The following is a 144179-nucleotide window of genomic DNA, read 5'->3' on the forward strand; positions in this document are numbered from 1 at the left end:
CATACAAACACACATGCTAAAACATTGATGGAAATATCTTGGGCGACGCTGTTCTATACCCATATAGCTGAGGGTATAAAAAAATAGAAATACTTTTTGCGAGTTCATAATTTTCAAAATCAACTCTTCAACTCATTCTTCGTCTTTTGGTCTGCACATTGTGCGGTTTAGCTCGAAAACTGGAAAGAACATTAAAACCTGTCGACTACCACACATTTTTACCTATTTTACACCCTCAACCTTTAAGCTAAAGGGTATATACCCTCCCTTTGATACGACCAAAAATGTGCCTCATCGAAATGGTTTTAGACCCCATGTATGTTTGGACGATTTCCGATTCAGACAATTTGGAGTCGATTTAGCCATGTCCTCTCATCAGTCTGTCTGTCCGGCTGGCTGCAGTGTACGTTAACTCTCGTAGAGATCAACTGATTTGGTTCAAAATTTGGTTCTCGTAATATCTTGGTCAAACTTAGATATGGGTCATATTGATCCACTCCTACGGATACCTCCCCCACAAAGGTTTCAAATTTTTCTGTAAAATGGGGTAAACGATAACTCTGGAAGTGAGAACCCAATTTGGTCCAAAATTTGCACTTCTTAATATTTCCTTAAATATGGATCAGCTTCGAATATGGACTATATGGGCCACACCAACGGTTACTCCACACACAAAATTTTGAAAAGCGAAGTTTAACAGCTGCTTTCGAATCGCTGTGATTCCTTTTGCAACCACTTGTATTCGCTGGCACCATTACGTTTTTTCAGGGACAAGTCCATACTTCCTGAGAAAATGGCCCTAAAGCTGTAAAAAACCCTGATGGTACCATGTGTAGTGTCCGGAGCTTACGCTCGAACGGATCAGCCGATTCAGCCCAAAATTTAGCCTTCACAATATTTTGTCCAAACTTAGTTTAAGTTCGAAGAGGGGCAATATCGTTCCACACCTTCCGCTACCTCTCACACAAAAGTTCAAAACTTTTCGCTTGAAATATGCTGCAGGAACCAACTCAAATGACACGTAAACCTTTTACTTTGAAAATCCGACTTCACCGAAACATAATAAAATTTCTTCCAAACGTACATCAAATTCCACGAAGTTCAACATTTTCGCTTAAGTGCAGTTTAAGGGCTGTTCAAGGATCGTTTGTAAATTTGTGCCCAAGTTCATGCCTCCTGATCATGATGAAATTATAAGGTGGCGTAAAAAGGCAAGCTGATTGGTTTCAATCTGTCAAATTTTTTGTTATTGTGAATAAATTGTAGAATTTGTAGAATTTTCAGCGAAAAAAGAGTTGTTGTTGTTGTTCTACTTACGTGACCTGGTTAATGGGCCTTCCTCCTGATATAATGTTCAAAGGCTCTAAAAAAGTTTGACCAAATAACATGCCTGATGGGCATTAGTCCAAACTTTGATAATATTTCTCTCTCATTTAAATAATTTTCGAATATAAATTGGACCGATATCCAATACTTCGGGTACCACCCACACAAATTTTCAAAATTTTTCGCAAATGCGCAGTTTAGGGACATGCCCAGGATAGTTTTCATTTTTTTACAACAGGTCCTCACAGTCCTCCCTGCTCATATTACTACAGTATAATTTTTATTGGCAATAAGTCCATACTGACTGAGATAATTAACCTAACTCTGTAAAAAATCCTAATGCCACCAACTATGGCTCTTAAGGAGAGTCGTACACGAAGAAAAATTTATGTTAGAAATATGTTTGGATCCAAACAAATATATGTTTGGGACCGGTTGCAAACAAATATATGTTTGGATCCAAACATAATATGTTTGGGTCCAAACAAATATATGTTTGCAACATTTTGTAACATATCTCAATTTGATATGTTTGGGTAAAACATATTTTTATGTTAGAACATTTTTTTCATGGGTGGAGAGAGGATGTTTGTCAACGAGAGTAATAACAGTGCTCTCGCGGCTGTTGAATGCTGTTTTATAAATAAGAGTTGTGTGTATTGTATAATAGAAGACGTAGAAGCGAAGAAGGGGGCTTTGGTGGCATGTATGCGTCAAACTCGTGTATTTCTTGTTTTGTTGTTAACCAAATTAGCAGGCGACGAAGAAAAGAAGAAATGATATGAATTATATTTTGTTTCTTTCTTCAGTGTTTTAGATGCCTTTGTAGAGTCAAGACGGTAAAGTGAGTGAATAAATCAGTGTTTTGTGTTTTCTTAAAGAAATTGTGCTTTTTAGTAAATTAAATGCCCAATACATTTTATAGTTGAATCGGAAAGTTGAATGGAATTATTTTATTGGACAAGGAAGAAATCGCATTTAATATTGGTAATTACATACATACTTATGTATATTTGAAATATGGTATATCCATATTTATTTATTACATTACATAATCATTTGATTCTAGATGCCGATTCCCCGCTGATGATTTCAACTATGAGGACAATTTGTTTTATTTCACAACTAAGGAGAAGCGTCCAACTACATTTCTATATATTTTTCCTTTTTAAAAGTGTGACTATTTACAAATTATTTCAATCAGTTTTTCTTTTATTAAAGTGTGTTATGCATTTCTTTGGAATTTTGTATGTACCTATGTGTTTGTTGTTCTTTTGCCTTTCAGTAAACAACCTTAACATTTGTGTGTATACTATAGAGATAGCCAGTGAGTTCTTACTGAGATCAAGTGAGCACACATTTCAAAGTGTTTTACATTGAATTTTACGCTCTCTTGCTCTCAGTAAGCGCCCACTGGTGCATGTGTTTGTTTTTTTTTGTGCCTTTTGGGTTTGTATTTTTTTGCACCCAAACATAAAATTGTTTCCACCCAAACATATCTTTGTTTGCACCCAAACATAAATATCTTTGCACCCAAACATATATATGTTTGCACCCAAACATATATTTGTTTCCACCCAAACATATATTTGTTTGCAGACCCAAACATATATTATGTTTGGGACTGTTGCAAACATATATATGTTTGCTGCAAAATATGTTTGGGACATATGTTAGAGAGGCCGATTTTTTTTTGCGTGTAGATTTAGTCGAATCTTTGCAAATTCGATTCACATCTTTCGGTACCTCTCCCACAAAAGTTCAAGCATTTAGGCTTAATAACAGATTGAGACTTGTTTGCGGATAAGTTTTAAACTTTAATTCGGATAGCTCCCATTACAACAGTATTTGTATACTAGGGTTATGACTTTTTGAAATTTTTCCTCAAAAATGATTTCCTGTAGCGGGGATGAATGAACTTTTGCCTACTAATCACTATGCTATCGTTTATTCCATTGAAATATAAAAAAAGTTCACGCACAAATCGATTTTAAAAAAATAATTTTTTGAAAAAATATATGAAATGAAAAAAAAAATTTTTTCAAAAAAATATTTTTTGTTGCACGAATGAATAAATATAAGCCTACTAATAACTATAATAACGTTTATTTCATTCAAATATTAAAAAAGTCGCGAAAAAAGTCATTTTGAAAAAATTTAAAATTTTTTGTTTTTTGTTAAAAAATGATATTTTTGAATAAAAGCGTTTACGACATTTTTACGATTCTCAGAATTGAAGAAAAATAGTGAGAAATAAATTTTATGTCATTTTAATTATCTCATGTGGCTCTAAAGTTTATTTTCAATTATATATCTGTTTTCAGTGACTTCAAAAAATTGTCCATAATTTTAATAAATTCAAATTTTAAAATCATTTTGTGCGTGAGGTTTTTTCACCGAATCACCTTATAATTAAAATTTTATGTAATCTTATGGCAAAACTCATCACGCTATGATACAGGGATATGAGGTTGTAAAAAAGTCATAACCCTATTGTATACCCTCCGCCAAAGTATGTTTTGTTTTTCCGTTTGTAACGCATTGAAATAATCATTTGTGACCATATAAAGTATATATATTCTTGATCAGCATAAAATTCTGAGTGGATATAGCCATGTCCGTCTGTCTGTCTGTTGTAGACACTCTAGCGTCTGCAATAATTGAGATAGAACGGCATATTTTTGCACCCGAGTGTCTTATTTCCATTGGTTGGACAATTTCGAAGATGGGCTGAATCGACCCACTTTTTGGTATTTTATTTTATTACTACCTGTAATTTAACATTTGGGGCTCCCAGTGGTAACAAAACATTCCACCATAAATTGTTAACATAGATCCATGTCTCAGTATAGCCCCCTATATAACGGCACCTCCCAATATTCGGTGTTTTGAGGGTTTAAGCAATATGTTTTGACCGAACTATCTGTAATTTAACATTTGAGGTTCCCAGTGGTCACGAAATATCTCCAACAAAAACATAGGTCCAAGTTTCGGTATAGCCCCCATATAACGGTGCTTCCCTATTTTCGGTACTTGGAGGGTTTTAGCAAATTTTTTTGATAGAACCACTTTTAATTTAACGTTTGAGGGTCACAGAGGTCACAAAACATCTCCACCAAAAACGTTCAACATGTTATGGTATAGCCCCCATATAACGGTAACTCCCGATTTTCGGTATTTTGACGGCTTTGGCTACACTTTTTTGATCAAACTACCTGTAATTTAACAAAAATTTTTAAAATAGGCCCATATTTCGGTGTAGACCCCATATAACGGTGCCTCCCGATTTTCGGTATTTTGCGGGTTTTAACTATATTTCTCACCGGTACAGGTACTTGTACTTTAACATTTAAGGTTCCCAAAGCTCACAAAACTACTCTACCAAAAATTGTCCATGACTCGGTATAGCCCCCATATAACAGTACCTCCCGATTATCGGTATTTTGATGATATTACCTATATGTTTGAACCGAACTACCTAGAATTTAACATTTGAGGTTCTCAGCAAAATATCTCCACCAAAAATTGTAAATATAGGTCCATGTTTCTGGAGAGCACCCATAACGGTATCATCCAATATTCGGTGTTTTGATGGTTTTAGCAAAAATTTTTGACCGAACTTCCTGTAATTTGACGTTTGAGGATCCAAGAGGTCACAAAATATTTCCACCAAAAATTGTCAACATAGGACCACGTTTTGGTATAGCCCCTATATAACGGTACCACCCGATTTTCGGTATTTGAGATTTTTAGCTACCTTTTTTCACAGAACGAGTAAAAAAGTATCAGTCGGCTTTGCCGACAGAGATATACCCTCAGCCTATCTGGACTGAAATACTTTTTCCCCAAAAAAAGTTATGTATTTAGCGGGTTTTCAAAATTTTGGGCGTATGCACCGACAAAAGTATGGATAGGATTAAAGCTCAAAAATTTGCGGGGATATCGATAAATAGGGATATTGATCACACTAGCCTACGATAAACATAATATCGCGGTAAACAGGGCCACTAGAAAAACCTTCAGTAAAAATGTCCAAAGGATCCTCGAACCACACAAAAATGTTGAACATTTGTGTGGGTGGTACCACCATGATTGGACAGATATGGCCCAAATTCGAACATAAACTAAGTTTCTACAATATTTAGGGATCCAAAGTTTGGTCCAAATCGCTTGCTACGTCTATGAGAAATCGCGCATACCATTTAGCGAACAATATAGTCCATATTCGAACCTGATCTATATCTGGCAGATATTTTAGGATTTGTTAAGTATGGATTAAATCGGTCACTCCCATCAAGAGATATCGTGCGCACAATTTTTCCGAACATTTTTGAACTTTTGTGGGGGGGGGGGTAATTGAAGGAGTTGACCGATATGGCTTATCTTCGAACTTGAACTATGTTTGCACAAAATATTACGAAGACCAAATTGTGGACAGAATCGGCAGATCCCTTAGAGAGTTATCTTGCGCTCCATGGTGTCATAGGTTTTTTTTTGTACCTTTCAGGCTATTTTCTCAGGAAGTATTGACTTGCCCCTGATGAAATTTATACCGTTATATGGGGGGCAGTGAATACAAGTTGCTACAACAAAAATCAAAACGATTCGTAAACAGGTCCTAAACTGAACTTTTCCGAAATTTTGTGTGGGAGGTACCCGAAGGAGTGGACCGATTGAGTCCATATTGGAACCTAATTTAAGTCTGGTAGAAATTTCACGAAGTGCAAAGTATGTACCAAATCGGTTACTTCCTTCAAGAGTTATCGTGCGCACAAATTTTCCGAACATTTCCGAACTTTTGTGGGGGAGGTACCGGAAGGAGTGGACCGATATAACCCATCTTCGAACTTGGACAAAATATTACGAAATCCAAATTTTGGACCAAATCGGTTGATCCGTTCGAGAGTTATCGTGCGCTCCAGCCAGCCAGACAGACGGACGGACATTGCTCAATCGACTCCAAATTGTCTGAAACACATTTCGTCCAAACATACTTGGGGTCTAAAACCATTATTTCGATGAGGCACATTTTCCCCGTATGAAAGTGTATATGGGCAAAACTGCCAATTATTTCATATTCCATTTCCAAAAAATTGATTTTTTTCTTTTCGCGCTACATCAACGATTTTTGGTACATAGGTTAAGAAAAAATTCCCCTGTACAAATCCGCTCGCTAGCAAATTTTTGGTTGTTGCGGACAAAAGTTATCGCGGTTTTAATTCTGCTTTTAAGAAAAAATTATTATAAAAATGCTAATTACATTAACGCGCGCAAATCTCACTAGAAATGTATCTCGAGGTGACTTGAGTTTTAAGAATGCATATTATTTGGTAAATGTTACTCAGTATTCGCGGAATGTATAATAAATTGATAAATTATTGAATGTAAGTCAACTTTTTTCAAAATAAAGGTCCATTTACCCGCCATAAAATTACGAAAAAATCGTATGGAAGCAAAACTTCACGGCGAATCAAATGAGACTAAAATCATACAGATTAGTATTATAGTTTCGTTGTCGCAGCCAAGAAAAAACGCATATTTTGGTTAAAAAAATAATTCTTTGTTTGAAAAAATTATTTTTCACATTCATTATGTAGTATAAAATTTTGGAAAAATGTATAGGAATACTTCCTTTATTTTGCTTAAATCTCCCATTAAAATATACGGATTTTGCTTTATAGACATTCATATAAAATATTTCCTATTGAGGAAGATAATTGGATTGCTGAGGATATATCTCAAGGCTTCTAAAATGGAAATAGAGGTCACATAACCCATTTTAATTTATATGTATTTTAAAATACGTGTAAATCGCGTAATTATCAAACTCATTTTGTCCGCATGTGATTTTCATGTACAGCAAGACCATATGTTTTAATTTGTATATATTTTTCGAAATATAATTTGGACACAAAGATGTAGCATCAGCTGCATCTTAGCATTAAAAAACCTATAAAACATAGCTAATTTGCGCAAAGTTCATACAATTTCGTTCCGCATCCGGTTTTAGTGTCACCATGAAAATCTGCATCGATATATACCTATTTCAAGGCAATCAGTCAAGAACCGTGGATGTAGCATCACACACTATTTTTGGGATAAAATGAATGTAGTTCCCTTATCAGTGAAGTTTTTAAATCTCTGTTTCCGCAAAAAGGAAGATGCTGCACTAGTTTTTTCATAGCAGTGCAAGCGGCCGACAGAATACGCGATAAAATGCGCGATATTTTCAAAAACAATATTAGGTGATTTTCCTACCTTGGAATTTCTCGTATCTCGCGTTTTAGTAGATGGATTTTAACGAGTATTGATTTATTAGATCCGCAACGTAAAAATCCAAAATTTGCAATCATGCACGAGTAAGTCGAAGGCCAATTGTACAAATTAGACCCGAAATATATGATTTTTAGAAATTTGTTCGCACAAAATTTTCGTATTTGGATGCAGATTTCTCTGAAGCTGTGTAGGCTACATTCACGACACATATATGAAACTAGCAAATGCCCGCTACTTCGTATGCGGAAAGGAAACGAAATATATATAAACAATATTTAATACGGGAATGGTGAATACTGGAGATTCTGCACACATCTGCACATCTACCATATTTTTTATTTCGAATTTCCAAAACTACGTATCATATTGCAAATTTCAGATTTGACTCCTGGTTTAACCCCTTCACTAACACAGCATTCTCTTCCAGTACGAATTTCCAAACACTAAACTTTATCTCACCCCTTCACAACAACAATCACGCACATTCACAATTCAAGGTTCTAGCTATAGCGGTTTCGCCCAGAACCCGAATAGGTCCGTTAAATTTTCGGCCACGTTTTCGTATATCCCCATATAACGGTACCTCTCGACTTAGTGTATTTTTAAAGAAGAACAAATGTATATTGTCCAATTTTCTTTAAATTTGGACCTTGAATACTCAGAGGATATAGAAGTTTAATTTAAAAAATCTCCACTTCAATCCACGTTTTTTAGAAGAGATATTTTGAAGATTTAGAGTATTTTGAAGATCTTCTGCAAATTTTCTAACCGAAATTCGGAATTTGTGGCATGAAAGGTTAGAAAACTTCTTTACAAAAAATTGTACTTAATGTGCACCGGTATGTCAACCGTATATAACGGAAAATTTTTTGAAGGGATTTCAATTTAGGATTTTTTAGTATCATCCAACACCAAATTTAGTACCTTAACTATTTAAAATGGTTTTGGTATCAACATGTTACCCAACTGTTCCTACACATAGGTAAACGTTTCAAAAATTACTTCCTTATATTCAACATATATCCTAATCCCAATTCAGTTTTCCAGTTTTACCAGTTCCTCTAAAACCCATTTGAGGACTATTTAGTAGTTTTTGTATAAACCTCCTCCTACCTCCACTCTAAACACCAATTGCTATTCTAATACCGAATTTCAAAATTCCAGTTCTACCCTTTACAAAATCACAAATTGCACAAAATTATATACCATATAGCAAATACCAAAAGGTACCAAATTTTGTACCATTTAGCACTTTTCGGACACGAAAATGTACTTTCATATCTCAGCTCTATCCATTCACCTAACCCCAATTTATAGCCAATGTAGTTCCATTTAGCACTTTTCCATAAGTATGAATTTCCAAAACTACCTCAATCCTCACTCCAACAGTAATCTGTTCACGCAAATACAGCGAATTCCGTACCAGTTAGTACTGATTCGTTCACATTAGTACCATTTTCCAAAGCTTCCTCCATATCTCAATTCTATATTCTAACAGTAATCTTAATTCCAAATTTCAGGATTCCAGCTCTTCAAATCCAAATCAGACTAAACTCACTACCATTTAGGACTTTTCGACCTTTGGTACATCTTTCTTACTCTTAATCAGTGACCCCCATTCCACATTTCAGGATTCCGGCCCCATTCGTTAACCCATATCTAAATTGTACTATATTTAGTACTATTTAGTACCTTTCGTATAAGTTTAGTTCGAATTCCAAAAACCATTCATTTTTACTCTTCAACAGTGATTCTCATTCCAAATTTCAGGATTCCAGATCTATCCGTTCACCCAAATCCAAATTGTACTAAATTTAGTATCATTTAGTACTTTTCGTGCACTTATAGCTCGAATTTCTAAAAACCTTTCTTTGTTACTCTCCATCAGTGACCCTCATTACAAATTTCAGGATTCAAGCTCAATCCATTCACCCAAATCCAAATTGTACAAAATTTAGTACCATTTAGTACTTTTCGTACCCTTATAGTTCGAGTTTACAAAAACCTTCATTGTTACTCTTCATCAGTGACACTCATTCCAAATGTCTGTATTCCAGTTCAATCCGTTCACCCAAATCAAAATTGTACTAAATTTCGTACCATTTAGTACTTTTCGTATCCTTATAGTTCGAATTTCCAAAAACCTTTCATTGTTACTCTTCATCAGTGACCCTCATTCCAAATGTTTGTATTCCCGCTCTATCCGTTCACCCAAACCCAAATTGTACTAAATTTAGTACCATTTAGTACTTTTCGTGCACTTGTAGTTCGAATTTCTAAAAACCTTTCTTTTTTACTCTCCATCAGTGACCCTCATTACAAATTTCAGGATTCCAGCTCTTTCCGTTCACCCAAATCCAAATTGTACTAAATTTAGTACCATTTAGTACTTTTACCCTTATAGTTCGAATTTACAAAAACCTTTCATTGTTACTCTTCATCGGTAACCCCCATTCCAAATGTCTGTATTCCAGCTTAATCCGTTCACCCAAATCCAAATTGTACTAAATTTAGTACCATTTAGTACTATTCGTGCACTTATAGTTCGAATTTCCAAAAAGTTTTCTTCGTTACTCTCCACAATTGACCGTAATTCCAAATTTCAGGATTCCAGTTCTATCCGTTCACCCAAATATAATTTGTACTAAATTTAGTATCATTTAGTACTTTTCGTACACATTAGTACGACTTTCCAAAAACATTTAATTACTTGGAATTTCTCGTATCTCGCGTTTTAGTAGATGGATTTTAACGAGTATTGATTTATTAGATCCGCAACGTAAAAATCCAAAATTTGCAATCATGCACGAGTAAGTCGAAGGCCAATTGTACAAATTAGACCCGAAATATATGATTTTTAGAAATTTGTTCGCACAAAATTTTCGTATTTGGATGCAGATTTCTCTGAAGCTGTGTAGGCTACATTCACGACACATATATGAAACTAGCAAATGCCCGCTACTTCGTATGCGGAAAGGAAACGAAATATATATAAACAATATTTAATACGGGAATGGTGAATACTGGAGATTCTGCACACATCTGCACATCTACCATATTTTTTATTTCGAATTTCCAAAACTACGTATCATATTGCAAATTTCAGATTTGACTCCTGGTTTAACCCCTTCACTAACACAGCATTCTCTTCCAGTACGAATTTCCAAACACTAAACTTTATCTCACCCCTTCACAACAACAATCACGCACATTCACAATTCAAGGTTCTAGCTATAGCGGTTTCGCCCAGAACCCGAATAGGTCCGTTAAATTTTCGGCCACGTTTTCGTATATCCCCATATAACGGTACCTCTCGACTTAGTGTATTTTTAAAGAAGAACAAATGTATATTGTCCAATTTTCTTTAAATTTGGACCTTGAATACTCAGAGGATATAGAAGTTTAATTTAAAAAATCTCCACTTCAATCCACGTTTTTTAGAAGAGATATTTTGAAGATTTAGAGTATTTTGAAGATCTTCTGCAAATTTTCTAACCGAAATTCGGAATTTGTGGCATGAAAGGTTAGAAAACTTCTTTACAAAAAATTGTACTTAATGTGCACCGGTATGTCAACCGTATATAACGGAAAATTTTTTGAAGGGATTTCAATTTAGGATTTTTTAGTATCATCCAACACCAAATTTAGTACCTTAACTATTTAAAATGGTTTTGGTATCAACATGTTACCCAACTGTTCCTACACATAGGTAAACGTTTCAAAAATTACTTCCTTATATTCAACATATATCCTAATCCCAATTCAGTTTTCCAGTTTTACCAGTTCCTCTAAAACCCATTTGAGGACTATTTAGTAGTTTTTGTATAAACCTCCTCCTACCTCCACTCTAAACACCAATTGCTATTCTAATACCGAATTTCAAAATTCCAGTTCTACCCTTTACAAAATCACAAATTGCACAAAATTATATACCATATAGCAAATACCAAAAGGTACCAAATTTTGTACCATTTAGCACTTTTCGGACACGAAAATGTACTTTCATATCTCAGCTCTATCCATTCACCTAACCCCAATTTATAGCCAATGTAGTTCCATTTAGCACTTTTCCATAAGTATGAATTTCCAAAACTACCTCAATCCTCACTCCAACAGTAATCTGTTCACGCAAATACAGCGAATTCCGTACCAGTTAGTACTGATTCGTTCACATTAGTACCATTTTCCAAAGCTTCCTCCATATCTCAATTCTATATTCTAACAGTAATCTTAATTCCAAATTTCAGGATTCCAGCTCTTCAAATCCAAATCAGACTAAACTCACTACCATTTAGGACTTTTCGACCTTTGGTACATCTTTCTTACTCTTAATCAGTGACCCCCATTCCACATTTCAGGATTCCGGCCCCATTCGTTAACCCATATCTAAATTGTACTATATTTAGTACTATTTAGTACCTTTCGTATAAGTTTAGTTCGAATTCCAAAAACCATTCATTTTTACTCTTCAACAGTGATTCTCATTCCAAATTTCAGGATTCCAGATCTATCCGTTCACCCAAATCCAAATTGTACTAAATTTAGTATCATTTAGTACTTTTCGTGCACTTATAGCTCGAATTTCTAAAAACCTTTCTTTGTTACTCTCCATCAGTGACCCTCATTACAAATTTCAGGATTCAAGCTCAATCCATTCACCCAAATCCAAATTGTACAAAATTTAGTACCATTTAGTACTTTTCGTACCCTTATAGTTCGAGTTTACAAAAACCTTCATTGTTACTCTTCATCAGTGACACTCATTCCAAATGTCTGTATTCCAGTTCAATCCGTTCACCCAAATCAAAATTGTACTAAATTTCGTACCATTTAGTACTTTTCGTATCCTTATAGTTCGAATTTCCAAAAACCTTTCATTGTTACTCTTCATCAGTGACCCTCATTCCAAATGTTTGTATTCCCGCTCTATCCGTTCACCCAAACCCAAATTGTACTAAATTTAGTACCATTTAGTACTTTTCGTGCACTTGTAGTTCGAATTTCTAAAAACCTTTCTTTTTTACTCTCCATCAGTGACCCTCATTACAAATTTCAGGATTCCAGCTCTTTCCGTTCACCCAAATCCAAATTGTACTAAATTTAGTACCATTTAGTACTTTTACCCTTATAGTTCGAATTTACAAAAACCTTTCATTGTTACTCTTCATCGGTAACCCCCATTCCAAATGTCTGTATTCCAGCTTAATCCGTTCACCCAAATCCAAATTGTACTAAATTTAGTACCATTTAGTACTATTCGTGCACTTATAGTTCGAATTTCCAAAAAGTTTTCTTCGTTACTCTCCACAATTGACCGTAATTCCAAATTTCAGGATTCCAGTTCTATCCGTTCACCCAAATATAATTTGTACTAAATTTAGTATCATTTAGTACTTTTCGTACACATTAGTACGACTTTCCAAAAACATTTAATTACATCAACACCACTTCCCAACCTTGATTTCCATACCAAATTCCATGATTCTAGCTATATCCGTTCAAACTATACAATTGGTACTAAATTTTGTAAATTTTAGTACTTTTCGTACACTTATAGTTCGATTTCCCATCTTTCTAGCTCTCCATCAGTTACCCTCATTCCAAATTTCAGAATTCTAGCTCTTACCGTTTGCCTAATACAATTGGTACCATATTTAGTACCTTTTAGTACTTTTCGTACACTTCTAGGTCGAATTTCCAAAAACCCAGCCTTATCTCACCCCTACACCCCAACAGCAACCTACACCCAAAATTTAAACTTTCTAGCTTCAGCGGTTTCGTCTGGGCGCTGATGAATCAGTCAGTCAATCAGTCAGTCAGGCAGTCAGTCAGTCACTCACCTCACTACTCTTTTATATATATAGATAATGACGATTTTTCACCTTACCCAAAATTGCATGAATGTTCTTAACAATTTCCAGCCAGATACTATATTTAGGTACATATCTGGAATACAGGTACTTTGATGCTTTTTACCTCACTTTCGAAGTATATCGTTTAGAATTATTAATGGATAAAAATCATCCCAGAAAAGTTTTAGAGTTAAAATCGGAATTGTATTGTGAAAAATTAGAGCTGTAAAAAATTAAAGCTGTATAGCACCATGTGTAGTGGCTGGAGCGCACGATAACTTTAGAACTGATCGGTCGATTCGCCTTCGTTATACAGAGTGTTTTTTTAAGCTAGATAGAACTTTAAATTGTAAAAAGTAACACAAAAAATTAAATTTTGATGAAACTTTTTTTTTATTTGTTTCAGTATACTCTGACAAATCATCATGAATAGACTCACGCTTGAACAACGCTACGAAATTATCCAAATTACTTTGAAAATCAGTCGTCGATTCGCGCAACTTATAGACGACTTCGTCATTTGTATGGCGTACAAAGTCGTCCATCTGAACAAGCCATTCGTCGAACTGTGGATAGATTTCGTACTACATATGCCGCATATGGAGTGAGACCAATCCACAAGAAACCCTACAGACTCCATTACATCCAGAAAAATGCACCGTATGGTGCGGTTTTCACGCTGGTGGCATCATCGGACCTTATTTCTTCAAAAATGAGGCCGGAGCTCGCTTTACGGTCAATGGAGATCGTTACCGCACCATGATCAATGATTTTTTGTTTGAAAATATGGATGACATTGATCCGGAGGAGATGTGGTTTCAACAGGATGGCGCTACGTGCCATACGGCGAACGCAACCATCGACTTATTGAAATCAAAATTTGGCGATAAGTTGATTTCGAGAAGTGGACCTGTCAATTGGCCTCCAAGGTCGTGCGATTTGACACCTCCCGATTATTTCCTGTGGGGCTACGTGAAGTCACTGGTTTATGCTGATAAACCAGCAACAATTGATGCCTTGGAGGCCAGCATTGTTCGTGTTATTCGTGACATACGGCCAGCAGTGCTCGAAAAAGTGGCCAAAAATTGGACGTCCAGAATGCACTTCGTCAAGAACAACCCATATGCCCGAAATCATTTTCAAATGTTAATGTCTCGTATTGATCTTTCGAATAAAAAAAACATTTTGATTACAATTTAATTTTTTGTGTTATTTTTTACAATTTCAAGTTCTATCGGGCTTAAAAAAAACACCCTATATTTTGGCAAGCTTAGTATAAGTTCGAAGATAAGCCATATCGATCCACTTCTTCAGGTACCTCCCTCACAAAAGTTCAAAACGTTTCACTAAAATGGCGAAGGCAGTAACCGATTTGATCGTAATATTTCTACAAGGCAAAGATCAGGTTTGAATGTGGACTATATAAGTCAACTTCTTTGGGTCCCACACAAAATTTCGGAAACGTGCAGTTTAAGAGCTGTTCTCGAATCCCTTTGATTTTATATATTTGTATTCGCTGCTCTTATTACGACGGTACACGTTTTTTTCAGGGGCAAGTCCAAACTTCTTGAGAAAATGGCCGAAGGCTCTAAAGCTGGGTTACCTCCCCCCAAATGTTAAAAAATGTGACTAAAATGATACGCGCTATATCTGTTGAACGGAGCAACCGATTTGTTCCAAACTTTGGAACTCTTAATATTTTGTCCAATTGTAGCTTATTTTGAAAAATGATCCATATCTGTCTTCGCCTTAGGGTAAGTGCAGTTTAGGATCTGTTCGAAGATCCTTTGTGGTCCTGTTTACAGCCATATTATGTTTTTAGCGGGCAAATCCATGTTTCCTGCCATAGTGGTCCAAAACATCTAAGTTATACGGTGACCAAATAAAATGACTAGCGCGATATTTATGGAAATATATAGACTATGTCGGTTCATTTCTTCAAGTACCACCTCCGCAACGCTTTTGAGCTTCAATCCAAATATACATACAAAATCTGAAAACCTCCTAAATGCATAATTTTGGGGAAAAGGACTTTGGTTGCGTAGCCGTCTTCGCTTCGATATTGTAAATGGTGAACGTTTCAATTCACTCAGGCTGAGGGCTCTGTATGATACTTTTTTACTTGTTATAGCGATATTTAAGTGAGATTGGGTTAGATTTATTGCTGAAGGTTATATATCGTATGGAGTAAGTATCATTGATCGTATTAAACGGTAAACAAACCTAGTTTTGTAACATTTTGACGATTTTTGACGATTTTTCCAAATTTTATTGACGATTTGACGATTTTTTTGACGATTTCCGATCAAAAAGTGTCGGCAACGCTGGACTACACCCAAATATGAACCGACATTTCTCAGAAGGTTGCAGGGATGGGCAGAATGTTTTTACGCATTTCGCTTCGGAAGAGATGTCCAATTAACGGAAATCAAGAGCCAAGGTCGCAATAGGTGACAACAGAAGATATACTCGACGAAATATTAAGAATTTATATTTTTTATCAAATTTGAATTTTTAATTCTTCATAACGGTACTTTGCCCATGTCCAGTTGATGTCAACTTATTGTACTAATATTTTATATTTATAGACCACCCATAAAACCTTCATCCAAAACTTTTAATATTATCAACAGAATTTTCAGAAATAATTATTTTCATATAATTATCGCTTTAGATTACCTGGGAAATATCTTTCATATTTAAAGAGCGTTAACTTCGTTATGGATTCACATATCGACAAAATTCTTTCAGATTCGTCGTGTCTGATGTGTTTACTGTAAGAAAGAAACGTAAACATACATATATAAAAGTTAACATCACATTTTTCGATTTTTGTCCACTGCGGCAACACTGTGTTACGCCCGATTGAAGAAATTTTTTTTTTCCGGACCTTATATAGGCATTTGGGTTTCCGTGGTCACAAAATATATCTATTTTAAATTGTGGACAGGAAGGAAATTTAACTAATATATGTATATTTCATTGTGGAGGGTATAAAAAGTTCGGCCCCGATGAACTTAACGCTTTTTTAATTTTTTTTTGAAAAACTACGCATACTGTGTTTCCTTCCGGTTGAGGGTACCTGCATCTCTGTCGGCAAAGACGACTAAATTAAAAATTCCCAGGTTTGAAATAAACTGTTTATTTTACCAACATCTCATCCCACCTCTAAACGCCCTCGTGGAAATGGTTGTGACCTTTAAAAATCGTTAACAATAACATTTTTCATTTTTAGAATAATTTGGCCGTGAATTTAATTGAATTTTCCACAATCAATAGCTAATCCTTGCAAGGATTAAACTAATGGATTTTACCCGCATAATTCAGGTGTTTGAATTTCAATGCCCAGGTGTTTGCAAGTGCAGGACAATGTTTCAAAATAGTCATTTTTTAATTGTGTAAAAATTGATTAGCTATGGTGGTGATGATGGTGGAGATTTTCCACCTTCCAGTTCATTACAGACAGGTGACATTTGATGGGAATAACGTGAAAAAAAAATTAACAAAACTTCGCCACAGGAGATTTTTTCCTTATTTCTTTTTTTCGTTAACTTCTTTTATTGTCAAACTGTATCAAAAATGCAAGGTGTCAAATTGCTGGGTAATTTATGATTACCTTTGAGAATGATTTAAAACAGGTAGAAAACATCGTTTTGGCCAAATGACAATGCAAAATTTTGCAGAACGAAGTGTGTGAAGATGTTTGCAGGAGATCAATGCAACGAAGAATAACAACAACATTCAATTCAAGACACCCTTACATTTACCATGCCATTCATAGATCTTAATAGAGCTTGGCAGGATTAAAGACATCATTCATTTTAGCTCTTGCCATGCACAGAGGGAGGGTAGTGGCAACAACAACAGTAAGTTATTATAAAAAAAGGAAAATCCTCAGAACCCAGTAGGTGTGACAATTCCAAATAAAAAGGACACACAATTACACAATAAGGACATTAACAAGCAGAATAATGCCTAGCCAAGCACATGCATCTGGGTGACATATATTTAACATGAATTGTCATTATGTCCTTTCTTGTTCGTGTGAGTGTGGTGAATATACTCCATTATCAAACTTATCAATGTGTATATGTGCATGCATGTATGTGTTTCACACTATGGGATATTGAAATCTTCGTTATCCCATTCCAAAAAGATATTAACCCGCATTTGTAATGCATGTGTTACAATTCGCACCATTGGAATGAACGACAATGATAATTGTGTGGAGATGCGGTGTCCAAATAGCAGCAGGGTTACCGTTTTTAGGAAATTTCGGCCAAAAAAGGACGTTTTTCCTGTTAACACTCAGATCTTGGAATAGTTTTTTTCTGGTCTGTAGGAAGCTTTGTTACAAGTATTTCCTTTAGACATTGAAGAATAATTCAAAATTGAACCAGTAATGAAAGGATCAAAATCGGTAGGGACCGACTATATGATACCCTACACCACAGTGAATATGTAAAATATATTTGTGAGCTATATACAAATCTTGACCGATTTCAATATAATTTGGGACGTTTATTTCTTGACCGAAATTAGTCACACATTCCAAATTTCATCGATATCGCACATATATACCATGTTTGGTTCAGAAAACGCGATAAATAGGGCGAAAATATATATGGGAGCTATATCCAAATCTGGACCGATTTTCACCAAAAGCAATAGCGCTTTTCCTATCTATCAACGGCCAAAAGAACCGGCAGAATTAGGTTGCTATAAGCTATTGTCGTTACATATGGTATTCGTTAGTGTTTCTATACAAGGCGGGAAGAATTTTGGAACCTTTAGATTTCGTCGCTATAAACGATATGTCGTTGTAAACATTACACTTTAAAACTAGTGCGAGGGATATATGAAAGAGTGATCCTACATATTGGGACATTTCGAGGTCTAAAGTCATAAACGTTTGCAAAGGAGGAAACTAAAGGGTATAGCCTATCTTAGAACTGCGGCTAATTTTAATATAACGTTGTCATCAGAATTACGAGGACTAGCTTTGGTGAAAATTTCATAACGATCCTCGAACAGCCCATAAATGAAAATTTTGAACTTCTATGAAGGAAATATCCAAAATAGTCCATAGTTGAAATTGATTTAATTTTGATTGGATTATTACAATGTGCAAAGGTTGTACCAATGCAAATCAAGACATTCGACAGTTGTCGTACCATTTTAGATAATCAGCATAGGATTTTTAGAACATTTAGACCATTATACCAAGGAAGCTTATTCTCCATGAAGAACCAGTACTATATCCTGTAAAACTCTAAAACGATAACTGAATATCGGCACATACAAAAATTTTAAACATTTGTCAGAAGAAGCGAAATTTTACAAAATGGAAAGTTTGAAGAGATGTCTGTCATTTTTTGAATAGTTGTAGTGCCACCATGGGGTCGTCCGTACATTGAAGACCATGAGAATTGATTATCTATATATAGAAAAGGGTTAAGATATAAAAAGACAACATCTTAAGGAGTCTTCTGTACATAGAAGGTCTTTCATACATACAGATCCCATAAAGGAATTTTCTACACATAGAAAACCTCATAAATTGATCTTCTGAACATAGAATACCTCTTACAGGGGTCTTATATACATACACGGAGGAAAAAAACGCCTCTCTAACATATGTCCCAAACATATTTTGCAATAAACATATACATATTTGTTTGCAATCAGTCCCAAACATAACATTTGCAAACAAATATGTACATATATGTTTGGGTGCAAACAAATTCAAACCCAAAGGCCACAAAGAAACGAAGACATGCACCAGTGGGCGCCTTCTGAGAGCAAGGGAGCGTAAATTTCAATGTAAAACACATTGACATGTATGCTCACTTGCTCTCGGTAAGCGCTCACTGGCTATCTCTAACATATACACACATTTATAAATAGCGGTGGTTTATTGAAAGGCATAGAAAAAAAAGCGTAAGCAGTTACATAAAAAATTCCAAAGAAATACATAACAGACTTTAATAAAATAAAAACTGAATGAAATAATTTATAAAAAGTCGCAATTTAAAGAGAAAAAATTATATAGAAACATCGTTGAATGCTTTTCTTAGTTGTGAAATAAAACACATTTTCCTCAAAGTTGAAATTATCAGCGCGAAATCGGCATCTGGAATCAAATGATTATATAATGTAATAAATACGTACATCCATATTTCAAATATACATATGTATGAATGTATATGAAAAATGTATTGATGTAATTACCAATATTAAATGCGATTTCTTTCTTGTCCAATACAATATTTCCATTCATCTTTTTGATTCAATTATAAAATGTATTGGGGATTTAATTTTTGGAAAAGATAAAACTGTGGTTTATTCACTCACTTTACCGTCTTTACTCAACGATTGTATTTAGAAGACTGAAGAAAAAAGGAACAACATAATTAATAGATTTTTTTTCTTTTCTTCTTGCTTGCTATACATGCAAGACCTCCTAAAAGGATCTTCTATACACAAAAAACCACTTAAAGGGTCGTCCTAAAGGGGTTTCTATAAGTAAAACACCTAATAAAGGGATCCTCTATACATACTCGTAGAAGACCTTCTAAAGGTATCTTCTATACATAGAAGAACTCCAAGGGTGGTGTACTATACAGCGAAGACATCCTAAAGGATTCTTTTAAAATAGAAGACCTCTTAAAGGGCTATTTTATAAATAGAAGACCTCCTGAAGCGACCTTTTATAAGATGTCCCAAAGGGGCCATCTCTAAAAAGAAGACCTCCTAAAGAGGTATTCTGTACAAACAAAAACCGCACAATAAGTAAGATGTTCTATACATAGAAGACCTCATACAGCGGTCTTCTAAACGTAGAGGACCTGTTACATAGTCTTCTATACATAGAAAACTTCCTAAAGTGGTCTTATATACATAGAAGACCCGCTAAAGCGGTCTTATATACATAGAAGACTTCCTAAAGGAGACTTTTGTACATAATATATCTCCTAAAGGGGCCTTCGGTACATAGAAAACCTCATAAGTGGACCTTCTGTACATAGCAGATCTCCTGAAGGGGTCCTCTATAAATAGAAAGCCTCATAAAGAAGTCTTCTCTACATAGAAGACCTCATAAAGGAGTCTGTCCTACATAGTAGACCTCATAAATGGATCTTATGTACATAGATGCCTCCTAACGGGGACATATATACGTAGAAGACCTCATGAAGGAGTCTTCTCTACATAGAAAGCCTTATAAATGGATCTTCTGTACTTAGAAGACCTCCTAAAACAGTCTTCTAAATAAAAACGGCCTCCTAAAGGGGTCCTCTATACATAGAAGACCTCATAAAGAAGCCTTCTCTATATAGAAGACCTCATAAATAGATCTTCTGTACTTAGAAGACCTCATAAAGCAGTAAAAAAGTGTCAGTCGGCTTTGCCGACAGATATATACCCTCAGCCAATGTGAAGTGAAACTTTCACCTACGGACAGATCGAATGTATTTAAGGTCTCTTCAGAATTTTGTGGCCCTTTTGGACATTTGAACTTGCCGACAAAAATGTGGATTTAGAATTAACTGCACTAATGTTGAACTTTTGTCGGGGAGGTACCCTTAGAGAGGACCGATGTGGGCCATTTTAGAAGTTAAACTAAATTTTGACAAAATATTAGGAGATCCAAAGTTTGGACCAAATTGTTTGCCTCATTCAGGTGATATCGTCCTAGCATTTTAGTGACATTTTTTAAAGAAGAAGTACCGGAAGTTGTGGACCGGTATTGCCCATGAAACTAATGTTGGATGTAATATGACGAAGACCAAACGTTGGACCAAATCGGTTGAACAGTTCGAGAGTTATCGTGCTCTCCGAAAGCTACATATGGTGACATAGGAATTTTTTTACACCTTTCCATCTTTGAATTTTAACTAAGTTTGGACAAAATATTACGAAAGCCAAATTTTGGACCGAATCGGCAGATCCGTTCGAGAGTTATCTTGCGCTCCAACCAATACACACGGTGTCATAGGGTTTTTTGTAACTTTCAGGCTATTTTCTCGAGAAGTATGGACTTGCCCCTAATGAAACTTACAGCGTTGTATAGAGGACAGCGAATACAACTTGCGTAAATAAAAATCAGAGCGATTCGGGACCAGGTCCTATACTGAACTTATCCGAAATTTTGTGTGGGAGGTACCCGAAGGAGTGGACCGATTGAGTCCGTATTGGAACCTCATCTAAGTTTGGTAGAAATTACAAGATGTGAAAAGTATGGACCAAATCGGTTATTCCCTACAAGAGTAATCGTGCGCACAAATTTTGCAACAATTTTTGAACATTTGTAGGGGAGGTACCTGAAGGAGTGGACCTATATGGCCCATCTTCGAACTTAAATCGAATCTGGACGATTTCGACACCCAAAATTTGATTGATCCGTTCGAGAGTTATCGTGCGCACCAGCCAGCCAGACAGACGGACAGACAGACAGACGGACGGACATTGCTAGATCTACTCAAAATTGTCTGAAACGGATATCGTACAAACATACTTGGGGTCTAAAACCATTATCACAATCACAAGTATCACTCGGCTTTGCCGACAGATATATACCCTCAGCCTATGTGAATTGAAACTTTCATCTACGGTCAAATCGAATGTATTTATAATATTTTCATTATTTTTTGGCCTTTTTTGGACCTTTGAACTTGCCGACGAAAAAATGGATTAGGATTAAAGTTCAAAAGTGTTGCAGAGGAGGTACATAAAGGAATGGACCGACATAGTCCATTATGGAAGTGGATCTTATTTTGGGAGTCATATCTTTCCATAGATATCGCACCCACTAGTAATTTCAGTGGGTCTTCGTATAACTTTTGGACCAGTATGCCAGGAAGCATGGATTGTCCACGGAAAATATAATACCGTTGTAAGCAGGACAACAACGAACAGCATCGGCATACATTTCCAAAGGTTCTTCGAACAGACCTTAAACTGCACTTAAACACAAATGTTGAACTTTTGTGGAGGAGGTACCCTAAGGTACCTCCATTTTAGAAGTTAATCTAAATTTGGACAAAATATTAGGAGATCCGAATTTTGGACCAAATTTGTTCAAGAGATATCGTACATACCATTTAAGTGAGATTTTTTTCAATATTCAGGGGTTCTATCGGAACTTGTGGACCGATATTGCCTATTTTCCAACTGAAAGTATCACAAAATATCAGGAAGGCCAAATTTTGGACTAAGTCGGTTAGTTCGAGAGTTATCGTGCTCTCCAGCCACTACATATGATGCCATAGGGTTTTTTTACAACCTTCAGGATCTTTTCTCAAGAAGTATAGACTTGCCCCTGAGAAAACTTTTACTGCCGTTATTGAGACAGCGAATGCAACTTGCTTCAACAAAAATCAAAGTGATTCGAGAGCAGGTCTTAAAGTGAATTTATCCAAAATTTTGTGTGCGAGGTACCCGAAGGGGTGGACAAATATAGTCCATATTCGAACCTGATCTATATCCGGTAGACATTTTAGGATGTGTAAAGTATGGACCAAATCGGACACTCCCATCAAGAGTTATCGTGTGCACAATTTTTCCGAACATGTTTGAACTTTTGTGGGGGAGGTACCTGAAGGAGTGGACCGATAAGGCTTATCTTCGAACTTAAACTAAGTTTGAACAAAATATTACGAAGGCCACATTTTGTACCGAAACGGCAGATCCGTTCGAGAGTTATGTTACGCTCCAACCACTACACTCGGTGTCATAGGGGTTTTTTGCAACTTTCAGGCTATTTTCTCAGGAAGTATGGACTTGCCTTTGATGAAGATTATATGGGGGCAGTGGATGCAAGTTGAAAATCAAAGCGATTCTTGAACAGGCTCTAAACTGAAGTTTACCGAAATTTGTGTGGGAAGTACCCGAAGGAGTGGACCGATTGGGTCTCGACATTGTCAGTGAACTATAAGTATTTATACCAAAATTCATCTGACAACGCCAACTCCTTTTATATTTGGCCACCGTTTATTTGAACTCGCGATATAGTGCAGCGTTTTCTTGAGGTTATGCGCCATTATCTCGGGTACTACGGACTTGCCCTCGAAAAAAATTACAATGACGTAACGGGGGCCGCTCGAACATCCTGTTACAAAAAATTTCACAACGATTTGTGAGGTGTCACTAAACTGCACTTATTTCAAATTTTGTGTGGGAGGTACCTGAAGGAGTGGCCCGATATAATCCATATTCGAACTTGATGTATGCCAAGAGGTAGTATTACCATATGCAAAGTTTGGTTTAATTCGGTTACTCACTTCGAGAGTTATCGTGCGCACAAGTTTTGAACATTTGTGGGGGAGGTACCTGAAGGAGTGGACCTATATGGCCCATCTTCGAACTTAAATCAAATCTGGACAAAATATTTCGATACCCAAATTGATTTGATCCGTTCGAGAGTTATCGTGCGCACCAGCCAGCCAGACAGACGGACAGACAGACGGACGGACATTGCTAGATCCACTCAAAATTGTCTGAAACGGATATCGTACAAACATACTTAGGGTCTAAAACCATTATTTCGATGAGGCACATTTTTGGTCGTATCAAAGTGTAAATACCCTCTTTAGCCTAAAGGCTGAGGGTATAAAAACGACCTCCTAAAGGGGTCTTGGGTACATAGAAAACCTCATAAGTGGACCTTCTGTACATAGCAGTCCTCTTGAAGGGATCCTCTATACATAGTAAACCTCATAAAGGAGCCTTATCTACACAGAAGACTTCGTAAATGAGTCTTTTTACATAGAAGAGCACATAGAAGACCTCCAAAAGACGCTTTTGTACATTGAAGACCTCATAAAGGGGTCTTCGGCACATAGAAACCCTCATAAGTGGACTTTCTGTACAGAGCAGGCTTCCTAAATGGGTCTTCTATACATAGAAGACCACATAAAGGAGTGTTCTCTACATAGAAGACTTCTTAAATGAATCTTCTGTACTTAGAAGACCTCCTAAAGCAGTCTTCTAAATAAAACAGATCTCCTAAAGGGGACTTCTGTACATAGAAAATTTTTAAAGGGGTCTTATATATACGAAAGGCCCCATAAAAGGGTCTTATATACATGGAAGACGTCCTACAGCAGTCCAATCTTCATATAAGACCTCCTAAGGACCTTCTAAAGGGTTATTTTATACATATAGGACCGTACACCTCATAAAGGAGCCTTATCTACACAGAAGACTTCGTAAATGAGTCTTTTTACATAGAAGAGGTCATAAGTGGATCTTCTGTACATAAAAGACCTCATAAATGGATCTTCCTTCTGAAGCAGTCTTCTATACAAAAAGATCTTCTAAAGGAGTCTTCTGTATACAGAAGACCCCCCAAAAAGGTTTTTGTACATAGAAGATACTTAAAGGGGTCTTATATACACAGAAGACATCCTAAAGTAGTCTTATCTACCTACATAGAAAACCTCCAAAGGGCCTTCTAAATGGGTCTTCTTTATACAGAAGAAGATGGTTCCTTATCTATAGAAAACGCATGTATTCTATAGATAAGGAACCTTCTTTCACAGATGGAAGATCTACTAAAAACCCTTCACCTACTAAAATGGGTCGCTACAGATCGGAGTTCACCTAAAGGGGTATATAAAGGGTGTTTTTTTAAGCTAGATAGAATTTTAAATTGTAAAAAGTAACACAAAAAATTAAATTTTGATTAAACTTTTTTTATTTGTTTCAGTATACTCTGACAAATCATCATGAATAGACTCACGCTTGAACAACGCTACGAAATTATCCAAATTTACTTTGAAAATCAGTCGTCGATTCGCGCAACTTATTTGTATGGCGTACATAATCGTCCATCTGAACAAGCCATTCGTCGAACTGTGGATAGATTTCGTACCACATACTCTCTGGAGGATGCAATAACAATCCACAAGAGACCCTACAGACTCCATTACATCCCGAAAAATGCACCGTATGGTGCGGTTTTCACGCTGGTGGCATCATCGGACCTTGTTTCTTCAAAAATGAGGCCGGAGCTCGCGTTACGGTCAATGGAGATCGTTACCGCACCATGATCAATGATTTTTTGTTTGAAAATATGGATGACATTGATCCGGAGGAGATGTGGTTTCAACAGGATGGCGCTACGAGCCATACGGTGAACGCAACCATCGACTTATTGAAATCAAAATTTGGCGATAAGTTGATTTCGAGAAGTGGACCTGTCAATTGGCCTCCAAGGTCGTGCGATTTGACACCTCTCGATTATTTCCTGTGGGGCTACGTGAAGTCACTGGTTTATGCTGATAAACCAGCAACAATTGATGCATTGGAGGCCAGCATTGTTCGTGTTATTCGTGACATACGGCCAGCAGTGCTCGAAAAAGTGGCCAAAAATTGGACGTCCAGAATGCACTTCGTCAAGAACTGCAGCGGTGCCCATATGCCCGAAATCATTTTCAAATGTTAATGTCACGTATTGATCTTTCGAATAAAAAAAATTTTGATTACAATTTAATTTTTTGTGTTATTTTTTACAATTTCAAGTTCTATCGGGCTTAAAAAAAACACCCTTTAGAAGACATTCTTAAGGTACTTGTAATATTCTCCCCAAAAGCCTTTTAAAGGGGTCTTCTATGGATAGAAAACCTCCTACCCTGACCATTTAATTTAGTCAGGGTAGGATTTTTTTAGAACAAAAAAGATTTTAACGCTGTAAATAGGGCCACAAGGCGTACTTTCGGTAAAAATGTCACCACGATCCTGAAACCCCTTAACCTACAAATACAAAAAAAATTGAACTTGAGGTACGTTTGGAAGTAATTTTACTTTGTGATTTTGTTCTCGTTTCCATTTTAGTTGGTTCCGGGAGGGCTTTTGGGCCATTGTCTGAAGAAATATGGAACATCATGGTTCATAAAAACATCCTGGTTAACCTGCTACAAAAATTTGACAAAGGACATGGATCGTTATATGCTACCTACTTACTTACTACCTTCAAGAGTTTTACTTTGAACATCGGATACCTTCCCAAAGAAGTATACCAATGTGGCCCCATCTTCTAACTTTATATTAGTTTGGACCAAACGGTTGATTCAAGTTAAATGTTACGAATTACAAATAGAATTATCGAATTACATTCGAAATAATTCGAATTACATCTGAAAGAGGTGTAGTAAAAATTTTATACTAATGTTTATACAACATAAAAATATCAGCGACATGGCAACCCTAGAGGATTTTCCATGACAAAGATTTTTGTGCTGTGTGTGCAGAAAAAGCAAAAGATATGTATGTATGTATGTCGTCATTGGTAGTGAGAGCTATGTGGTGTGGTTTTCTTTTGCTTGGTCCAAGACAATGACCACAAATATTGACACCATACACATTGTTGTTGTCGCCTCCTGGTTAGTGCTGTCAAACATGTGCTGCTGCCCTTTGACAGGGTAGCAGTAAGTAAGGTTATGATGTTTATGTATGTGTTTGCAAATATCCTCCCCACCAACGACATTTGGGAATTGAAATGCTGGCTGACGGCCCTTAGTTGGCAATAATAATGATGTCTACGCTGCTTCTCGTATGTGCGTCTTCTTAAACACATTTGGCTGGACAGTGATAAGATTTTCTTCGTTGGACATTTTGCTTCCCTAAGCCATTTCCCTGAATTTATGATTCCCAAGACACTTCTTGTTTTTCTTAAAGGTTTTTTATGTGATTTTTAGATTTCTTTATTTTACACTGTTTCTCGGGATTTTGTTCTCTTGTCCTTTTTGGCGAAATTGTTATGGGGGTTACTGTGTGTTTGGGTTTTTCCCTCTCGTTTATTTTGGGAATCTTTTATGGAATATGATTTCTTTATTTTTTTTGGAAAAGAAACACTGATTAGCTTGTTAAGGATATGGTGATTATTTCACAAAAACAGCAACACATAAAAATTGAACGGACACATACATTATTGTGGGTTGTAGTTGGCAGTTGTGAATTGTAGTGGGTAGAGCAAGTCTCACATGTGTGAAAAAGAAACGTCATATGTTTATTAGGGTGGTGCACCAGATTATTTAAATTGAGATTTATTTTCTACAATATAAGTTTTTAACAATATTATGTCAGGTCTTTGGATAGGGTCAGGGCCATCTCGGCCTTTCATACCTCAAACATTACATCTTTCCTACCCTTCGAATAATATTTTGTACGTACACTCGGACTTTGGGTAGCGACCCCACCTCATCGATGTTATTTGTATAGGGTTTATACATTACCTACGACTTTTTGATAATGTATATGTCTCATTCACATCGTTCAGATAAAATTTCAATATTGTACAATCCCGATTGCGATAAAAATAACTCCTTTTCCACACCCTATAATTAATATTTCAACTTTTACGACCTCCCGTGAATAAGATTTTTTATATAAGTTTAAAACATTATCCGTGCATTGTACCAGGTTTATATTTTGTATAACTCTTCTGGTTAATGTCTACACCTTACCTATAAACGTATCCACACCTTTTGGAAATGCTGTATATGTTATCCACATACATTGGATAACATTTGTACCTTATCCACACCTTTGAATAATATTAACTACTTAATTTACATTTTTTTCACAACTCTTTTTACCTCCTTCCTTCGGATAATAAATATTATTATAAATGTATCACTTTTTGTTTGAGTAAAGTTGTACTCAATCTACGTGCTCTCGGTTAATGTTTATAACTTATATTCGTTCTTATGGTAAGGTTTATTCATTATCCATGCCCTTGGATGATTATTCACGCACAGCGGATAAGGTTTATACTTTATCCACTTACAAGCTTTTTCCATATCCTTTCCATACGATTTATAGTTTATCCACATCTTTTGGTCAAAATATATCTTTATCCCCTTTAGCAGGTATAACCATAGCAACGAACGTTGGATTATGACTAACCTCATCTACGTGCTTTTCAAAAGGTTGAAAGTTTATCCATTTTAGCATTAGGTTTATACTTTACTCTCACAATTCGTACAATTTTTAATCTTACCTACATCCTTTGGATAAAGTTCGTACTTTATCCACCTTTTTATTCGACTGATGCCTTAAACGGAACCTTTACAAAAGCTTTATATATTATCCACGTCCATTGAAAAGCTTTGAATATTATTCACGTCCATTTAAAAGGTTTGAATATTATCAACGTCCATTTAAAGACTTTGAATATTATCCACGTATTTTAAAAGCTTTATTTATTATGCACGTCGTTTTAAAAGCTCTAAATATTATCCATGTCCTTTATAAAAGCGTTATATATTATCTACAAGCTTTAAAAGAGCTTCATGTATTATCCACGTCCTATATAAAAGCCATCATATATTATCCATGTTCTATATAAAAGCTTTATATATTATACACGTCCCTTATAAAAACTTCATATAGTATCCAAAAACTTTATATGTTATCGCTATAAACGCTTTATATATTATTCACGTCCTATATAAAATCGTTGTATATTATTCAAGTTTTATATAAAAGCTCTACATATTATCCAAGTGCTTTATAAAAACTTAATATATTATTTATGTCGTTATATATTATCCACTTCCCTTATAAACGCTTTATACATTATTCACGTCCTATATAGAGCTTTATATATTATCCACGTCCAATATAAAGCTTTATATATTATCAACGTCCCTTATAAAAGCTTTATACATTATCCACGTCCTATATAAATCTTTATAAATTATCCTTACTTACTTTACTTAGCTGGCCCATTACAGAACATTTGTTCTATAGGCCGAACTAAGAAGAGATCTCCATTCCTCTCTATTTGTTGCTTTGCACTCTGGAATACCGCGCCTTTTCATCTCATCATCCACTTGTTTGCGCCATCTATTCCTTGGCCTGCCAATTCTGCGTGTACCGCCATGTGGCATGTATTCATACGCTTTTTTAGCGGGTTTATCATCGCTCATTCTTATAATATGGCCTAGCCAACGCAATCGCTGCATCTCGATAAGTTTAACTATATTGATGTCGTTGTATAGCAGATACAGCTCGTGGTTCATTCGACGTCGATATTCACCGTCAACGCAGATTGGTCCGTAGATCTTTCGAAGAATTTTTCTCTCAAACACAACAAGCACTGCCATGTCTGCTTGCGCAAGTACCCAGGCGTCGGAGCCATACATCAGCACGGGTAGTATCAGTGTTTTGTAGAGCGTTATTTTTGTTTGACGAGATGTGGCTTTGTTTTTAAACTGCTTACTTAAACCAAAGTAGCATCTGTTGGCCAATACAATTCTTCTTTTTATTTCACAACTGATGTCGTTTGTTGTGTTTACGGAGGTGCCGAGGTATACGAAGTCTTTTACTACCTCAAAATTATAGGAACCAACTTCAACAGTTGGTCCGATCTCAATGGACGCATTGCGCGTCAACACCATCAACTTGGTCTTCTCACCGTTTACCGCCAGACCCACCTTAGCAGATTCTCCTTCGACCTTTATAAAGGTATCAGTTACTTCTTTTACTGATCGGCCCATGATGTCTATATCATCAGCATAAGCAAGTAACATGTGACTATTGGTGTAGATTGTGCCACTTCTTTTGACGTTTGCCTCTCGTATAACCTTTTCTAGCAGGATGTTGAAGAGGTCACACGAAAAGCTGTCTCCTTGTCTGAAACCTCTTTTGGTACCAAACTCTTCGGAGAGGTTCTTTCCTATTTTAACTGAGGACCTCGTGTCAGTTAAAGTCATTTTACAAAGCCGGATGAGCTTTGCGGGAATACCAAATTCAGACATGGCTTGGAATACCTTTGAGCGCAGCGGACTGTCGAAGGCTGCTTTATAATCGACAAAAAGGTGGTAGGTGTCGATCTGCATCTCTTGGGTCTTCTCCAGGATTTGCCGCAGGGTAAATATCTGGTCAATGGTGGACTTGCCAGGTCTAAAGCCGCATTGGTATGGTCCAATAATCTCGTTGACCATTGGCTTTAGTCGTTCGCACAATATCCCTGACACGATCTTGTAGGCAATAGGGAGTAGACTTATGCCCCTATAGTTAGAGCATACAGTCTTATCTCCCTTCTTGTGGACGGGGCATAGGATACTCAGGTTCCAATCGTCGGGTACTCGTTCTTCCTGCCAGATGGTGCTAACTAGCTGATGAATACACCTTATCAGCGTGTCGCCTCCGGTTTTGAACAGCTCGGCTGGTAAGCCATCGGCCCCTGCTGCCTTATTATTCTTCAGCCGATTTATTGCTGTCTTTACCTCATTTTAGCTGGGTGGTATACATTCAATACCATCTTCTGGGATTGGGACTGTGGTATCTTCGTCGTCTTTGCTGCTATTGGATACCAACAGATTTGAAAAATGTTCTTTCCATATCCTGAGTACACTATCTGTATCAGTTACCAAATTACCTTGCTGGTCTCTACAGGAGGATGTGCCTGTACCAAAGCCATCAGTTTGATGCTTGACTCTTTGGTAGAATTTTCGGACTTCATTCTGGCTCCTGTACATCTCGATTTTTTCACACTCCCGCTTTTCCATCTCTCTCTCTTTTTCCTGCGGAAAAGACGTTTCTCCGCTCTCCTTTTCTCCCTGTATCTCTCTCGTGCGCTACGCGTTGCTACGGATTGTAAAGTAGCCCTATATGCCGCATTTTTCTCTTCGGTGGCAGCACGACACTCCTCATCATACCATGGATTCCTTGGTGGAGGTCTCTGGTATCCAAGTATGGATTTTGCGGCTGTTTGCATGGAGTGGGCAATGCTTTGCCATTGCGCTGAAATGTTATCGGGATGAGGAGTGCTTTGATTTAGCAATTGGGCTAGTTGAGTGGAATATGCTGTGGCTATCTGTTGTGATTGCAGCTTACCGATGTCTGTTCGTACTTTGTTTGCTACGTTTAAGCGGGTGCGTACCTTTGCTGCAACAAGGTAGTGGTCCGAATCAATGTTTGCGCCTCGGAACGATGGTACATCCAACACGCTCGATGAATGTCTTCCATCTATCACAACATGATCAATTTGGTTTCTTGTTTTCTGATCTGGAGACAGCCAGGTGCCCTTATGAATATCGAGATGATTAAATCTGGTACTGCTAACTACCATGTTTTCTGCAGCTGCAAAGTCTATCAGCCTCATACCATTGTCAGATGTTTCGCTGTGGAGACTGAATTTCCCGACTGTTGGGCCAAAGATATTCGCCTTTCCAATTTTGGCATTAAAATCGCCTAGAATGATTTTAATGTCATGGGCAGGGCAACGGTCATATGTTTCTTCTAAGCGCTCGTAAAATATATCTTTGGTCTGTTCGTCCTTTTCTTCAGTGGGAGCATGAGCGCAAATAAAGCTGATGTTGAAGAATTTAGCTTTTATTCGAATTGCAGCAAGTCTTTCATTCACTGGGGTGAAGCTGGATACCAGATGTTTTAGTCTCCGACTAACTACGAATCCACAACCATACTCATGCTTTACGTCATGGCAGCTATAATACAGTGCGTCACCTTTAGGTGTTGTTGCGACGCCTTTCCCAATCCATCGTATTTCCTGTATGGCAGTAATATCGGTCTTGTACTTTTCAAGTACGTCTGCCAATGCGAAGACTGCACCTTCTCTATAAAGAGTGCGAACATTCCAGGTGCAGATTCGCAGATCATGGTCCTTCAAACGTTTGCGGGGTTCGTCCACGTCCCTTATAAAAGCTGTATAAATTATCTACGTCCTTTTAAAAGCTTTATATATTATCCACGTCCATTGCAAAGCTTTGAATATTATCCACGTCCATTTAAAAGCTTTGAATATTATCCACGTCCATTTAAAAGATTTGAATATTATCCACGTCCTTTTAAAAGCTTAGTTTATTATACACCTCGTTTTAAAAGCTTTAAATATTATCCATATCCTTTATAAAAGCGTTATATATTATCCACGAGCTTTATAAGAGCTTTATATATTATCCACGTCCTATATAAAAGCTTTATATATTATCCACGTCCCTTATAAAAGCTTTATATATTATCCAAAAACTTTATGTGTTATCCACGTCCCTTATAAACGCTTTATATATTATTATTAACCACGTCCTATATAAAAGCTATATATATTAATCACGTCCTATATAAAATCGTTGTATATTATACAAGTTTTATATAAAAGCTCTACATATTATACAAGTGTTTTATAAAAGCTTAATATGTTATATATGTCGTTATACATTATTCACTTCCCTTATAAAAGCTTTATACATTTTTCAAGTCCTATATAAAGCTTTATATTATCCACGTCCAATATAAAGCTTTATACATTATTCACTTCCCTTATAAAAGCTTTATACATTATTCACTTCCCTTATAAAAGCTTTATACATTATTCACTTCCCTGATAAAAGCTTTATACATTATTCACTTCCCTTATAAATGCTTTATACATTATTCACGTCCTATATAAAGCTTTATATTATCCACGTCCCTTATAAAGGCTTTATATATTATCCACGCCCCTTATAAAAACTTTATATATTATCCACGTCCTTTTAAAAGCTTTATCTATTATCCATGTCCTATATGCAAGCTTTATATTATCCACGTCCCTTATGAAAGTTTTATATATTATATACGTCCTATGTAAAAGGTTTATATATTATCCACGTCATATATAAAAGCTTCATATGTTATTAACGTCTTTATAAGAGCTTTATATATTATCCACGTCCTCATGAAAGCTTTATATATTATCCACGTTCTCATGAAAGTTTATATATTATCCAAAAGCTTTATATATTATCCACGTCCTAAATAAAAGCTTTTTATATTATCCACGTCATAAATAATAGCTGTTTATGTTATCCTCGTCATAAATAAAAGCATTTTATATTATCCACGTCCTAAATAAAAGCTTTATATATTATTCACGTCCTAAATAAAAGCTTTATATATTATTCACGTCATAAATATATTATCCACATTATAAATAAAAGATTTATATATTATCCCCGTCCAAAATAAAGCTTTATATATTATCCACGTCCTATCTAAACACTTTGTATATTATCCCCGTCCTTTTTAAAAGCTTTATATTATATTCACGCCCTATATAAAAGCTGTATACATATATTATCCACATTTTTTATGCATTGTTCATGTACTTTATAAATTAAAAAATCCCTTATAGAAGATTTATATATTATCCACGTCCTATATAAAAGCTTTATATATTATCCACGTCCCTTATAAAAGCTTATAAAAACTTTATATTTTATCCACGTCTCTTATATTTATCTTATATTTCCAAAAACTTTGTATATTATCCACTTGTTTTGTTTAAGACCTATAACTTATCCCCGTCACTTGGATAAGAATTCTAGTTTATGATTTACGTCTTATCGGCATCCTTATATGTTTCGTACCTTATCCGCACTCTTTGACTTTTACGCTACTATGTACTACACCGTCGTGAGGTTGTGGCTAGCAAGCGCGCATTGCACACCGAAGGTCGTGATATTCATACTCCGACAAGACAATATAACATTTTTCGATGGTAGCTAAAACCTGTCAACAGTACGATACCACGTTTCTGAATATTTCGGCTATGAAGCCCAAGTGGTGTCTTACTATGCTCAACTAACCCTTCACATTTGGCGATAAGGAGGAGATCAAATTTCATTAAGCTGAAAATAGATTCAGGCTGCACTCAATGACATTTGGATAATTCTCTGTCCCTTCGAGGAATAATTGTTTAATAGATATCGTATATACGTTAAAATCCTGTGGATAAGACCGATATCTTTTCCGCGAATTTTTGTATTAAGTTTTCACTTTAGGCAACCACATGGGTTAAGGGTCGTACATAAATCCCACCTTTTGTATAATGTGCCTTCGTTATGATAGACATTTGGATAATGTATAAATGAAACTATGGACAGTGAATACGATGTACTCTTTATCTACTACCTTTCTATAAGGTTCTTACCACAGAAGTTGTTTGTATGTGTCCAGGTCACGGTCTTAATCTGACTGAATTAAGTATAACCTAGTCATTTTAGAAAAGATACACCTTACCCACAATATTCAGTTGAGATATATAAAAAAGAGCTTTCGCGTTACACCCCATTAAATCCTCATACGTGCAATAATAAAAACTGCTCTTATATCTACACCCGCGCAGCACATCATGCACGTACAAATGCGTTTTATTAAACTCATTGAATGTCCATTCATTGAGTCCTAGATTTCCTTTTTATTACTTTCGAACAATCTTCATTTCAGAGTCTCTGGCGATACATTTGTGTGTCTTGTTTTCCTCTACACAGTCTCACCCTTAAAGTTGCCTCTGATTCGTTTCTATATTTTTACGATTGTAACACTCACTCTTAAATAAGTCATTATTTTTAAAAGGAATATCAGAAGAAGAAAATAGAAAAGAAAACTGATTGGCTGGCATTTGAAGTGGTTAGATTTTAATGTTTCTTTTGTGTTCAAGCGAAGATGTCCTCCTGACCTGTCGTCCGAAATATTCGCCTTTGTTTTTTTGTAGTTTGGTGGGAAGATGTGTGCTGTAGGTACTTAAGATTGTCTCAAGAGGATTTTTCCTCTGATATGATTTTACTTTTTTACTTTGTCGCAACTACTTGAAATCCAATAATAAGAAGAACAAAAAAACGAACAGCAGACTTGATTTGTCTAAGGAAAAATAGAGATTCGTAAATCGCTTAAAAAATGGAGGGGGAGGGGCTAAAAACTAAAGCATGGAAGGACAAATACGTGTATACATCTTTACATCAACTGTATATAGATATGAATATGGGGATATGTCGGCATTATTCATGTTCGTTTTTTAAATTGTTTAAGTGTCACTTTAAAAATCCGAATAAAATATTCCCACGGGAATATATTAGAAACATAGATTTTCCATAATTATGCGACCCCGTCATAACCAAGGGGGTGAATTTTATGTTTTATCATTTCTAGGGAAAGTTAATATTCTGTTCAGTAATCCTTCTTAGAGATTCTACATAAACCGAGGCTGCCAAATTTAACTTAAATTGGACGCCAAAATGTCTGAATCGTATCCAACGCTGGCTCAAAGACGAAGGTAGTGAAGGTCGTCCAAAAACGGCCGTTGTGCCAGAAACCATAGAAGCCGCGCGCCAACTGATAATGCAATATCGCCATGTTATATACCGTGAGATAGACGCACCTTTGGACGACATTTCTTCCACTAATAAACATTTTATATTGCATGAACACCTGGCCATAAAAACTGTTTAATCTCCATAGATCTCGCACAATTTGACAATCGCTCAAAAAATGTCGTGTCGATTGGTGCAAAAATTTTTAAAAAAAATACGATCACGGTGTGTCGAAAGACATTTATAAGATTGTCACATGTGACGAATCATGGATCTATGCGAATGAGCCCGAAACAAAACACAATTCACCGAGTGTGTATTCGAAAACGAGCCAAATCCAACGAAAGTTGTTCGTGGAAGAAGCAAATGATCGTCAGTTGTCATGTGGCCACTGTTCCGCTTGAGCAACGTGGAACGGCCAATTCTGAGTGGGACACCACAATTTGTTCGTCTGAAATCTTCGTAGAAACTCGAAAGACCAACAAGAGAAGACGAATCATTGTGCACCACGACAATGCGAGCTCTCGCAAATCGGCTTAAACCAGTGCGTTTATTAATTAATTTCTCGTTTCAGGTGAGCTTTATGATCGAAGATTTTTGCAAGTGAAAAAGGAAAACCAAAGATTCGAACCCACACAACCACCAAATTAGGTGACCTGGTTCCTCTGTTGGTTTAGACAGCTCTTCAGACATTTCGACTGTGGACTGGCTTCTCTGACAATGCTTCTCACACGTCTACTGCAGTTATTGTAGTACTGTAACTGCTTACTTACTTAGCTGGCACATTACAGAACATTTGTTCCATAGACCGAACTAAGAATATATCTCCAATTCTCTCTGCTTAGTGCTTCGCTTTCTGGAATACCGCCCCTTGCCATCTCTTCATCCACTCGTTTGCGCCATCTATTCTTTGGCCTGCCAATTCTGCGTGCACCGTCATGCTCCCGAATTTATACGCCTTTTTAACGGACATAGCCTTCTTAGGACATGGCCTAGGCAACGCAATCGTTGCATCTCGATGCGTTTATCTATACTGGTGTCGTTGTATAGCAGATACAGCTCGTGGTTCATACGTCATCGATATTCACCGTCAACGCAGATTGGCCCGTAGATCTTTCGAAGAATTTTTCTCTCAAACACGCCAAGCACTGCCTTGTCTGCTTGTGCAAGTACCCATGCTTCGGAACCATACATCAGCACGGGTAGTATCAATGTTTTGTAGAGCGTTATTTTTGTTTGACGATATGTGGCTTTGTTTTTAAACTGCTTACTTAAGCCAAAGTAGCATCTGTTGGCCAATACAATTCTTCTTTTTATTTCACAACTGATGTTATTTGTTGTTTTTACGGCGGTGCCGAGGTAGACGAAGTCTTTTACTACCTCAAAATTATAGGAACCAACTTCAGCAGTTGATCCGAGCTTTATGGACGCATTGCGCGTCGACACCATCAACTTTGTTTTCTCGCCGTTTACCGCCAGACCCACTTTAGCAGATTCTCCTTCGACATTCATAAAGGTATCAGTTACTTCTTTTACTGATCGAACCATGATGTCTATAGTAACATGTGGCTATAGGTGTAGATTGTGCCATTTCTTTTAACGTTTGCCTCTCAGATAACCTTTTCCAGCAGAATGTTGAATAAATCACACGAAAGGCTGTCTCCTTGTCTGAAACCTCTTTCGGCACAAAACTCTTCGGAGAGGTTCTTTCCTATTTTAACTGATGTTCGAGTGCAGTTAAAGGCATTTAACAAAGCCGAGTGAGTTTTGCGGGGATACCAAATTCAGACATTGCTTGGAATACCTTTGAACGTAGCGGGCTGTCGAAGGCTGCTTTATAATCGACAAAAAGGTGGTATGTGTTGATCTGCATCTCTTGGGTCTTCTCCATGATTTGCCGCAGGGTAAATATCTGGTCAATGGTGAACTTGCCAGGTCTAAAGACGCATTGGTATGGTCCAATTATTTCGTTGACCATGGGCTTTAGTCGTTTGCATAATACTCCTGACACTATCTAGTAGGCAATAGGGAGAAGACTTATGCTCCTGAAGTTGGAGCATACAATCTTATCTCCTTTCTTGTAGACGGGACACAGGATGCTCAGGTTCCAATCGTCGGGTACGCGTTCTTCCTGCCAGATGGTGCTAGCTCGGCTGGTAGGCCATCGGCTCCTGCTGCCTTATTATTCTTCAGCCGGTTTATTGCTGTCTTCACCTCATCTTGGCCGGGTGGCATACATTCAAGACCATCTTCTGGGATTGGATCTATGGTATCTTCGTCGACTTCGCTACTATTATACTTTGAATACTTTGAAAAACAGTAAAACTTTTTTCATGATAAATATTCGCATTTTAGGCGACAATTATAAATAGTAGCCTTCGGAATAAAACGTTTGAAAACTCTTAAGTGAATCTTGGCAGAAGATCGTTTGCTTTTCAAATAACAAACTTGGCATTATTTGAAAAACGATGATTAAATAAACCCGTACGGACCGCAAGTCGCGTCTCAGGGAAGATAGCATCACGGACGACATATGGAATAATTTATCATTGACAGAGGAGTATGAAGCTATGGGCACCACAGAGATTCATATCTACACCTCCAGTTATGATACTGCACCCCAATTTGTTAGAAATTATGTTGAACCAACCTGTCCCATTGGACCGGACGTCTTAGCATCGGACAAATCCGACAAACCATTGTTTCTTAGGCAAGAAGCATTGAAGGAGGAATGTGATTAATTAGAAGAATGAAACATCCGACTTAGGTGCAAACGCGAGCAAAGGTGGGCAGTCCTCAGTCGACCAATCCAAAATCGCAACCAGTGGTTATGAAAAGGATGAGGTCTTCTGGGAAAGAAGTTGACACTGTCTCACCCGGTCCATTCATCTACGTCGTATGCCTCGGTGGCGAAGAAGTTTAGTGAAAAGATCACAGAAGACCAAAATCTCTGATTCAGTGCAATTTCGCAGAAATCTTTTAAGTCTGCGACGGCGAGCAAGAATAGGGTGAAGGTCAGCTCTTCGCAGAAACCAATAGACGAACTATTTCGAAACATGTCATTGTATACCGGTTGGGGGTCATCTCAGTGACAACCTCATCTCAGAAATCAAGATTTTCTTATTCAGGCAGTTTATGACTTTGGGTTACTTTAAGAAGGTAGTAAGTAAGCTGGTGGCTGTACCTGCCGCCGAGATTCTTCAGATGATAACTTCAGTAAGAATGCGTCTTTCAAGCAGAGATTCTGCTATCATAAAAGAAGAATAATTGGTTAAAGGACTTGAAGCCAGCCCACAGGATCGGTGACTATACACATATTTCCATTGTCAAGAGGTCCTCAAGGCTCTCAGGTTATGGACCATAAACTCTAGAAGTATTATTGATTGGAGAAACGCTCTGTATGTTATAAAGTAAGTGCACCAAGAGTCGGCCCTTTAAGCATTTTCTTATTTTTAATCTTTCACCTCTCCGAGTAAAAAGGTCCAATTATATTGACTCGAAATTTTGTGTAGTTTTAGATTTACACGGTGCGCCTTAAAAAAATTTAAATGAAAGGTGCTTACACCTGGGAAGTTTTCGCGGATTCTGAAACTACAATGTTCATAGATGAGAAAAATCAAAAAAAAAAAATCGCCGGAGGGATTTTCAAATAAATCGCGGTCAAACTTCACATTTTTAGGACTTTTGACGATTTCGATTAGAAAAAATGTTGTAGCAGTGAATATTCTCTACAAGATTGACCTTAATGGTATTTTCGTAGGTTTTACCATTTTTGAGATACAGAAGTTCAAATAGAGACAATGTACTGAGTGTATCGCCTCCTTATAAAACAATGTAATGCAGGGTGCACTATAGCTAACTTTCAACGAAAACCGCTGACACCTGAGGAGTTTTTGCGGATTCTGAAATAGCAATGTTCATAGATGAGCAAAATCAAAAAACAAGAAAAAATCACTGGAGGGATTTTTAAATAAATCGCGTTCAAAGTTCACAATTTTAGGTTTATTTTAGGTTTTCTCGCTTTTGCTTGGAAGCGGCAAGTCGTATCGAAATGGGATTAAAGAAAATGTTGTAGCAGTGAATATCCTCTACAGCATTTTCTTTAGTCCGATTTCGATTGGACTTGCCGTTTCCAAGCAGAATCCTGAAAACCTAAACTAAACCTAAAAATTAGAACTTTGACCGCGATTTATTTAAAAATCCCTCCAGCGATTTAAAAAAAAGAGGAAAAATAAAAATAAATAATAATAAATAGGTTATTAAAGAGGAAAATGACATGTAAGAAAGAAGGAAGGTGGTGTTATTTGTGATGGTTAGAAAACTGTCAGGGAAGAAGTTACGTTTATGGGTTGCGCCGTCCCAGCCAATTTAAATTTTGGATGATGTTATTTACGATTGTTGGTTCAATGTTTGAGTAGAAGGTGAAGCTTGGAGGAAAGCATACTCCAGTTAAACTATGTTGCTTTCGAAGTGTCATAAAATATAAACATAAAATATGCTCGATAGTCTCCGTTACCTCCTCATCACACAGAGCCTGCAATAGTCTACGCCATCATCCTGCCATTTGGTGGTAAATGCTCGGATGTTGCAATGACCGGTCAATACCCTAATTTCTGATTTGCTCAAATTGAAGAGTGAAGTTGTTCTATTTGTTGATAGTGTCGGCCAAATGGCCCTTGACACGTTGCACCTTGATTCATTGTGCCATAAAGAAAGTTTCCACGCTCCGGATAAAGTGATATATGGGTGGTTTGATAGAATCAGTGGTTGCTAGGCATGTCGATTGCGATCCATGCCTTGCCAGTTCATCTGCCTTCTCGTTTCCCATAATTTCACAGTGTCCCGGTACCCAGCAGAGTCGGACAGCGTTTGTGAGGTTCTCCAAAGCATTTCTGCACTCAAGCACGGCCTCAGACTTAATGTTAGAGGATTTGATGACTTTAAGAGCCGGCTGACTATCAACGAATATGGGCTGAACGATAACTATCTGGCCTAACAATGAAAACGCGAATATTTACCATCAAAAACGATTTTATTGTTTTCTTAAGTAGTCTCCAGCATGATTTATAGACTTTTTCTTCCGTTCAAACCTATTGGCGAAGCACTTTTTCCACTCCGATTAGGACACCTCCAAAACATGGTTTTTGAACCCTTTTACAGTATTTTCAGGCAACAAAAATCGTTGACCACGCCTTTTTTCTTAATGTGATGGAATCAAATGAAGTCATTTGATCCCCAGTCAGGGCTGTACGACGGATGACCCCTAAATCCACGTTTTATCCGGTCAAACAGGCGCTGGTTTGAATCGATGTGTGAGAGCCCACATTGTCATGATGCGTAATGATTTGTATTCTCTTGTTCGTTTTTCGAACATCTCAGGAGACATCAAGCAAACAAATTATAGTGTACGACTCAGAATCAATCGTCATATATTCCTCAAGCCGTATAGTCGACACACGGTCAGTTTTTCTGAAGATACAGGCAACCTTTCGCTTCGAAGTGTTCCTTACACGAACAACTTTCGTCTGATTTGGCCCAAACGACCGATTCCTGCTTTTATGGTCAAATTCTTTGAACGAATTCACTGGAGCCTTTTTTGAGCTATTGTCCAATTTTTGCGGTCAGGTGTTACTGCAATAACAAATGTTAGTTGTTGGAGGGAGGATGCCTCTATCTCACGGTATTTTTTTTTTTTTTTGTGGCACAACGACCGATTTTGGTCGACCTTCACGACCTTCGTTGTTTGGCGAGTGCCGACCACGGTTGAATTCATTAAACCAGTTTTTGATAGTCCTATAGGATGGCCCTTTATCGACATAAAAAGATTTACTTTGATCGATACGCTCTTGCGGTGATTATCTACGTCAAAAGTTGTGAAAAATTCTTGGACGAAAATGTTCACAAGTAAATTCAATTTTTTTGTAAAGTGATTTTTTCAAGTCACTGTAAACAACACATAACATGGTCGTACGACAAACTGCCCTGTGTAAGTTTAGGCTAAAAGCTGTCAAAGTATATAAAAGAAAATTTCAAAAGGCGCCTGGCAATACGCCATGTGTCCTAGGTCAGGTAGTTTTCGTGCAGCCCTCGTATGACCCTGAACCCTATATCAAAAATAAGCGCTGCTAAGAATGCTATATTTTATGGTTTCAGATTTCATTTATTCAGAGACTCACAGTGAACTTTGATTTGGAACATTTGTTCTTTTTATCATATCCCCAAAAAGTGAAGGATTTTGTTAGATTTTGATCCAGTATGGAATTATGGAAAATTAATAGTACAAAATTAAAACACATAATTTCATTCTAAGATATATAAATTTGTAATCTAATTATACCCTCAGCCTTTAGGCTAAAGAGGGTATTTACACTTTGATACGGCCAAAAATGTGCCTCATCGAAATAATGGTTTTAGACCCCAAGTATGTTTGAACGATATCCGTTTCAGACAATTTTGAGTCGATCTAACAATGTCCGTCCGTCCGTCTGTCTGTCTGGCTGGCTGGTGCGCACGATAACTCTTGAACGGATCAATCGATTCGGTTCAAATGTTGGGTATCGAAATATTTTGTCCAGATTTAAGTTAGAAGATGGGCCATATCGGTCCACTCCTTCAGTACCTCCCTCACAAAAGTTCAAAAAATTTCGGAAAAATTGTCCGCACGATAACTCTTGAAGGGAGTAACCGAATTAGTCCATACTTTGCACTCTTTCACTCTTTCGGGTACCTCCCACACAAAATTTTGCTTAAGAGCAGTTTAAGGCCTGCTCTCGAATCGCTTTGATTTTTGTTGCAGCCACTTGTATTCACTACCCCCATTACGACGATATATTTTTTTCAGGAGCAAGTCCATATATCCTCAGGAATCAGCACGAAAACTGCAAACAACCCATAGTTGGAGTGCACGATAACTCTCGAACGGATCAACATATTTGGTTAACATTTTGGGTCTTTCAATATTTTGTCCAAACTTAGTTTAAATTTCGGTTTAAATATCGGTCCACTCCTTCCGGTACCTCCCCCACTAAGGTTCAAAATTTTTCGCCAAGATTGTGGGCATGATAACTCTAGGAGGGAATAGCCGAATTGAGCCAAACTTTGCTATTGGTAATATTACTTTCAGGCATAGATCGAGTTCTAATATGGACTATATCGGTCCACTCATTTGAGTACCTCCCACACAAAATTTGGAAAAAGTATAGTTTAACAACTCCTCTCTGATCTTATTAATTTGTGACGCAGCAGGTTGCACTTGCGGCCCCTGTTACGACGTTGTAATTTTTTTTCGTGGGAAAGTCCATACTTCCTGAGATAATGACCCAAAAAGGTCCAGAAAATACTACCGGCACCACCTAAACTGGCTAATGTGTAAAATAACCCTTTAAGAGAGAAATCGATTTAAACTTTGTAAATTGAAAAGTAATATTGTAATATATTTAAATTCAGAAAATTAAGTACAACATATTTATATAGTCTGTAACGAAAATATCCATAGACTAATAAAGAAAAACAACTAAGTAGGTATCAGTCAGCTATGCTGACGGAGAAATACCCTCAGCCACTGACCAAGAAAAAAACCACAAAACCAAACCAAACACAATAATTATGCCGTATATACTCGTAAAATATATTGATTTTATATCACGAGTTTGCTTTAAAATCTGAATCTTATACCAATCGAAGTATTAAATTATGTTAAAATAAGTTTGAAAGAAATTTTTGAAAAAGTTTTAGAGTTATCTTGCACAATATCCGATAGGGTTTTGAAACTTTTGGGCCATTATCTTAGGAAGTATTGACTTACTCCGGAACAAAATGTACCATTGTAAATGAGGCCGCTCCAACAATCTACTGAAAAAGAGTCAAAACGATGCGAGAGGAGCTCCTAAACTTCACTTTATCCGAATTTTGTGTGGGAGGTACCCGAAGGTGTGGACCGATGCAGTCTATATTTGAATCACATACTGGACTGGATGAAATAATACGATGTGCAAAGCCTGCATCAATCAAAAAATCCCTGCGAGGATTATCTTGCGGATTTGCCATTTTGGTTGGTGCCGTCAGGGTTTCTTGGAGCTTTTAGGCCAATATCGTAGGAATTATTGACTTACTCCGGCAAAAAATTGTACTTTACGAGCCACAAAAAAACTTACTGAAAAAAATTTCAAAACTATCCGTGAGGAGCTCTTAAACTTCACTTTATCCGAATTTTGTGTGGGAGGTACTCGAAGGAGTGGACCGATACAATCCATATTCCAACCTGATACATGACTGGATGAAATAATACGATGTGCAAAGCCTGCACCAATCAGAAATTCCCTGCGAGGATTATCTTGCGGATTTGCCATTTTCGTTAGTGCCGTCAGCGTTTCTTGGAGCTTTTAGGCCAATATCTCAGGAAGTATGGACTTCCGCAAGAAAAAAATTGTACCGTCATAAAGGGAGCCGCAAGGAAAACTTACTGAAAAAATTGCAAAACGATCCGAGAGGAGCCCTTAAACTTCACTTTATCCGAATTTTGTGGGGGAGGTACCCGAAGGAGTGGACAGATATATTTCATATTTGAACCAGATCTATATCTGGAAGGAATAATACGATGTGCAAAGTTTTGACCAAATCGATCGCTCCCTTCGAGAGTTATCGTGCAGACCATTTAACAAAAAAATTTTGAACTTTTGTGGGGGAGGTACCAGAAGGAGTGGACAGATATGGCCCATCATCGAACTTAAACTAAGTTTGGACAAAATATTACGATACCCAAAATTTGATTCGAATCGGTTGAACTGTTCGAGAGTTATCGTGCGCACAAGCCAGACAGACAGACATTTTTCGTATCAAAGTGTATATACCCTTCTAGTCTAGAGGCTGAGGGTATAAAAATATTTCCTACAGATTTGTATTAGGTCCGAATATGTACTACATCGGATCACTCCTATGGGTACACCCTACCCAAAGTTTGGAAAAAATGCACTCGTCTTGGATCATTCTGAATTTTGTTGCAACATGTAGTTTTTTGCGGCCCTTTCCATCCTGGAAAATTTTCCCAACAGCTAAAAAACCTACAGAAGTATTGTGTTAACTTTTTTTCTTCGGGTACGTTGCTGAGGGTATATCTCTGTCGGCTCAGCTGACTGATACTTTCTTACTTGTTTTCTTAGGAAAATAGTTTACCTAGATATATGGTTTATTCTGAAACTCATAGTGAAATTTTGTGTAGAATTTTTTCAAAAAAATTGGGAAATATTTTCATGTTTTTTCAGCAAAATTGATTCTGATATATTCATGATATATAATGTAAATGGACATTTCATTTCTTTGGCGACCTATAGTAATATTTGATGAAGAATATTTTTGTTTTTGACGTCATTTCTCTAACATTATGTTTTGTGGGACAATTTTGAATAAACTCAGATGAAGTCCGACGTTAACGCTAAAAGGTGTTTTTCATTTTAGAGACTCCTGACGATTAGATAAGATTTACAGATTTGGTGTATTCAGAGACCTATAGTAAAATTTGATGGCGAACAATTTTGTAGAATATTTGGATTTGATATGATCATTTTTTAAAGGAGTTTTTGAAAGATTTTCAAAAAAAGTACCAAAAAGTCCCCTTTGATGAACCGCATGGGGGTTATTGGGGGTATTCCCCACATCCTCCTCTGTAAAGTTGCCAAAGACATTATATACCTAAAATGCAAGGATTCTAAGATAACTTAACTCGAATATTTCCAAGAAACTAGAAACTGGCGGAACTTGCCCCTCTTACTTTGGTTACTTTCCGATGTAAACATTAAAAACGCCGATACACGTGTCTAATATTTTTAGCTCTACTTTCATAAACCACTCAGTTTTTCTCATCATTAAAAAATTTAATTTTGTTGCACAGTGTTATCGAAGATTTCGAATTGATCAGAGGAGTTGGAAATAAATTCTTAGATCGTTTTGCTTCAGCGACAAATGTTCTGTATCGGCTCACCTAAGTAAGTGAAGATCAATTTCTGAATGGAAATCAAATGTTCTTTCCTAATGTCTATTGACACTTTTAAACTGATTAACTACTTGCTTAGCTTTGAATTTTAGATTAGACCACCAACAATTATTGTCGGAGGAGATCATTTGTAACAGGTCTTCTGTTTCCCTCCCATCACGTTTCAAGATGAGGGAATCCAAAAAAAAATCCCACAATTTACTCGGTAATTAAATTAATTGATATCTTTGATTATTCAATTAACACATTTCAGACATCTCCCTTCCCCCCGAAAAGAATTTATAATCCACAAACGTAAAGCCATAACTTCTTACTGGGAGTCCTAAATTGTGCATGAAATACATTTCTAATTGTGTGACATGAATTTTGGACAAATAAAAACCATTTAAAATGAATTTAATTTTCCAAGCAATTGCTAGGCCACGAACGGAATGCTTCGATTAATGGTAAGCGACAGACGAACATGAATTTAATTTCAAATGGAATGGAATGTTGAAATTTAAAACGGTAGGAGGTTGTGATCCTTTGAAATGCCTCAATGACTACTTAAAAATGTTGAAAATGTCAAAAACTACAATTACAAATGGAATTAATACTCACACACAAACACAACCACACACACAAGGGCCCACAAAGAAAAGGATATGCTGCCACCACTTGTATTAAGTTATTTCCTGTGTATTAAATTTAAATTTTTATTTTGGATGAATCCTTAATGAATGCCCAACTGAGCACTGGTTGTTAATGAAACAAATCCTGTGGTACCTACCCACCCCTCTATCTCTCCCCTTGAAACACTTATCCCTGACTTGACTTGACTATGCAATGCAATGCCACTACCATGTCAAAGTCACATTGAGAGTTAGTACTGCAATCAGTCAAGTCAGTCAATCTGTCAGCCAGACGACAGACATACCAGCAGACAAGTGCTTCTGGCTGCCAGTCGGGCGGCACACTATAACGGCAGCAGAACTACTCAAGTGCACTGAAAAACAATTAAAATAATTTTAATTTAATTTCATTCTCCCTTTTCTGTTTCATCTTTGTTCCTTCCTGAATTGCTTTGGGTTCTTTTTGTAATTTCTTTTGTCCTTTGGCTCTTCAATGGAGTTTTACTACTTTTGGCGGAATATTTAAAACATAACAACAACAATAAATAGAACAAAAATGAACGAAAAAAAAACTTCTATGTATAAATGAATGGACGAGGAGTGGAATAAATGCATGGACATGAAGTGCCACTTCATTTGTTTGATTCCGAACAGTTTTAAGTGTTTTATGGCTTTTGTTTGGGTGGTTACTCACCACGGCGACTCAACCACTCACCCAGCCAGTCAGTCACTCAATCGTCGTTTTTGGAATTTTAATGGTTTCTTTTATTTTAATTTTTTTTTTCGGGCTTCAATTGGGTTTCATTATTTATCGGTTGGTGGAGTTCGTGGTATTGAAATAATTGCAGGGATATCAGAAAGAAAGAAGGAATGAAATTTCCATATACCACTCCACTCCAACAATAAAAATAATGTCATAGTAATTTTCAATTTCATTTGGTTTATGGTACGTTGATTATTACAAAGCATAGCCCTACTTCCCCCTCCAGGAATATGAATGCCGTCTAGTGTCGGGGGTGGGGAATGGTGGATTTAGATATCAATTTTGATGGCAATTAATGGAAGAGGAACACTTGAATGCCATATTTATGAATTATCGATTTCAAGTGAACATTTTCTTTAAAGTTGAATTTATGTGGTACATGTGTGTGTGTGATTCTTGTGCGCCGGATTATTTTACAAAGCGAGGGGACTTGTGGGAGTTCTTTTTCAATTCCCATAAGGGTGTTGTGGTTTTTATGGTGGCTACCAGAAAAAATATAAAACATTTAATTGTGGCATCGGCTATGTAAATCAGCCATGGAACAAAAGAGATTTTACAATAAAGGTGCGGGATGAAGACTACTAAACCCCCAAATGATCACGAGTTCCACAAACATTTTTTTGCACCAATAACGGTAAATTTGTACCTAGGTTATACATACCCGTTACTGAGAAGTTGCATTTGTCGGAAAGGTGAAAAATACAAAGCTAGTAAACGGCTGGATAACGTAGGATATGAAAGATACCAAGCAACAGCCGTGAACGGCTTTAGCATAACAAAGCCCAGGACATAAGTTGGTTCCTCCTTTATATCAAGTAGACACTGACCTCGGGTGCCACCGTGGTGCAATGGTATGCACACCCGCCTTCCCCGGTCAGTCAACATCAAAATTTTCAACGGTGTCAGAATACCCCTCAGTAATGTTGGCGACATTTCCTGAGTATTTCAGCCATGTAAAACTTCTCTACAAGTGGTGTCTTAAGACACCCCGATCGGACTCGGCGATAAACAGTAGGTCCCATATTATTGAGCTAATATGAATCGAGGTGCACTCATTGATATGAGAGAAGTCTCCTTTGTCCCGTATGGGAAGTTTGTGGAACAATTATATACACTGACCTCTCCGTGGTGTCACCTGGGAAGCTGCATTCAACACACGTTAAAGGTAGTGAACTAACATCAGAAAAGTAAAAATCGTCCGGGTTGAACTTTACCATAAAATATTCTGAACTAAAATGGCCTGCCAATTCTGCGTGCACCGCCAAGCGGTCCGTATTTATACGCCTTTTTAGCGGGTTCATCTTCACTCATTCTTATGATATGGCCTAGCCAACGCAATCGCTGCTTCTCGATACGTTTAACTATATTGATGTCGTTGTATAGCAGATACAGCTCGTGGTTCATGCGACGTCGATATTCACCGTCAACGCAGATTGGTCCGTAGATCTATCGAAGAATTTTTCTCTCAAACCAAGCTCTTCCTTATCTGCTTGCGCAAGTACCCAGGCTTCGGAGCCATACATCAGCACAGGTATTATCAGTGTTTTGTAGAGCGTTATTTTTGTTTGACGAGATGTGGCTTTGCTTTTAAACTGCTTATTTAAACCAAAGTAGCATCTGTTGGCCAATACATATTTTTTTTTTATTTCACAACTGATGTCGTTTGTTGTGTTTACGGAGGCACCGAAATAGAAGAAGTCTTTTACTACCTCAAAATTATAGGAACCAACTTCCACAGTTGGTCCGAGCTCAATGGACGTATTGCGCGTCGACACCATTAACTTTGTCTTCTCACTGTTTACCGCCAGACCCACTTTAGCATATTCTCGTTCGACCTGCATAAAGGTATCAGTTACTTCTTTTACTGATCGTCCCATGATGTCTATATCATCAGCATAAGCAAGTAACATGCGGCTATTGGTGTAGATTGTGCCACTTCTTTTGACGTTTGCCTCTCGTATAACCTTTTCCAGCAGGATGTTGAAAAGATCACACGAAAGGCTGTCTCCTTGCTTGAAACCTCCTTTGGTACAAAACTCTTCGGAGAGGTTCTTTCCTATTTTAACTGAAGATCTTGTGTCAGTTAGAGTCATTTTACAAAGCCGAATGAGCTTTGCTGGGATACCAAATTCAGACATGGCTTGGAATACCTTTGAAAGCAGCGGGCTTTCGAAGGCTGCTTTACAATCGACAAAAAGGTGGTAGGTGTCGATCTGCATCTCTTGGGTCTTCTCAAGGATTTGCCGCAGGGTAAATATCTAATCAATGGTGGACTTGCCAGGTCTAAATCCGCATTTGTATTGTCCAATTATCTCGTTGACCATAGGTTTTAGTCGTTTGCACAATATGCCTGACACGATTTTGTAGGCAATAGGGAGTAGACTTATGCCCCTATAGTTAGAGCATACAGTCTTATCATCCTTCTTGTGGGCTGGGAACAGGATACTCAGGTTCCAATCGTCGGGTACTCGTTCTTCCTGCCAGATTGTGCTAACTAGCTGATGAATACACCTTATCAACGTGTCGCCTCCGGTTTTGAACAGCTCGGCTGGTAATCCATCGGCTCCTGCTGCCTTATTATTCTTCAGGCGATTTATTGCTGTCTTTACCTCATCTTGGCTGGGCGGTATACATACAATACCATCTTCTGGGATTGGGTCTGTGGTATCTTCGTCGTCTTCGCTGCTATTGGATACCAACAGTTTTGAAAAATGGTCTTTCCATATCCTGAGCACACTATCTGTATCAGTTACCAAATTATCTTGCTGGTCTCTACAGGAGAATTTGCCTGTACCAAAGCCATCAGTTTGATGCTTGAATCTTTGGTAGAATTTTCGGACTTCATTCTGGTTCCTGTACATCTCTATTTTTCACTCTCCCGCTTTTCCATCTCTCTCTTTTTCCTGGGGATAATACGTTTCTCCTTTTCTTCCAATTTCTCTTTCGTGCGCTACGCGTTGCTACGGATTGTAAAGTAGCCCTATATGCCGCATTTTTTCTCTTCGGTAGCAGCACGACACTCTTGATCATACAATGGATTCCTTAGTGGAGGTCTCTGGTATCCAAGTATGGATTTTGCGGCTGTTTGCATGGAGTGGACAATACTTTGCCATTGCGCTGATATGTTATCGGGATGAGGAGTGCTTTGATTAAGCAATTGGGTTAGTTGAGTGGAATATGCTGTGGCTATCTGTTGTGATTGCAGCTTACCGATGTCTAACTTTCGTGATGTGTATGTTCGTACTTTGTTTGCTACGTTTAACCGGGTGCGTACCTGCTGCAACAAGGTAGTGGTTCGAGTCTACGTTTGCTCCTCGGAACGAACGCACATCCAACACGCTCGATGAATGTCTTCCATCCATCACAACGTGATCAATTTGATTTCTTGTTTTCTGATCTGGAGACAGCCAGGTGCCCTTATGGATGTCGAGATGTTAAAATTTGGTGCTGCTAACTACCATGTTTCTTGCAGCTGCAAAGTCTATCAGCCTCATACCATTGTCAGATGTTTCACTGTGGAGACTGAATTTCCCGACTGTTGGGCCAAAGATATTCTCCTTTCCAATTTTGGCATTAAAATCGCCTAGAATAATTTTAATGTCATGGGCAGGACAACGGTCATATGTTTCTTCTAAGCGCTCATAAAATATATCTTTGGTCAGCTCGTCCTTGTCTTCAGCGGGTGCTTGAGCGCAAATAAAGCTGATGTTGAAGAATTTTGCTTTTATGCGAATTGTAGCAAGTCTTTCATTCACTGGTGTGAAGCTGGAGACCAGGTGTTTTAACCTCCGACTAACTAGAAATGCGCAACCAAACTCATGTTTTATGTCATGACAGCTATAATACAGTGCGTCACCTTTAGGTGTTGTTGTGACGCCTTTCCCATTCAATAGTATTTCCTGTATGGCAGTAATGTCGGCAATGCACAGTTTACGCACCATCTCTATAAAGAGTGCGAACATTCCATGTGCAGATTCGCAGATCATGGTCCTTAAAACGTTTGCGGGGGTCGTCAACTTTAGAGGGATTTGTTTTTCTTTTCTTTTGTTTTTTCATAGTAGGCTGCTTTTTCTAGGGGAGGTTTACTAACCCTACGCCCAAACCCAAGTTTTTAACGTTCTTATGGGTGAACGCGCGGCACATTTTAGACCACTATCTTTAACGGGTGTTAAAGGCAGCTACCCCAGGTGACGCCACGGGGAGGTCAGTGTCCACTTGAGATGAAAGAGGGACCAAGATAAATCCTGGACTTTGCCACTTTAAAGCCGGCCAGGACAGTTCCTTGGTATCTTTCATCCCCTTATAAAGATCTTTTACTGACAGAAGACCTTAGAAAGGTCATCCATCTACAGAAAACCTCATAAATTTCTTCTATCTACAGAAGACCCCAAAGAGGTCTTCCATGAGAAAAGCCTTCTATCTTTAGAAGACTTTATAAGGACTTCCATGCACAGAAGGCCTTATAAAGGTATTCCTTCTACAGAACACCCCATAAAGGTCTTCTATATAGAGAAGATCTCATAAGGTTCTTCTACCTACATAATACCTCATAAAGATATTCTATCTACAGAAGACGTCATAAAGATGTTCTAAGATCTCATTAAGGTCTTTTATCAATAGGAGACCTTATAAAGGTCTATCTATCGTCGAACTTGACCTGCCTCTGGAAAAAAGACACTCGGTTCAAAAATATAGCGTTATAGCTCAATTATTGTGAACGCTAAAGTGTTTGCAACAAACAAACATGGCCATATCGACTCAGAATTTTATCCTGATCAATAAAGAATATGTGTACTTTATATTGTCGCAAATGATTATTTCAACCTGTTACAAATGGAAAACCAAACCTAATATGACCTACATACTATGGTGGAGGGTATAAGAACTTGTGTTGGACGTTAGGCTAGTAATCAACTCCTCCAAAAACATTTACGAATCTGCACCTGGAATGTTTGGACTCTTTATAGAGGAGGAGCAGTTTACGAAATGGGAAATGTATTTCAAAAATACAAGGCTGATATTACTGCCATACAGGAAATACGATAGATTGGGAAAGGCGTCACGACAATACCTAAAGGTGGCGCACTGTATTATTGCTGCCATGGCATAAAAAGCTAAATTTTTCAACATCAGTGGTACCTGTGTCCATGCCCTCGTCGAAGACAAGGACGAACAAGCCAAAGATATATTTTACGAGCGCTTAGAAGAAACATATGACCGTTGTCCTGACCATGACATTAAAATTATTCTAGGCCATTTAAGGACAAAATTGGAAAGGGAAATATCTTGGGCCCAACAGTCGCGAAGTTCAGTCTACACAGTGAAACATTTGACAATGGAATGAGGCTGAAGACATGGTCGTTAGAATTACCAGACTTAAATATCTCGACATTCATAAGAACATCTGGCTGTCATCGGACAAAAAAAAACAAGAAATCAAATTGATCACGTTTACGATTGTTTCGAGGAGCAAACATCGACTTGGATCACCACCTTTTTGCAGTAAAGTTACAGGCAAAACACGGAAATTAGACATCGGTAAGCTGCAATTACAACAGACAGCCACAGCTTATTCCACTTAACTGGTTCAATTGCTTAGGGGTAGTTTACACTATATGTAAATGTTATATGACATGAAATTTTCCATCATTATATAGTCGCTAATATGTGCAATATTGGGGATTTTCCTTACGCCATTTACTTTGTGCGTCCACACCTGCAAAATTGTAATAAAATTACGTCTCCACATTGTCTGCGTGGGTAGATATGGAATGTTTTTATTTCGTGTCATATGACATTGATAGATAGTGCAAACTACCTCTTAAAGAAAACACTCCACGTTCCGATAACGTAATAATGCAGTGGTTCTATGTTTTGCACGGTGAATGAGGAAGGCACTACGAGAATTAGCGAAGAGTGAATACATCCACTGTAAGGAAAACTCATCTGGTAGGAAAAACGAATACCCGACACTTGGAACCTGAGCATCCTCTGTCCCATCCACAAAAAAGGAGATACACCTGTGCGCTCTAACTATAAGGTAGTGTCCGAGATTTTACCCTGCGACAACTCCTGTAGACGACCCAAGGGATGCAGATCGACACTTACCATATTTTTTCGATTATAAAGCAGCCTTTGCCAGCCTCTTGCGTTCAAAGGTATTCCAAGCCATGTCTGAATTTCGTATTCTCGCAAAGCTTATTAGGCTTTGTAAAATACCATTAAATGATACATGGTTCTCAGTTAAAATAGAAAAAAACTCTAAGAAAGGTTTAGTACCAAAAGAGGTTGCAGACAAGGGGACAGCTTTTCATGTCACCTCTTCAATGTACTGCTGGAAACGATTAATCAAGATGCGAACGTCAAAAAAAATGATACAATATACAGAAGTAGCTACATGAAATGTTCTTATGACACCATGGGTCGATCAGTAAAACAAGTAGTGATACCCTTAAGAAGGTCGAAGGAGAATCTGCTAAATTGGGTCTGGCAGTAAACGGCGACAATCAAGTTCATGGCTTCAATGCGTAATGCGTCCATAGAGCTCGGAAATTCGTTCCTATAATTTTGAAGTAGTAAAAGATTCGTCTACATCGGCACCTCCATAAACACAACAAACACCTTCAGTAGTGAAATAAAAGGAAAAATAGTATTGGTCAACAGATGCTATTTTGGCGGTTTAAAAACGTGTGCTAATGTATGCTATTGCCGAAGCATGGCAATTATAGCTGTGTTTTGTGTCTTCTGTAGATACAAAAACTTTATGAAGTCTGCTGTAGATTATGAGGTCTTCAGTAGACAGAAAACCTTTATAAGATCTTCTGTCGTTTGAAGACCTTTACGAGGTCTTCTGTAGAAAGGAGACATTTATGAAATTTTCTGTAGAAAGGAGACATTTATGAAGTTCTCTGTAGACAGACGACATTTATGACATCTTCTGTATATAGAAGACCTTTATGATGTCTTCTATAGTTCGAAAGAGTGAAGACTTTTATGAGGGGTGAGATAGAATACCTTTATGAGGATTTCCGTAGATAGAAAACCATCTTCTGTAGACAGAAGACCTTTATGAGATCTTGTGCCGTTTAAAGACCTTTGTAAGATGTTCTGTCGTTTGAAGACCTTTATGAGGCCTTCTACATATAGAAGACCTATATTACGTCTTCTGTAGACAGAAGACATTTATGAGGTCCATTATGAGATCTTCTGTAGATAAAGACCTTTATGAGGTCTTCCAAGACCTCTATGATGCCTCCTATACAAAAAAGACGAATACTTTTTGAAGACTTCTGTAGATAGAAGACCTATACGAGACCTGTCTGAAGTCTTCTGTAGATAGACGAAGACACTCGTATAGAATAGAAGACCTTTATGAAATGTTCTGTACATAAAAGAACATTATGAAGTCTTCTATAGATCGAAGACCTTTTTGAAGTCTTCTGTAGATAGACGACTTTATGAGGACTTCTGCAGTCTTCATGAAGGCCTCTGTAGATAGAATACCTTTATGAGACCTGATACTCGCACAAGCGAATAAGACCGTGCTTGGTGTGTTTGAGAGAAAAATTGTTCGAAAAATTTACTGTCAAATATGCGTTGCCGGTGAATATCTATCGTCGTCGTATGAACCACAAGCTGTGTCGGCTATACCACGACCTCAGCTTAGTTAAACGTATCGTATAAGTAAGCACCGCATGGCGGTAAACGTAAAACTAGACTTCGATAAAGTCAACAAGTGGAAGACGAAATCAAAAAACACGATATTCCAATTATGGAAAAATAAAGCAACAAAAATAGAGGCATGCAAATCATTTTTTAGTTCACCCCATAGGACAAATATTCTGTAGGGGGGTCGGCTAATTATTTTTTTTTTTTTCTTTTCTATTTATACCCTCAGCATATATGCTAAAGAAGGTATATACACTACGGGCAAACTGTGCCTCATCGAAATAATGGACGAAATCCGTTTCAGAGAATGTGGAGTTGATTTAACCATGTCCGTCTATCTGTCTGGCTGACTGTAGCGCACGATAACTCTCGAACGAATTTACCGATTCGGTCCAAAATTTTCCTTTCGTAATATTTTGTCCAAACTTAGTTTAAGTTCGAAGATGGGTTATATAGGTCCATAGGTCCGTACCTCTCCCACAAAAGTTCGCAAATGTTCGGAAAATTTGTGCGCACGATAATTCTTGAAGGTAGTAACCGATTTGATGCACACATTGCCCATCGTGAAATTGCTGCCAGACATAGATGAAGTTCCAATATGGACTCAATCGGTCCACTCTTTCGGATAACTCCCCCACAAAACTTTGAAAATATTTGGAAAATTTGTGCGCACGATAACTTTTGAAGGTAGTAACCGATTTGGTGGACACATTGCATATCATGAAATTGCTGCCAGACATAAATGAGGTTCCAATGTGGACTCAATCGGTCCACTTCTTCGGGTACCTCCCGCACAAAATTTCGGAAATGTTTAGTTTAAAAACTGCTTTCGAATCGCTTTGATTTCTATTGTAACAACTTGTATTCACTGCCGCCCATACGACGGTACAAGTTTCACCAGGGGCAAGTACATACTTCCTGAGAAAATAGTCTGAAAGTTGCAAAAAAACGCTATGACACCGTGCAGGGACGTACGCAGGATTTCATTTCGGTGGGGGCCCAACTTGACCAAAAATCATGAAACTTAAAAATGCTGTGTATCGTTACGTAAAGGTACTTTAACGTTTAACGTCACGATTTTATGTGTATTCAATATTGTCACAAAGTTTGAATTGAAAATAAACCATATCAGACCACGTTCGTTATAGTCCCCATACAAAAATTTTTAACCAAACTCTCCAATGAGAATTTCAAATGCATACTGCCAAGAATACAACCACATTAGCTCTTATTTGTCATTTTTGGTTCTAAATCCCACAGCGATTTTCTATAATTCGAGGCTATTAGCATAATTTTTAAAAATATCGGCATAATATGGATTTTGGAAATCCTTTTGGTGGAAGAACTTCCATGCAAAAAGTGTGAATATGTCGAATAGATATATATAGTGTTTGGAGGATATAAACAGTTCGACTCGAACATTACGCCGTTTCTTCTTTAAAGTACATATATTACACACTAACTTCAGTGCCATTAAAAAAGTTTTGTATTATTGTAAGAAAATAATATTATTTAAGTGCATAAAAACACCAAAACTTTCCTATTTTACCAGAAGTGATAGAGTCAGTGAAAGCCAACTAAAAATTCAGAAAATTTTATTGAAAAAAGAAAAAATGCAGTAGCCTGGCGATGCAATCTACGACCCATAGACTCCGAATCCTACTCGCAGTACTGTTTGAGAGTTCGCAAAAACATGATCGAAAAATATCTCTAAAAAAAGCTCGGCAACATTTTAGCTTTAAATAGATTAAGTCGAAAAACTCCATCTGATACATCAGTGGTTTCCAACGAACAATCCACAGTGGTGGCACTTACATGGGAAGGTGTGACAAAATTACTTCTAAATGCTATATCGAATTGAAATTGTTATCAATGGATCATAGTGGCCTAAAAAAAAAACAATCTACGTAAAATATTGGGGTCCTCGGTCCAAAATTCCGCGTGGTTCCCGTGAACGAATCATCTTGAATTTAAGTATTTTACTGTTACCAAGACATTGTTCAACCAAATTTGCTGTAATCCGGTACCAGGAGTTATTATTGCATTGTAGGCATCCCCACAAAAAATTGTCAGTATTGGTCCATGATTTGGTTTACTCCCCTATGATTTTATATATCGATTTATTTGGGCAGATGTCAACCAAATATTCTAAGCGACTATGTTCTTATAATGATCTCAGACTTCAGAACACCATCTTATAAAGAAATGTCATATCGGTCCACTTTTGACCACAGCCTCCATATAGGGTTACCATCCTTTTCTTGGTACTTTATAAGATTTAACCACATATGTTTGCAGAATTACTTGTAATAATTTATTTTTGGTTCTCAATGCGGTGAAAAATCTCTCACTTTTTAGCGTGGTCCAACATTAGGGTGTCCAAAAAAATAAGTTATTTGTTAAAGTGAATACCCCCAAATCTTTTTTTCGCGAGTTTTCATTACAGCTCTAAGTTACCATGACCGCAGAAATCGCTAATAGTACAAAAAAACATTATATTGAAACCAAATTTAAGAAAGGATAATAAAATTACTTAAAAATATTCCAAAAAATATAAATTCAGCAACTAAAAAAGGGTGTTAAACTTTTGGTCATAACTGCCAAAACCGCAAATTTCCGCAAAAAGTCTATACAGTTTTGAAATCTACAGGCGCTAGGCTTCAATTTGGTACTAATGACCATTTGTGCGAATTTGTGCAAAGTAACTTAAACTTTAAGGAAATCCATACATCTATATTAAATATTTTAATTTTAACCGATATTATAACCAAAATATTTGGCAACCCTTGCAATTTAGAGGAATTTTGTTATATAAATTCGCTTAAAATTTTTTTTCTCATTTTTAAATACAATTTTTTCTCCTTAAGAACCACGAAAAATGGAAAGAATAAATTGAGTTTCGAAAAATTTGGAATGTTTTGAAGCGATTTGCATTTTTAAATTTTTAAAACGATGTCATGATTTTTTGTTTGTTTTTGTCGTTGGGCGCATCCACTGTGCAATCCCTTCTGTCGGCACAGCGGGGGCAAACTTATGAAAATTCATAAGTTTTGTACAAGAAAAAGTAACAGTCGGGTTTGCCTACAGAGATATACTCTCAGCCTGTGTTAGTTCAGATTTTATATATAGACAAATCGAATACGGGCTGCAAAGCCAAATTTTTTTCTGTAAATTGTAGATGTTTCAGAATTTCGTCTCCTTTTTTGGCCGATAATAATTTCGAAAAATTTGGGGTGTACAACTTCTGGATTGTTGGCGTTATGCTAAAAATGTGACTTCTCGAAAAACTCGAATTGGACTTTGCACAAGATTTTAGGGAAACATTTTAAAGTCTGGCTGGGGAAGTGTCCGAAGGAACTTTGAGCAAAATATTGCGAGATCCAAAATTTGGACAAAATCTATTGATCTGTTCGAAAGTTATATTGGGCTCGAGCCAGACAAAAAGACGGACGGACCAACTGGGATAAATCGACTCCAAATTGCTTGACGCGGGTTACATTTTTATCATTAGCCGAACGGCTTAGGGTACAATATCACGGTGCTCTTGAACCAACGTTAAATGAAAGGAGCTTACAACTGGGAAGATCTTGCCGGTTCTGAAACAGCAATCTTCAGAGATGGGAAAAATCCAAAAACAAAAAAACACTGTTGGGATTTTTAACTAAATCGCGATCAAAGTTCACTTTTTTAGGTTTTCGCGATTTTGCTTGGAAACCGCAAATCCTATCGAAATGGGACTAAAGAAAATTTTGTAGCTTTGAAAACTTTTTCCTAGGATTTACCATTTTTGAGATATAGAAGTTCAGGTCACATTTTTAGGTTTTTTTGAGGTTTTAACGGTTTACTCGCACAACAGTAAGTCTTTTCTAAATGGGACTACAGAAAATACTCCACAAGATTGGGACTCGTAACGTTTTCTTTGGTTGTACCATTTTTGAGATATTAAATTAATTAAATTAATTTATAAGTTGGGAAATTACAGTCATGACATTGTTTTATATAGATGCGATACAGTCTGTGAATTGTCCCAATTTGAATTTCTACATCTCAAAAATGGTAAAACCTACGAAAATATCATAAGAGAAAACAAGACTTTTCAATGCTACAAGTTTTTCTTTAGCAAAACCGTCAAAACCTAAAAAAAATATTTTTTCATCTAGGGTGTAAGTTTCTTTAATAACAGCAGATTTTATTACAATACCAAATAACCAAAGTTAGAGCATTAATTTCGTTTACGGTTGTTTTCAGCTACAAATTTGTTACTGATAAGAAAAAATTCAAATGGACATGCTATTTATAACAGATATTATAACCTTATGATGCACAACAATAAATTTTTCTCCATTATTTTCTCCCACTATTTAGCAACAAGTTAATATAAAATAGAAATACAAAATTTTCATTGAGGCAGTAAATCAATTTTCTAATTGGTTTTCGAGATATACTCCACGGAAACCCTTGATATGTCGTACATATTGTCCAATAGACACTTCATTTTATGTACTTCTAATCCGCACAATACTGAATTTGTAATCGTTTGGAATGAAATGGGTTTAATGCCTCAAGACCTTTATATTCATTACAGAATTCCAAAACACTGGCATGGCATAAAGAAGGAATTCAGTTTTACTGGACGTTTCTCTCAAAAAGGGCACTCAAACAAAACAAAAAAATAGATACTTCTGCAGACAACTTGTTGATAAAGTACATTTTCAGTACAGAACCTTCAGAACAATATCAGTTTTCTTAATTAATTAATTTGAAATTTCAAAAACAAAAATTAATTCAGGGAGTAAATCGTAATAATTTGTTAAAGTAGCTCAAAAAATTTTGTCGGACCGGGCCCCCCGTGCCCCCCCCCTGCGTACGTCCCTGACACCGTGTGTGGTGGTTGGAGTGCAAAATAACTCTCGAACGGATCTGCCGATTCGGTCCAAAATTTGGCTTTCGTAATATTTTGTCCAAACTTGGTTTAAGTTCGAAGAAAAGCCATGTGGCGCCTTTTTGTTGAAGCAATTTGAATTCGGTGCCTCATTTACGACGCTAAAAGTTTTTTCAGTGACAAGTCCATACTTCTTGAGAAAAACAGTCCGAAAGGTATAAAAACCCCCTATGGCACCATATGTAGTGGGTGGAGAGCACTATAACTCTCAAACTGGCCAACCGATTTTGTCCAAATTTTGGCCTTCGTCATATTTTGTCCAACCTTAGTTTCAGTTCGAAGGTGGGCAATACTGGTCCACAACTTCCGGTACTTCCCCCAATATTTAAAAAAATGGTATGCACGATATCCCTTGAATGGGGTAATCAATTTGGTCCAAGCTTTGGATCTCCTAATATTTTGTTCAAATTTAGTTTAACTTCTAAAATTGCCCATATCGGTCCTTTCCTTAGGAAATCTCACCCAGAAAAGTTCAACACTTGTGTCTAAATACAGTTTAGGGTCTGTACGAAGATCCTTTGGAAATATATACCGATGCTGTTCATTGTGGTCCTGTTTATAGCGATATAATGTTTTCCGTGAACATGTCCATGCTTCCTGGCATACCGGTTCAAAACTTATACGATGACCCACTGAAATGACTAGTGGGCGCGATATCTATCGAAAAGATATGACTCCCTTTCTCGGTCCATTCCTTCAAGTACCTCCTCCACATTACTTTTGAACTTCAATCCTAATCGATATTTTAGCCGACAGGTTCAATGGCCAAAATTCTAAAAATGCGCTAAATATATTCGATCTATGCTTAGATGAACGTTGCAATACACATAGGCTAGGGGTATATCTTAAAGAAAGGGAGACCTCCCTGCCTTGCAGATTAGCTTATGATGAAACTTTAGGTTTTGCGGGAGTCGCAACATTAGGGGCTTCATTCGTTTTGCCTTTTTCACAATAGTGTGTTTCTTCTTAGAGTGAGTAACTAACCCCTCTCCTAGATCTATGTCTTCCTTCCTTTGCTTACATTGATATGTTAATAAAAATGTCCTTCAATAATAAGAACATTTAAAATTCAAAGCAATTAATCGTTCATTGCTCTTCTTTCATGCATTCACCCAAATTTCTCCACAAATATTGACACTTGGATCTGTATACCATTTTAAGATGTATAAATTCAAAACTTTACCCATCCTTCCCTCACTGAGTGTGGCCCAAATCAGAGAGGGAGTGCATACAGGAGAGACAGACAGTGCGAACGTTGTGTCTTCTTTTAATTGCTTTAAAATACCCTAAAATAATACCTTTGCCAGTCAATAATCTTCAAGAATTGAATTTTGTCACGTTTTGTCAATTTGTGGAATGGCGAGGGATGAAGAGTCTGTGCAACAGCCTCGTAATTGTAATATGACCCAGCAGCATCTCGTAATCTATTGGAATTTTTGTTTTTCTCTTCTTTTCAATTTGTTGACTCAAGGCTACACGTGAATGACAGAAGAAATGGCGCCTTTTGTAATAAAACACCTATCGTTCGAAAATTACGTCGTATTTTGATTTCTATTTCTTCGGTAGAAAGTGAAATTTATTCAGTCTGCATTAAATGTTATGTGATTGTATTTTCATAGAATTTCATTTAGGAATTTTTCTCTGAGGGTTCAGAAAATGAAACCTGTATGGCTGTTCGGCAATAAATCAATAGTTATGTGCATATCAGAACTGGTGATGCATGCGGTAAAACATGGAGTTTTAGTTGTGGTGTGTTTTATGGTTTAACGAGATTAGAGCAGATTTAAAGTATTTAAATGTATTCTATAGTAAAAAGACCTGAATCAGAAAATCTTCTTAGGGTTCCCTTGTAGCGAAGATCGCTTCAGGTCTGTTATAGAAAAAATAAGTCATATATAGAAAGAATACCTTTATCAGGTCTTCCACCATTAGGTCCATGATGCCTTCCAATGATAGAAGACATGAAGTCTTCTTGAGGATAGAAGATCTCTATGGGGTCGGTTTTCTGTAGATAGAACACCCTTATGACACCTTATAAAGAGGGATTATCATTACTAGGTATTCTGTTCCTCGTAATGAACAGAAGACCTATATGAGGTTTTTCATATAACGAACATTTTGTCAGGTATTCTTCAGCTAGAAGAACTTTATGACGTTTGAAGATCTTTGTCAAGTCTTTTGCAGGTATAAGACCTTCAAGTGGTTTTTTATGGTTAGGAAACCTTTATGAAGCATTTTATAGATAGAAGACCTTTATGGGTCACCTGTAAAAAGAAGACCTTTATGAGGTCTTCTGCAGACAAAAGACCTTTATGAGGTCTTCTGTAGATAGAAGACCTTTTGAAGATAGAATAGATAGAAGATCTTTATGAGGTCTGTATGAGGTCAGTAGAACTTTATGAAGGCATCTGTAGACAGAATATCTTCATGTGGTCTGCTGTAGATAGACTCGGACCACTACCTTGTTGCAGCAAAGGTACGTACCAGATTAAACGTAGCAAACAAAGTGCGAACAGACTCAATACGGAAGTTGGACATCGGTAAGCTGCAATCAGAACCGATAGCCACAGCATATTCCACTCAACTGGCCCAACTGCTTAATCAAAGCACTCCTTGTCCCGATAACATATCAGGACAATGGTAAAACATTGCCCACTCTATGCAAACAGCCGCAAAATCAGTACTTGGATATCAGAGACCTCCACCAAGAAATCCATGGAAGGTATCGGGAGAAAAGGAGGGAGGAGAAACGTCTTTTCCGCAGGAAAAAGAGAGAGATGGAAAAGCGGGAGTGTGAACAAATCGAGATGTACAGGAGACAGAATGAAGTCCGAAAATTCTGCCAAAGAGTGAAACATCAAACTGATGGCTTTGGAACTGACACATTCTCCTGTAGAGACCAGCAAGGTAATCTGGTAACTGATACAGATAGTGTGCTAAGGATATGGACAGAGCATTTTTCCAAACTGTTTGTGTCCAATAGTAGCGAAGTCGACGAAGATACCACAGATCCAATCCCAGAAGATGCTATTGAATGTATAACACCCGGCCAAGATGAGGTAAACGACAGCAATAAACCGGCTGAAGAATAATAAGGCAGCAGGAGCTGATGGCCTACCACCCGAGCTGTTTAAAACCGGAGGCGACACGCTGATAAGGTGTATGCATCAGCTATTTAGCTCCATCTGGCAGGAAGGACGCGTACCCGATGATTGGAATCAGAGCAGCCTGTGTCCCGTCCAAAAGAAAGGAGATAAGACTTTATGCTCCAACTATAGGGGCATTAGTCTTCTCCCTATCGCCTACAAGATAGTGTCAGGGATATTGTGCGAACGATTAAACGTTAATTAAACGTTATTAAACGTTCAAAGGTATTCCAAGCCATGTCTGAATTTGGTATTCCCACAAAGCTCATTCGGCTTTGTAAAATGACTCTAACTGACACAAGATCTTCAGTTAAAATAGGAACGAACCTCACCGAAGAGTTTTGTACCAAAAGAGGTTTCAGGCAAGGAGACAGCCTTTCGTGTGATCTTTTCAACATCCTCCTAGAAAAGGTTATACGAGAGGCAAACGTCAAAAGAAGTGGAACAATCTACACCAATAGCCACATGTTTCTTGCTTATGCTGATGATATAGACATCATGGGACGATCAGTAAAAGAAGTAACCGATACCTTTATGAAGGTCGAAGGAGAATCTGCTAAGGTGGGTCTGGCGGTAAAAGACGAGAAGACCAAGTTGATAGTGTCGACACGCAATGCGTCCATTGAGATCGGACCAACTGTTGAAGTTGGTTCCTAGGTAGTAAAAGACTTGGTATACCTCTGCACAGCCGTAAACACACCAAACGACATCAGTTGTGAAATAAAAAGAAGAATTGTATTGGCTAACAGATGCTACTTTGGCTTAAGTAAGCACTTTAAAAACAAAGCAACAACTCGTCAAACAAAAATAACACTTTACAAAACATTGATACTACCCGAGCTGATGTATGGTTTCGTAGCCTGGGTACTTGCGCAAGCAGATAAGGCAGTGCTTGGCGTGTTTGAGAGAAAAATTCTTCGAAAGATCTACGGACCAATCTGCGTTGACGGTAAATAGCGACGTCGTATGAACCACGAGCTGTATCTGCTATACAACTACATCAATATACGCAGAATTTGCAGGCCAAAGAACAGATGGCACAAACAAGTGGATGAAGAGATAACAAGGCGCGGTAATCCAGAAAGCGAAGCACTAAACAGAGAGAATTGGAGATCTTTTCTTAGTTCGGTCTATGGAACAAATGTTCTGTAATGGGCCAGCTAAGTAAGTAAGTAGGTCTGCTGTAGATATAATACCTTTATCAGGTCTTCTGTATATAGAAGCAATGATGATGTCTCTTTGAGGTTTTCTGTACATAGAAAATCCTTATGAGTTTTTCTGGTGATAGGAGACCTTTATGTGGTCTTCTGTAGATAGAAGACTTAATGAGGTATTCTAGAGATAGACGATTTCTGTATGAAGTCTTCTGTATATATAATACCTTTATGAGGTCTGCTGTAGATAGAATATCTTCATGTCGATCTTTATAAAAAGAAGATTTTAAAATTTATGTAGATAGAAGACCTTAGGTATTTTGTAAATAGAGGACCTTTATGAGGACTTCTTTAAAACTTCTATATGTAGAAAGTTCACATGAATAGAAGGCCCCACTGCAAGAAGCCAGCATAAAAGTCCTCCCAAAATAAAGGGTTTTTATAGTACTTTTTGGTAGTCGTAACTACTTACAAACCCCCTACTAACCCATTATTTTAACAAGGACATGTTGCACTGAATAACTAGTTATTCTATGACCAATATAACGACTAGAATAACTAGTTATTTCATGGCCACTGGAAGTTGAAAAATAAGCTATAAGTTAAAAAATAATGTTTTCTCGTTTTAGAACAGTTGAGGTGGAATTTGTTTTCAATTTCAACACACTTCATATTTTTTATTTCGCCCTCACACGAACTACCTCTTTGTAGCCGAACGCACTGCTCACTCGGCCACGCGTACGTACATTAAGGGTTGTTTAAGCGCGTACATGTGTTTACATGTGCAACAGCACCTATTCTTTGTTTTCTTAAAAAAAAAAGTACCCGGCCGGCGCACTATAGGTAATTTGTCCAGTTTTTGAGGCAAAAGTCGATTTTGCAACTTTTAATAATAATATTTTTTTAGTTGGCATTGAAAAAGAACATGTCAAAATTTATTAATATGAATGATATTTTTCAAAATAGCATCATTATCGCAGTTTAAATTGCTGTCAAAGTGAGAATTTCGTAGAAGAACTAAAAAAATATATAGGTAAGACATATTTCAATGTATTTGAAATCGCGGAAAAATAAACCAAATTTAAATATATGTAAAAAGGAAAAGATTGGCAATTGCGAGAGGAATTTATTTTATATAATATAATATATAATATAGCTTAAACATTTTGGGTAGCGACCAAGAAACACAAAAAGTCAGAAATGAATATTTTATTTTTCTTAAACTCACTTCATATAGACTTATACTAAATTGGCCGTGTTTGGCCGTGATTTTGCCACCTAGAACACATTACTGAAAGTCTTGTGCATTGGTATTAATAATAATAATAATAATAATAATAATAATAATAATATTGTTCCACAACATCCCATACGGGACAAGGGAGACTTCTCTCATATCAATGAGTGCACCCCGATTCATATTTAGCTCAATGATATGGGACCTACTGTTTATCGCCGAGTCCGAACGGCGTGTCTTAAGACACCACTTGTGGAGAAGTTTTTCAAGGCTGAAATACTCAGAAAATGTCGCCAACATTACTGAGGGGTATTTTGCCACCGTTGAAAAATGTTTGATGTTGCTTGGTCGGGGAATCGAACCCCCGACCTTCTGCGTGCAAGGCGGGCGTGCATACCATTGCACCACGGTGGCACCCTGTGCATTGGTATTACTAGGCTTCAAAACCGATTTTGATATTTATGAGATTTTATTAGGTTGCTTCTCAATAAAAAGTCTTAAAATTGTGGAAGTTTGGTTTGAGGAAATCTTATATATATAAAAATGGTGTAAAAAATGTATAGTAATTCATAAAATGAGAACGGCTAGGCCGATTTCTGTAAAATTTTTTGTCAGTTATTCGTACTTTCGAGGAGAAGGTCTTTACGGAAGAAAATTTTGGAAAATCTCTCTGGAAAAGTCGGAAAATTGGAAAAATCGAAAATTGAGTTTTTGTATGAAATTTTATTCCTTAATAGCGAGACGAAGTTCGCCGGGTCCGCTAGTAAATAATAAATATAAAAAATATTGTTGTTTACAATTTCATTGCAAGTAAAATAAGTAATTGCGACATATTGTTCGTTATATCCGTGGTTTTCTATAAACGGTGCGGCAGTAATAAGCTTTACTTTATCTTCTCTTTTACATATTACGGTTTAAGGGAGTACTAACCTCGTCTCTATTAAAGTATATTCAAAATATATACAAAACTGTAGTAACAATTCATTGGAAAATCTACTCGCGGGGACACAATTTTTGTTACTTACTACCGTGATCGTTTTCAACAGTTTGTTGTGTATAAGAAAACTAATGAAAATGGCATTGGAAAAATAGCTTAGTTCGTTACATATATATTTGCTTATAACCGCTGTTCGTTATATCCGAATTTTTCTGTAAAAATCTTTTATCTCACTTTTACACATAAATAATTTAAAAAGTTAAAAAATCCTTTAATTCAGCTTTTATTAATTTTTGCCTCAAAGACAGTGCAAATTACCTATAGTGCGGCGTTGAGCGTTGAAGACACAACCATCGGATTTGTAGTCGGACACACAAGCTCTGTGCCACCGCACTCATTACTTAGTAATGAGTAATATAAGTAGTTATTTTTGTATGCATTACTTTGTAATGGGTTACATAATGACTAACGGATCCAAACTTTTGCTGGGAAGATCTTTATGAGGCACTCTTTAGATAGAAGCTATTTATGAGATTTTTTATATCTCCCAACATAGTATTGAGCGTACATTAAGTTTGTTTTTCCGTTTGTAACGCATCGAAGTAATAACGTGCGACACTATAAAGTATATATATATTCTTGATCAGGATTCTGTGTCCATATAGCCATGTCCGTCTGTTGTAATCACTCTAGCGTCCACAATAAGTTAGCTAGTTAGAGATATTTTTTTGCACCAGAGTGTATTCTTGCTATAGGCAGGTCAAGTTCGAAGATGGGCTAAATCGACCCACGTTTTGGTATAGCCCCCATATACCGGTACCTCCCGATTTTAACCGGACTAGCTGTAATTTGACATTTGGGGTTCCCTGTGATCAAGAAACTTCTCCACCAAAAATTGTCAACATATGTAGGTTCATGTTTTAACATAGCCCCCTCTGTGATCAAGAATCTTCTCCACCAAAAATTGTCAACGTAGGTCAATGTTTTAGTTTAGCCCCATATAACGGTACTTCCCGATTTTCGGTATTTTGAGGGGTTACAATTTTTAACAGATCTAGCTGTAATTTGACATTTGGGTTCTCTGTGGTCAAGAAACTTCTCCACCAAAATTGTCAACATAGGTCCATGTTTTGGTATAGTCCCCAAATAACGGCACCTCCCGACTTTCGGTATTTTAAGTATTTTATCTACAATTTTTAACCAAACTAGCTGTAATTTGACATTTAAGGTTCTTAGTGGTCACAGCACAACTCCACCAAAAATTGTCAACATAGGTCAATGTTTTGTTATATACCCCATATAACGGTACCTCCCGATTTTCCGTATTTTGAGGGTCTTAGCTACAATTTTTAACGGAATTAGCTGTAATTTCACATTTAGGGTTCTCTGCGGTCACGAAACCTTTCAACCAAAAATCGTAAGCATAGGTCCATGTTTTGATATAGCTAGCTGTAATTTGACATTTAAGGTTCTTAGTGGTCATTTCTCCACCAAAAAATGTCAACATAGGTCCATGTTTGATGTAGTCCTCTCCCGATTTTCGGTATGTTGAGTATTTTATCTAAAATTTTTAACAAAACTAGCTGTAATTTGACATTTAAGGTTCTTAGTGGTCGCAACACTTCTCCACCAAAAAGTATCAACATAGGTCCATATTTTGATATAGTCCCAATATAAGGGCACCTCCCGTTTTTCGGTATTTTGAGTATTTTAGATAAAATTTTTAACAAAACTACCTGTAATTTGACAGTTAAGATCCTCAGTGGTGACGAAAATTCTTCAGTAAAAGTCAACATAGGTCCATGTTTTGATATAGTCCCAATATAACGGCACCTCCCTGTTTTCAGTACTTTGAGGGTTTTAGCTAAAATTTTTAATCGAACTAGCTGTAATTTGGCATTTGGAGTTCTCTGTGGTCAAGAACCTTCTCCACCAAAAATTTTCAACATAGGCCCATATTTTGATATAGTCCTCATATAACGGCACCTCCCGTTTTTCGGTATTTTGAGGATTTTAGCTACAATTTTTAACCAAGCTAGCTGTTATTTGATATTTAGGGTTCTTTGTGGTCACAACACTTCTCCATTAAAAATTGTCAACATTGGTCCATGTTTTGGTATGGCCCCCATATAACGGTACCTCCCGATTTTCGGCATTTTGGGGACAGTTAAAGTTTTCAGTGGTGACGAAACTTCTTCAGTAAAAATCGTCAACATAGGTCCTTGTTTTGATATAGTCCCCATATAACGCCACCTCCCGATTTTGGGTATTTTGAGGGTCTTAGCTATATTGTTTGACAGAACTACCCGTAATTTGACATTTTAGGTTCCCTGCAGTTACAAAACTTTTCTACCAAAAATTTTCAAGATAGATACACACATTGATATAGCCTCCATATAACTGTACTTCCCGATTTTCGGTATTTTGAGTGTTTTAGCTACAATTTTTAATCGAATTATCAGTTATTAGAGATTTGAGTTTCTCTGCAGTCACGAAACTTTTCCACCAAAAATCGTCAGCATAGGTCCGTGTTTTGATAAAGCTTACATATAACGGTACCTCCCGATTTTCGGTATTTTGAGGGTCTTAGTTATATTCCATTTTAGTTAAGAATATTTTATGGTGGAGGGTATAAAATTTCGGCCCAGCCTTTTTGACTTGTTAATTTTTTTCTTCATTGCAGGGGCAAGCTAGACCTTCAACATTTCGTGCAGATGTTTATAATCGGCCTAGAAACTAATCTGCCAAATTTGGTTCATATCGGTTCATATATAAATATAGCTCTCATATATACGTTCGCCCGATTTCGAGTAATTGATGGACCAAACACGAAAATTCTGTCCAATTATGATGATATTTGGAATATGTAGCGGAATTCGGACTGGAAATAAGTTTGCCAAGTTATTTTGAAATCGGTTCAGATTTTGATATAGTTCCCATATATATTTTCGCCCGATTTGAGGTATTTGGTGCAACAAACACACAATTTCTATCCAATTTCGATGAAATTTGAAACGTGTGACAGGATTCGTTCTAGAAATATGTTTGCCAAATTATATTGAAATCGGTTCAGATTTGGACATAGCTCCCATATATATTTTCGCCCGACTTGAGGTATTTGGTGCAACAAACACGCAAATTCTGTCCAATTTAGATGACATTTAAAATGTGTGACGGAATTAGGTCTAGAAAAAAGTATTCCAAATTATATCGAAATCGGTTCAGATTTGGATATAGCTCCCATATATATTTTCACCCGATTTTAGGTGTTTCGTGAAGCAATCACGCTATATATGTCCAATTGGGATGAAATTTAAAGTGTCTGACGGAATTTGGTCTAGAAAACATTATTGAGACATCGTATTGAAATCGGTTCAGATTTGGATATATCGTTCATAAATTTTCTCTGTCGAAGTTAATTGTTTTCTCAATTTAGTTGGTTGATACCGAACTTGCTTGAGAACATAGTTTAAATATTTTGCTTTTGACAAATTGGCCGAAACACAGGCGGCATGAATCAAGAGCTTGGTATTGTTGCCGTGTTCATAGGAGACTTCCGAAGCAAGTTTTCTTCCTTCACTATAATCCACATTAGGGCGCCCTCTCTTCTTTGTATCATTACCTTGTTCTGGCTTAAATACTGTGTCGCTAGCTAACCATAAGCTTTCAAATTGTAATACACGATTTTTTGATCTCCAATTTTTTATCCATTTTTGGTTAAGGCGTGCACAAATGTTATAAACTTGTTTTTTAACTCCCGTCACGAAGTTGTCTTTAACACCTCGATTAAATTTCGCAGAAATCCAATCTATAACGTGTTTTGGTTTTCGCTGATTTTCAACAAACAATTAATAAAAATATCCAAATTTTTAAGTTTTACGAAATCTGGAAATTGATAATTTCTTTATCCGCAAGTATACGCAAAATTTCTTTTCAAAATCTGGTGTCGGCATTGTCACCTTTTACCAGATACATATTTTTACGAGAATACACCCCGATACCGAAAGTTCTACTCCAAAGAACACATGGACGATACCACAGACTTAATCAAAAAACATCACTTACTGACACAACAAATTATTGACCACATCTAATATTACATTTACATTTTTAATAATAATCTTAATTTACATACCATTACCCGTATTTTCCATTTTTAAAAAATATATAATATCAACAGATCAGGTTTTGGCGCCAAAATACTTAAATTGTTTAATTACGACTGAATGTCTGAAATAAACGGAATGCAAATTATGACATATTTGACAGCTTGGCATGTTGCCGGGGGCCGTTGCCAGATTGTAATTTTTTTAGTTTTGGAGGTTTCAAAGTGTTAAGAATATAATTCCGCTATAATTTGATTTCAATCACTGACTTGAAAAAATGACTTTTTGCCTCAAAAACCTGCCATTGGCCACATCGTGCATTGTCTGGTATATTTTCTTTATTATTCCACCATACAATTTCGCAGGATGGATTCAGGAATGGAAGGTTCTCTAGCCATTTGTCTGGCGGGATAATTGTGAAGACGAGATGTTTTAGCTTCGGCTAAACCCAAATCTATAGCCAAACTTTTGTCATGTTCCCTGTTTCAACGCCTTTCCTGCAGGATAATAACTTCGATCTTTCATCCAAGTAGGCGCCAACATAAATCCATAACTTTGCCATGTAAAAATTGATCGGGATAGTTCCTTGTTATCTATCACCCCCACACCTTAATTTTTTAAACAAACTTAGATTTCTTTTATTAAATTTGTAAAACAAATTTAATATCTCTAAAATCAAATAAAATATCAATCAATCCTTTGACTGATTTTCGAAATATTTTTATTGTCCCTTCTTTTTTGCCTTTCGCAATAATTTCCTACAAACAATTTATTAAATTTGCCATTGTCTCTTTTCCTTTGTTTTCGGTTTAATCCACTAAAAATGTCAACCTTTTGCGAAATGGGTCCTTGTCAATCCACTTAAATGGGGTTATAGCTGTGTTTTTGTTGTGTCATGCATGGCAAATTTCAAAGTGAATTTGATTTCGTTTCTGCTTCTTCTTCATACAACAAAAAAACATTGACACAACAACAACTATAAAAACATATAGTCGCATATTTTATTTTATTTCGTTTCACAATAAACACTCAACAGGATTACTATGGACAATTTATTTTGGGAATGTGTGGGGTTGCTGTTCGGCCTACAAGCATGGCGAGTCTCTGGGCACAGAGAGTGGGGAGTTACACCACAACCAATGTCATGAATACTAACAAAAAACATTTCAAGCTAAAACAGAAACATTACCCATCAGAATAAAAAAAGGAAATATAACTCCTGACACAGTTTTGTGTTTGTCCTTTGGTCATGTGTAGCTGCCCCTGGTGCTGCTACGCCTGCTGAATACACCTCCTGTGTGTGGATACATGATTTCTTTACGAAACCAATGAAGAAATAGACTTAGGAAACTTGAACCAAAATACAACAACAACTGAAAACAAAACAAAATCAGTGTGAAAACTTATTGTTATTATTTCACCATGGTCGAACTGTTAAAGCGGAAACAGGAAACTCCAACTCCACCATGAGGGTGGAATAACAACAATTCATGACAAGGCAATACGGGTCTTTTTGTGTTACAGCAAAGTTGGGGCTATTTTTACATTGTAAGCAGCAGCAACCCCACATTGTTCCCCTCCCCCATTCATCCCTTCCCATGGCCATCCACACATTCTAACACCCAATTCCACGAATGCCACTCAAGACAATTGAACTAAAATCATTAAATTTAATACCCAGAACAAAAGTGGGATTTATGAGGATCAAACCATGTCACAGAAATAAATCGATATTACTTCGCTTTTAGTTTCTGCCTTGCCAAAGAAAGTTTACAAAGCTCAATGATGATTTTTTGGTTATTTTTTTCTGCAAAGTCATTTTGAGAAAGTTTGTCTTTTGGGGAGAGGAGGTGGTGCTTCTTTTGGTTGTAATTAACTCACATCCAAATCCGTCAGCCATTATTAAAGCTATTGCTGCAGATTTTCTTGTCATCAGATGTTGGCCAATTTGCAATACTTGAAAACTTTGAGCAATTAACTTTAAGTTTACACAACAAGAGCGTAGGAAAAAGAAACAATTTCTCTTGTTTCTCAGATAGGTCAGCTCTGTTTTTAAGTATTTGAGTTATTGGTATCACCTAGATTGATGTTCGGTAGAGGACTACTTCGTGCTGAATCATTGGCTAAGAAGACAATCGATGTCTGGCAGTGTTGATGATCTGTAGAAGAACGAGTGTATGGTACTTCTATAGACCCTTTCTGAAAGAAAGAAGAATCATATAGACCCTTTCTGAAAGGCAGCTTCTATAGACAATTTCTGAAAAGATGCTTCTATAGACCCTATCTAAAATAATGAAGGCTTACCATTCTGAAAGGTTGCTTCTATAGACCCTATCTGAAAGGGTGCTTCTATAGACCCTATCTGAAAGGGTGCTTCTATAAACCCTATCTGAAAGGGTGCTTCTATAGACCCTATCTGAAAGAGAGAAGGCTTCTATAGACCTTTTCTGAAAGGCTGCTTCTATAGACCCTCACTGAAAGGGTGCTTCCATAGACCTTTTCTGAAAAAAGAAAGCTTCTATAGACCCTTTCTGAAAAGGTGCTCCTATAGACCCATTCTGAAAGAAAAAAGGCTTCTATAGACCCTTTCTGAAAGGGTGTTTCTATTGACCCTTTCTGAAAGAAAGAAGGCTTCTATAGACCCTTTCTAAAAGGGTGCTTCTATAGACCATTTCTGAAAGGGTGCTTCTATAGACCATGGGTGACCAAGAAGAGGACATATCAAAATGTGAATGTATTAAAACTATTGACAACTTATGACTGTGTTTTAGTGTGTTTTAATGCACGCACGCTACAAAACAAAAACAAATCAAGACATTATCTCTCTTTCGTACGCTATTTCTATGCATTCGGGTGGTATTTGTGTAAATTGCCGAAAAACTTCGGCACCGTCGTGCCAAAGAAGAACACATTGGCTATAGACCTTTTCTGAAAGAAAGAAGTCTTCTCCCTTTCTGAAAGGTGCTATAGAACCATTCTGAAAGAAACGTTGCTTCTATAGACCCTTTCTGCTTCTTCTTTTTAATATTCAACTCATAAAGCAATAACTCTTAAGAACGCTTCTTCATTTGTACTCCATCATCAGTACCTTCGTGTAAAGAAGACACCCTTACAATTAGATGGTTGCGCGTCCTTAAACCTAAATCTAGATGTTCGGGAATACTATATGTTCGTCATTTGAGTGGAGATGATTAGGAATACGTCGTTCAGCTCTTCGAGAGTTTATCGGGATGCTCGCTGTTCGACAACGCTATATTCTTACTAGAACTGCAAACTATTCTCTCTCATGCCCAACTGGTACATATCTATCTTTGGGTCGGCGATATGAAGACCCAGTGGGGAAGTTACCCAAAAAAACCTAGAGAAACAGTGACTTTAAATCTAATGGGAACACAGCGAACCGAATAGTTTGAAATACTTAGATAGGTGACCTTAACAAAACGAAAGTAGAATAGGCTTCTGAACGCCTTGGACTTTTGTGGCACTCCAACAGACGCCAACATTTGAAGTAACGTCCTTATAATTCAACGTGCGGTAACAACTATATTCAATTCCACTGTACGAGGTCCTACGATACCAGTTTAGCCTGAAACCAATGCTGCGTTTTTAGCGACTGTTAAATCAGTGTACATAAATTCCTGCTTGTCTTCTCTATTCAAAATGCCTGTTTGTTTGTTTGTTTGCTCACTGACAGGATCGAGCACAACACAGAACCAATATTGCTGCGTTCGCTTTATCCTCAAGTCGAGAACCTCACACGCGTAACCAATTCGTGTTAGCTGTTCCGTATTTAGAAAGTCAAGCACCTATTCAACTGCCCCGCCAAGCCTACTCATCTGACTCCAGTGGATCTGTGATTACATCCCATCGAAGTAGCCAACTTCCTGGAACTGGAGATAGACCCAGAGCCAGATTGAACAGGAGAACGAACATACAAACATAATAATAAAACACTGTTACAACAACAACAACTAGACTAATACCCGAACGTCTACAGCTGAACGCCGAATACTTCGTATTTCCGAGCATCTACAGCCGAACGCCGAATAACTCGTGTTCTCGAGCATCTACAGCCGAACACCGAATCCTTCGTGTCCCCGAACGGCTATACCCGAACACATCGTGCTCCCGAACACCTACAGCCGAACGTCGACTACATCGTGTTTCCGAACATTTACAGCCGAACGTCAATTACATCGTGCCCGATCATCCAGAGCCGAACACCGAAACCATCGCGTTCCTGATCATCCACAACCGAACACTGAAAACGACGTGTTCCCGAACATCTATAACCGAACACCGAATCCATCGTATCACCGATCATCTACAACCGAACATACCGTCGAAGGATCATCGGCATCCGAACTCCGAATCCATCGTGTTGCCGATCATCTACAACCGAACATCGAATACATCGTGTTCCCGATCGTCTACACATGAACGGCGAATATGTCGTGTCCCCGATCGTCCACACACGAACGTCGAATACATCGTGTTACCGATTATTTACATCCGAACAGCCAATATATTCCCGATTATCTACAAATCCCCAACCGCTTATGCTTTCCGACCCCTAGGACCAAACACAACCACCAACGAATCGTCTAGAGCAGAACTCGCCGAATCACCGCGAACTCCCCAGCCACCAAACCTCCATCCAGTCTGCCTGAAATATCTTCACACCAACGATCAATCCTAATCCATAGGCATTGAATATATTTATACCCTCAGCCTTTAGGCTAAAGAGGGTATTTACACTTTGATACGACCAAAAATGTGCCTCATCGAAATAATGGTTTTAGACCCCAAGTATGTTTGTACGATATCCGTTTCAGACAATTTTGAGTAGATCTAGCAATGTCCGTCCGTCTGTCTGTCTGTCCGTCTGTCTGTCTGTCTGTCTGGCTGGCTGGTGCGCACGATAACTCTCGAACGGATCAATCGATTCGGTTCAAATTTTGGGTATCGAAATATTTTGTCCAGATTCGATTTAAGTTCGAAGATGGGCCATATAGGTCCACTCCTTCAGGTACCTCCCCCACAAATGTTCAAAAATTGTCGCAAAACTTGTGCGCACGATAACTCTTGTAGGGAATAACCGATTTGGTCCATACTCTGCACATCGTGTAATTTCTACCAAACTTAGATGAGGTTCCAATATGGACTCAATCGGTCCACTACTTCGGGTACCTCCCACACAAAATTTCGGAAAAGTTCAGTTTAGGACCTGGTCTCGAATCGCTTTGTTTTTTGTTTACGCAAGTTGTATTCGCTGTCCTCTATACGACGCTGTAAGTTTCATTAGGGGCAAGTCCATACTTCCTGAGAAAATAGCCTGAAAGTTACAAAAAACCCTATAACACCGTGTGTAGGGGTTGGAGCGCAAGATAACTCTCGAACGGATCTGCCGATTCGGTCCAAAATTTGGCTTTCGTAATATTTTGCCCAAGCATAGTTCAAGTTCAAAGATGGATTATATCGGTCCACTCCTTCCGGTACCTCCCCTACAAAAGTTCGAAAATGTTCGGAAAATTTGTGAGTACGATAACTCTTGAAGGAAGTAACCGTTTTGTTCCATACTTTGCACATTATGAAATTTCTACCAAACTTAGATGAGGTTCCAATATGGACTCAATCGGTCCACTACTTCGAGTACCTCCCACACAAAATTTCGAAAAAGTTCAGTTTAGGACCTTCTCTCGAATCGCCATGGTTTTTGTTGTAACATCTTGTATTCACTGTCCCCTATACGAAGGTACAAGTTTCCTCAGGGGCAAGTCCATACTTCCTGAAAAAATAGCCCGAAGGGTGTAAAAACCCCCTATTGCACCCCCATTGTCTATGTCGGTCCATTCCTTTAACTATCTTTTCCGCAAAATTTTTGAACTTTAATCTTAATCAACATTTTTGTGGGTTCATACGACCAAAATTTTGAAACCCCCTAAATACATACGTTTTTTGTGAAAAAAGTGTTTCAATTTGCACAGGCTGAGGGTATTTCTCTGTCGGCAAAGCCGACTGATACTTTTTTACTTGTTTTATCGCATTTAAACACAAGTAGATTCTAAACTAGTATTTAATCAATAAAGAACCCAATTAGTCTCCTAATTTCGTAAGCTTTAATGGGTCCTTAATGAGACCCTGGACGCGACCGAACTTACCCCAGCCGACGACAAAGCCACGTTACATTTAAATATGGACAATATCGGAGTAGACCGATTCTGGTGCCTCCCACACAAAATTTCGGAAAAATGTCTTGTTCTCAAATCGTTTTAATTTTTTCAACAGATTGTTCTCGGACCCATATTACGATGGTACAAGTGCGCACGACAGCTTTCGAATCCAAACTACGTTGTTTCAAACATTATATAATTGTTCCACAAACATCCCATACGGGACAAGGGAAACTTCTCTCAAACATTGCATATCGTAATATTTATGCGAATCTTAAATAAAGTTCGAATATGAATATTATCGCGTGGACCTATACAGACGAATTTCAGATGGAATGCTGTATACCTCCAACGAATAATAAATACCACATTTCAGTCATTTCAGTGCGATATTGAGGCCAAAACCTTCAAAATACCGAATATCGGGAGGTAACGTTCTTTAGGGGCTATATAAAGGTTTGGACCTATACCGACAAATTTCAGGTGGAAATTTTCATACCCCCAACGAAGACTAAACGCCAATTTCAGCCATTTCGGGGGAAAATTGAGCCTACAATCTTCAAAATACCGAAAATTGGAGCTATACCGATAAATTTCAGGTGGAAATTTGCTTACCCCTAACGAAGACTAAATACCAATTATAAGGTATTTCGGTTTGATAATGAGGGTAAAATTCTCAAAATACCGAAAATCGGGAGGTACCGTGGCTATATGAAGGCATGGACCTATACCGACAAATTTCAGGTGAAAATTTTGTTACCCCTAACGAAGACCAAATACCAATTTTCAGACATTTCGGTGTGATAATGAGGCTAAAATCTTCAAAATACCAAAAATCGGGAGGTACCGTTCTATGGGGGCTATATAAAGACATGGACCTATACCGATAAATTTCAGGTGGAAATTTGTTTAACCCTAACGACGACTAAATACCAATTTTAAGCCATTTCGGGGGGAAATTGAGGCGACAACCTTCAAAATACCGAAAATCGGGAGTTACCGTTCTATGGGGCTGTATGAAGGGGTGGACCTATACCGACAAATTTCGGATGGAAAGTCTTTTCCCCTAACGAAGACTCAATACCAAATTTCATTCCTGTGTGATAATGAGGCCAAAACCTCAAAATACCAAAAATCGGGAGGTACCGTTCTATAGGGGCTATGTGAACGCGTGGAATTATACCAACAAATTTCAGGTGGAAAGTTTCATACCTCTGACGAAGACTAAATACCAAATTTCACCCATTTCGGGGGGAAATTGAGGCTACAACCTTCAAAATACTGAAAATCGGGAGGTACCGACATATGGGGGCTATATGAAGGAAAGGACCTATACCGACAAATTTCGGGTGGAAAAATGTTCACCCCTAATGAAGACTAAATACCAATTTTCAGCCATTTCGGTGTGAAAATGAGGATAAAATTCTGAAAATACCGAAAATACCGAAAATCGGAAGGTACCGTTCCATGGGGGCTATCTGAGGACGTGGATCTATATCGACAACTTTCAGGTGGAAAGTGTTATACCCCTAACGAAGACTAAATACCAAATTTCAGCCATTTCGGTGTGATAATGAGGGTAAAATCTTCAAAATACCGAAAATCGGGAGGTACCGTACTATGGGGGCTATATGAAGGCATGGACCTATACCGACAAATTTCAGGTGGAAATTTTTTTACCCCTAACGAAGACCAAATACCAAATTTCAGCCATTTCGGTGTGATAATGAGGGTAAAATTCTCAAAATACCTAAAATCGGGAGGTACCGTGCTATGGGGCTATGTGAAGGTATGGACCTATACCGACAAATTTCAGGTAGAAAGTTGTATACCCCTTACGAAGATTAAATACCAAATTTCAGCCATTTCGGTGTGATAATGATGCTCAAATCTTCAAATAACGAAAATCGGGAGGTACCGTTCTATGGGGGCTATATGAAGATATGGACCTGTACCGATAAATTTCAGGTGGAAATTTGTTTACACCCAAACGAAGACTAAATACCAATTTTAAGCTGAGGGCAGAATTCTCAAAATACCGAAAATCGGGAGGTACAATTCTATGGGGGCTATATGAAGATATGGACCTATACCGATAAATTTCAGGTGGAAATTTGTTTACACCCAAACGAAGACTAAATACCAATTTTAAGCCATTTCGGTGTGATAATGAGGGCAGAATTCTCAAAACACCGAAAATCGGGAGGTACCGTTCTATGGGGGCTATGTGAAAACGTGGTCCGATATAGCACAATACCAAGCATCATAGGAGTAATAGAAAATTCTATACCAAAGCTCTAACTTAAAAATTGCGAGCTGTATCTTGATTTCAAGAGACGGACGGATGGACAGAGGACATGGTTATACTTACTTAGCTGGCCCATTACAGAACAATTGTTCCATAGACCGAACTAAGGAAAGATCTCCAATTCTCTCTGTTTAGTGCTTCGCTTTCTGGAATACCACACTTTGTCATCTCTTAGTCCACTTGTTTGCGCCATCTATTCTTTGGCCTGCCACTTCTGGGTGCCATGTGGCTTGAATTTATGCGCCTTTTTAGTGGGTTCATCATCGCTCAATCTTATTATATGGCCTAGCCAACGCAATCGCTTCATCTCGATACGTTTATCTATACTGATGTCGTTGTAAAGCTGATACAGCTCGTGGTTCATGCGACGTCGATATTCACCGTCAACGCAGATTGGTCCGTAGATCTTTCGAAGAATTTTTCTCTCAAAGACGTCAAGCACTGCCTTATCTGCTTGCTCAAGTACTCAGGCTTCGGAATCATACATCAGCACGGGTAGTATCAGTGTTTTGTAAAGCGTTATTTTTGTTTGGCGAGTTGTGACTTTATTTTTAAAGTGCTTACTTAAGCCAAAGTAGCGACAACTGATATCGCTTGTTGTGTTTACGACGGTGCCGAGGTAGACGAAGTCTTTTACTAACTCAATATTATAGGAACCAACTTCAACAGTTGGTCCGATCTCAATGGACGCATTGCGCGTCGACACCATCAGCTTGGTCTTCTCACCGTTTACCGCCAGACCCACTTTAGCAGATTCTCCTTCGACCTTCATAAAGGTATCGGTTACTTCTTTTACGGATCGTTCCATGATGTCTATACCATCAGTATAAGCAAGTAACATTTGGCTATTGGTGTAGATTGTGCCACTTCTTTTGACGTTTGCCTCTCGTATAACCTTTTCCAGCAGGATGTTGAATAGATCACACGAAAGGCTGTCTCCTTGCCTGAAACCTTTTTTGGTAGAAAATTCTTCGGAGAGGTTCTTTCCTATTTTAACTGAAGATCTCGTGTCAGTTAGAGTAGTTTTTACAAAGCCGAATGAGCTTTGCGGGGATACCAAATTCAGACATGGCTTGGAATACCTGTGAACATAGCGGGCTGTCGAAGGCTGCTTTAGAATCGACAAAAATGTGGTAAGTGTCGATCTGCATCTCTTGAGTCTTCTCCAGGATTTGCCGCAGAGTAAATATCTGGTCAATGGTGGACTTGCCAGGTCTAAAGCCGCATTGGTATGGTCCAATTATTTAGTTTACCATGGGCTTTAGTCGTTCGCACAATATCCCTGACACTATCTTGTAGGCGATAGGGAGAAGACTTATGCCCCTATAGTTGGAGCATAAAGTCTTATCTGCTTTCTTATGGACGGGACACAGGATGCTCAGGTTCCAATCGTCGGGTACGCGTTCTTCCTGCCAGATGGAGCTAACTAGCTGATGCATACACCTTATCAGCGTGTCGCCTACGGTTTTAAACAGCTCTGCTGGTAGGCCATCAGCCTTATTATTCTTCAGCCGATTTATTGCTGTCAATACCTCATCTTGGCCGGGTGGTATACATTCAATACCATCTTTTGGGATTGGATCTGTGGTATCTTTATCGACTTCGCTACTATTGGATGCCAAAAGTTTGGAAAAATGCTCTTTCCATATCCTTAGCACACTATCTGTATCATTACCAGATTACCTTGCTAGTCTCTACAGGAGGATGTGCCAGTTTCAAAACCATCAGTTTGATGTTTCACTCTTTGGTAGAATTTTCGGACTTCATTCTGTCTCCTGTACATCTCGATTTGTTCACACTCCCGCTTTTCCATATCTCTCTTTTTCCTGCGGAAAAGACGTTTCTCCTATCTCCTTTTCTCCCGATACCTTTCTCTTGCGCTTCGCGTTGCTACTGATTGTAAAGTAGCCCTATATGCCGCATTTTTCTCTTCTGTAGCAGCACGACACTCCTGGTCATACCATGGATTCCTTGGTAGAGGTCTCTGGTATCCAAGTACTGATTTTGCGGCTGTTTGTATGGAGTGGGCAATGTTTTGACATTGTCCTGATATGTTATCGGGACGAGGAGTGCTTTGATTAAGCAGTTGGGCCAGTTGAGTGGAATATGCTGTGGCTATCTGTTGTGATTGCAGCTTACCGATGTCCAACTTCGGTCTGTTCGCACTTTGTTTGCTACGTTTAATCTGGTTCGTACCTTTGCTGCAACAATGTAGTGGTCTGAGTCTATGCACCTCGGAACGATCGTACATCCAACACGCTTGATGCATGTCTTCCATCTATCACAACGTGATCAATTTGATTTCTTGCTCTTTGATCTGGCGACAGCCAGGTGACCTTATGAATATCTAGATGCTTAAATCTGGTACTGCTAGGTTAGGTTAGGTTATACGACGCCCATGCTGCTGTGAGTAGCAGCCACTCCACTCGGAGATCTTGTGGTCCATTGTGATCATCCTGGGTATTGAGTAGTGCTGAAAGTTGGTATGAAGTTGATGGTTGTAGGTGAAATAAGTAGTTGCAGATCCGTGGTGGTGATTATGATTAATTCTGGTGACGGAGTGAAAAATAAGCTAAGAAGATGGAGATTAGTTTTGGATAGGAGAAAGTAGATAGAAAGTGAAGAGACAGGGGAGAAGTAGAAAAGGTAATAAGAGAATGAAGGAGAGGAAAACAGATGATATTTAGAAGGTAGATTAACTAAATAAACTTAAGTTAAGTTTGAGGCTTCTGCAGTATGTTAGCAAGGCTGTGGGGTCGGAAGAGGAGAAGTGAGACAGGGATTCCTTCATGTGAAAAAAAGACTGTGCCTTTTGACACTCAATCTGGGACACAGACAGAGAAGATGTTCTATTGTCTCCGTCTCCTCCACGTCCTCACACAGCCTACAGTAGTCACTGCTGCTGTTATCACATTTGCAAGTCATAGATCTAATGTTACAGTGACAGTATCATTACTGGTCTCCGACTGATCTGATCTCCGACTTGCACAACGAGAAAAGGGAGAACTTGCCGAGATTACCGACCAGATTGACTTTGCAATCCGACATCCAGGAGCATCTAGCCAAGCTCTTTTGGTTTTCTCAACGTAAAATCTGGTGCGCTTGTCTATGAAATGACAAAGCGGAGGTTTCACACCAACCTCCACTTGCATGTTGGTTGATTGTGACCCCCGCCTCGCCAGTTCATCCACAATCTCATTTCCCTCAACACCACAGTGACCTGGTACGCAACAAAATCTTACTGACATACCACAGGTTTTCAAGATAGCCCTACAATCTCGAACGATCCTAGGCTTTATAGTGAAAGACCTTACTGCTTTTGGCGCTGCCTGGCTGTCTACATATATAGTGACTGCCCTGTTTGCTAAGTCCGTCCTTCCCACTAGTGCCTCTAGGGTCTTCAATATTGCAAAGACCTCTGCCTGGAAAACACTACAGTTGTCATTAAGTTTAAACGAGTACCTAATGTTCAGTTCATCAGAGTACACACCAGCCCCAGTGCCATCTTCCCTCTACGACCAGTCAACGAAGATAAATAGGCTATCCGCAATTGGTCTGCACTGAACCCATTCATCCCTATCGGGTATTAGAACGTCAGGTATAGTAATGTCAAGCACTATCTGACTACTCAACCGCTGTAGATCGTTTGCATGGCCAAGCAATGAGCAACGCCACATGTCAAGTTCCCTAAGCCTCAAGGCACACCCGGAGGCCTGATACTGTACCAAAATGTCCAGAGGTTGGATATTTAAAACAGCATTCGGAGCCGCCTGGGGTGTGCTTTTAATAGCTCCAGTAATTAGAATTGACGCGGCACGTTGCACACTACATAGCTCAAAAAGGTTTGATTTATTGCTGAGTGCGTGCCACCAGACAAGACAACCATAGGTCAGGATAGGACAAACCACAGTCCTATACAGCCAGCCATGTGGTTTGAGACCCAGCTCTTACCTATGGTATTCTTGCAAGAATATAGTGCAATTAAACCTCTCTTTGTTCGCTCCTCGGTATTCCTCTTCCAACAAAGCTTGTGATCAAGGACCACGCCAAGATAGTTTGCTTCCGTGGAGAGGCTTAATTGCACACCATCTAGAGTTGGTGGAACGAAAGCAGCAATCTTTCCCTTCCTGGTGAAAAGTACCAGCTCTGTCTTCGTCGGGTTCACACCAAGTCCATTATGGTGGCCCAACGTGAGAGATTCACTAGAGCACCTTGCATAAATTCAGACAGCGTAGATAAGAATTTCCCGCTAATTAGAATGACTACGTCATCCGCATACGCAACCACCTTAGTTTTTAGCTTGTCGAACTCCGTAAGTATCCCGTTCAGCACCAGAAGCCACAGCAGGGGTGATAAAACTCCTCCCTTTGGCGTTCCTCTGGTGACCGACTTCTTTATAGAACTCTCTCCTAAGCTTGAATTAATTAGCCTACTATCAAGTATTCTATCGATCCAATTTATTAGAATTGAGGGGACACCTAGTGATTTTAGAGCAGAGTGAATTGATTCAAGTTCCACGTTATTAAACGCGCCTTCTATGTCTAAGAAAGCAGCTAAGGTGAAACTTGAATCATCCATATTCTTCTCTATACAACCCACAACCTCGTGTAGCGCAGTGTCTGTCGATTTTCCTTTTACGTAGGCATGTTGAGAGTTGCTTACAAGGTCATGATTTATATATGATCTGATTTCCAAATCTAGTAGCCTTTCTTAAGTCTTAAGAAGAAAGGAGGAAAGACTTATCGGTCTATAGTCTTTCGGCAGTGTGTGACTTGGTTTCCCAGCTTTGGGAATGTAGGTCACAGTTACCTTCTTCCATAGCGCCGGTATGTACGATAGCAGAATGTATGCCCTAAAAATCCTCCTTAGCGTTGATATCAAAACATGCGGTGCGTTTTGAAGCATCGCTGGGATGATACCGTCAGGCCCGGTAGACTTGTAGGGCTGAAAAGTGCTGATCGCCCATGAAATTCTCTGATTACTTGTTAAACCGTCAACAAGTTCACTCTTCGCTGTGGTGTGGCTTCTGCTCGCATCTCTCCTAGATTGACACGAGCTAGCATCCTTGCAGCCTGGAAAGTGTGTGCTTGCCAAAAGGATTAGAGTCTCCAGAGCTGAGTTAGTCCAGGAGCCCTCATTCCTCTTGATGCTCTCAATGGTTTTCGGGTCCTTTGAGATCACCTTGCGGAATCTTGCCGCTGCGCTAACTCCCTCTATAGTCTCACTAAAGCTTATCCAAGAGTTCCATTTGGTCTTCCTAACCTCATTCTTAGACTTATTAAAAGTATCTCTATAGATATCCCAATCAGTATCTAGTTTGGTCCTACTAGCTGGTACTGCTAACTACCATGTTTCTTGCAGCTGCAAAGTCTATCAGCTTCATACCATTGTCAGATGTTTCACTGTGGAGACTGAATTTCCCGACTGTTGGGCCAAAGATATTATCCTTTCCAATTTTGGAATTAAAATCGTGTAGTATAATTTTAATGTCATGGGCAGGGCAACGGTCATAAGTTTCTTCTAAGCGCCCGTAAAATATATCTTTGGTCTGTTCGTCCTTGTCTTCAGTGAGAGCATGAGCGCAAATAAAGCTGATGTTGAAGAATTGTTCTTTTAATCGAATTGCAGCGAGTCATTCATTCACTGGGGTGAAGCTGGAGACCAGATGTTTTAACCTCCGACCAACTACAAATACGCAACCAAACTCATGCTTTGTGTCATGACAGCTATAATACAGTCACCTTTAGGTGTTGTTGTGACGCCTTTCCCGTTCCATCGTATTTCCTGTATGGCAGTAATATCGGCCTTGTACTTTTCAAGTACATCTGCCAATGCGAAGACTGCACTTTCTCTATAAAGAGTGCGAACATTCCAGGTGCAGATTCGCTGATCATGGTCCTTGGACGTTTGCGGGGTTTATCAACTTTAGAGGGGTTTGTTTTTCTTTTCTTTCGTTTTTCATAGTACTCGTAGGCTGTTTTTTAGGGGAAGTTTACTAACCCGACGCCCAAACCCAAATTTTTTACGTTCTTTTGGGTGTTTAAGGCAGTTCCCCAGGTGACACAACGGGGAGGTCAGTGTCCACTTGAAATGAAAGAGGGACCAAGATAAATCCTGGGCTTTGCCATGGTAAAACCGGTCAGGACCGTTCCTTGGTATCTTCCATCCCCTAAGCACCCGGACATGGTTATATCGACTGTGCTGATCAAGAATATATATACTTTATAGGGTCTCCGACGAATAGTTCGATGTGTTACAAATGGAATGACAAATTTTTTTATACCCTCCATATTTTGGTGGAGGATATAAAAATAACATCCACTTCGAAAGTGGACTTTGTCGGTCCATTCTTGCAGTTACCTCTTCCGCTACACTTTTGAGCTTTAAAACAAATCCACATTTTCTGAATAGTTCATACACCCTATTTAGTTGAGTAGGTGGGCAGGACAGTAGAAAAGGTACAGGTCAGCGAGCCTGCTAGGCAGGTATTTTGCACAGTGTCATTGATCCTTGCCCTATAGGAATTCAGACGGCTGCACCATCCCGAGCGTAGTTGAACTAAAACTACTCTGGTGTGTCGTGGCAGCAGAAGATCCTCGGCTGGGGAATGTACTCCGAGGACCGCAATCACGCGATTGTTGTTGATGCATGTGTGTTAATGTTATTCAAAACTGCTTGATAGGCTTCTTGGTCTTAAGGTCTTCTCTTGTAACGTTGAAACTCTCTTTCTAGAAAATGAAAATCCTTCCTGACATGCCTGGGATGGCTCTCGTGCATGCAACGTTAGTATGCCATTGTGTTTATGTACTGGAACAATCTTTGTTCCCAGTTCCCTGGGTGGTATTCAAATAGGTTTGAATATTTTTTCATGGCGTTTCATTTATATTCACAGATCACACTGGCTCCGCATAGACCGACCTATCGCGTAATATGTGGTCAACAAGTTTTCTTTGTCTGCACCCAGAGTCTTGCCGGCTAGGGACTTGAAGATATTGTTCCTACATCCTACGACGTGAACTTGCTATCGAATATTACCCCTAGAATCTTGGGGTAGTACACGCCGTTCGGACTCGGCGATAAACAGTAGGTCTCATATCATTGAGCTAAATATGAATCGGGGTGCACTCATTGATATGAGAGAAGTCTCCCTTGTCCCGTATGGGATGTTGTGGAACAATGTTTTTTTTTTTGTTTTATCTTGGGGTAGTAAGTGGTCGGAATTCGACTACACCCAAAATACGGCCACAAAATTCTGAAAACGCCCTAAATACATAAGTTTTGGGGAAATGGAGTGTTATTAAATATTCGATCTGTCCATAGATCTCTGTTGGCAATGTGGAAAGTCCTCCATTCCATTCCAAAAAGTCCTCATGTATGACAAAACTTTTTATCTTCACACTTCCGCACTTAACTGCAAAGATGATGACATTAAAACTTTGCCACAACAACTTTGCCCACAATCCAAACCTCCGAAATTTCAAAAGGAATTGAAATATGAAAGTGAAAATGGTTAGAAAACACATATCCGGATGTGTGCCATTATGAAATTAATGAAATAGAATGGGAAAACTCTAAAACAAATCCACTTTGAGGGAAACTAAATTAAACGCACAAACACACACACGCACACACATACATGAAACGAAAACTTCATTGGCCACATCCACTCAAATAGACATAAAATTTAATCAACACTGAAATAAATCCCAATAACACTTGAGCTCATAAATATGTCAGTCAGTCTGTAAGTCAGTGTGGTGTCACTGTGTGGTGTTTGGAGGCTCATCTAAATGTTACACCCGCTCCACATAATATTAGAGATGTTACAGCAATTGTCGTTATAATACATAAGCTGGCTAGCGGGAGAAAGAGGCACATAGGCGCTTCGGTTATCGGGGTTGCTGTTGCAGAATACTCGCTCACATTTGCCACTTAATAGGGGTGCTAGTTGGCTGGTTGGCTGGCTGACTGATGAAGTGAGTTAGCTGCCCTTACCTCCTGCCTCTGTGTCTTTATTTCTCATTTCCCTGAATCCATTTGTAAAATTGAAACACCAACACTTGCCAGCCAGTCGAACATTGCGAACAGCATGAGATTTGCTTTAGGCTTATCTATCTACTTTATTGGCGTTGAAGAACCTGCAAAGAACCCCCCTCAAGCAAATAAATGAAAATCTAGCCATACAATTTAATTGGAAATTATGTCTCTATAAATGTGAAATGAATTTAAAAATTGTTGTCTCTGAAATAAAATCCAATTTTAAATTAAGTCATTTTAATTTTCCCACACGCACTTCGGTATGGGGGAGGAATGTGAGAGGGGATTAGAATGGTAGAAAATTAGGTTGATTGATCAATTAAAAGTGACATATAACTGTAGAACCGGCATTAACATGAACTTCTTAAAATAATTTCACATTTGCTGATAGGAGATGTGTGGGTGGGAAATTAATTGGAATTCTTAAGGTGTTCGACGGAATAAAATCGCATAATTAAACAATGTCAAACCTTGTACGAGTGCACCTGTAAAGTGTTAGCTGATTCCTGGTTATATACGAACTTTGTTTTTTCTTATAAAAATCATGAAAATTAGCAACACTAAAGTGGCGGATCTTGTATTCCCTCAGTTTACGGAGTAAAACAAAATTTTCTGAGCGACATTTTTGCAGAACATTACGAAGCTGAAAAACGTCATCTTGTGGTAATTTTATAGCGGTTCTTAAAATAAGGGACGAAAAGGACATTGAAGGAAGCAAGTCAGAAGGTCGAAATGCTCTACGAAAATAATCCTTATTCGATTTGACTGAAGACATGTCATCTTATAAATAAGCTAGAATAACAGTTAACAGAGATATCACCGTTATTTCAGGTGCCTTACAGGGTCTTCAGCAGATACTTCATCACGTCATAACTCCGAAGTTCGACTCACGGCGGATGTGTCCTTCGGGATTCTTAATATACACACCAAGGGCTTTCATCCCCAAAAGGAATTATCTCTGCCCCAAAATTTCGGTTCTCAGTATTATTATAGTGTTGCGGAAAAGGTACCTGAAGGAGTCATTTCTTCTGGATAGATGGCGACCTCCAGTAATTTCAGTTGGTCACCGGACTTGGTATGGACTTGCCCCAGAAAAAAAAACTTGTACCGTGTGGGAAGTTCCCGAAAGATTGCATCGATATAGTCCATATTCGAACCTGACTTATGTCTAGCAGAAATATTTCGATATGCCAAGTGTGAACCAAGTCGGTTACTGCCTTCGAGAGTCGTCGTGCCCACAATTTTAACGAATATTTTTTAACTTTTGTGGGGGAGGTACTGTAAGGTAATCATACCTAAAGTTTGGACAAAATATTGCGAAAGCCAAATTTTTGACCGAATGGGTTAATCCGTTCGAGAGTTATCGTGCGGTGTATTTTACACCCTTCGGGCCATTACCTCATGAATAGGCAGCGGAATCCTATGCAAATGCATATATGATTAGGATGGTCGTAGAGAAAATCTGATTAGACAGAAACTCGTTTTATCGCAAAATAAAACGAATTAGGCCCAGAAATGTTTGCATATTTTGCATACGGTGCATATTTTGACATATTTGCATAAACTATATGCAAAAACATATGCAAGGATTTGTGGCCAATAGCCCTCCGAAATGGCTGAAATTTGGCATTTTGTCTTCCTTGGTGGTATTCAACTTTCCACCTGAAATTTTTTGGCATAGGCCCACGTCTTCATATAGCCCCCATCGAACGGTATCTCCCGATTTTCGGTATTTTGAAGGTTGTGGCCTTAATATACCACCAAAATTATTGAAATTTGGCATTTAGTCTTCGTTGGGGGTATTGAACTTTCAATCTGAATTTTCTTGGTATAAGTCCACGTCTTCATATAGCCCCCATAGAACGATACCTCCGGATTTCTTGTATTTTGAAGGTTGTCAATATCCCTCCGAAATGACTGAAATTTGGAATTAAGTCTTCCTTGGAGGTATAAAACTTTCCACCTGAAATTTGTGGTCTCCAGGTCTCCATAGTACGGTACCTCCCGATTTCCGGTATTTTTAAGGTTGTGACCTCAATATCCCGCTGAAATTTGGTATTCCTTGGGGGTAAACAACTTTCCACCTAAAATTTGTCGATTTAGGTTCAGGCCTTCATATAGCCCCCATAGAACGATACTTCCAGATTTTTGGTATTTTGAAGGTGGAGGCTGTGCTTATACATTTCTCTATTTTATTGACTTGTCTGAAAAGAATTTTAAACAGAAAAATAGTACATACAAACATTTTTGTACCTATTATTGAAATATTTGCTGCATAATTTTGCATATGTCATATGTTTCGATTGCAATTTAATCAGAAGCCAAAAATATGCCCAGTCCCAAAATTTGACATGAATCGGACCAAATATAGGGGTGGCATAGAACTCCGCTGTCTACTCATGAAGTATGGACTTGACCCTGAAAAAACATGTACCGTCGTAATGGGGGAAGCAAATACAAGTTGGGACAAAAAATATCAAAACAATTCGCATACAGGTCTTAAACTGCACTTTTCGGAAATTTTGTGTGCGAGGTACCCGAAGGAGTGGAGTGATATAGTCCATATTGGAAAATATTACGACGTTCAAAATATGGACCAGTTCCTCCGAGAGTTATCGTACGCATACTTTTTGGTAAAATATTTGCTCATCTTCGAACTTAAACTAAGTTTGAACAAAATATTACGAGCGCCAAATTTTGAACCAAATTGGTGGATCTGTTCGAGAGTTATTGTGCGCCCCAGCTAGCCAGACAGACGAACGGACATGGCTAGGTCGACTCCAAAATGACTGAAACAAATTTCTTCTAAACATACTAGGGGTCGACGAGGTACACTTTTGGTCGTATCAAATTGCATATACCCTGGTAAGCCTAAAGGTTGAGGGTATTACAAGTAAAAAAGTATCAGTCGGCTTTGCCGACTGTGTGAATTGAAACACTTATTTTCCAAAAAACGTATGTGCAAATTATGGATTTTGACTAAAGCTCAAAAGTGGTTATTATTTTGGGAGGCATACCACTCGATAGATACAGCGCCCATCAGCCATTTCACTTGGTCACCATATAACCTTTGGACCATTATATGAGGACACATGGACTTGTCATGAAAAACATCTTATCAATGTAAAGAGGCACACTAGGAGTACATTCAGTAAAAATTTCCAAAGGATACTCGAACAGACCCTTAACTGCACTTAAACAAAACTGTTGAAGATTTATTTGGGTAGTACCCCAAGCAGTGGAATGATAGGGCCCAATTTTCAAAATAAACTAAGATTCTGCAAAATATTTCGAGTTTCCACCAAATAGGTTGCTGGGTTTATGAGATATCGAGCATACCATTTTAGGGAATATTTTCGAACCTTTGTAGGAGATGTACCGGAAGAAGTGGTCCTATAAGCCCCACCTTCGATTTTTTTTAAATATTCGAAGTAATATTGCGATATTTAAAGTAAACACGTGCAATGGTATAACTGTTTATATCAACAAAACAGATATATCATATACATAACAGATATAATATGATATAAATGTGGGAATGAGTGTAACAGTTATGATATTGTTTGGGTTGTGTATACTCACAATAACATAACTGTTAGAAACAGTTCTGTGTTGTATATGAACGAGTGAGAACTTTATTTGTTTTTTCGTTCTCAAATATCTGTTGTACAACAGATATTTTTCAAATACTACAGATACCAACAGATACTATAGGTGTAGCAGGCATGTGTGAATAAGTTCTAAGGGAAAATTCATAAAAAATTAAATTTTTAAACATTTTTATTATTTAGGGGATAAAAAATATTAAAGACATGAACTCGTACAACTGAACGCACCAATTTGAATGTTTTTCTGGTTTCAGTGAGTGGAATGTACGAGGGCTACTAGAAAAGTTTCCGACCTAATAACGAAAACGCGAATATTTATCAAAAATAGTTTTATTATATTCCAAATATTTATTGCAAATAGTTTTCAGAGAGGTGCAAAAATGACACCCAATTTTTTCGGAATTAGTTTATTTTTTGTATTTATTAATTAACTATAATTATTATTATAATTTTTTATTTATTGTATTATGGATATTTATAAAATTAGTCATATTATGTACATTAATCACAAAAACATTCGATTGTATACAAGTAAATGACTACAAATTGACTTTGGAAGTGAATGCTATAGCATTGACGTCATCCTACGTCACCATGAAAATGAATCTATAGCATTCACATCCTCGAACGAATGAATCTATAGCATTCACATCCTCCTATGGTTAGTTTAACAAATACTTACATATTATATTTATTTATTTATTATATTTATTTAAATAAATATTATATGTGCCTACAACATCCCGGAAGGGAGAAGGCATACTTCTTCCATATCAATGAATGCACAGCGATTCATATTGGCACAATAATATGGGACTTACTTTTATCGCCGAGTCCGAACGGAGTATCTTACGACACAACTTGTAAATAAGTTTTCATGGAAGGGAAAAGGAATACTTCTTCCATATCAAGTCCGAGCCCGAACGGAGTATCTTACGACAAAAATTGAAATACTCAGGCCACCACCGCCGAAAATGTTGTTGTTCTGATCGGGGATTGACCTTAAGAGAATAATACCTTCAAAACCCTTAAAATGACGCGTCACTTTGTAAGGTAGGGGTTGTTCGAAGCTGAATGTACCTACAATACATTTACCGAAGTATTATCCACCTACATACTTGGGACATTAAAGTCATTTCCACAGAAGTACAGTCATGGGGCTATATCGGTGTACAAGCAGGCTGATAAAGAATATGATCTTAAATTATTATTTCGAGGAGTTACAAACAGAATGACAAACATAATATACCCTCCATAACAAATCAAACGATTTTGTTATTCCTAATGGTTTTCATAATGCAGAATTTGTTATTGGTCCATGGAATGATTCTAAAGAAATTCGAAATTCACATTTTTGATTTGGTTTGTAGTACTCGGTCCAGTAGTACCATGTCTAACCAGATTTGTATCCTGACTTTCGGGTTAAATAAGTTATAGGTGCTTTATATGTGCATATCATTATCATTTGACTCTTAGGAACGCGATATCTTATAGAGAATTTTACGGTCGTTGTCTTTTGCTTTAGTCACTTTTTGGTAAGGCTCACAGTTTTTGAGATATATAAAAAAGCCAAAAATATGACCTATGACCATGAATAAGATTCTTCGCACGCATGGGATCAACAGAGATTTTTAGGACCTCATTTGTAATGACAAATCCTACTTTTCCACCAAAATTCAGCTCTGTGGGAATTTTTCTATTTCAATTCCTATTTTGTTTGGGCTACATACAATAAATACTTATTGTATCACACCAATATCCATTTATATCAGTTTGTACAAACCAGATATAAACAAATATGTTCCTATTTTTCTGTCTATACCAACTCATATCATACCTGTTTGAAAAAGTATCAGTATCAACTTGTAACTGAAACTACATTCTACATATCCATACTCACTCAATGTTGAAAAATGTCGGAACTGATATATTCAGTTGTATCCATGCAGGTGTTTAATTTAAAGTGTACAAAAATCGAAGTAATATTGCGATATTTAAAGTGTACAAAAATCGAAGTAATATTGCGATATTTAAAGTGTAAACCAACGCAGTATTCGCTTTGAGAGATGTCGTGCGCACCAGTCACTACACTTGCTGGGCGCAGGGGTTTTTTTTTACAGCTTTCGAGTCATTTTCTCAAGAAGTATGTACTTGCCACTCAAAACACTTGTACCATCGTAATAAGGCTTTGAGTGCAATCTGTTGCAAGAAAAATCAAAACGATTCGAGAGATGGTCCTAAACTGCACTTTTCCAAAATGTTGTGTGGGGGGTACCCGAAGTAGCTGACATATCGAGCCCTTCCCGCGAAAAAGGTGAAGGCGACAAAAAGCAAATTTTACAGGAGACGGTTTTTATTGAATAACTTTTTGATCTAACCAAAATTTTTAATTAAGTTTTGGTATTGTTCCGTTACTAAAAGCTATTTACTAAAAAATAAGTAAATTGTGGAATATCTTCAATATAACGGTAATTAGTGTCGCTTACATCTTTTTTCGCTGTCACTCAATCATACTGTTACATTAAGAAGTGGCGGTTACATTAAAAAAAATTATTTGAAACAAATCATTTTTAGAGTAACTCACATCTATAATTTAAAAACAAAGCAACTTACTTTAATAGGAAGTATTTATTTGAAAAATTATAAGATTAAAGTGTATTTCTTGTAACATAGTCGAATAACTACATGGTATGTTAATGTATAATTTTGATGCAAGCGACAATTCGCTGTCACTTAAAAATGTAAACAAAATAAAAAGGGCGCTTACATCAAAATTGTTTTTGCTCTAATTTCGTAATGGTACGTTGGCAGAGTTCTAAAAATTTTAGATAGACAGACAGACAGACGGATGGACATGGCTAAATCGACTCCAAATTGTCTGAAACATATTTCATCCAAACATACTTGGGTTCTAAACCGTTATTTTCATGAGCACATTTTTATACCCTCGTTAGCCTAAAGGCTGAAGGTATAAAAATAAGAAAAAACAACCTGAAAATTCTACCAAAGGGTGAAATATCAAACTGATGGCTTTGATACAGTCTTAATCCTCCTGTAGAAATAAACAAAGTAATCTTACTTACTTACTTAACTGGCCCATTATAGAACATTTGTTCTATAGGCCGAACTAAGAAGAGATCTCCACTCCTCTCTATTTGTTGCTTTGCACTCTGGAATACCGCGCGTTTTCATCTCATCATCCACTTCTTTGCGCCATCTATTCCTTGGCCTGCCAATTCTGCGTGCACCGCCATGTGGCATGTATTCATACGCCTTTTTAGCGGGTTCATCATCGCTCATTCTTATGATATGGCCTAGCCAACGCAATCGCTGCATCTCGATACGTTTAACTATATTGATATCGTTGTATAGCAGATACAACTCGTGGTTCATGCGACGTCGATATTCACCGTCAACGCAGATTGGTCCGTAGATCTTTCGAAGAATTTTTCTCTCAAACACACCAAGCACTGCCATGTCTCTTTGCGCAAGTACCCAGGCTTCGGAGCCATATTTCAGCACGGGTAGTGTCAGTGTTTTGTAGAGCGTTATTTTTGTTTGACGAGATGTGGATTTGTTTTTAAACTGCTTACTTAAACCAAAGTAGCATCTGTTGGCCAATACAATTCTTCTTTTTATTTCACAACTGATGTCGTTTGTTGTGTTTACGGAGGTGCCGAGGTAGACGAAGTCTTTTACTACCTCAATATTATAGGAACCAACTTCCACAGTCGGTCCGAACTCAATGGACGCATTGCGCGTCGACACCATCAACTTGGTCTTCTCACCGTTTACCGCCAGACCCACTTTAGCAGATTCTCCTTCGACCTTTATAAAGGTATCAGTTACTTCTTTTACTGATCGGCCCATGATGTCTATATCATCAGCATAAGCAAGTAACATGTGCCTATTGGTGTAGATTGTGCCACTTCTTTTGACGTTTGCCTCTCGTATAACCTTTTCTAGCAGGATGTTGAAGAGGTCACACGAAAAGCTGTCTCCTTGTCTGAAACCTCTTTTGGTACCAAACTCTTCGGAGAGGTTCTTTCCTATTTTAACTGAGGACCTCGTGTCAGTTAAAGTCATTTTACAAAGCCGGATGAGCTTTGCGGGAATACCAAATTCTGACATGGCTTGGAATACCTTTGAACGCAGCGGGCTGTCGAAGGCTGCTTTAAAATCGACAAAAAGGTGGTAGGTGTCGATCTGCATCTCTTGGGTCTTCTCCAGGATTTGCCGCAGGGTAAATATCTGGTCAATGGTGGACTTGCCAGGTCTAAAGCTACATTGGTATGGTCCAATTATCTCGTTGACCATAGGCTTTAGTCGTTCGCACAATATCCCTGACACGATCTTGTAGGCAATAGGGAGTAGAATTATGCCCCTATAGTTAAAGCATACAGTCTTATCTCCCTTCTTGTGGATGGGGCACAGGATACTCAGGTTGCAATCGTCGGGTACTCGTTCTTCCTGCCAGATGGTGCTAACTAGCTGATGAATACACCTTATCAGCGTGTCGCCTCCGGTTTTGAACAGCTCGGCTGGTAAGCCATCGGCCCCTGCTGCCTTATTATTCTTCAGCCGATTTATTGCTGTCTTTACCTCATCTTGGCTGGGCGGTATGCATTCAATACCATCTTCTGGGATTGGGACTGTGGTATCTTCGTCGTCTTCGCTGCTATTGGATACCAACAGATTTGAAAAATGTTCTTTCCATATCCTGAGTACACTATCTGTATCAGTTACCAAATTACCTTGCTGGTCTCTACAGGAGGATGTGCCTGTACCAAAGCCATCAGTTTGATGCTTGACTCTTTGGTAGAATTTTCGGACTTCATTCTGGCTCCTGTACATCTCGATTTTTTCACACTCCCGCTTTTCCATCTCTCTCTTTTTCCTGCGGAAAAGACGTTTCTCCTCTCTCCTTTTCTCCCTGTATCTCTCTCGTGCGCTACGCGTTGCTACGGATTGTAAAGTAGCCTTATATGCCGCATTTTTCTCTTCGGTGGCAGCACGACACTCCTCATCATACCATGGATTCCTTGGTGGAGGTCTCTGGTATCCAAGTATGCATTTTGCGGCTGTTTGCATGGAGTGGGCAATGCTTTGCCATTGCGCTGATATGTTATCGGGATGAGGAGTGCTTTGATTAAGCAATTGGGCTAGTTGAGTGGAATATGTTGCGGCTATCTGTTGTGATTGCAGCTTACCGATGTCTAACTTTCGTGTTGTGTCTGTTTGTACTTTGTTTGCTACGTTTAAGCGGGTGCGAACCTTTGCTGCAACAAGGTAGTGGTCCGAATCAATGTTTGCGCCTCGGAACGATCGTACATCCAACACGCTCGATGAATGTCTTCCATCTATCACAACATGATCAATTTGATTTCTTGTTTTCTGATCTGGAGACAGCCAGGTGCTCTTATGAATATCGAGATGATTAAATCTGGTACTGCTAACTACCATGTTTTTTGCAGCTGCAAAGTCTATCAGCCTCATACCATTGTCAGATGTTTCACTGTGGAGACTGAATTTCCCGACTGTTGGGCCAAAGATATTCTCCTTTCCAATTTTGGCATTAAAATCGCCTAGAATGATTTTAATGTCATGGGCAGGGCAACGGTCATATGTTTCTTCTAAGCGCTCGTAAAATATATCTTTGGTCTGTTCGTCCTTTTCTTCAGTGGGAGCATGAGCACAAATAAAGCTGATGTTGAAGAATTTAGCTTTTATTCGAATTGCAGCAAGTCTTTCATTCACTGGGGTGAAGCTGGATACCAGATGTTTTAGTCTCCGACTAACTACGAATCCGCAACCAAACTCATGCTTTACGTCATGGCAGCTATAATACAGTGCGTCACCTTTAGGTGTTGTTGTGACGCCTTTCCCAATCCATCGTATTTCCTGTATGGCAGTAATATCGGTCTTGTACTTTTCAAGTACGTCTGGCAATGCGAAGACTGCACCTTCTCTATAAAGAGTGCGAACATTCCAGGTGCAGATTCGCAGATCATGGTCCTTAAAACGTTTGCGGGGTTCATCAACTTTAGAGGGGTTTGTTTTTCTTTTCTTTCGTTTTTTTATAGTAGGCTGTTTTTTCTAGGGGAGGGTTACTAACCCGACGACCAAACCCAAGTTTTTAACGTTCTTATGGGTGAACGAAACAAAGTAATCTAGTTTCAGATAAAGATATTGTGCTCGGTAGTGGAATTCTGTAACTCATTTTTCGAGTTACCGACAAAAATCGATAAAATTAAAACCCAAAATTATGAATGAAAAGTTCAAATAAAATTTTACAACACTCTTGCTATCGGTAGAACTTTACGATTACTTCTTATTCGTCGCTAACTTACCGAAAAACATCGTTACTTACCGAAATTATAAACATTTTAATTTTACCGATTTTTGTCGGTAACTCAAAAAAATGTGTTAGAGAATCGCACCAAAGGATATGAAATAACCATTTTTCTAAACTGTTGATATCCAATACTAGGAAAGACGATGAAGATCCCACAGATCCGATCCCAGAAGATGGTATTGAGTGTATACCGCCATGCCAAGATGGGGTGAAGATGAGGCTGTTCAAAACCGGAGGCTACGCGATGACAACTTGTATACATCAGCTAGTTATTATATTGGAACCTGAGCATCAATGTTCTGTCTGAATTTGTCATTTAGGGTTCTCAGTGATCAAAAAACTTCTCCACCAAAAATGATGGTCATAGGTCTACCTACATCAGCTAGTTATTATATTGGAACCTGAGCATCAATGTTCTGTCTGAATTTGTCATTTAGGGTTCTCAGTGATCAAAAAACTTCTCCACCAAAAATGATGGTCATAGGTCTACCTTTTTGTACAGCCTCATATAACGGTGCCGCCCGATTTCAGCTATTTTGACGTTTTTAGTGTCATTTTCAGTGATCAAGAAACTTTTCCACCAGAAATTATGGGTATAAGTCCACGTTTTCTTATAGCCCCATACAGCGGTATCGCCCGATTTCAGGTATTTTGACGGTTTTAGCTACATTTTCTGGCCGAATTAGCTATAATTTGGCATTTAGGGTTTCTAGTGGTCAAGTAACTTCTCCACCTAAAATTGTGGAAGAAGTACTTTCGCAACAGAAAGAAAACTAATAATTCCATATTAGCTCAGAGTATTTCATGGTGGAGGGTATAAAAAGTTCGGCTCGAACGTTACACTTTTTTGTTAGAACATATTTTTATGGCTTTCGCTTATTTCATAATAGAAAGCTGTATGTATGGTACAATAGAAGACGTGGAAGCGATGACGGGAGGGGTGAAAAAGTTGCTTGGTGTGTATGTGATATACACCCAAACTCGTGTGTTCCGTTCTTTGTTGATGTTGTTGCGATTCATTCATCTACAAGCAGTCATTTTTTCTGTAACAGTTAACCAACGTAGCAAGCGAAGAGGGAAAGAAAAATACTTTATGATTTATTTTTGTTATTTTTGCGAGAAAGAGCGTTATTTCTTCAGTTTCCCCAAGGCAGTCATTGAGTAAAGACGGTAAAGTGAGTGAATAAATCAGTGTTTGAAGTGTTTTCATAAAGAAATTGTGCACCGTGCTTTTGAAGCAAGTTTAACTGGAAGGTGCTTACACCTGGCAAGTTTTTGCAGATTCTTGAACTACAATGTTCATAGATGAGAAAATTCAAAAAACAAAAAATCGCCGGAGCGCAAGCGAAGAGGGAAAGAAAAATACTTTATGATTTATTTTTGTTATTTTTGCGAGAAAGAGCGTTATTTCTTCAGTTTCCCCAAGGCAGTCATTGAGTAAAGACGGTAAAGTGAGTGAATAAATCAGTGTTTGAAGTGTTTTCATAAAGAAATTGTGCACCGAGCTTTTGAAGCAAGTTTAACTGGAAGGTGCTTACACCTGGCAAGTTTTTGCAGATTCTTGAACTACAATGTTCATAGATGAGAAAATTCAAAAAACAAAAAATCGCCGGAGCGCTTTTTAAATAAATCGCTATACAAGTTCCCATTTTTAGGGGTTTTTTAGGTCTTTACAATTTTGCTTGGAAACCGAAAGTCCTATCGAAATGGGACTAAAGAAAATGTTGTAGCTATGAAAATTCTCTACAAGTTTGACTTTTATGATAATTTCGTAGATTTCATCGTTATTGAGATATAGAAGTTCAAATTGGGACAGTGTATTGACTGTATCGCTACCTTATAAAACAATGTAATACATAGAGCGCCTTAACTAACTTTAAGTGAAAACCGCTTACATCTGGGAAGTTTTTGAAACAGCAATGTTTATTGGTGAGAAAATCCAAAAACAAAAAAATCGCTGGAGGAATTTTTAAATAAATCGCGGTCAAAGTTCACATTTTTAAGTTTTTTTTGTTTTCACGATTTTGCTTGGAAACCACAAGTCTTATCGAAATGGGACTGAAAAAATGTTGCAGCAGTGAAAATTCTATATAAGATTGGCTTTCCTAGGTTGTACCATTTTTAAAATATATAAGTTAAAATTGGGAATTTGTAGAAAAAATCACTGGAGGAATTTTTAAATAAATCGCGGTCAAAGTTCACATTTTTAGGTTTTTTAGGTTTTCACGATTTTGCTTGGAAACCGCAAGTCCTATCGGAATGAGACTGAGGAAATTGTTGTAGCTGTGAAAATTCTATACAAGATTTGCTTTCCTAGGTTGTACCATTTTTGAAATATATAAGTTAAAATTGGGAAATTGTAGTATTCTAGTATTTGAACTTCTATATCGCAAAAACGGCAAACCCTACGAAAATACAATGGAGGTCAATATTGTAGAGAATTTTCATAGCTACAACATTTTCTTTAGTATCATTTCGATAGGACTTGCGGTTTCCAAGCTAAATCGTAAAAACCCAAAAATGTCAACTTGAATCGCGATTAATTTAAAAAGCGCTCCGGCGATTTTTGTTTTTTTTTTTTGTTTTTTGATTTTTCTCATCTATGAACATTTTAGTTTCAGAATCCGCAAAAACTTCCCAGGTGTAAGCACCTTCCATTTAAAGTTGCTTCAAGAGCACCGTGTGTGCTTTTTAGTAAATATGTATATTTTATAATTGGAAATTTTATAATTGAATCAAAAAGGTAAATGGAAATATTTTATTAGACAAGGAAGAAATCGCATTTAATAATGGTAATAACATTAATAAATTTTTTATATACATACACGCAGACAAATTTATGTTAGAAATATGTTTGAATCCAAACAAATATATGTTTGGGACCGATTGCAAACAAATATATGTTTGCAACATTTTGTAACATATCTCAATTTGATATGTTTGGGTAAAACATATTTTTTATGTTACAACATTTTTTTCATGGGTGGAGAGAGGATGTTTGTCAACGAGAGTAATAACAGTGCTCACGCGGCTGTGGAATGCTGTTTTTTAATGAAGAGTTGTGTGTATTGTACAATAGAAGACGTAAAAGCGAAGAAGGGGGCTTTGGTGGCATGTATGAGTCAAACTCGTGTGTTTCTTGTTTTGCTGTTGTTAACCAACTTAGCAGGAGAAGAGGAAAAGAAGAAATGATATGATTTATTTTTTTTCTTCAGTGTTTTAGATGCCTTTGTAGAGTCAAGACGGTAAAGTGAGTGAATAAATCAGTGTTTTGTGTTTTCTTAAAGAAATTGTGCTTTTTAGTAAATTAAATGTCCAATACATTTTATAATTGAATCGGAAAGTTGAATGGAATTATTTTATTGGACAAGGAAGAAATCGCATTTAATATTGGTAATTACACACATACTTATGTATATTTGAAATATGGCATATTCATATTTATTTATTACATTACATAATCATTTGATTCTAGATGCCGATTACCCGCTGATGATTTCAACTATGAGGACAATTTGTTTTATTTCACAACTAAGGAGAAGCGTTCAACTAGGTTTCTATATATTTTTCCTTTTTAAAAGTGTGACTATTTACAGATTATTTCAATCAGTTTTTCTTTTATTAAAGTGTGTTATGTATTTCTTTGGAATTTTGTATGTACCTATGTGTTTGTTGTTCTTTTGCCTTTCAATAAACAACCTCAACATTTGTGTGTATACTACAGAGATAGCCAGTGAGTTCTTACTGAGAGCAAGTGAGCACACATTTCAAAGTGTTTTACATTAAATATTACGCTCCCTTGCTCTCAGTAAGCGCCCACTAGTGCATGTGTTTGTTTTTGTGCCTTTTGGGTTTGTATTTTTTTGCACCCAAACATAAAATTGTTTCCACCCAAGCATATCTTTCTTTGCACCCAAACATATATATCTTTGCACCCAAACATAAATATCTTTGCACCCAAAACATATATATGTTTGCACGCAAACATATATTTGTTTCCACCCAAACATATATTTGTTTCCACCCAAACATATATTTGTTTGCAGACCCAAACATATATTTGTTTGCAGACCCAAACATATATATGTTTGCACCCAAACATATATTTGTTTCCACCCAAACATATATTTGTTTGCAGACCCAAACATATATTACTTACTTAGCTGGCCTTTTACAGAACATTTGTTCCATAACCCGAACTAAGAAAAAATCTCCAATCCTCTCTGTTTGCTGCTGTATTTTCCCAATCTGGGATATGTAGCTTTGTGATATCTCGTTTCACTTGTTCGCTCCAACGAAGCTTTGGCCTTCCAGATCTGCGAGAACCTCCATGCGGCTCGTATTTATACGCCTTTTTAGCGGGTTCATCATCACTCATTCTTATAACATGGCCTAGCCATCGCAATCGTTGTATCTCGATTCGTTCAACTATATTGATGTCATTGTATAGTTGATACAGCTCGATGTTCATACGACGCCGATATTCGCCGTCAACACAGATTGGCCCGTAGATCTTTCGAAGAATTTTTCTCTCAAACACACAAAGCACAGCCTTATCTGCTTGAGCAAGTACCCATGCTTCGGAACCATACATTAGCACGGGTCGTATCAGTGTTTTGTACAGTGTTATTTTTGTTTGACGAGAGGTGGCTTTATTCCTAAACTGCTTACTCAGCCCAAAGTAGCATCTGTTAGCCAACACTATTCTTCTTCGTATTTCACAACTGATGTTATTTGTTGTGTTTATGGCGGTGCCGAGGTAGACGAAGTCCTTTACTACCTCAAAATTATAGGTACCAACATTCACAGATGGTGCGGTGTTTATGGACATATTACGCGTCGATACCATCAACTTGGTTTTTACGCCGTTTACTGCCAGGCCAACTTTAGCAGATTCTCTTTCGACTTTTGCAAAGGTGTCAGTTACTTCCTTTACCGATCGACCCATGATGTCAATGTCGTCGGCATAAGCCAGTAACATATGGCTGTTCGTGTATATCGTTCCATTTCTTTTGACCTTCGCGTCTCGTATGACCTTTTCCAACAGGATGTTGAATAGATCACACGACAGGCCGTCTCCTTGTCTGAAACCTCTTTTGGTAGTAAACTCTTCGGAGAGGTTCTTTCCAATTTTAACTGAGGATCTCGTCTCAGTTAATGTCATTCTACAAAGTCGAATGAGCTTTGCAGGAATACCAAAATCAGACATGGCTCGGAACACCTTTGAACGTATAGGGCTGTCGAATGCTGCTTTATAATCGAAGAAAAGATGGAAGGTGCCGATCTGCATTTCTTGGGTCTTTTCCAGGATTTCTCTCAAGGTAAATATCTGGTCAATGGTGGATTTGCCAGGTCTAAAGCCGCACTGATAGGGTCCAATAATTTCATTGACCATAGGCTTTAGTCTCTCACACAATATGCCAGATACTATCTTATATGCAATAGGGAGCAGACTTATGCCCCTATAATTGGAGCACACAGTCTTATCACCCTTCTTGTGGACTGGACATAGGATGCTCACGTTCCAATCGTCGGGTACGCGTTCTTCCTGCCAGATGGTGCTAACTAGCTGATGCATACACCTTATCAGCGTGTCGCCTCCGGTTTTGAACAGCTCGGCTGGTAGGCCATCTGCCATCTGCCATCCTGCCGCCTTATTATTCTTCAGCCGGTTTATTGCTGTCCTTACCTCATCTTGGCTGGGCGGTATACATTCAATACCATCATCTGGGATTGGATCTGTGGTATCTTCGCCGTCTTCACTGCTATCGGATACCAACAGTTTGGAAAAATGTTCTTTCCATATCCTGAGCACACTATCTGTATCAGTTACCAAATTACCTTGTTGATCTCTACAGGAGGATATTCCTGTACCAAAGCCATCAGTTTGATGCTTCACTCTTTGGTAGAATTTTCGGACTTCGTTCTGTCTCCTGTACATCTCCATTTGTTCACACTCCCTCTTTTCCTGCGGAAAAGACGTTTCTCCTCTCTCCTTTTCTCCCGATACCTCTCTCGTGCGCTACGCGTTGCTACTGATTGTAAAGTAGCCCTATATGCCGCATTTTTTTCTTCGGTAGCAGCACGGCACTCCTGGTCATACCACGGATTCTTTGGTGGAGGTCTCTGGTATCCAAGTACTGATTTTGCGGCTGTTTGCATGGAGAGGGCAATATTTTGCCATTGTGCTGATATGTTATAGGGACGAGAAGCGCTATCATTAAGCAATTGGGTCAGTTGAGTGGAATATGCTGTGGCTATCTGTTGTGTTTGCAGATTGGCGATGTCCAACTTTCGTGTTGTGTCTGTCCGTGCTTTATTTGCAACGTTTAGACGGGTACGTACCTTTGCTGCAACGAGGTAATGGTCCGAATCTATGTTTGCTCCTCGGAACGATCGTACATCCAACACGCTCGATGAATGTCTTCCATCTATCACAACGTGATCAATTTGATTTATTGTTCTTTGGTCTGGAGACAGCCAAGTGCCCTTATGAATATCGAGATGCTTAAATCTGGTACTGCTAACTACCATGTTTTTGCCGCTGCGAAGTCTATCAGCCTCATTCCATTGTCTGATGTTTCACTATGTAGACTGAATTTCCCAACTGTTTGTCCAAAGATATTCTCCTTTCCAATTTTGGCATTAAAATCGCCTAGAACAATTTTAATGTCATGGGCAGGACAACGGTCATATGTTTCTTCTAAGCTCTCGTAGAATATATCTTTGGTCTGTTCGTCCTTGTCTTCGGTTGGGGCATGAGCGCAGATAAAGCTGATGTTGAAGAATTTTGCTTTAAATCGAATTGTAGCAAGTCTTTCATTCACTGGGGAGAAGCTGGAGACCAGATGTTTTAACCTCCGACCAACTACAAAACCGCAACCAAACTCATGCTTTGTGTCATGGCAGCTATAATACAGTGCGTCACCTTTAGATGTTGTTGTGACATCTTTCCCAGTCCATCGTATTTCCTGTATGGCAGTAATATCGGCTTTGTACTTTCCAAGTACGTCTGCCAATGCGAAGACTGCACCTTCTCTATAAAGAGTGCGAAAATTCCAGGTGCAGATTCGCAGATCATGGTCCTTAAAACGTTTGCGGGGTTCGTCAACTTTCTTTTCTTTCGTTTTTTCATAGTAGGCTGTTTTTTTTTCTAGGGGAGGGTTACTAACCCGACGCCCAAACCCAAGTTTTTAACGTTCTTATGGGTGAACGCACGGCACATGTTAGCTCACTACCTTTAACGGGTGTTAAAGGCAGTTCCCCAGGTGACACCACGGGGAGGTCAGTGTCCACTTGAGATGAAAGAGGGACCAAGATAAATCCTGGGCTTTGCCATGTTAAAACCGGTCAGGACTGTTCCTTGGTATCTTCCATCCCCTACGTCACCCATATATATATATATATTACATTATATAATTATTTGATTTCCGTCGCGATTTCCCGTTGGTGATTTCAATTTTGAGGAGTATGTGTTTTATTTCACAACTACCGAGAAGCGTTCAATAATGTTTCTACATTTTATAATTAATAGTTTTTATTTATTTTTCTTTCTAAAAGTGTTACACTATTTCTTGCTGTTTGTAATTTTATATGTACCTACGCGTCTGTTGTTGCTTTTGTGTTTGGTATTTCTATGCATTTCAATAAAAGAAAAAACACCACTATTTATAAATGTATGTATGTTTTGTGTATTTTGAATTTGTATTTATATTTCAACTAAACACATATTTGTTTGCGCCCAAACATATGTTAAGTTTGGGACGGTTGCAAACATATATATGTTTGCTGAAATTTTTTTTGGGACATATTTTAGAGAGGCCTTTTTTCCTCCGTGTAGCAAAAAAGACCTTCCTTTATAGCCAATCAAAGTAAATAAGTACCCCTCTCCATCCTCGACATGTGCAAAATCACAAAAGGTGAAGAAAATCCAAATGCGTTTTATTAAAACATTTTTCATTCAATGAAAATGCTTAGAAAATATGGTAAAATTTTCCATGCATGAAGGGATGGATGACTGTCTTTGTGAGGGTATTTTGTGTTCGAAACGTATAATTATCTTTTGCAACAATACATAAACTTCATATGCAAAACGAGACACATACATATGTGTGTATGTATGTATGCACATACATACACCCTTAATGAATATCATATCTGATTGCAGTTCATTTGTGCTCTCTGTGCCTGAAATGAGTTCTTCTTCAAAAAGGCAAAAATCATTGAAGCATTAATTGAAATATTTGTACATAGAAAGTTGGCAGCTGTTTTCGAAATTACAAAGAATTCTAATATCATCGTTAATGCTTTTATATAGGAAATAAAGATACTCACATACATACATATGTATGTTCAAACATGCAATAGATATTGATAAAATATTATCTTTCATTACCATTAACATTTCAATGAACATAAAAGCCAGGATTTTAATGAAACAAACAAAAATTGCAATTCATTTGATATCCTGACAAGTATCCAGGAATTTTTATATCAAAGAAAATTGAATTATCTACGTAATGCTGTTCGTTGCATGACACACATTTTTATTTGTGTATAAATAAATATTAATTTAATAAGAAAAAATCTGGTAGTTCTGGCGGTTCTCATGTCAATATTTGTATAAACGAAATCGTTTTAAGAAAATGGACAATCATTCTCCACAATGCAATATTTGTTTGGATTTGTTGGTGTACCGAAAAAAAAACACAACAATCATCAAACATATATTCCAACAGGATATGTGTCATATGTATGTGCAATGCATTCCTCATTTCCTTTTCCGCATTTAAGTTTCCTTTCCGCTTTGCTGTGTTTTCGCATACTTTTTCTTTCCCTGTTTGTTTGGTGACCATGACCAGTGTTTGTTTGTTGTCCTTGCTTTTTTTAAGGATATCCGTCATTATTGACCGGAATTAAGATTTTCTTGTAAACATTTCTCAAACGTCCATTGGTGGAGGGTTTTTTTTTCATTGACACCAATATTTTGTCAACATTTGTGTTTTTTTTTTTTTGGAACTTTGTAATATGAGTCGAAATATGTGCGGAAGATTACTTCCATGCCTTGCCAATCAATTAAGTTAATAAATATTAAATAGTTGTGCGTCCTTTGTTGCCATCTGTGCAATTTTTATGTCTCACTCTGTGAATGTGGTCCGCTTAGGGTGACAAAAGACAAGTTCTGGTTGGGGGGTTGCAGGAATATGCATTAAATACGGAAACGGATATTTGTAATAGTTGATCATATCAATAAGTGACATTATCCAATAGCCTGTCAATGGTGATTTATAGTTTTGGAAATATACATAGTTGACAGTAACTTATTCAACTTTGATAATCCGATAACAATGTGTCGGCAAAAGTGAACTTCTGTTCTCCTCTAAAGCAAAAAATGTCATACTCCAACGTAAAGTGCTATCAGCACATTTTGTCTTCAATAAAAGTCAACCACGATTATACGTTTAGCTAAATGATAAAAGATATCATTCTTATCGCCGAGTACCATTCTTATCGCCGAGTGCTCAAAACTTGAAACACTTATGTCAAGTTTTTATATAAAAAATCGTAAAACCGAATCAATATCAGAATCAGGACCCATGGATTTTTAAGCAATTTTTTTTTTCAAGGACCCATAAGCGTGGATTTTTTAAGAATTTTGTTCAAAGAATCATATGTGTTGATTTTGTAAGATTTTTTTAAGAATTTTTGTTTTAAATACCATTAGCGTGGATTTTTTAAATTTTTTTCAAAGAGTGGATTTTAAATACTTTTTTTCAAAGTCCCATATGTGCGAATTTGTTAAGACTTGCTTTCAGGGACCCATATGTGTAGATTTTTTAAGACTTACTTTCAAGGACCCACTAGCGTCAATTTTTTAAGAATTGTGTTCAAAGACCCATATGTGTGGATTTTGTAAGTTTTTTTAGAATTTTTGTTTCAAAGATAAGCGGGGATTTTTGAATTTTTTTTAAAATATCTATAAGCGTGGATTTTTTAAAATTTTCAAAGACCCATAAGCGTGGATTTTAAATATTTTTTTCAAAGACCCATAAGCGTGGATTTTAAATATTTTTTTTTTTCAAAGACCCATAAGCGTGGATTTTAAATATTTTTTCAAAGACCCATAAGCGTGGATTTTAAATATTTTTTTTTTCAAAGACCCATAAGCGTGGATTTTAAATATTTTTTTTTTCAAAGACCCATAAGCGTGGATTTTAAATATTTTTTTTTTCAAAGACCCATATGTGTGAATTTATTAAGACATGCTTTCAAGGATTTTTTTCAAGCACCCATAAGCGTGAATTTTAAATATTTTTTTTTTCAAAGACCCATATGTGTTAATTTATTAAGACATGCTTTCAAGGATTGTTTTCAAGGACCCATAAGCGTGAATTTTTTATTTTTTTTTTTTTTTCAAAGAAAAAGTATTTATGTATGTTTTTAAAACCCACAAGCGTGGATTTTTTAAAGTATTTTGTTGTTTCAAAGACAAGCGGGGATTTTGTAAATTTTTTCAAAGACCCATAAGCGTGGATTTTAAATATTTTTTTCAAGGACCCACAAACGTGGATTTTAAATATTTTTTTTTTCAAAGACCCATATGTGCGAATTTATAAAGACATGCTTTCAAGGATTTTTTTCAAGGACCCATAAGCGTGAATTTTTTTAATTTTTTTTTTCAAAGACAAAGTATTTAAATATTTTTTAAAACCCACAAGCGTGGTTTTTTTAAAGTATATGTAAGTATATGCATAGAATAAATTTCTGAATCGATTTATGGATGTCCGTCCGTCGGAAGAACGCTATTGGTTTTGGTGAAAATCGGTTCAGATTTGGATATAGCTGCCATATATATTTTCGTCCGATTTGAGGTATTTGATGCACCAAACACGCTATATCTGTCCAATTTTAATGAAATTTGGAATTTATGACGGAATTAGGTCTATAAATAAATGTACCGAACTGCATCGAAATCGGTTCAGATTTGGATATAACTCCCATATATATTTTCGGCCGATTTGAGGTATTTGATGCACCAAACACGAAATATCTGCCCGATTTTGATGAAATTTGGAAAGCGTGACGGAATTCGGTCTATAGTTAAATGTGCCAAATAATATCGAAATCGGTTCAGGTTTGGATATAGCTCCCATATATATTTTCGGCCGATTAGAGCTATTTTATGCACCAAACACGCCATATATGCCCGATTTTGTTGAAATTTGGAATGTGTGACGGAATTCAATCTAGAAATAAGTATGCCAAATTATATCGATATCGGTTCAGATTTGGATATTGCTCCCATATATATTTTCGGCCGATTTTACGTATTTGCGGCACCAAGCACGCTATATGGGTCCGATTTTGATGAAGTTTGGAATGTGTGACTGAATTCGATCTACAAATAAGTATGCCAAATTACATCGAAATCGGTTCAGACTTGGATATAGCTGCCATATATATTTTCGGCCGATTTGACGTATTTGCTGCACCAAACACGCTATATGGAACTCGGAAGCACCGTCAACATAGACCAGACGACGTGCCACGCAAATGGGTATCAGTTGATGGTCTTTACAGCGAATTTTGGTATTGAAGATGTTTCCGTACAAAGTCCAGACGGTGCATCAGCTGTTAAATGCTGACCGCCAATCGCGTCTAACATACGATCAATCCATCCTTAATAACCACCAAGAGGAAGATGATTTCTCATCAAAAATAATCATGAGTGATGTGGCGCTCCAAACTTCTTTTTGTGGGGCTTTTTGAAGTCGCGGGTTTATGTCAAAAAGCCTCAGACTCTTTCAGCTCTTAAAGACAATATCCGCCAAGAACGTTAGGACCTATCGCCGGAAGTTTCAGCCAAAGTGATGTAAAATGCCATAAAAGGGCTCAAATGACAATAAACTTTGGCGGCGGCCATTTATCTGATATCATATTCTCGACCTGATGTAAAAAAATTAAAAGACCAAATAAAAATAATCCACAAGAAAAATCAAAGTTTTTCATTTTTTTTTTAAATTACAGCCAAAAAACTTCGGAAGATTACTTTTGCGCCACCTTGTACATTTCCTATATATATTTTACATATTCACAGTGGTGTAGGGTATCATATAGTCGGCCCCGCCCGACTATGATCTTTTCCTTACTGGTTTTTTGTTTGTGGTTATTCTCCATTGAAGTTATTTTTCAATAACTTCTTCAACAAAAAGACTTTTTATACCCAAACATAAATCGTCAGCTCGATGTATAAAGGTGAACAAAAATAAAACTTCAATGAGAAGTTCGTCGGGGTTGTGTGAGGTTGCCAAAGGTAGCCATGTGCTTCCATCGGTCTGTCTAGCTGGAGCGCACGATAACTCTCGAACGGATGAACCAATTTGGTCCAAACTTTGGCCTTTCCACTATTTCTGGTAACCCACAAAAGTTCCGAAAAATCGGACTCTATCGAATCCTTCGGGTACCTACCACAAAAAAAAATTTGGAAAAGTTTAGTTTAGGACCTGCTTTCGAATCGCTTAAATTTTTGTTGTAACAACTTCTATTCGCTGCGCCCATTACGATGGAACAAGTTTTATCAGGGGCAAGTCAATACTAATTGAGAAAATAGTCCGAAAGGTTAAAAAAAAAAATCTGCCAATTAAATCCAAAATTTGGCTTTCGTAATATTTTGTCCAAACTTAGTTCAAGTTCAAAGATTGGCCATATCGGTCCATTCCTTCATGTACCTCCCCCACAAAAGTTCAAAACATTTCGCTAAAATGGTGCGCACAATAACTTTTGAAGGCAGTAACAGATTTGGTCCATACTTTTCATATCGTAATATCTCTACGGGAAATATCTCATGTTCGAATATGGATTATATAGGTCCATCCTTCGATTACCTTCCACATAAAATTTGAGAAAAGTGCAGTTTCAGGCCTGCTCTGGAATCGTTTTGCTTCTTTTTGTAACAACTTGTATTCGCTGCATTACGACAGTACACGCTTTTGCTCAGGGACAAGCCCATACTTTCTGAGAAAATGGTCCGAAAGCTGTCAAAAATTATTATGGCACCATGTGTAGTGGCTGGAGCGCACGATAACTCTCGAACAGATCAGCCGGTCCAAAATTTGGCCTTCGAATCCCGAAGCCTCGGGGGCAAGTCCTTAATTCTTGAGATAATGGTCCAAAAGCTCAAAAAACCTGCTGGCACCAACTAAACTGAATAGTACGTAAGATAACCCTCAAAGGGAGAAACTGATTTGGTCCAAACGTTGTACATCGTATTACATATATAGACGACAGAAGTATTTTGTGTTACTTCTTTTCCTTAGGTTCCAGGCTGTCGGCCAAGCCGACTAATAGCCCAGTCAAACTAGGCATTGAAATAGCAAAAATTCCCAAAAAGCTGAATTTTGGGGGAGAGCTAGGGTTTTCCGTTAGAAGCAGCGTCCTAAAAGTCCCCATAGATCCCATGTATGCAAAAAAAGTTATTTGGGGTCAAAGTTCAAATTTTAAGGGATTTTTAGGTTTTGGATATCAAAAAGTGACTAAAGTAAATATTGTAGACAGAAAAATTATTTACAAGTTTGATCTTTATATTTTTTCCTAGAAGCAACAATTCTAATTTTTTAATTTGACATTTAGATCGCGATAACTCGAAAATGGTTTGCCGTTTTCAAAAATCATAAAGGTCATTCTTGTAGACAATTGTTTAATCTACAACTTTTACGTTAGCCGGCTTTTGCTAAGTCTTACCGTTTTTAAGTCTATTTTAAGTTAGGAGAATTTTTTATAAATTCATGTTGTGACTGTATGTAGTGTCCAATTGCAATAAAACGGTAAATACCCACATTTATACCCACAAACGGTACGGCGCGATTTTTGATATTTTGGGGGTTTTAGCGACACTTTATGACCTGCTCCAAAAACTATTAACATATGTCAATGTATTGGTTTGGACATCATACCACCCGGGACCACCCTGTTCAATGAATCTTTGCAGTTCTTGATAATTTTGGTCGATAAAACGTTAGAATTGCAGGTTTTACACATTTATATATCTATCTATAGCTGTGTTTCTTTACTTACCTGAGGTTACCATTTTTACCATTTGTTACCATTTTTAACCTGCAAAGAGTTCCTTAACCCCGAAAAGTGGCAAAACTGGAAGCAATTTTTAAGAGAGTGAGAGATGAGAGAGCGAAAATGGCTTTCTCTTCTACCACAGGCTACCAGCAAAATTTCTGCAGATAAAAAATGGCAGAACTGATTTTTCGACTTTTGTTTGACGATTATTTCACAATGAAGAAGAAAATGGACGAAAAGCGAAGAAAAAGTCGAACGCTGACAAAACTAAATTAAAAACTGTGAAATAAAAGACGAAAATTGATTTTTTATGTTTCTTTTTGACATTGCTGCCAGATCTACCATTTTCCGTTCCTTTACTTTTCTGGTAAAAATGTTCATGAGAGAGCAATATTGACACTTTCCTCTTTTACCACTCTTACCATTAAAATTGTAAAGGAACAAAGCTTATATTAATAAAAGAGTAAAGTAATTGACTCACTGACTGACTGACTGACTTTATGATTCATCAACGCCCAGACGAAACGGCTGAAGCTAGAATCTTGAAATTTTGGTTGAGGGTCAGTCTTGGTCCAAAGGCTGGGTTTTTGGAAATTCGTACGGGAACGGTACGAAATGTACTAAAACGTACTAAATATGCTACCGTTTGTATTTAGCGAACCGGTAGAGCTAGAACCTTGAAATTTGGAATGAGGGTCACTGATGGAGTGAATGATAGATGTACCAGCGGGTTTTTAGAAATTCGAACTAAAATTGTAGGAAAAGTTCTAAAATGTATTAAATTTAGTTCCGTTTTGTATTATGTGAACGGATAGAGCTAAAAGCTTGAAATTTGGAATGAGAATTAAGTTTGAGATGTAGGTTTGATTTAATGTGGTGATTTTGGAAATGTATACAAATGTGTACGAAAAGTACTAAATGGTACTAAATTTGGTACGACTTGAATTCGGATGAACGAATAGAGCTGGAATCCTGAAATTTTGAATTAAGATTACTTTTGGGGTGTAGCATTGAGATATAGAGGTAGTTTTGGAAATTCATAGCTATGTGTAAGAAAAGTACTAAATGGTAGTAAATTTGGTACAATTTGGATTTGGACGAACGGCTAGAGCAGGAATTCTGAAATTTGAAATTGCGATTACAGTTGGAGTGTCGGATCGAGGTGGTTTTGGAAATTCGTACTTATTGGTACGAAAAGTTCCAAATGGTACAAAATTTTGTACAAATTAGATTTGGGTAAATGGATAGAGTTGGAATCCTGAGATTTGGAATTAAGATTACTGTTGGATTTGGGTGAACGGTTGAGTTTGAATCCTGAAATTTGGAATAAGGATTACAGTTGGGTTGTAGGTTTGAGATAGTTTTGGAAATTCCTACTTATGAGTACGAAAAGTAGAAAATGGTACTAAATTTGGTACAATTTGCATTTGGATAAACGGATAGGGCTGCAATCCTGAGATTTGGAATTAAGATTACTGTTGGAGTGTAGCTTGAGATATGGAGGTAGTTTTGCAAATTCGTGCATTTGGGTTCGGAAAGTACTATACAGTACTAAATTTGGAACAATTTGAATTTGGATGAATGGATAGAGCTGGAATCCTGAGATTTGGAATTAAGATTACTGTTAGAGTGTAGGATGAGATATGGAGGTAGTTTCGAAAATTCGTACATATGAGTACGAAAAATACTAAATTTAATCAAATTTGATGCAATTTGGATTAAGGTGATCGGATAGAGCTGGAATTCTGAAAATTGGTATTAAGAGTACTGTTGGATTGTAGGTTTGAGGCAGTTTTGGAAATTCGTACTTATTGATACGAAAAGTACCAAACAGTACTAAATTTGGAACAATTTGGATTTGGGTGAATGGATAGAGCTGGAATCCTGAGATTTGGAATTAAAATTACTGTTAGAGTGTAGGAGTGTAGTGAAAATTCGTACATATGGGAACGAAAAGTACTAAAATGTACCAAATTTGATGCAATTTGGATTTAGATGATCGGATAGAGCTGGAATTCAGAATTTTGGAATTAAGAGTACTATTGGATTGTACGTTTAAGGTAGTTTTGGGGAATTCGTACTTATGGATACGAAAAGTACAAAAGGGTAGTAATTTTGGTCAAATTTGGGTTTGGGCGAACGGTTGGAGCTGGAATCTTGATTACTGTTGGAATTTGCGATTGAGGTAGTTTTGGAAATTCGTATTAAATGGTACCAAATTTAGTAAAATTTTATTGAATGGATGGAGCTAAAATCCTGAAATTAGGATTTTAGATTACTGTTGGAGTGAAGTAATGAGATATGGAGGTAGTTTTGGAAGTTCTTACTTATGTGTACTAAATGGTACTAAATTTTGTAAAATTTGAATAGATCTAAATCCAGAAATTTAGAATTAATATTAATGTTGGAATTTGGGGTTGAAATTTGGAGTTAATTTTGGAAATTCGTACTTATATGTACGGAAAGTACTAATTTTGGAATTGGTGGCAAGGAACTTCATTTTGCGTATGGTAGAGAAATGGAGTTGGTTTTGAAAATACGTACAGAAAATACACGAAAAGTACTATCTGATACTAATTTTCGTATAGGTTGTAGGGACAGAGTTGTTATTCTGATATTTGGAATGAAGATCGCTTGCGTAGGATTGATATGTAGATATGGTTCTACGAAAAGTACTAAACGGTACTAAATTGGGTATTGGGTTTAGGCATGTAAGAGATTTTCTGAATTTTGGCATTAGGTTCACTGTTTGTGTGTAGGTTTATGATATGGAGTCGGTTTTGGTAATACGTTCTATAAGAGTAATTAAGGTACCAAATAGATTTAAAATTTTGAGTTTTGGTATTAAGGTTTTTCGATATTGAATTTTAGAAATACGTGCCATAAGTATACTAAAATTATTAAATAAATAATTTGTTACTTGTTAAAAAAAAGACTCAATAAATATGAATTTGAATTTATTAAATAAAATGTGGGTGTGTTTTTGGAAGTACCTTCTATAAATATACGAAGAATACTAAATGCTACTTAATTTCATATTCGGCATAGGGGTATACCGAAATTTGGTATTATGGGAACTTTTGTGTGTAGTTGGTTTTTTTAAATACTTTAGTACGTACAAAGGGAACTAAATATTGACTTGGGTCTTGGCATAGACTTTGAATTCGGAAGTTTGGAACTGAGCACAGTGTTGCTGTGTAAGGAAGAGCTTTGGACATATGTACGTTCCGTAGGTAAACGAAAGATACAAAAACTTGGTAAATGGTACTCCCAGTACAAAGGATGTACGAATAGACTGTGAATTCTGAATTTTGGTATTAGGGGCAGTGTTGGTGTGTACGGTTGAGATGTGAAGGTGGTTTTGCAAATGCGTAGTAAAAGAGTCCGAAAGGTACTAAATTAAGAATTGGAAAAAACGTTTAGTTTTATATGAAGGAATAAATTTGGAATTTAAAATCTGGAGTTAGGGTTGAGATATAGAGGCGGTATTGGAAAATATAGTTATAAGCTTACGAAAAGTAGTTAATGGTACTAATTTTAGTATTGGGTGATGGAATAGATCTGGAAAATGCGTACTATACGTGCAAAAAAGTAATAAATAGTACTACATTTTTCAATGAAGGCCATTGACTCTACGCGTAATAGGTTAACATGAAAATATGATTCCTGAAATTCAAACTACTTAAATGGCCTGTTTCACTAAGACGATTTTTTCATATTTGCTCGAACATCTACCTTCTGGTTTTTTGAAAAAAGTTTCAAACTCATTTTTGTTTTCAAACAAACAAAAAATTCTAATTCAAACGAATTTGAAGTTGAATCGTCTTACAGAAACCGGCCAAAGGGGCGCTGAAAATAGTAATGTTGTACCGTTGGCGTTGGGAAGGTTAGGATCAAATTTTGTAATTTGAATAAAATTTTCAAATTTCGTTTTATTAATTCGGGAATAAATAAAACGGGTGTCTGTTTCCATCCTCTCTATAAATGGCAACTTTTCGCTAACGAAGTAGCGGGCACATGCTAGTTATAAATAAAAATCAATTTCAATACAAAATGAATGTTGAAATAGTTTTGGTCAGAAAATTTCGATTTGAAACCATAGCACAGTAGTCCCAATTGTATGGGAAGGTGCGACAAAAAAAAAAAACTTTAGCCAAAAAATCATCAATATGGATTAATTTTTTCCTATAGTCCCCATAAAGCGGTACCCCCCGATTTCAGGTGTTTTAAAGCTTTAATCTACATGTTTTGCTCGAATTAGATGTAATTTGGTATTTGGGTTTCCCAATAGTCCGAAACATTCTATACGAAAAATTGTGGACTTAGGTCCAGGTTTTGGTATAGCCCCCATATAACGGTACCTCCCGATTTCAGGTATTTTGACATTTTTATCTACATTTTAGGCTCGATTTGGCTGTAGCTTGGTATTTGGAATTCCCAGTAGCCGGAAACATTCTGCACGAAAAACTGTGGACATAGTACCAGGTTTTGGTATAGCCCCCATACAACGGTACCTCCCGATTTCAGGTATTTTGAAGTTTTTGTCTACATTAACGGCCCGAATTGCCTGTAACTTGGTATTTGGGTTTTCCAGTCGTCCGAAACATTCTGCACGAAAAATTGTGGACTTAGGTCCGTGCTTTGGTATAGCCCCCATATAACGGTAAAGTCAGAATTCAGGTTCCTTGAAGTGTTTGTCTACATTTTCGGCCAGAATGGGCTGCAATTTAGTATTTGGAGTTCTCATTGATGAGAAAACTTTCACCCCAAAAAAGTGTGGACATAGATCCAGGTTTTGGTATAGCCCCTATAGAACGGTACCGTCAGATTTCAGGTGCCTTGAAGTTTTCATTTACATTTCCTGGCTAAATTGGCTGAAATTTGGTTATGGTGTTCTCAGTGGTCAGAAAACAAATATGAGATTAAGCTTGCTATTTGTATGTAAGTACAAATAGTAAGAAAATGCCTTCGCCTGATATTTTGCACAGGAAAGGAAACTAACTATTCTATGTGAGGTAAGAATATTTCATGGTGGGGGTACAAAAAGTTCGGTCCGGCCGACATTTTTACTTGTTTTTTATTTTGTATAGAGAATCATAAAACAAAAATATACACGTATGAAAAATACACTCATAAGTAGTTACCAAAACAAAAGTATCTAAATCTTGATCAAACAAGTAAAAAAGTATCAGTCGGCTTTGTCGACAGAGATATACCCTCAGCCTGTGTATATTGAAACAATTTTTTCCCAAAATACGTATGTATTTAGGGGGGTTTAAAAATTTTGGGCGTTTGAACCGACAAAAATGTTGATTAGGATTAATATCAAAAGTTTTGAGGAGATAATAAAAGGAATGGATAGACATTGACCGTTATGGAAGTGACCTCTAGCCGCAACATATGGAGCCATAGGGGGTTCTTACACTCTTCGGGCTGTTTGCTCAAGAAGTATGGACTTGCCCTTTGTAATTGAGGCAGCGAATGCAAGCAGTTTCAACAAAAATCAACGTGATTCGAAATCAGCTCTTAAAGTGAACTTAACCGAAATTTTGTGTGGGAGGTACCGGATGGAGTGGACAAATATAGTCCATATTTGAACCTGATCTATATCTGGTAGATATATTAGGATTTGTAAAGTGTAGACCAATTCGGCCACTCCCTTCAAGAGTTACCGTACGAACAATTTTTCCGAACATTTTTGAACTTTTGTGGGGGAGGTGGGAGTAGACCGATCTGGCTTATCTTCAAACTTAAACTATGTTTGGACAAAATATTACTAAGGCCATATTTTGGACCGAATCGGCAGATCCGTTCGAGAGTTATATTGCGCTCCAACCACCTCACACGGTGTCATAGGGGTTTTTTGCAACCTTCATGCTATTTTCTCAGGAAGTATGGACTTGCCCCTGATGAAACTTGTACCGTCGTAGGGAGGGCAGTGAATACAAGTTGCTAAAACAAAAATCAAAGCGATACGAGCAATGTCCCTAAACTGAACTTTTCTGAAATTTTGTGTGGGAGGTACCCGAAGGAGTGGACCTATTGAGACCATATTGGAACCTCATATTACTCTGGTAGAAAGTTTACGCTATACAAAGTATGGACCAAATTGGTCACTCCATTCAAGAGTTATCGCCCGCACAAACTTTCCGAACATTTTGGAACTTTTGTGGGGGAGGTACTGGAAGGAGTGGACCGATGTAGCTCATCTTCGAACTTAAACTAAGTTTGGGCAAAATATTACGAAAGCCAAAATTTGAACCGAATCGGTTTATCCGTTCGAGAGTTATCGTGCGCTCCAGCCAGCAGGACAGACAGACAGACAGACGGACGGACATGGCTAGATCGACTCCAAATTGTCTGAAACACATTTCGTCCAAACATACTTGGGGTCTAAAACCATTATTTCGATGAGGCACATTTTCATCGTATCAAAGTGTATATACCCTCCTTAGCCTAAAGGCTGAGGGTATAAAAAAAGTTTCATCAAAATTTAATTTTTTGTGTTACTTTTTACAATTTAAAGTTCTATCTGGCTTAAAAAAACACCCTTTATTTCCGACCATTGCTATGTCTCCGTGATTTGGCCACCTACGCCAACCTACTTTGCATCATTGTAAGGGTGGGATATTCTACTTTCATAGTCAGGCTTTCCTTTTGGAAGCTCCCCCCAACCAATGCTGTGATATTCGTCATAATTAAAATCGCAAAAATCAAAAGTTGGTTTGTATTAGCGACTATTGCGATATCTTCGTTGTTTGACCACCTACGATAACCTCCGTGACATCGTTGTAAAGGTGATATTTTCTACTTTCATAAAATTAATCGTTGACTTTTTCTCCAAATAATTTTTTTGAACATTCCGATCTCTGAATATTGTCCGACCATCGCCAAAATCAATAGGCTTCTTCACCTCCGGGACCCTCATCAACAAACAGAATTTGGTGACGACCCGATCAAAATTGAGGTCTGTAGCTTGATTACATGGTTTAGATGGACAGACGGACACACATAGCCAGATCGACTCAGCTCGTCGAGACATTAATTTCGGTATATATAAGTATGGGTCTACGACCATAAGTAGTTACCAAAACAAAAATATCTGAATCTTGATCAAAAAACCAAAACAAACAACATTCCAAAATGTAATTTCCACCACATTTGATGCGAATTATTTGTACAAATTTTTATGTAAAAGTAATAGATATACATTCAGCTAAAGGTAAGGTCACATTAGGCAAATATTTCCTCCAGCGACCGGCAGTGTGCACTTACCGAGAGCAAATGAGCGTAAATAATGTATAGACATTTATGCTCACTTGCTCTCAGTAGGCGCACACTGCTGGGCGCTGGAGCAAATATTTGCCTAATGTGACATTACCTTAAAACTTCCATTTCGAAAAAATGTTATCTTTTGAATTTTTAGTTATTTGCCTTAGAAGAAGTTACAACCTAACTGACGTTTTTATAGTCTTTAAGAGATCATAAGTGAAGGTCAATTTCTACAGTTTTGACTTCTTAAGTGACCTTGTAAATGACGAAGACATTGCTGGTATATTAAAGACTGATATGTTTAGAGACAATTTGCTGAATTGTCGCTGACATTTGCTGATATCATTTTTGTCGCAGGTTGGATCCACAGTGCATAGTAGCCGGGTAAGAATAACAATTCTCCTTAATTTGTTTCGCACTTCTTTATAAAAAACGTTGTTAACTTTATCCTTACAAAGATGATAACTTCATTTCAACGAAAACAAACATTTCCAAAAATAAAACAAAAAAAGGTGGAGATAATGTTATCTAACAAATTTTAGCGAGCAGCAGCACCTGAAAAGCATATCCCTCATGTTCCAAGAGGATTGTTGTTGTTGTCACGTAGGTAGACAGAGTTATTTTTGTCTTTGGCAAAACCATTATTTAAATATTTTCGCCTGTACTTTGTTGCATTCCTGATAAGGATGCCATCCTTCATCTCTACATCTTTTTCATATTTGTTGCGGGATTTTCGTTTTTGTTTTGCTCACCCGCCTACGGTTTTGAAAATAAGCACCTTATCAGACGCATATATAAATGTGTGTACGCTTAAAGTCTTCATATTCAAGGAGTTTGTTTACAAGGAGTGCTACGAAATGATATCACTTTATTATTTTTAGTGATTATAGAATTTGAGAACAATTCTCTTCCATTTTTGGCAAACAAAACGAGATACGAGTATCTACTGCGGCTTAAAGACAACACCCACTGTGTCTGGGTGTCGGTGTACAAAGAAAGATATAAACAGAGAGATAGTAAATGCCCAAAATACATACCTTGGCATGCTGATAATTGAGACTGGCCTGCCTGGCTGCCAGGCGGTGCACACTTTAAGGATTAGTAACAGGGATTAAAATGTGATGTCTGCATTTGTTGTTGTGTCTAGACTAAGTGTGGTTGGTGGTTGGCCGATCAGAGATACTCTGAGAATCACAAATAAGTTGTGTGTACTTTATGGCGTTCATGCATGTTTGTTTGTGATAACACAGTAGAAAATGTTCCAACTAATCCGGAAATGCTGCTTATTAAGAATTTGATACACTTTCTTAAACTATTCCTTTAGACAAAAAATATGTTGCATCTTATCCTCCCTTATTAGTCTTTCCTTTTAGTACCTGCATCGTAAGGTGTAATGAGAGCTACCACAAAATGCCATTGAATGAATTTGCATATTTTTCGAGGTATTAAATATCTTTTTCGACAGACAAATTTGGGTTTCATATCCTCTTTTTTGCTGTCAATTTCTTTCATAAAGCTGGTAATGCTCTTCATTACAAGATCTTCCAGAGCAATTTATTCAACCAAGGGTTTTTTGAACTTATAATATATAAATACATATGTATGTGTTTATGTATGTAAAATACGTCACAAATAATGCATGCCACCACTGCCACACCGTAATCATTATCAGCGTAATTATCATCATCCTTATTTTTTCTGCTCGTCATTAGTGTATTCCTCACCTCTCTTCAATTTTCACTGCAGCTGAGTTCAAATTTCTTTTCAAAATCATGAAAAAACCTGAACCGAAGTTCACATATGCATAATATTTTTTTCGCATCCTCTTCGATCTTTTTTCATGAATGAATAAAGAAATTTCAAGCATTCGATAGGATTATGAAATTTGATATTTTAATAATGGGCAGGAGGATTCTTTGGCTTGTTTTTTTCATTCATTCATATTTTTGTCTTCGATGGTTCTTTTGTTGTTGTCCTTTTTTAGTTGTTTTTTTTTCGCAGCCATTAGTGTCATCATGGTTCGAATGGGGTTTTAATTTACACATGTGAGAGTAAAAAAAGGTTATTAGCTCCGGATGATGACAGCCACACCGTTCAGTCATTAAGGGGTTCGAATGTCAATAACCTAATGAGGGTTATGAACAAAAACAAACATGATTTTATGAATTTGAGACTTTATTGAAAATTTCCGCAAATTGAAATTGACGCAAACAACAAAATTATCAAGTTCCGCTAAACAATGGTGATGGGAAATAATTTGGCAAGGGAAAACGATGAGGGAAAGTCTCCAGAAAAAAATAACAATTGCAGAAAAATATTGTTGTTCTATAAATAAAAACCTTGGAAAAATACTCTTTAAAACACTCACGCTGTAATGAACCTTTAAAAAATATTCTTTAAAAAATCATCGCTGCACTAAACCTTAAAAAAATATTCTTTAAAAAATCATCGCTGCACTAAACCTTAAAAAAATCGTTAAAAACTCCTCGCCGTAATAAACCTTTGAAAAATATTCTTTAAAAAATCCACGCCTTAATAAACCTTTGAAAAATATTCTTTAAAAAATCCACGCCTTAATAAACCTTTGAAAAATATTCTTTAAAAAATCCACGCCTTAATAAACCTTTGAAAAATATTCTTTAAAAAATCCACGCCTTAATAAACCTTTGAAAAATATTCTTTAAAAAATCCACGCCTTAATAAACCTTTGAAAAATATTCTTTAAAAAATCCACGCCTTAATAAACCTTTGAAAAATATTCTTTAAAAAATCCACGCCTTAATAAACCTTTGAAAAATATTCTTTAAAAAATCCACGCCTTAATAAACCTTTGAAAAATATTCTTTAAAAAATCCACGCCTTAATAAACCTTTGAAAAATATTCTTTAAAAAATCCACGCCTTAATAAACCTTTGAAAAATATTCTTTAAAAAATCCACGCCTTAATAAACCTTTGAAAAATATTCTTTAAAAAATCCACGCCTTAATAAACCTTTGAAAAATATTCTTTAAAAAATCCACGCCTTAATAAACCTTTGAAAAATATTCTTTAAAAAATCCACGCCTTAATAAACCTTTGAAAAATATTCTTTAAAAAATCCACGCCTTAATAAACCGTTGAAAAATATTCTTTAAAAAATCCACGCCTTAATAAACCTTTGAAAAATATTCTTTAAAAAATCCACGCCTTAATAAACCTTTGAAAAATATTCTTTAAAAAATCCACGCCTTAATAAACCTTTGAAAAATATTCTTTAAAAAATCCACGCCTTAATAAACCTTTGAAAAATATTCTTTAAAAAATCCACGCCTTAATAAACCTTTGAAAAATATTCTTTAAAAAATCCACGCCTTAATAAACCTTTGAAAAATATTCTTTAAAAAATCCACGCCTTAATAAACCTTTGAAAAATATTCTTTAAAAAATCCACGCCTTAATAAACCTTTGAAAAATATTCTTTAAAAAATCCACGCCTTAATAAACCTTTGAAAAATATTCTTTAAAAAATCCACGCCTTAATAAACCTTTGAAAAATATTCTTTAAAAAATCCACGCCTTAATAAACATTTGAAAAATATTCTTTAAAAAATCCACGCCTTAATAAACCTTTGAAAAATATTCTTTAAAAAATCCACGCCTTAATAAACCTTTGAAAAATATTCTTTAAAAAATCCACGCCTTAATAAACCGTTGAAAAATATTCTTTAAAAAATCCACGCCTTAATAAACCTTTGAAAAATATTCTTTAAAAAATCCACGCCTTAATAAACCTAAATATTCTTTAAAAAATCCACGCCTTAATAAACCTAAATATTCTTTAAAAAATCCACGCCTTAATAAACCTTTGAAAAATATTCTTTAAAAAATCCACGCCTTAATAAACCTTTGAAAAATATTCTTTAAAAAATCCACGCCTTAATAAACCTTTGAAAAATATTCTTTAAAAAATCCACGCCTTAATAAACCGTTGAAAAATATTCTTTAAAAAATCCACGCCTTAATAAACCTTTGAAAAATATTCTTTAAAAAATCCACGCCTTAATAAACCTTTGAAAAATATTCTTTAAAAAATCCACGCCTTAATAAACCGTTGAAAAATATTCTTTAAAAAATCCACGCCTTAATAAACCTTTGAAAAATATTCTTTAAAAAATCCACGCCTTAATAAACCTTTGAAAAATATTCTTTAAAAAATCCACGCCTTAATAAACCTTTGAAAAATATTCTTTAAAAAATCCACGCCTTAATAAACCTTTGAAAAATATTCTTTAAAAAATCCACGCCTTAATAAACCTTTGAAAAATATTCTTTAAAAAATCCACGCCTTAATAAACCTTTGAAAAATATTCTGTAAAAAATCCACGCCTTAATAAACCTTTGAAAAATATTCTTTAAAAAATCCACGCCTTAATAAACCTTTGAAAAATATTCTGTAAAAAATCCACGCCTTAATAAACCTTTGAAAAATATTCTTTAAAAAATCCACGCCTTAATAAACCTTTGAAAAATATTCTGTAAAAAATCCACGCCTTAATAAACCTTTGAAAAATATTCTTTAAAAAATCCACGCCTTAATAAACCTTTGAAAAATATTCTTTAAAAAATCCACGCCTTAATAAACCTTTGAAAAATATTCTTTAAAAAATCCACGCCTTAATAAACCTTTGAAAAATATTCTTTAAAAAATCCACGCCTTAATAAACCTTTGAAAAATATTCTTTAAAAAATCCACGCCTTAATAAACCTTTGAAAAATATTCTTTAAAAAATCCACGCCTTAATAAACCTTTGAAAAATATTCTTTAAAAAATCCACGCCTTAATAAACCTTTGAAAAATATTCTTTAAAAAATCCACGCCTTAATAAACCTTTGAAAAATATTCTTTAAAAAATCCACGCCTTAATAAACCTTTGAAAAATATTCTTTAAAAAATCCACGCCTTAATAAACCTTTGAAAAATATTCTTTAAAAAATCCACGCCTTAATAAACCTTTGAAAAATATTCTTTAAAAAATCCACGCCTTAATAAACCTTTGAAAAATATTCTGTAAAAAATCCACGCCTTAATAAACCTTTGAAAAATATTCTTTAAAAAATCCACGCCTTAATAAACCTTTGAAAAATATTCTTTAAAAAATCCACGCCTTAATAAACCTTTGAAAAATATTCTTTAAAAAATCCACGCCTTAATAAACCTTTGAAAAATATTCTGTAAAAAATCCACGCCTTAATAAACCTTTGAAAAATATTCTTTAAAAAATCCACGCCTTAATAAACCTTTGAAAAATATTCTTTAAAAAATCCACGCCTTAATAAACCTTTGAAAAATATTCTTTAAAAAATCCACGCCTTAATAAACCTTTGAAAAATATTCTTTAAAAAATCCACGCCTTAATAAACCTTTGAAAAATATTCTTTAAAAAATCCACGCCTTAATAAACCTTTGAAAAATATTCTTTAAAAAATCCACGCCTTAATAAACCTTTGAAAAATATTCTTTAAAAAATCCACGCCTTAATAAACCTTTGAAAAATATTCTTTAAAAAATCCACGCCTTAATAAACCTTTGAAAAATATTCTTTAAAAAATCCACGCCTTAATAAACCTTTGAAAAATATTCTTTAAAAAATCCACGCCTTAATAAACCTTTGAAAAATATTCTTTAAAAAATCCACGCCCTAATAAACCTTTGAAAAATATTCTTTAAAAAATCCACGCCTTAATAAACCTTTGAAAAATATTCTTTAAAAAATCCACGCCTTAATAAACCTTTGAAAAATATTCTTTAAAAAATCCACGCCTTAATAAACCTTTGAAAAATATTCTTTAAAAAATCCACGCCTTAATAAACCTTTGAAAAATATTCTTTAAAAAATCCACGCCTTAATAAACCTTTGAAAAATATTCTTTAAAAAATCCACGCCTTAATAAACCTTTGAAAAATATTCTTTAAAAAATCCACGCCTTAATAAACCGTTGAAAAATATTCTTTAAAAAATCCACGCCGTAATAAACCTTTGAAAAAATATTCTTTAAAAAATCCACGCCGTAATAAACCTTTGAAAAAATATTCTTTAAAAAATCCACGCCGTAATAAACCTTTGAAAAATATTCTTTAAAAAATCCACGCCTTAATAAACCTTTGAAAAATATTCTTTAAAAAATCCACGCCTTAATAAACCTTTGAAAAATATTCTTTAAAAAATCCACGCCTTAATAAACCTTTGAAAAATATTCTTTAAAAAATCCACGCCTTAATAAACCGTTGAAAAATATTCTTTAAAAAATCCACGCCTTAATAAACCTAAATATTCTTTAAAAAATCCACGCCTTAATAAACCTTTGAAAAATATTCTTTAAAAAATCCACGCCTTAATAAACCTTTGAAAAATATTCTTTAAAAAATCCACGCCTTAATAAACCTTTGAAAAATATTCTTTAAAAAATCCACGCCTTAATAAACCGTTGAAAAATATTCTTTAAAAAATCCACGCCTTAATAAACCTTTGAAAAATATTCTTTAAAAAATCCACGCCCTAATAAACCTTTGAAAAATATTCTTTAAAAAATCCACGCCTTAATAAACCTTTGAAAAATATTCTTTAAAAAATCCACGCCTTAATAAACCTTTGAAAAATATTCTTTAAAAAATCCACGCCTTAATAAACCTTTGAAAAATATTCTTTAAAAAATCCACGCCTTAATAAACCTTTGAAAAATATTCTTTAAAAAATCCACGCCTTAATAAACCTTTGAAAAATATTCTGTAAAAAATCCACGCCTTAATAAACCTTTGAAAAATATTCTTTAAAAAATCCACGCCTTAATAAACCTTTGAAAAATATTCTTTAAAAAATCCACGCCTTAATAAACCTTTGAAAAATATTCTTTAAAAAATCCACGCCTTAATAAACCTTTGAAAAATATTCTTTAAAAAATCCACGCCTTAATAAACCTTTGAAAAATATTCTTTAAAAAATCCACGCCTTAATAAACCTTTGAAAAATATTCTTTAAAAAATCCACGCCTTAATAAACCTTTGAAAAATATTCTTTAAAAAATCCACGCCTTAATAAACCTTTGAAAAATATTCTTTAAAAAATCCACGCCTTAATAAACCTTTGAAAAATATTCTTTAAAAAATCCACGCCTTAATAAACCTTTGAAAAATATTCTTTAAAAAATCCACGCCTTAATAAACCTTTGAAAAATATTCTTTAAAAAATCCACGCCTTAATAAACCTTTGAAAAATATTCTTTAAAAAATCCACGCCTTAATAAACCTTTGAAAAATATTCTTTAAAAAATCCACGCCTTAATAAACCTTTGAAAAATATTCTTTAAAAAATCCACGCCTTAATAAACCTTTGAAAAATATTCTTTAAAAAATCCACGCCTTAATAAACCTTTGAAAAATATTCTTTAAAAAATCCACGCCTTAATAAACCTTTGAAAAATATTCTTTAAAAAATCCACGCCTTAATAAACCTTTGAAAAATATTCTTTAAAAAATCCACGCCTTAATAAACCGTTGAAAAATATTCTTTAAAAAATCCACGCCTTAATAAACCTTTGAAAAATATTCTTTAAAAAATCCACGCCTTAATAAACCTTTGAAAAATATTCTTTAAAAAATCCACGCCCTAATAAACCTTTGAAAAATATTCTTTAAAAAATCCACGCCTTAATAAACCTTTGAAAAATATTCTTTAAAAAATCCACGCCTTAATAAACCTTTGAAAAATATTCTTTAAAAAATCCACGCCTTAATAAACCTTTGAAAAATATTCTTTAAAAAATCCACGCCTTAATAAACCGTTGAAAAATATTCTTTAAAAAATCCACGCCTTAATAAACCTTTGAAAAATATTCTTTAAAAAATCCACGCCTTAATAAACCTTTGAAAAATATTCTTTAAAAAATCCACGCCCTAATAAACCTTTGAAAAATATTCTTTAAAAAATCCACGCCTTAATAAACCTTTGAAAAATATTCTTTAAAAAATCCACGCCTTAATAAACCTTTGAAAAATATTCTTTAAAAAATCCACGCCTTAATAAACCTTTGAAAAATATTCTTTAAAAAATCCACGCCTTAATAAACCTTTGAAAAATATTCTTTAAAAAATCCACGCCTTAATAAACCTTTGAAAAATATTCTTTAAAAAATCCACGCCTTAATAAACCTTTGAAAAATATTCTTTAAAAAATCCACGCCTTAATAAACCTTTGAAAAATATTCTTTAAAAAATCCACGCCTTAATAAACCTTTGAAAAATATTCTTTAAAAAATCCACGCCTTAATAAACCGTTGAAAAATATTCTTTAAAAAATCCACGCCGTAATAAACCTTTGAAAAAATATTCTTTAAAAAATCCACGCCGTAATAAACCTTTGAAAAAATATTCTTTAAAAAATCCACGCCGTAATAAACCTTTGAAAAATATTCTTTAAAAAATCCACGCCTTAATAAACCTTTGAAAAATATTCTTTAAAAAATCCACGCCTTAATAAACCTTTGAAAAATATTCTTTAAAAAATCCACGCCTTAATAAACCTTTGAAAAATATTCTTTAAAAAATCCACGCCTTAATAAACCGTTGAAAAATATTCTTTAAAAAATCCACGCCTTAATAAACCTAAATATTCTTTAAAAAATCCACGCCTTAATAAACCTTTGAAAAATATTCTTTAAAAAATCCACGCCTTAATAAACCTTTGAAAAATATTCTTTAAAAAATCCACGCCTTAATAAACCTTTGAAAAATATTCTTTAAAAAATCCACGCCTTAATAAACCGTTGAAAAATATTCTTTAAAAAATCCACGCCTTAATAAACCTTTGAAAAATATTCTTTAAAAAATCCACGCCCTAATAAACCTTTGAAAAATATTCTTTAAAAAATCCACGCCTTAATAAACCTTTGAAAAATATTCTTTAAAAAATCCACGCCTTAATAAACCTTTGAAAAATATTCTTTAAAAAATCCACGCCTTAATAAACCTTTGAAAAATATTCTTTAAAAAATCCACGCCTTAATAAACCTTTGAAAAATATTCTTTAAAAAATCCACGCCTTAATAAACCTTTGAAAAATATTCTGTAAAAAATCCACGCCTTAATAAACCTTTGAAAAATATTCTTTAAAAAATCCACGCCTTAATAAACCTTTGAAAAATATTCTTTAAAAAATCCACGCCTTAATAAACCTTTGAAAAATATTCTTTAAAAAATCCACGCCTTAATAAACCTTTGAAAAATATTCTTTAAAAAATCCACGCCTTAATAAACCTTTGAAAAATATTCTTTAAAAAATCCACGCCTTAATAAACCTTTGAAAAATATTCTTTAAAAAATCCACGCCTTAATAAACCTTTGAAAAATATTCTTTAAAAAATCCACGCCTTAATAAACCTTTGAAAAATATTCTTTAAAAAATCCACGCCTTAATAAACCTTTGAAAAATATTCTTTAAAAAATCCACGCCTTAATAAACCTTTGAAAAATATTCTTTAAAAAATCCACGCCTTAATAAACCTTTGAAAAATATTCTTTAAAAAATCCACGCCTTAATAAACCTTTGAAAAATATTCTTTAAAAAATCCACGCCTTAATAAACCTTTGAAAAATATTCTTTAAAAAATCCACGCCTTAATAAACCTTTGAAAAATATTCTTTAAAAAATCCACGCCTTAATAAACCTTTGAAAAATATTCTTTAAAAAATCCACGCCTTAATAAACCTTTGAAAAATATTCTTTAAAAAATCCACGCCTTAATAAACCTTTGAAAAATATTCTTTAAAAAATCCACGCCTTAATAAACCTTTGAAAAATATTCTTTAAAAAATCCACGCCTTAATAAACCGTTGAAAAATATTCTTTAAAAAATCCACGCCTTAATAAACCTTTGAAAAATATTCTTTAAAAAATCCACGCCTTAATAAACCTTTGAAAAATATTCTTTAAAAAATCCACGCCCTAATAAACCTTTGAAAAATATTCTTTAAAAAATCCACGCCTTAATAAACCTTTGAAAAATATTCTTTAAAAAATCCACGCCTTAATAAACCTTTGAAAAATATTCTTTAAAAAATCCACGCCTTAATAAACCTTTGAAAAATATTCTTTAAAAAATCCACGCCTTAATAAACCTTTGAAAAATATTCTTTAAAAAATCCACGCCTTAATAAACCTTTGAAAAATATTCTTTAAAAAATCCACGCCTTAATAAACCTTTGAAAAATATTCTTTAAAAAATCCACGCCTTAATAAACCGTTGAAAAATATTCTTTAAAAAATCCACGCCGTAATAAACCTTTGAAAAAATATTCTTTAAAAAATCCACGCCGTAATAAACCTTTGAAAAAATATTCTTTAAAAAATCCACGCTGTAATAAACCTTTGAAAAATATTCTTTAAAAAATCCACGCCGTAACAAACCTTTGAAAAAATATTCTTTAAAAAATCCACGCTGTAATAAACCATTGAAAAATATTCTTTAAAAAATCCACGCCGTAATAAACCTTTGAAAAATATTCTTTAAAAAATCCACGCTGTAATAAACCATTGAAAAATATTCTTTAAAAAATCCACGCCGTAATAAACCTTTGAAAAATATTCTTTAAAAAAATCCACGCCGTAATAAACCTTTGAAAAATATTCTTTAAAAAATACACGCCGTAATAAACCTTTGCAAAAATATTCTTTAAAAAATCCACGCCTTAATAAACCTTTGAAAAATATTCTTTAAAAAATCCACGCCTTACTAAACCTTTGAAAAATATTCTTTAAAAAATCCACGCCGTAATAAACCTTTGCAAAAATATTCTTTAAAAAATCCACGCCTTAATAAACCTTTGAAAAATATTCTTTAAAAAATCCACGCCTTACTAAACCTTTGAAAAATATTCTTTAAAAAATCCACGCCTTACTAAACCTTTGAATAATATTCTTTAAAAAATCCACGCCTTACTAAACCTTTGAAAAATATTCTTTAAAAAATCCACGCCTTACTAAACCTTTGAAAAATATTCTTTAAAAAATCCACGCCTTACTAAACCTTTGAAAAATATTCTTTAAAAAATCCTCGCCTTAATAAACCTTTGAAAAATATTCTTTAAAAAATCCACGCCTTACTAAACCTTTGAATAATATTCTTTAAAAAATCCACGACTTACTAAACCTTTGAAAAATATTCTTTAAAAAATCCACGCCTTAATAAACCTTTGAAAAATATTCTTTAAAAAATCCACGCCTTAATAAACCTTTGAAAAAATATTCTTTAAAAAATCCACGCCTTACTAAACCTTTGAAAAATATTCTTTAAAAATCCACGCAGTAATAAACCTTTGAAAACATATTCTTTAAAAAATCCACGCCGTAATAAACCTTTGAAAAAATATTCTTTAAAAAGTCCACGCCGTAATAAATCTTTGAAAAAATATTCTTTAAAAAATCCACGCCGTAATAAACCTTTGAAAAAATATTCTTTAAAAAATCCACGCCGTAATAAACCGTTGAAAATTTTTCTTTAAAAAATCCACGCCGTAATAAACCTTTGAAAAATATTCTTTAAAAAACCCACGCCGTAATAAACCTTTGAAAAATATTCTTTAAAAAATCCACGCAGTAACAAACCTTTGAAAAATATTCTTTAAAAAATCCACGCTGTAATAAAGGTTTTGAAAAAATATTCTTTAAAAAATCCACGCTGTAATAAACCTTTGAAAACTATTCTTTAAAAAATCCACGCTGTAATAAACCTTTGAAAAATATTCTTTAAAAAATTCACGCCGTAATAAACCTTTGAAAAATATTCTTTAAAACACTCACGCTGTAATAAACCTTTGAAAAATATTCTTTAAAAAATCCACGCCGTAATAAACCTTTGAAAAATATTCTTTAAAAAATCCACGCCGTAATAAACCTTTGAAAAATATTCTTTAAAAAATCCACGCCGTAATAAACCTTTGAAAAATATTCGTAAAAAACTCCACGCCGTAATAAACCTTTGAAAAAATATTCTTTAAAAAATCCACGCCGTAATAAACCTTTGAAAAAATATTCATTAAAAAATCCACGCCGTTATAAAGGTTTGAAAAATATTCTTTAAAAAATGCACGCCGTAATAAAGCTTTGAAAAAATATTCTTTAAAAAATGCACGCCGTAATAAACCTCTGAAAAAATATTCTTAAAAAAATTCACGCCGTAATAAACCTTTGAAAAAATATTCTTTAAAAAGTCCACGCCGTATTAAACCTTTGAAAAAATATTCTTTAAAAAATCCACGCCGTAATAAACGTTTGAAAAATATGCTTTCTAAATCCACGCCGTAATAAACGTTTGAAAAATATGCTTTCTAAATCCACGCCGTAATAAACGTTTGAAAAATATTCATTAAAAATTCCACGCCGTAATAAACCTTTGAAAAATATTTTTTAAAAAATCCACGCCGTAATAAACCTTTGAAAATATTCTTTAAAAAATCCACGCCTTAAGAAACCTTTGGAAAAATATTCTTAAAAAAACACTCACTGTAATAAACCTTTGAAAATATTCTTTAAAAAATCCACGCCTTAAGAAACCTTTGGAAAAATATTCTTAAAAAAACACTCACTGTAATAAACCTTTGAAAAATATTCTTTAAAAAATCCACGCCGTAATAAACCTTTGAAAAAATATTCTTTAAAAAATCCACGCCGTAATAAACCTTTGAAAAAATATTCTTTAAAAAATTCACGCCGTAATAAACCTTTGAAAAAATATTCTTTAAAAAAACCACGCTGTAATAAACCTCTGAAAACATATTCTTTAAAAAATCCACATTGTAATAAACCTTTGAAAAAATATTCTTTAAAAAAAACACGCTGTAATAAACCTCTGAAAACATATTCTTTAAAAAATCCACGCTGTAATAAACCTTTGAAAAAATATTCTTAAAAAAAACCACGCTGTAATAAACCTTTGAAAAAATATTCTGTAAAAAGTCCACGCCGTAATAAACCTTTGAAAAAATATTCTTTAAAAAGTCCACGCCTTTGAAAAAATATTCTTTAAAAAATCCACTCCGTAATAAACCTTTAAAAAATATTCTTTAAAAAATCGACGCCGTAATAAACCTTTGAAAAATATTCTTTAAAAATCCACGCCGTAATAAACCTTTGAACAAATATTCTTTAAAAAATCCACGCCGTAATAAACCTTTGAAAAAACATTCTTTAAAAAATCCACGCTGTAATAAACCTTTGAAAAAATATTCTTTAAAAAATCCACGCTGTAATAAACCTTTGAAAAAATATTCTTTAAAAAATCCACGCCGTAATAAACATTTGAAAAATATTGTTTAAAAAATCCACGCCGTAATAAACATTTGAAAATTATTGTTTTAAAAATCCACGCCGTAATAAACATTTGAAAAATATTGTTTAAAAAATCCACGCCGTAATAAACCTTTGAAAAAATATTCTTTAAAAAATCCACGCTGTAATAAACCTTTGAATAAATATTCTTTAAAAAATCCACGCCGTAATAAACCTTTGAAAAAATATTCTTTAAAAAATCCACGCCGTAATAAACCTTTGAAAAAATATTCTTTAAAAAATCCACGCCGTAATAAACCTTTGAAAAAATATTCTTTAAAAAATCCACGCCGTAATAAACCTTTGAAAAAATATTCTTTAAAAAATCCACGCTGTAATAAACCTTTGAAAAAATATTCGTTAAAAAATCCACGCCGTAATAAACCTTTGAAAAAATATTCTTTAAAAAATCCACGCCGTAATAAACCTTTGAAAAAATATTCTTTAAAAAATCCACGCCTTAATAAACCATTGAAAAAATCCACGCCGTAATAAACCTTTGAAAAAATATTCTTTAAAAAATCCACGCCGTAATGAACCTTTGAAAAAATATTCTTTAAAAAATCCACGCCGTAATAAACCTTTGAAAAAATCCACGCCGTAATAAACCTTTGAAAAAATATTCTTTAAAAAATCCACGCCGTAATAAACCTTTGAAAAAATCCACGCCGTAATAAACCTTTGAAAAAATATTCTTTAAAAAATCCACGCCGTAATAAACCTTTGAAAAAATCCACGCCGTAATAAACCTTTGAAAAAATATTCTTTAAAAAATCCACGCCGTAATAAACCTTTGAAAAAATCCACGCCGTAATAAACCTTTGAAAAAATATTCTTTAAAAAATCCACGCCGTAATAAACCTTTGAAAAAATCCACGCCGTAATAAACCTTTGAAAAAATATTCTTTAAAAAATCCACGCCGTAATAAACCTTTGAAAAAATATTCTTTAAAAAATCCACGCCGTAACAAACCTTTGAAAAAATATTCTTTAAAAAATCCACGCCGTAATAAACCTTTGAAAAAATATTCTTTAAAAAATCCACGCCGTAATGAACCTTTGAAAAAATATTCTTTAAAAAATCCACGCCGTAATAAACCTTTGAAAAAATATTCTTTAAAAAATCCACGCCGTAATAAACCTTTGAAAAAATATTCTTTAAAAAATCCACGCCGTAATAAACCTTTGAAAAAATATTCGTTAAAAAATCCACGCCGTAATAAACCTTTGAAAAAATATTCTTTAAAAAATCCACGCCGTAATAAACCTTTAAAAAATATTCTTTAAAAAATCCACGCTGTAATAAACCTTTGAAAAAATATTCGTTAAAAAATCCACGCCGTAATAAACCTTTGAAAAAATATTCTTTAAAAAATCCACGCCGTAATAAACCTTTGAAAAAATATTCTTTAAAAAATCCACGCCGTAATAAACCATTGAAAAAATATTCTTTAAAAAATCCACGCCGTAATAAACATTTGAAAAAATATTCTTTAAAAAATCCACGCCGTAATAAACCTTTAAAAAATCCACGCTGTAATAAACCTTTGAAAAAATATTCGTTAAAAAATCCACGCTGTAATAAACATTTGAAAAAATATTCTTTAAAAAATCCACGCCGTAATAAACCTTTGAAAAAATATTCTTTAAAAAATCCACGCCGTAATAAACCATTGAAAAAATATTCTTTAAAAAATCCACGCCGTAATAAACCTTTGAAAAAATATTCTTTAAAAAATCCACGCCGTAATAAACCGTTGAAAAAATATTCTTTAAAAAATCCACGCCTTAATAAACCATTGAAAAATATTCTTTAAAAAATCCACGGCGTAATAAACCTTTGAAAAAATATTCTTTAAAAAATCCACGCCGTAATAAACCTTTGAAAAAATATTCTTTAAAAAATCCACGCCGTAATAAACCTTTGAAAAAATATTCTTTAAAAAATCCACGCCGTAATAAACCTTTGAAAAAATATTCTTTAAAAAATCCACGCCTTAATAAACCATTGAAAAATATTCTTTAAAAAATCCACGCTGTAATAAACCTTTGAAAAAATATTCTTTAAAAAATCCACGCCGTAATAAACCTTTGAAAAAATATTCGTTAAAAAATCCACGCCGTAATAAACTTTTGAAAAAATATTCTTTAAAAAATCCACGCCGTAATAAACCTTTAAAAAATATTCTTTAAAAAATCCACGCTGTAATAAACCTTTGAAAAAATATTCGTTAAAAAATCCACGCCGTAATAAACATTTGAAAAAATATTCTTTAAAAAATCCACGCCGTAATAAACCTTTGAAAAAATATTCTTTAAAAAATCCACGCCGTAATAAACCATTGAAAAAATATTCTTTAAAAAATCCACGCCGTAATAAACCTTTGAAAAAATATTCTTTAAAAAATCCACGCCTTAATAAACCATTGAAAAAATATTCTTTAAAAAATCCACGCTGTAATAAACCATTGAAAAAATATTCTTTAAAAAATCCACGCCGTAATAAACCTTTGAAAAAATATTCTTTAAAAAATCCACGCTGTAATAAACCATTGAAAAAATATTCTTTAAAAAATCCACGCCGTAATAAACCTTTGAAAAAATATTCTTTAAAAAATCCACGCCGTAATAAACCTTTGAAAAAATATTCTTTAAAAAATCCACGCCGTAATAAACCATTGAAAAAATATTCTTTAAAAAATCCACGCTGTAATAAACCATTGAAAAAATATTCTTTAAAAAATCCACGCCGTAATAAACCTTTGAAAAAATATTCTTTAAAAAATCCACGCCGTAATAAACCATTGAAAAAATATTCTTTAAAAAATCCACGCCGTAATAAACCATTGAAAAAATGTTCTTTAAAAAATCCACGCCGTAATAAACCATTGAAAAAATATTCTTTAAAAAATCCACGCCTTAATAAACCATTGAAAAATATTCTTTAAAAAATCCACGCCGTAATAAACCTTTGAAAAAATATTCTTTAAAAAATCCACGCCGTAATAAACCTTTGAAAAAATATTCTTTAAAAAATCCACGCCTTAATAAACCATTGAAAAATATTCTTTAAAAAATCCACGCTGTAATAAACCTTTGAAAAAATATTCTTTAAAAAATCCACGCCGTAATAAACCTTTGAAAAAATATTCGTTAAAAAATCCACGCCGTAATAAACCTTTGAAAAAATATTCTTTAAAAAATCCACGCCTTAATAAACCATTGAAAAATATTCTTTAAAAAATCCACGCTGTAATAAACCTTTGAAAAAATATTCTTTAAAAAATCCACGCCGTAATAAACCTTTGAAAAAATATTCGTTAAAAAATCCACGCCGTAATAAACCTTTGAAAAAATATTCTTTAAAAAATCCACGCCGTAATAAACCTTTAAAAAATATTCTTTAAAAAATCCACGCTGTAATAAACCTTTGAAAAAATATTCGTTAAAAAATCCACGCCGTAATAAACATTTGAAAAAATATTCTTTAAAAAATCCACGCCGTAATAAACCTTTGAAAAAATATTCTTTAAAAAATCCACGCCGTAATAAACCATTGAAAAAATATTCTTTAAAAAATCCACGCCGTAATAAACATTTGAAAAAATATTCTTTAAAAAATCCACGCCGTAATAAACCTTTAAAAAATATTCTTTAAAAAATCCACGCTGTAATAAACCTTTGAAAAAATATTCGTTAAAAAATCCACGCCGTAATAAACATTTGAAAAAATATTCTTTAAAAAATCCACGCCGTAATAAACCTTTGAAAAAATATTCTTTAAAAAATCCACGCCGTAATAAACCATTGAAAAAATATTCTTTAAAAAATCCACGCCGTAATAAACCTTTGAAAAAATATTCTTTAAAAAATCCACGCCGTAATAAACCGTTGAAAAAATATTCTTTAAAAAATCCACGCCTTAATAAACCATTGAAAAATATTCTTTAAAAAATCCACGGCGTAATAAACCTTTGAAAAAATATTCTTTAAAAAATCCACGCCGTAATAAACCTTTGAAAAAATATTCTTTAAAAAATTCACGCCGTAATAAAGCTTTGAAAAAATATTCTTTAAAAAATCCACGCCGTAATAAAGCTTTGCAAAATATTCTTTAAAACATCCACGCCGTAATAAACCTTTGAAAAATATTCTTTAAAAAATCCACGCCGTAATAAACCTTTGAAAATATTCTTTAAAAAATCCACGCCGTAATAAACCTTTGAAAAATATTCTTTAAAAAATCCACGCCGTAATAAACCTTTGAAAAAATATTCTTTAAAAAATCCACGCCGTAATGAACCTTTGAAAAAATATTCTTTAAAAAATCCACGCCGTAATAAACCTTTGAAAAAATATTCTTTAAAAAATCCACGCCGTAATAAAGCTTTGAAAAAATATTCTTTAAAAAATCCACGCCGTAATAAACCTTTGAAAAAATATTCTTTAAAAAATCCACGCCATAATAAACCGTTGAAAAAATATTCTTAAAAAAATCCACGCCGTAATAAACCTTTGAAAAAATATTCTTTAAAAAATCCACGCCGTAATAAACCTTTGAAAAAATATTCTTTAAAAAATCCACGCCGTAATAAACCTTTGAAAAAATATTCTTTAAAAAATCCACGCCGTAATAAACCTTTGAAAAAATATTCTTTAAAAAATCCACGCCGTAATAAAGGTTTGAAAAATATTCTTTAAAAAATCCACGCCGTAATAAACCGTTGAAAAAATATTCTTAAAAAAATCCACGCCGTAATAAACCTTTGAAAAAATATTCTTTAAAAAATCCACGCCGTAATAAACCTTTGAAAAAATATTCTTTAAAAAATCCACGCCGTAATAAACCTTTAAAAAAATATTCTTTAAAAAATCCACGCCATAATAAACCTTTGAAAAATATTCTTTAAAAAATCCACGCCGTAATAAACCTTTGAAGAATATTCTTTAAAATATCCACGCCGTAATAAACCTTTGAAAAAATATTCTTTAAAAAATCCACGCCGTAATAAACCTTTGAAAAAATATTCTTTAAAAAATCCACGCCGTAATAAACCTTTGAAAAAATATTCTTTAAAAAATCCACGCCGTAATAAACCTTTGAAAAAATATTCTTTAAAAAATCCACGCCGTAATAAAGGTTTGAAAAATATTCTTAAAAAAATCCACGCCGTAATAAACCTTTGAAAAAATATTCTTTAAAAAATCCACGCCGTAATAAACCTTTGAAAAAATATTCTTTAAAAAATCCACGCCGTAATAAACCTTTGAAAAAATATTCTTTAAAAAATCCACGCCATAATAAACCTTTGAAAAATATTCTTTAAAAAATCCACGCCGTAATAAACCTTTGAAGAATATTCTTTAAAATATCCACGTCGTAATAAACCTTTGAAAAATATTCTTTAAAAAATCCACGCCGTAATAAACCTTTGAAAAAATATTCTTTAAAAAATCCACGCCGTAATAAACCTTTGAAAAAATATTCTATAAAAAATCCACGCCGTAATAAACCTTTGAAAAAATATTCTTTAAAAAATCCAAGCCGTAATAAACCTTTGAAAAAATATTCTTTAAAAAATCCACGCCGTAATAAACCTTTGAAAAAATATTCTTTAAAAAATCCACGCCATAATAAACCTTTGAAAAATATTCTTTAAAAAATCCACGCCGTAATAAACCTTTGAAGAATATTCTTTAAAATATCCACGTCGTAATAAACCTTTGAAAAATATTCTTTAAAAAATCCACGCCGTAATAAACCTTTGAAAAAATATTCTTTAAAAAATCCACGCCGTAATAAACCTTTGAAAAAATATTCTTTAAAAAATCCACGCCATAATAAACCTTTGAAAAATATTCTTTAAAAAATCCACGCCGTAATAAACCTTTGAAGAATATTCTTTAAAATATCCACGTCATAATAAACCTTTGAAAAATATTCTTTAAAAAATCCACGCCGTAATAAACCTTTGAAAAAATATTCTTTCAAAAATCCACGCCGTAATAAACCTTTGAAAAAATATTCTTTAAAAAATTCACGCCGTAATAAACCTTTGAAGAAATATTCTTTAAAAAATCCACGCCGTAATAAACCTTTGAAAAAATATTCTTTAAAAAATTCACGCCGTAATAAACCTTTGAAAAAATATTCTTTAAAAAATCCACGCCGTAATAAACCTTTGAAAAAATATTCTTTAAAAAATTCACGCCGTAATAAACCTTTGAAAAAACATTCTTTAAAAAATCCACGCCGTAATAAACCTTTGAAAAAATATTCTTTAAAAAATCCACGCTGAAAAAAACCTTTGAAAAAAATATTCTTTAAAAATTCACGTTGAAAAAACCTTTGAAAAAAAATCTTTAAAAAATCCACGCCGTAATAAACCTTTGAAAAAATATTCTTTAAAAAATCCACGCCGTAATAAACCTTTGAAAAAATATTCTTTAAAAAATCCACGCCGTAATAAACCTTTGAAAAAATATTCTTTAAAGAAATCCACGCCGTAATAAACCTTTGAAAAAATATTCTTTAAAAAATCCACGCCGTAATAAACCTTTGAAAAAATATTCTTTAAAAAATCCACGCCGTAATAAACCTTTGAAAAAATATTCTTTAAAGAAATCCACGCCGTAATAAACCTTTGAAAAAATATTCTTTAAAAAATCCACGCCGTAATAAACCTTTGACAAAATACTCTTTAAAAAATCCACGCCGTAATAAACCTTTGAAAAAATATTCTTTAAAGAAATCCACGCCGTAATAAACCTTTGAAAAAATATTCTTTAAAAAATCCACGCCGTAATAAACCTTTGAAAAAATATTCTTTAAAAAATCCACGCCGTAATAAACCTTTGAAAAAATATTCTTTAAAGAAATCCACGCCGTAATAAACCTTTGAAAAAATATTCTTTAAAAAATCCACGCCGTAATAAAGGTTTGAAAAATATTCTTTAAAAAATCCACGCCGTAATAAAGGTTTGAAAAATATTCTTTAAAAAATCCACGCCGTAATAAAGGTTTGAAAAATATTCTTTAAAAAATCCACGCCGTAATAAAGGTTTGAAAAATATTCTTTAAAAAATCCACGCCGTAATAAAGGTTTGAAAAATATTCTTTAAAAAATCCACGCCGTAATAAAGGTTTGAAAAATATTCTTTAAAAAATCCACGCCGTAATAAAGGTTTGAAAAATATTCTTTAAAAAATCCACGCCGTAATAAAGGTTTGAAAAATATTCTTTAAAAAATCCACGCCGTAATAAAGGTTTGAAAAATATTCTTTAAAAAATCCACGCCGTAATAAAGGTTTGAAAAATATTCTTTAAAAAATCCACGCCGTAATAAAGGTTTGAAAAATATTCTTTAAAAAATCCACGCCGTAATAAAGGTTTGAAAAATATTCTTTAAAAAATCCACGCCGTAATAAAGGTTTGAAAAATATTCTTTAAAAAATCCACGCCGTAATAAAGGTTTGAAAAATATTCTTTAAAAAATCCACGCCGTAAGAAACCTTTTAAAAAATATTCTTTAAAAAATCCACGCCGTAATAAACCTTTGAAAAATATTCTTTAAAAAATCCACGCTGTAAGAAACCTTTGAAAAAATATTCTTTAAAAAATACACGCCGTAATAAACCTTTGAAAAAATATTCTTTAAAAAATCCACGTTGTAAGAAACCTTTGAAAAAATATTCTTTAAAAAATACACGCCGTAATAAACCTTTGAAAAAATATTCTTTAAAAAATCCACGCTGTAAGAAACCTTTGAAAAATATTCTTTAAAAAATCCACGCCGTAATAAACCTTTAAAAAATATTCTTTAAAAAATCCACGCCGTAATAAACCTTTGAAAAATATTCTTTAAAAAATCCACGCCGTAATAAACCTTTGAAAATATTCTTTAAAAAATCTACGCCGGATAAAACATTTGAAAATAATTCTTTAAAAAATCCGCGCCGTAATAAACCTTTGAAAAAATATTCTTTAAAAAATCCACGCCGTAATAAACCTTTGACAAATATTCTTTAAAACATCCACGCCGTAATAAACCTTTGAAAAAATATTCTTTAAAAAATCCACGCCGTAATAAACCGTTGAAAATTTTTCTTTAAAAAATCCACGCCGTAATAAGCCTTTGGAAAATATTCTTTAAAAAATCCACACCGTAATAAACCTTTGAAAAATATTCTTTAAAAAATTCACGCCGTAATAAACCTTTGAAAAAATATTCTTTAAAAAATAAACGCTGTAACAAACCTTTGAAAAATATTCTTTAAAAAATCCACGCCGTAATAAACCTTTGAAAAATATTCTTTAAAAAATCCACGCTGTAACAAACCGTTGAAAAAATATTCTTTAAAAAATCCACGCTGTAAAAAACCTCGAAAAAATATTCTTTAAAAAATCCAAGTCGTAATTAACCTTGAAAAAATATTTTTTTGTCTCAAAAATAAACAATTATTTTTTTATCTATTTTAATAAATTTTCCAAGCATTGTTCAAGTGCTCGCCCCCTTTGGAGATGCTTACAAATGCCTTCCCTCATTATGATGATAAATTTTAACACTTTTGTGGAAATTTGTGACATGGCCAAAGAGTGTGATTGTATTCTCCAATTGATTTGAATTAAAGTGAATAATCTAAGGGTCTTCTGTAACTTTGGTTTGCTATTGTGTCAGCGTCTGTCAGTAAATAAATTGAAAGGCTTGAAATTTTATAGAAATGCAAAAAAGGTCTGCATTTGATGGCACCAAAAACTTAAAGATTCAAAGATGTTTTGTGATGATTAAACTTTTCCTCAATTTTCAGCCATAAATTTCAATTAGATTTTTTCAGAACAAACAAAAAAACAGGCACTCCCCTTTGCTTCACATTTCCCCCTTTGGAACGGGGTACTTGGAAAACTGAGATTAATTTTCTCATTGTTTTCAAACATTTTTTTCTTTGTTGGGTGACATCGAATTGTGACAAAAAACGGAAAAATTACTATGAAAATGTCAAAAAGTGAATTTCCATTTTTCATCATTGAAGATAAAGGCATGAGAAGACCCAGTTATGAGGGTTGTTGGTTGTGTGCTGGCCAAAGGAAACAATGAAGAAAAAAGAATCGAAAACTTGGAAATCAGTGAAGGAAGAAAAAAAAATCTGTCGTTAATGTCATTAAAATTTTTGCCATAATCCCCAAAGTGCGTGGAGTTAAAAATAAGTTCAATGTTGGTTTCTTTGGATTTTGCTTGGGGAGTTGGGTAGGTAGGTGGTGCCCTTTGTAACTTCTCCCTTGAGTGCAGTTATTGTCGTCTTCTTGAGAAAAGATTTCCTTTTGTTACTGCCGTCGCTAATTGTTAGACAAAAGTAAACATTATTTTGTTACTTCATAAGATTTTGGGCATTATTTGTGGGTGGAGAGGTTACGAAAGAGCTATAACATAAGGGAGGAAATCAAGAACTTCGTGCATAAAGTATCATTCAAAATCATGAATGGTGGTTAGTCCTTATGATAAGTGAATGGAATTCCAAGTATCTGTAATATCTTTAAAAATATTCTTAATAAAAAATTAATTTTAAAAAAAGTTTATTTTTAAACACCATTGGGCGGACCGTGATTTGTTAAGGAAATATTTTATTAAAGCGTGGATTTTTTTAAAGAATATTTTTTTCAAAGGTTTATTACAGCGTGGATTTTTTAAAGAATATTTTTTCAAAGGTTTATTACAGCGTGGATTTTTTAAAGAATATTTTTTCAAAGGTTTATTACAGCGTGGATTTTTTAAAGAATATTTTTGTCAGGTTTTTTTAAAGCGTGGATTTTTTAAAGAATATTTTTTCAAAGGTTTATTACAGCGTGGATTTTTTAAAGAATATTTTTTCAAAGGTTTATTACAGCGTGGATTTTTTAAAGAATGTTTTTTCAAAGGTTTATTACAGCGTGGATTTTTAAAGAATATTTTCTCAAAGGTTTATTACAGCGTGGATTTTTAAAGAATATTTTCTCGAAGGTTTATTACAGCGTGGATTTTTAAAGAATATTTGCTCAAAGGTTTATTACAGCTTGGATTTTTAAAGAATATTTTCTCAAAGGTTTATTACAGCGTGGATTTTTAAAGAATATTTGCTCAAAGGTTTATTACAGCTTGGATTTTTAAAGAATATTTTCTCAAAGGTTTATTACAGCGTGGATTTTTTAAAGAATATTTTTTCAAAGGTTTATCAAAGCTAACGAAATGAAATTCACACAAATTTCGTTGTATGACTAACTTTAAAATCCCCAATTATAAAAGTCTATTAAAATATTTAAAAACCAGTAAGGAAAGGATCATAGTCGGGCGGGTCCGACTATATGATACCCTACACCACTGTGAATATGTAAAATATAGGAGATATGTATCAATTTGAACTGATTTATATACATATATATACACATCCCAAATTTCATCAAAATTAGACAGAGCGGGCGAAAATATACATAGGAGCTATATCCAAATCTGAACCGATTTCGATATAAGTTGTTACACTTATTTCTAGACTAAATTCAGTCACACATTCCAAATTTCATCAAAATTGCACGTAAATAGCGTGTTTTCTGCAAATACGTCAAATCGGCCGAAAATATATTTGGGAGCTATATCCAAATATGAACCGATTTCGATGTAGTTTGGGACATTTATTTTGAGACCGAATTCAGTTACACATTCAAAATTTCATCAAAATCGGACGTATATAGCGTGTTTAGTGCAGCAAATACGCCAAATCGGCGGAAAAATATATGGGAGCTATATCCAAATCTGAACCGATTTCGATATAATTTGGTACATTTATTTATAGACCTAATAAATTTAAATGTCAAATTATAGCTACATCGGTCTGATAATGTAGCTACAAACGTCAAAACACCGCAAATCGGGGGTACCGTTATATGGGGGCTATACCAAAACGTGGACCTATGTCCACAAGTTTGGTTATATAAGTTTATTGACACTTAAGAACCCTAAATGTCAAATTATAGCTACATCGGTCTGAAAATGTAGCTAAAAACGTCAAAATACCGCAAATCGGAGGGTACCGTTATATGGGGGCTATACCAAAACGTGGACCTATGTCCACAACTTTTGTTATATAAGTTTATTGACACCTAGGAACCCTAAATGTCAAATTATAGCTATATCGGTCTGAAAATGTAGCTAAAAACATCAAAACACCGTAAATCGGGGGGCACCGTTATATGGGGGCTATACCAAAACGGGGACCTATGTCCACAACTTTTGTTATATAAGTTTATTGAAACTTAAGAACCCTAAATGTTAAATTATAGCTACATCGGTGTGAAAATGTAGCTGAAAACGTCAAAATACCGTAAATTGGGGGGTACCGTTATATGGGGGCTATACCAAAACGTGGACCTATGTCCACAACTTTTGTTATATAAGTTTATTGATACTTAAGAACCCTAAATGTCAAGTTATAGCTAAATAGGTCTGAAAATGTAGCTAAAAACGTCAAAATACCGCAAATCGGGGGGTACCGTTATATGGGGGCTATACCAAAACGTGGACCTATGTCCACAAGTTTTGTTATATATGTTTATTGACACTTAAGAACCCTAAATGTCAAATTATAGCCAAATCGGTCTGAAAATGTAGTTGAAAACGTCAAAATACCGTAAATCGGGGGGTACCGTTATATGGGGGCTATACCAAAACGTGGACCGATATATCCCATCTTCGAACTTGATCTTCCGACGGCTAAAAAAAAGGTATTCCCCAATTTTCAGCGAAATCGGTCAACAAATGCGACCTGTATGTTGCGAACGGACGGACGGACGGACGGACGGACATGCATAAATCGACTCAGAAAGTGATTCTATGTATATCCCTAGAAGGAACTATGGGTCTATCTCGCTTCCTTTTGTATGTTACATACAAATGCACTAACACATAATACCCCTTACCACATAGTGGTGTAGGGTATAAAAAATTTCTTGGAATTCTGAAAAAGAAATGTCTTTCCAGATTTATATCGTTTGTCACAGAACATTTATGTACATAAATATCGAAGTAATTCCACAATATCCAACAATGGTATGTCATTCTCCCTAATTTCTTGGTTCTTATCTGTTCATAATTTATGAGTTTACATTCTTTGCTGTTTTATTCTTCGCCTTCGTCAAATGCCAATCTTCTATTTCGAAAGTAAAACGAGAAAATGTTAATGAGCAATTGCGTGGCTCATTGCAATGATAATTACAAAGAAATAACAAAAGAAGAATACCAACAACAACAAAAAAACTAATTCAACTATTTCCGGTTGCGATGAAGACAAATAACGGAAGCGGTAACAGGTAATGTATACAAAATGCAGAGTGATATAAAACAGATTCAACAAACAATAGAAAAACCGAGAAAAAGTTATGGCAGAGCAAAGAAATTTGGGATTGTCAAAGAAAGGATTGGTTGATTGTCCATGGAAGATGGAATCACACAGAGAAGAAGAAAACAACTCTCCAGCGTAGATAAGAAATCTTGAAGCAATATCTGAATGGAATTGTAAGGGACTATTTATGCTAAACAACTTCCTTTCATTTTAAATGAAGTTTCCAAAACAAATTTCAATGGAATTGACTCAAGCAAAACCCCCAAGGTAGTGTGGTCAGAGGATGAAACAGAAGAACATTACAGTGACTGTTGTTGCTACCACTTTAAGTGAAACGTGACTTTTGGCTACTGTTTGGAATTAGTCACAATAAATGGGTATTATTGAAAGCCCGATGCATGGGGCCGGCCAGTAGTTTTTGAAAAGAGTTTATGCAAGGCTACGACAAAGATGTGTCCAATACTAATTTTAAAGGAAATATTGAATTTATAATAAAAGAACACACACGTTCAAACCTAAGTACATATC

The sequence above is a fragment of the Musca autumnalis genome, unplaced genomic scaffold (genome assembly GCF_047663935.1).
Source record: "Musca autumnalis isolate F117 unplaced genomic scaffold, ASM4766393v1 scaffold_5, whole genome shotgun sequence".
Classification (NCBI taxonomy): Eukaryota; Metazoa; Arthropoda; class Insecta; order Diptera; family Muscidae; genus Musca; species Musca autumnalis.